This window comes from Ooceraea biroi, chromosome 4 (genome assembly GCF_003672135.1).
Source record: "Ooceraea biroi isolate clonal line C1 chromosome 4, Obir_v5.4, whole genome shotgun sequence".
NCBI lineage: Eukaryota > Metazoa > Arthropoda > Insecta > Hymenoptera > Formicidae > Ooceraea > Ooceraea biroi.
In genome coordinates, this window is record NC_039509.1 from 6,864,703 (window position 1) to 7,008,881 (window position 144,179).

Genomic DNA, 144,179 nt, shown 5'->3' on the forward strand with positions numbered 1-144,179 from the left:
CTTGGAGAACATTATAGCACTGTATAAACATTTTCAACGAATATGGTTGCCTGTTTTTCATAAACTTTGGTCCAGCAAGATAAATAATATATAGATAAACGAGCACTATACAAGTCACTGGCATTGGTGAAGATATCAATATCCATTTGATCGTTCGCGGATCCATGAACTCTACACAACACAGACAAATTTCATGTTAAAAGGAAATAAAGGATTCCCTTCAGTGCATCCTTCTTTAAAAATTTTTTAAGTTGAAAGATGTGTGATGCAAAAGTCTTCTGTATACAAACTTACCAGTTTCTTGCAAAATGTAATGACTCGAGTTCTGGAGTGATTCTCCTAACACTCCTGGTTCATTTTCGTAAACCATGGTTCTGCTCTAACAAGTGTGCTTCTCACGTTTGTACGAATATAACTACGAACTGACGGCGAGATCCAGCCTTTTTAAAACCATGATCATTATGTAATGATTACTGAATATGTATTCAGTAGGAAGGTTACGAGCCAATGAATATTAATGAAAAACAGATGAGAATTTCTTATTAAACATTGCTCTTTATTAATCGTATTAATATTAAAACTTCATAATTTGTAATTGAAATAAAATGCAAATGTTATTTTTAATCTTTCTCATGGAAAACAGATAATTATTAAGTTTTGTAGTGTTATATTTAATAATTTTATCAAAATATGAATGCGCTCCACTTAACGCTATAAATGCTTCAAAACATTTTCTATTCTTTTTCTTCTTTCAAATAAAAAGAAAATATTTTAAAATATTTATAACGCTGAATACATAGATCGCATTCTATATCGATAATGTTTATACAATATGTTTCTCATTTGAATATTTTTGTGCGTTTATCACTCGAATCATGATTTATTTTATAAAAATCTTTAAAACCAAGATATAAATTAAATTCTTTTGAAAACTTTTTTCAATATATATCCAATAAGTTAGAAATTATACTTTTAGATTCTACAAAACCAGTGTGCTGTTCCAAAAAGCTTAACATTTACGTTGAGAATAGAAATGCTATTCGGAGCCGTGACGGCGTCGTTCGCAAACGCGAACGGTTGATTCGTCGCGGATAATTGCATTTCGCAATGCACCAGCGAGGATGCAGCGCGAGTGTGTCTCGCTGGCCGTAGGCGCCACGAAGCATCCGGAACCTGTCCGGGACTTCCGCCTCGCCGGATGTACCCGTGGCTACCCTGCCACCCTGCCCTTTATCCACCCTCTCCCTGAGTCCCTTTAAACTCCCTTCGATAATGCCGCGTTCCTGTGCGGCCCCGGCCATTAACTGCGATATAGCGGACGATCACGTGACGTAACCGGGGGTAACATCAAAGCCAAAGGCATAGTTGCACCCCAGGGACGGCCTATGACGTTCGCCTATCTCGCTGCAGTTCGCCTGCAACTGCATCGCCTCGAGGCGTCGTCGACGTTACCGTATACCGTCGTCCCGATACAGTTAGCTAGGAATTTCGGCTTTAATGCTTAACCACTTTCCGGACTGTCGAGACTCTAATACACGTGTGCGTAACGGCATCTCAAATTATTCAGTCAACGTGTTCCCCCTGTACCCATCGCTTTTGTGCAAACGCGACACGATTGACAATACAATTATTACTCATTAGACAGCATCCAAAAACGATTTACATCTTTGCACGATCGATTGATTGATTTTCAGCTAATTGGACTAATTGCCATTTAATTTAACTAATATTTCAGTTAAATTAAAAACGCTATTACATTATTACTATGACACTATTTCTCCTGACAAGAAACAATATTGTACGTTACCTGCGAAAGAAACGGCCAAACGAAAATCGAGCAGTTTCTGACTAACTAAAAAAGGAAGTACAATCTACGTATTACGGAACCTGCAATCAGACATCCGCACGAAGAAAGCAGTGAAGGAATAGAAACGGTCGTACCTCTTCCTGCCTTCGTCGCGAACGATAAAAGAGTTTCACGGTATTTAAGCAAGTTGCACACAAAATAGCACGTTATCAACCATATGTTGCCTTCTACACAATGTAAAACCGTCGCAAAGGTCTTGATAATTGCTACCGATAATTTGTTCCGTCCCGATTACTAAACGACCACAAAACTGACCTGGGATAACTATCACTTGCACGGTTCACTCCCATCGCGTATTGCGCACCTGCGACACGTTACTTTCCAAGGGCACAAGTAAAGATTACTTTAAAATATTTCGCAAGACTTCATATATTTCTAATAATAAATTGCATTGAATGAACTTTTGAATTAAATGTTTACATATGCAGCGTTTTATCATTGTGCAAAATGATTTGTATTAGAAGGAAGGAAATACTCATTGGATCGAGAAGACAGATAAAGAATTTCAGAACAAGTGCGAAGGAACGAGGAAAATAGAGAACACACAGGAAAGAAAGAAACGGTATAGGAGCGCGAGCGAGCGTTTTCGCGACAATAGACAGGATGTGCGAAGGGTTACCATTGCAAATCACAATAGCGACCGCAAAACGCGAATGACAGGTTGAATAGACGTGGCTAGAGAAGCGAGTCCTGACGGTAACCTATTATTACCGGGATGTCTTTTATACGGGCTATTTTCTGTGGGAAAACTACAGCCCATAAGGACGGTTTTTAATTCATCGATGCAAGAGAAATATATTGCATCCTCGTCTCGCGTAGATTTTTTCGTTTTCGGTTTCAAAATGTTCCATAAATAGCACAATAATAGCTGCAAATCATGCGATGTAACGCAGCCTCAAACGCTAAAGATATAAAACAGATGGAATATACCGAAGAAAATAAAATATCCTGTTGTGAATTTCCTTAATGAAAGTATCGCGCTATCACGTCTTCGAAATATGCCAAACATGTAACTCCCGATTTAAAAAAGACTCATATTTTTAATAAAATACATTTTATCCTTTTTTATGACATATCTTTTTCGGAATACGATAACGTTTAATTTGTCACAATAAGATAACCGATTTGACTTGTGCCACTACATTGAAATACATATGTATGTACATATAAATAAAATATTTACATATATATTTCATTAAGAAATTCGTTAGTCCGACCAAGCTGGCAACTTTATTCACAAAAAATTTTTACAACGTTTCAACCATGATTATGGTCTTTTTCAAGTGAAAACAAACGTCACATTCTAAAAAACATCATACATAAATCAATCGGTTTATAATCAAACAATACTAAAAATATAGTGTGGTCACTAAAAACTTACTGTCTGAACATGACAGAAGGTAACCATTCTGTGATTAGCAAACATAGAACATCTAATAACCATAATTTTAATTGGGCAAATGTTAACATTCTGCATCACAAATATCACAATACAAAAAGAGAGATTACAGAGATAATTTTCATCAAAAGAGATTCTAAATCTATAAACCTACAGAGAGATATTGAGAACTTGCCTGTTATTTATGACACAATTCTGACAAACACCTAATTCAAATGTTTGCTGGTTTCGGTGGAATGCTGACGTGTTTCCTACAGCTCCAGTGAAATCTCGATATTGTTCAAATGTGTGAAAATTTTTGTGAATAAAGTTGCCAGCTTGATCGGATTAACGAGTTTCTTAATGTTAAATTACTCTGGCGATTTAAATTACTTTTGGAATATATATTTCACTTTATATCGTGTTTTAATTATTCGAATACGATACCGCATGAAAGCAACAATAAAATGCCTCGTTGTGTCTCTTCTCTTATGGGTTGCAAAAGTTTCGACGTCACAGGTTCCAAAGCTCAGCTGCGTCGGTGTTTAATTTGAAATGCTCTCACGCGGAATAACACTAATCATCATTTAAAAGTCGAAGCACTTCGTTTCACAGATGGTAGAAGGCAAGTCTGATAATGAAAGCATTGTCTGTGAAACTGACGAAGAGAAGGGAACGCGTGATAAATACTACATGGCACGGCACGCACGAACGGACGTCGCGCACAAAATAGTGACCGAACGTGAAACCTTGAAATATTTGCTGTGGAAGGTACTCCACTTGATTACCAGGATAACATTTGTCGCGCAAGATATTATGCTATCTCCATTTGCCAAATTATAGCCACGATACAATGTTGTGAAATCGTTCAACCATTAATTGACTGTACGCTGTATCGTAAATGAGTTGTGCATTATGGAGATATCATCAAAGTTTTCCGATATGAAATATATTATAATATTATATAAGCACAAGGGGAAAACTATTAAGTTATTTTTTCCGTTTGTCAAATTCTAGTCACGATATTGCGAAATCGCTCAATCATTAACTGACTTTTATGCATGAATTGTAAATGAGTTGTGACATTACGGCGATCGTCAAATGTTTTTGATATACAGTATATTAATATAATATTAGATAAACAGAAGCAATATGACGAGAACTGTCGAGCTGCTTCTTCCAGCAATATCATAAATTTCCTTTATAATTCTTCCTTTATAGAAGCTTTATAGTTTTCGCGTTCAATTATGGATACAAAACGCACAAATGTCGGAAAATCTAACATAATATGCAATGATATTAATACGTATAGAACGCTTAATATTTAGTTATTTATTTATCCATGAAATTCTGCGAGACGCAATTTATCAGCGACTAAATAGCTGAAGGGCTGGATAATACAAACGTCTCTGGTGTCTCATAAATTGCATCGTCTGAATCAAGTATTAATTAAACTGTTCTCACATAGACGAGCAAACGGAAAGTACAGGTTTGAGCTGTTCATGTGGTAACATTCATGATATTTACATAAAAATATATATTATTCTCGCAAGAATAGAATTCTATCGCTGCATATCTTCCCTGAATAAAAATTTTTTCACTAACAGTAATTTGTTTATAGAGTTATAAAACGATAAAAAAAAGTTAATTAATTCATCTGGCAAGATTAAAACAATATTTCTTGCAAGGTTTATTCATATTCAATAAATCTTGATGACATTTATCCTTATATAACATAAAAATTATTGTTTATGTATTACAAATAATTAAAAAATATTGAGTAAGTTTTTAACTTAAAATATATTGTTAAAAAATACAATATATTAATTGAATATTCCATTATATTATTACTAAATATAATAACTTACTAAAGAGACACACAAATATAGTTTCTCTTCTTTCTCTTTCTCTCTTCGTCTCTCTTATCGACTTATGAGTCTTTGAAACACTTGGACAACAGTTATTACGGTTTATAATACAGTTCTGCGCAAAATAGCAGTTGGGGCAATACGAGCCACGGGAAGAGATAACACTGATTTCATTAGCACAAATGAACTCGCATCACGGCACCCGACCCGACCGTTCGTTTGATTAAAAGTCATAAAAGTTTTCAGTCCGTGTCCCGTTTTCCTTCATACGTGTCTGCACGCGAGTGTAAAAATCGCTGACAAATAATCGTGAGAGATCAACCGATATTTTATAGAGATTCTACATATATCTTCTACACAGCAAAAAAATTTGTATTCAACACATTTCACATGTCCCAAACGATTTATTCAAATTTTTGCGTTAATTTAACATAATGCGAATATGAAACAACGATATCAATATTATATAGATAATTTAACATAAAATTAATAAGAAAATTACAATGTTTGAAAGCAAATTTTATATAAAATGAACATATTTATAATGTTAAATTTTACTTAAGAAAAATGTTATTTGCATGATTCGCACAATGTCGTACTGCGCATCGCTAATCATCGCTAATGTTTGAAAAGAGTTGATATAATCGTTAATAAACACATGAATCTGCAGTGAACATAGAATATCTTGAATACTTTGCTCCAATTCAAGATCCATGGAAAAACGAATTTCTCGCAGTTCCGTGTGCCGAAATTGCATTAACAATGCCAACAAGGTCCGTTTAGTTTTCCTCACTCGTACTTAGACAAGTATGACGAACGAGTTATATTATTCCGTCAGACGTAATTAATGATGCCACGAGAAGAGAAAGGATTAATAACTCTCACCTTAAAGTTTTGACGTTTTATGAGATTGAGTATATAATTCCAAGAGTTTAATTATAATAAAACATATAATCCTTCGTGCAATAGCACTAGCCGTCACGACCGAATCGATGGCAATGTTGGTGTCTACGATGAACGCGCCTAGTTCCTAGCGATACAAGATAATTACGCCGAGCTACTAAACATAATCGTCCCAGCGGGTTTTATATATGTGGAACTGCCGATTATATGGTCTACGATAAGTGTGCAAACGCGCGCTCCTGGCTCGGGCGTCTTCGTTCCGTGAAATCATATTCCACGGTAATTAACTGTGCCAACGATGACGCGAGGAAGGGCCAGCGCCTCCACCCATTACCTTTTCCCCTTTCGTTCGAACGTACAACCTCCGTCAGTGGGATAGGTCAGCACGCCCTTTCGCGCGTGCTAATGCCATATTACCTTCTCCTACGGCTAATGGATCACGGCTGTTAGCCATGTGCTCTACACCTATACCACACGAGCAACTTTATGTCGGTGCATCATAGTGAGTGTCATCGTAGCATGCATCTTGTTTGAAATATCGAGTGCAATTAATCGAGAATAAGTATTAGCAACTTTGCCTGACGATATAAGATTCATAGACATTAAGAATATTCTACGAATATTCTAGAATATCTTATAATATTTTATAATATTTTAAAATAATTAATACTTTTTACATCAATAAATTTTTCAGAAATGTGTAAATGTTTCTTTAAAGAAATAAGTACCAATTAAACAAAATGTGTATCACTATCAAATACCAGCAAAACGTGAATCGTTCCGATAGATGAAAAGGGTACGGAACTTTTTGCGATTTTGTAAAACATCGAGCGAAATTACGAATAGTCATAGAATTAACAGTGGCTTCGAAGTAAACCAGCACGAATGACAGTCGTTATCTCGATGATTCGCCCTCGAACCTAATTGAAAGTGGCGCAATTTGAACGAGTAGCCTCGGGGCTCTTCGACGCCCTTATGCAGCGTTTCTCAAATATAAATTTATGGGTTTAGAAATAGCTTCAGACTAGTTCTTGCTTGCACAACGTTACTTACGCGAAAAGTAAATTTGATTTGCAAATACTCTTTTGGAACACTTAATGCGTTCTCGAATTCCAAACGACTTAATGTCTACTTATTTTTAACGCAACAATCAGAGCTCTTGAGAAACACTGTCGTTCGCGCTGTTGCGAAGGTCAGTCTGCGTGCACGCAACCGTTCTCATATATCCGAAGCAAAGAGGATCGGCACCGCTCGAACGGACACGCAGCACGCACCGTAAGGCATGCGTGTCTCACGCGTGGACAGGAGGGTGCCCATAGGGACACGCATTCGATCTTATCGCATTCCCGCCTTTACGCGCAAACTTCGCTATACGATGTTCAGCGTTCTCTTCCTTCCATAGCCTCTCGATCGTAATAATTACTATACATCATTGCTGCCGTTGCCTCATGACGCCACGAAGACGCTCATAAAAAGAAACGCCTATGCTAGGAGAAAGGACCGTGAAAATACACAGTACGCGAGTTAAGGGATGCTTATGTTGCAACATCGAATTGATTGTGTTGAATTGTGCTGCAACCACGTCTCAAACAGATAAGGACCGTGATTATGCGCGATATTTTATAACTAAGCAAATAAAGTCGTTAGTAAAATTTATTCGTGTAAATTGACAAAAAAATGCTTTCTATGAAAAGTCTACTAAAATCCATCAAACTTTTAATCAATCTTTCGAAAACTATTTGTGGAAATTTGAAAACAGAAAACCATAACGTTAATGTATTTATAAATATAGTTGAACGTTTCCTACCGTATCAGAAATGCCCTCGATATTAACGATTCATTTCGTATCAGCGATGAATCGATACATCGAACGGAAACGCGAAACGGCACATAATTTGCATAGAGAAGAACATTAGTTAATTACCAGAGACATAAACAATGATTGGTGATCGAGCGAAAGCCACAACTCACGCCATGGTTAAGCCCGAAGTTATTGCCCGGATCATCGTTAAAACTCGAAATGTATCAGTCAGCCACACGCATGCACGCAAACGACGACACGCCTGAGCTTTAATCCCGTAAAATGTGTGGGAGCGATCGCGATATCGTAGTCGGTTATCATACGCTGCTATTTGAAGAGTTTGACTTTTTTCCATATACTCGGTCGTTACGCACCGCAATATCAAATAATTCGCAATAAAATAGCCCAGAAAAAAAAACGAAAATATAATTGAAATACGAGCGCATAACAATATACAACGGAAATCAAACGTAAACTACGCATAAAAGTAAAATCGCATCCAAGTTAGAACCGCAAATATTTTAATCTAATATTGTCATTGTACCATCTCTCACGTAAATCTATACTATATTTTTGTTTTAATCATCTTGTATATATAATAAAATGGAAACGCGCAGATAAGTTTGGATTTATCTCTCTTTTTATACGCAGTGGTCCCTTCTCGTCGAGTTAAATTTGCATTAAGATCGCAAGATTTGGACGGCAGTGCGAAAAACTCGCGTGGCTGTCAATGTGCCCGGTGATTATCCAGAATGCTGGATTAAGAGCGTCGGCATCGGAATGAAAAAGCTGTTATACCCCGAGAGGAGAGCGATACGGATCGCGACAGTAAATCTTCTCCCGTCGGCGCATAACGAGTTCCACGTGCACAGAGGTCTGTGTCGTGCGCAGATCACGACCACGGGGACGATCGCGACTACGACGTCGTCCTCGACGGCGGTGTTACCAGCCCGGTGTATCTCGCGACTTTTCGAGTTATCAACGGGGGTTTTATTAATGATAGCTAGACGGGGGCCGCCCGGGTTTATGGAGGGACATAAACTCTAAACTGATTAACAGTAGCCAGTAGTCTCGATCTTCTCTTTCTCTCTTTCTCTCTTCGTCTCGCAGCTCGCTCGGGATATGCAATATATATGCGATCGCGGCTGGACCCAGGGAAACCGAACTACCCCGTGCTGCGTCTCGTTAGCAATACACCCACGGTTTATAGGCCATCGTCGGCGGAATTAACATTGCCCAATTAAATTGATAGATGTCTCCGACGGCATTAAATAGCCGTACCTGAATGGAAACGGGCATAAATCGCGAATCGAATGCGAAGTTTAATTCGATACGCAAGTGGTTCGCTAGACTTCATTCCAAAGATCGAAATTTCAGATATAAATTAGATAAGTATCAAGAAATAAGTTGCAAAAAAATAAATGTACCGTTCGTTTTGAAAAAATATTTATGACGGAGATATACCTTTTCGCGAGCGTATCAAATAACCTGAAAATGCGGCATGGGGCAAACGCTGAAAAAGGGCAATTAAATACACTCCGTTCCAGCGAGCGTTGACCGATCTTCGTTCTTTGATCCTCCCTCACGTTGTAGTTAAAAACGGCAAAGCTCTTTTGGTCACCGCGAAACGCAAAGAGGATTAAAAGGCGGTATGAAAATTTCCCCTCTGAAACTCCATTCACCGCGGCCTCTTTCTTCTCCACCTTCGTCGCGTGAAAGGATCAAACGTGAGATCTGACTCGCGCGTATCCGATAAAGACTGCAGAAAATCATTACATGTCCGTCGAAAATTTACCTTCCAAAAATCAAAGCCGTTTATTATCTTCGGTCGTCTGATTTTGATCTATCGATTCGCTATCCGACCGCTGTCCGCAATGATGACCATAAACGCCAATAAATAATATCTATTAATTACGCTCGCCCGGATGAACTCGTCGTACATGAACGTAGAGACTCGCTACGATCCTCTTCGGTGGTAGAGGGTGGGTTTTTCGAGGGGGTCAACGGCGGCAGCGGCGGGGTGGCACAGGCAATAAACGGCGGGCGCGGTTTATCACGGTGCGGAATTAAACGGTTTACGACTGGACCACAGATTAGTACGGACGCGATGGACGAATGCGAGGGTGGTTCGCGCCGTGCCACCCTCCCCATTCCACCCCTCGATATGGGTTAGGTTACCGAACTGTGCACTCCCCCTCGCAACCCGACCACACCCGAGCAGTAGCCACGATCCTGTCGCGTATTCGCGCAACTTTGTGGTGGAACGCTTCCGATTCGAATCGCCCGATCCGCTCGCACCGCGTGGGCGCTTGAAATCCTCGAAAATTTGAGGCTCGATGATTTCGCTGGGATCGACGCGAGATAAAACGTTACTGCGCAGCAGGGCCGATATTTCCGTGCCCAATGGTAGTTGTTTAACGCACACGTCCTCTATTACACGCGTAAAGTGAAATACGTTTTAATTTAGGCCGCGCGTAAAACTGAGATCTTCGCTTGTATTATACGAACTCGCTGTGCCATTGTCATTTTCGTGCAATTACTTTAATCGATCGTTCAAACTCTCAATATTTACTCAACAATCAATTTTTGCACAGTTTCAAGCTTGAATTAGACACGAAACCGGCTCGTGTCTCATTTACGACATGAATCGCTATTTTCGTCATAAGTGGCAAACAAATCAGAAACGAACGAGTTCGACGAAAGCGCGTGATATCGTGACCCTCCGATAACGATCGGTTGATAGTCAACCGCGGCCCGCACCGCAGAACGATGAGATCGTTAATTTAAGAAAATTCTACGGAAGAGCATACCGCCGAGGAACATTCATGGCCCAATGGCCACGTCTCATCGTAATAACGTATTCCCGGAACATATCGTAACGAGTTCTGCGACGTGCAAGTGAAATTCACGATAAACACCGGTAACATCGCGGCAGTAAAGCGAGATATACGTTACATGGCCGTAAAATCGGCCGGATGAGTCCGTCACGGACAATCAGCTCCAAAGTTTATGCCAATCCACCCCCGGTCCCACCCCCGCTCCAGCGTCAACTCTACACGCGATCACGAAGTCGGAATCGGGAAGTTCGGCGCAGCTAGGGGCTGATTTATTCAGAGGCCATTTTCCGAGTTCCTCCACTTCGCGGTGAGCCGCCGAGGAAGGTACTCGATAAGAGAATTACGGTAATTGGACGTCGCGCTACTCCGCCGATCGATCTAACGAGGTTCTCAACGCCCCCGCACCCACACAGCCGCGCCGATGTGAAGGACGACAGTCTGCCCGACGATCGTATAAACTCGAACTCGATAGCGGGAGAACATCTTAGACGCTCTTAAAGCCTCGGGAGAGACAACCGTTATCAGATTTCGCCCCACGCTTCGGAATTTTCTGCGGTGGATGGAAATCCGGAAGGATAATACGTTTGCCACGGAACGGCGACTTGGAACTCTGCGCCTGCACACTTAATGAATTTTACAAAAATCTAATGCAATTTGTTAAAGAAAAAAAGTCTTTATTAATTTCCGATATCAGATAATTCTAGTTCCTTGATGCTGCTTGAGTCTCTTCAAGAAAGAGCCGCTCTAATTTTAATCAAGAGTCTTTGATTGCGATTAATTAAATTTATCACGATCGATAATACTACGCTCATCCACCCAAACGCATTTCAACTTAATGTCAACGTCATTGAACAGTGTACGTGTACCTGTGTATCGCGAATATTAGAATTACGCTTTTCCGGCGACGCCACCCCCATTCAGCCACGTTTATATCACCTCCGTATTACCGCAGAAGGAAATGTCGACGTTTCGCTCGGTGCACAATAGGGCACGTTCGCGAGTAAGGTGGCATATCTCGTTTCGCCACGGTGTATTATTTCAATGATCGTCGTGTTCTCATTACCGTGGTGCGCTGATGGAAGATCGTGGATATAACTCTTTCCACCCCCTCCGTGCGACCTGTGCGCGATCGCAAGGGTGAGCGGACGAGCGAAGGGCTGGGAGGGTATAACGGAGCATTATGCACAGTGTGGCGTCGGTCTCGCGGTCTGACCGAGGGTGGAGACGAAGGAGGCCAGGGCGGATACCTGCAGGCGATCTACGCGTATTAAATTAACCCCCACGAAGAGCTCGCGTGTCCGGGAATGCTTGAAAGCCGTGCGCGTAGACGCTAAGAATTCATTAGCCGGTTGCCAACTTACTCAACGCTACGCGTCCGTTATGTGCAACGACATTATTTGCATTAACCAAGGGAATCGATAAAAAAGTTTCAAGCCTGATGCAAAGATCAATTTGATGGTAATAACATTCGGTATAAATATAATTTCAAAGATCAGTGTGATGTAATGATATTTGTATAAAAGAAAAAGAAGAAAAATAATTGCGTCAATTTCAGTGAGCAAGTATAAATTTATTTTTACACAGTTATTTTTATTATCTAGTTTACTAATAAATTATTTATTATAATTTATTTATTATTATTTAATATTTAATATTATTTGTTATTATTTTATTATTATTTAATAAAATTTTCAGTAAATAAGTTAGTAATTTTACAAAAAAAAATCGGATCGTCTACTTTATAAGCGCAAGTCGTTCGGCCAATGATAAATGCATGGATTAATGATACGCAAGCGCACGTGAAATGCAGCAATAATAGCCTTAAGTGCGTGCATAGCTTGAAGGTACGGCCAGCGCCGAAATTAAGCGAATTTGACGGAGTCCATTTCCTCTTCATTTGCTAAAACAAATCGTACGCCGGTTCACAGCACCGGGAGCACTTAGCTGATGAACACGCGTACGTATTGCATCACGTGCACGCAAGTCTCGCGTGTCTCTCATGCACAATGTGCATGCCTGTTTTCCGCGTGTCGAACCGAATTTGAATAAACACACCGAAACCCTGCCTATTTATCGTCTTTTCGGCGTCTTTTGTCTTGGTGCGTGTTGGAGGATCGTTCTTTTAAAACACGTGTAATCCCACACCTGGTATTCCTATGCGGAAAGTAAATCGCGCGCGAATGCACGCCCAGAGCATCTGAATTATTACTGACGAACGATAATCACGTTCTTTATTTTATTAGCCATCACTGATCACCTACGTACGAAAATCCACTTGGCTATAAAATAAATATTATAAATTTCGAAAACTAATATATTTGCATACTATTTTTCGTGAATACAAAAACTGTTCTATTCACTAACGCATCAATAAAACGTTAATGCATGCATGTATTTTATTTCAATTGTTTAATCCGTCTAGATTAAGTCTGAATCTGGAGTCCATAAATATAGCAAGCAGTAAATTTTATTCATGTATTTGTAGTTGTGAATTGGACGCCGGGTATGATCAACGATTTCATTGGCGGGAAAAATCGATAAAATATAAAAGGGAGTAATATGAAGCATAAACGTAAAGGCATATAAAACAGTGCACACGCATATCCGGGATACACATAATGTGGTTAAACAAGGAAGGGTTAAATGCGCCGGTACCCAAACCTATCGTTAACTTTTCACAGATCACGTGCGCAACGCAAAATAACCGAATATTAGGGGCGCACACGCGTCAAGAGAGAAACACTCGATACGTGGTCGTGGTACGCTTTTTCTCGCAGATAATAACTCGTGACTGCAGCTACCCTATCTGTGACACACCGCATTGTAATTATATCACAATTTCATATGACAGGCAACTCCAATCGTGGGATTCGAATTTAACATACAAAAGAGATCTGTACAGAATGATTATACGTGCTAAACGAATTTCCGGTATCGAAACCTGCAATAAAGTTGTTGGTGCGATACACATGAGATTTGTGAGAACTTTTTTTTTAGAAAAAGTGAACACACGTAAACACGAAAAATATGATCTAATATCTTACATCTACATTATAAAATATATGAATTTTAGAGCAATATAATATTATTTATTAACTAATATAAATAATTGAAATACATATACATTATATATATATACAGGGTGTCCCGGGTTTTAACCGACAAACTGCGGGAGCATATTCTACTAGTGGAAATAAGAAAAAATTCTTATATCGAGTTCGCTTAGAAATGCTTTATTACAAAGTTATAAACCAATATTGAAAAGAAATATGAGATAAGTAACAACGGAACATAGTGTAGAATTTGGAAGGTCGAAGATGTTTATGTTACGTGTATTCACATGTATTCATGTTCACTATGTTGAAACGATTCAGTATGATTGTTACTTTCACAACAGTAGCTGTTAGATTTCAATCGTCGTGTCAACTAGCAATTACTATCAGAATGCCAAAAGTGTTTTCAAATGAGGAATATACCGATATTCATTTCGTGTACGGATTCTGTGACGGAAATGCACGAGCTGCCGTACGAGAGTATCAACGTAGATTTCCTAACAGGAGAGTACCAGATAGATTTAAAGCAACGAATTACTAATTCAGTTCCTGAGATGCAACAAAATTTTCAGGAATGTCGTACTGTAACAAATTCTGTACTACGTCGATGTCTAGCTTGTATCGATGTGCAAGGACAACATTTTGAAATGCGTCACTAAATCATTGCGTAGATAATTTTTATTTTTGTGAAAAAATCCGTTGTTACTTATCTCATATTTCTTTTCAATATTGGTTCATAACTTTGTAATAAAGCATTTCTAAGCAAACTCGATATAAGAATATTTTCTTATTTCCACTAGTAGAATATGCTCCCGCAGTTTGTCGGTTAAAACCCGGGACACCCTGTATATATGAAAAGAAAGATTAGAATTAGAATAATACATATGTTCGTATATATTTCTTCTTTTTCGATAGATTCCAGAAGAAGACTGCATGAAATAAAAAAGAAATATACCAACATATCACCCCATGAAAAGTTTATCCACTCCAAGTTCTTATAGATAGACCGATACGTAGACCGGAAATGCGAAGCGATATAACAATAGTAATAAAAGTACATTCAGATGCATAGACATAGCTACGCCTATCATTGAATGATAATAATGTATCATTATCATAATCGCTTTATCAAAAAGTGAACATCACGCACAGTTATTATGCCGTATAGTCCAGCTGTATTATCTTGCAAGTTACCACCTATCAGTATCATTCTTATTCCACACAATTATACTTGCTTCCATTTATATATCATGCATTTTAACTCCATACAAATGATCTCAGAAATAAATTAACATCAGAATTGCACAAACATAACTAGTCTACTAAATAATGGATAAGCAAAATACATCTTTAGTCAAATACTGTAACAAACTTTCGACTGACTTAACTAATGTCAAATTATTCGTAAATATTTCTCTCTCTCATAATGATCCCTTGATCCTTCGATTTTTGTTAAAAATTGTTAAAAATCGAGATCTAATTATGCACATGCGATTACTTGAAATTTCGCATCCAAGAAATCGATTATTTCCATGTATCGAAGTGTCGCGTAAACTATTAATGATCCATGATTTTTAATAAACCAACGTGAGGTTTCGTGTCTTACTAATTCCATCGACAAAAGGAATCAATGGACGAGCCGGAAGTGCGCTAACTATCGTATCAAATAAACGCACGTCATTAGGCACGAGTCGTTATGCGTCTACCCCGCGAACGTCTGCGACAGGGGAACGGGGTTAGAAAAATCGCTGCTGCGCCGCACAATGGCGCACTTTATCCGCGTAATTGACTCAATGACCATTTACCAACGTGGAAGCCCATCGCGCGGCCATCGTCGTCTTCGTCGACATCGTCGTTGCCCGAGTGCGCGCCAACGACGCGAACGATCCCCGGGTGAGGAGCTTTCTTTATCCAGCTGACCCACTCAGATTGCTGCAACGCAAAAGGCCTGCCACGCGTCGTCAACGAGAAAGGCGCGCAACGAGAAAAGAACGAGGCCAAACGAGGGAGAGAACTAGATGAAAAATCGGTGATATAGATGATTAAATATATGACGTCGTAAAGTCTCTCGAGGAGGATGCTCAATTTGAAGTGGACATTTAATGTTCATCGATTGAACGTGAAATGATCACGATGCGTACGAGGGTCTACGATTATGTAATAACTGCTACACGAGATTAATTAGACGCGATGTGGAAATTAGCTGGAGAAAGAAGGCTTCTTGATTAAAACTCCACGTTAAGCTGCAACATGTGACTACTTTTTTCGGCGGTAGGGAAAGAAGGAACGAGTTGCGAGAAAAAACTAGCGTTGAAGGAGAACGAAAGCGAATGGAAGATACGGCTGACGGAGAGGAGAGAGACCACAGAAGCGCCGTGGAGATACTCGAGCCATGCATGCAAGAGAAAAAAGAGAAAAGGGAGAGATGCGGTATTATTTTCAACTAAATGAGTCACGGTTTCGTCCAGTGAGAGCTCCAGCGAGGGAGGAACGCTTGGATTCGCTCAGCAAGAACGACCGATAACGCACGTTATCTCGCAGTGCATACGCGCCGAAGCCGAGATTTCCATGCCGCGCGTTCACCAACGGCCGATTAATGAAATCCGATGCCGATGGATCAATTAGTGTACACTGTCGCGCATCCGGGATAGCACATTCGCGAGGTTCACGTCCGGAAGTGCGAGGAACGTGATCGCGTCGATTCTACGAACGTCGTTTACCGAGGAATCGACTCGAGGAAATAAACGTGTTAGCACGCCACGGGGACGATGCACCATCCACTGGGTTACTCATTAATGCGTTTTCTGTGGCGCCTCGCTGATTAGTACAGTCCGAGACAAAAACCCATCGACGTGGTCCCATGTGAGGTATAACTGAATGTCACTCCTTATTCGATTGACCAATAGAAAATGGATCGATGAAAAATAATTTCACTTAATCATGAAGAAAGTTTCATACGATAGATTTTTTCCTTACTTACTTTATATTTACTTTATATTTGGTGTGAATAAAAGTTAAAAGTTGCGATTAAGTCAAATTAATACAAAGTCGTAACAATATACAAGAGATCCTACATAACATTACCGTTTTGAAATTTCCGGATATCACGATACTCATTTATTTGACAAAGACATTTATATTATAACGATCCCTAACATGTTACAGAGGAATATTGTCTATCTATCGTTTCTCTGAGACCCTTCGTTCGGTTTATCCCTTCCTTTATTTTCCCTGATCCGCGGCGAGGAAGTAAATTCCTATTGCCTCGCGGGGGCAAACTCCTCCTGTATAGAAGTTCGGGAACTTTAAACCGGAGTTTATCGACTAATTTCGCTCAACCCAAGGACTGGCCTGGTCTCGGGAGACAGACTTTGCGCGATGCTCCGTCCGATTGGACAGTCGACTAGTTTCGAACTCGATAAACCCGAGGCGAGAGAATCGCGGCAAAGTTTCGATTCCGAGCGTGGCCGCGATGCACTGCCAATCGGGCGGGAGATGACGAAGATTTCTCCCTCTCTCTCTTTCTCTCTCGCTTCCTCTCGTTAAAATCAACACGAAACCCCACTCAACTTTAATCCGATTAAAGTAGTCCACGTTCACTTCCGGCATTATGAAGCGTCGCACGTACGCGGTTATTGTCGATGCCGATACGGTATTCTATCGTTTAAACGCGAAAGTAACTCGCAGCGCGCTCGTTTGGATATTAACGAGCTACGCGAGAACCGAATCTCGCGTACACGAATTTATCGAAAACTGATAATGGTCCGTCAGCGCAGAATTAAATAGTCGATACGTGAATTATCCCGCGTCAGCGTAATTGCTGTGCGCGATTGAAAACGCGCTTGAAATATTGATATGTAAATACGGAACTGAATACTGTGACGCAAGTATCATACATTACGCTTCAAGTGATTGCGAAACACGTGTAATGATTTTTCACGATCACCGTAATTTGCTTTTTGAATCAAGGACAGCATAACATCTTGACGCAACATATATGTGTCATATGTATGTCCATCTTTTTCTTGTCGTGATAATAAAACAGAAACATGACGCCAGTCAGGTTTCTTGCTATTTCTTGTTCGCGCTCCTGCTTGCTACTTGCATAGACTCATGGCTACGTTCAGGTTTTAACCGAGTTTGCTGCAATATTATTACTGTATTCTTGATGTATTACACTCGTTCGCACACAAATATCCAGCACTTCGCAAACTTGAGTTCTCGCGGCTTAAGTACAGCTTCTTTGTGCTTTCGTGTGCTTAAAAGTTGTGACGAATACCGTTGTATATCGCGTGCAATCCAAAGATCGACCGATTTAAATTCATCGTAATCGCGAATGTAGTACCGAGAGATTTTAATGGTTGCTCGTTATTGTGATAAATAATTCAATAATTTCTTCATTGCAACGCGTAAAACTAGTAAATCGTAGACACATCAGGTACACAAATCACTACGAGAGGATTACAACAGTTGCAGAGATTGTGGAATGGTGTGGCTGTGTAAATTTTCCTATTAAAAACATCGGCTTCGCGCCATTTCACTGGTCGATGCACTTCCGTATTTGCGTGCAATCTCGCTGAAAGGACGCTGAAAGGGGGAACCAACGCATTCGACATCGACGATGCGGCGCACCGGTCTCTCACCGTTAGCAGCAAACAGTGCCCTTCCGTTTTCCCCATCGATTTGTTTTGACACTCGGTGACAATTTCAGACAAATCCATTAATCTATTGCGGTCTTTTGTGTTCCAGATAGGTCCCATTACATTATCAGTGTAAAGTAGAGGCGGCGCGCTGGCTGCAGCCCGACTACAGCGATGCCTCCGTCCAGCTGTTGGCGTCCAATTAGCCTCGCTTGATAAGCTCAACAATACTGGCATTATTGCAGAACAACCGGCCGTTTGTGCATGCGTCGTAGCGCCGCTACATTTTGACGTTTCCATCGTTCGCTCCCCTTTCTCCTATGCACCGCTTATTGTTGGCCCATTTCGTTACTTCCCTACGTGGCTTTTTGTTGGATTATACCGTTAAACTCGCGAACCATTATGCAACCACGTATTGCTCCGCCAAGTTCGAAGAACCTTTATATAAGCTGAAATTGCTGTTACTCGACTGGGAATGGCAAATCTACGATATAAACAACGAATTTTGAGTTTATGGGATGGAACGGAGGGTGAATTATTTGGTTGAGATTAAAATACGGTGGAGAGATATGGTAGGTAGATTCTAGCTTAATGTGTGTGATAAAGGAAACGTGTCCATGGCCTCATCCTCGCGTCCACCCACGCATCTGCAACATCCTCTCGTGATATGAAAGCTATCAGTCATCCTGCAGAATGTGTTATCGTTGCACCGCGTACCGCGTAGCTCGCGCTCTTCCTCTTTCCCTTTTTTTTTCACGTTCGCCTTCCGGCGTCCTCGCCCTGTCCCTTCTCTACCTCCATCTCCCCTCCTCCTCCTCCTTCTCTTCGTCCTCTTGGTGTCTCTCTTTCTCCTGTATTCGCCGTCGTATTACGTGTTAGGCAGATACGAGCCATTATTACTCTCAGGATCGGATAGGTCGTCGAGCTGCATATGTAAATGCGCGCACAACGCAATAGGCATCCGTGCGTGAATCTGAAATACTCCCGCATAATCAACTGGCCATCGATCGACTGGCATTACGACGAAAAACGATAATCCTCTTTTGCGACTTGATTACTTGACAATTCTAGATTTTTAGTTTACGCTGTCTCCAGAAAACGTGATGATGCAGTTGCATGCTGATCGAGATTGGAGATAACTTAAGAAATTAGAGATACTTCAGAAACGTGTATTATTTCAAGATTGACAAAAAAAGACGCTCTCGATGAATTGCATTCATTGTGATCGAAAAAAACTCGTGTCTATTCCTTCAAATTCTGAATGCACCTGCTTAGATCTATAGATCCTGAACATCCGACCCTGGATCGTGCGCTCTTGTTGCGCTCTACGTGCATCAAGTGAACCGGTGCGCACGCGTGTGCGTGAGCGCGCGTCCGCGAGGCCAGTGCGTGCACTCTCGTTATCGTCTTACACACGCACGTGCGTGTAGTACGAGGCGTAGTACTACGCCACCGCCCTTTCCCCTCGCACCGTCCGACAGACCTCTCCTTCTCCCCTGAAACCAGCGGATCAGCCAGTTTCCCGCTCTTGCCGTCTCCTATCCCATTCGCCCACCGTGCTACACGTGGTCCCCACCCGTGCGGCCTGTTTTATCGCCGTCACGTGGTGCAAGCCTCCCCTCTGTGCCCCCTCTGCCAACCTGACGTCACGCGGTCACTAACCATATTATGTTCGCGGCACTGACCTTAGCCCGCCGCAGACCACTTTTAAAACCTTCACAACCTTCGGTACGAAAGCTCGGTTTTGACGTTATGAATAGTATGATGATAATAATACTGCTGAATTGTTAAGTAAATGTTGATAGTAATATGTACTGGCATTGATAATAAAAATTGATAGTGAGAACATCGTTTCTACAACATCTCGACAACTTGAGATCAATTCTAACGTGACAGTCTTCTTCCTCGGTGAGTTTCCCAATTTGAAATTATGTTTGAAGGGACGATGGTTGAACTAATGAGATAATTAATTGATTAAGCGAGGTTCAGAGGTCCGTGACATCAGCCTGGCAGGTTGACGATCAAACATGTTGAGGATCAAACATGTGAACAATTAACTAGCTACATCAACGTGTCCTATACACCGCAGCCTGCTCAAGTTAACCAATCTGAGGCGTATCGATTGGACAAATTAATTAATTATTCCGGAAACTTTCCTTACCCCGTAGCAAGAACCGGCTTGTCCTCGAGTATCCCACCGATGTTTCAAAGGCATCGTTACACGAATGGATTAAAGTGTCATTAGGCTCATTAAATTGTATTCAATGTTGGATTCTCAGAGGACGATGTAATCCTACTTCTAACGATCACGAAATGACACTCGCCCAGGCGCCAGGCAATATTAAATATTTATATCTTTAACATAATACTTTTTTTTATTTCACAAACTCGGATAGATGTAAAAATGTCATGATTGCATATGCCAATGTTTCGTAGTGTTTATTTACTGAGATTACCGTGTGTGAATAAAACATCCGTGTAATATTCGATTGTGTTATATGTAATATCGAATATAATTCGCGCATCAAAAATACAGTTGCAGCATCAAAGAATATGCTAACGTCTTACGATGGCGAAAGGAAGTAGCAATCGTAGAAGGAAGATGGGAGAGACGAGAAAAATTAGAGGGTAGCCAAGAAGAACATAAAACGGAGGGTTTTGCCACCATAAATCTTTCGATGAGTATCAACGGCTATCGATAACCACGCGTTAAATGAATTTATGCGGTCAGCATATACGCGAGTGGTAGCGTTATCATCGCCTATATTGCATCGCCTCGCCACGTTTATCATCGTAATCCAACAAATACGGGAAAGAAATATAATGAATAATGTATTTCACGAGTTATAAATTTATCGACGACTACAGGTAATTTTATAAAAATCTATTAAGCTCCTTATAACACGTTCTTCTATCAATTTCATCCGCAATAAATAATATCAATTGGAAAGCATTGAATCTCGAAATAACGCAGTTTCAGAATATCAGAATGGAAAAAAAGATATTTACCGTTTCGTACGTTGCAAAATTTATACGCACAGTCAATTACGCAGCTCGACTGTGCGTATAATAAACCTCGCTGCATCGTGTATCAATTTCATGCAATATTTTGCCACAGGACGATCCGAGGTCCGTGGCACCGTTGACGGCAGCTATATACTCCACTTCTCCCTCATCTTATTCGCGATCGCAATATACTGACAAACCCGTTCCGTAATAAAATAATAAAAGACCTTCCTCGCGCAGGAAGCAAAAGGACGATGAGCATGCGGTACGTGTGCCCGCACGCAGGCATGTATCGTGCACGAGCGTATATACAGGGTGTGTCTCGGAGAATTATCATCTTTAAAGTGACATGTGCTTTTTTTTAAATTTTCCTCTCTCGTACCGTATCTGTTGAAGTAGTGAAAATAAATCGTCTGTTGGTATTTTAGCAAGCTTGAATCCTCTTCTGCTTCTCTGCAAGGAGAGATATTTTTTAAATAAACTCTCTATTAAAATAAACGTAACGTTGGCGTTATAATGCCGCAACTGTTGTTATTTCAATAAGAAGTATCACAAAATTAAACGATGCAAGAGTTGTAGAATATCCAGAATACGTCTAAAAAAACATTCTGGCGGTCAATTTTGTAATTTTTAACGTTGACATTATGTATCATAGTGCAGCTATTATATGACATACAAAATCTGCGCAGCAGTACATAACGACAGCATTAAAAATTACAGAATAGAGCTTCTGACGTGCCTTCAAGCGACGACCAGATTTTTCGGTCCATCATGCTGCGTCAGAGAATGCTTTCTGTAATCCACCGTGTATACAAGATGCGCTGCGTACATCAGTGGAAAAAGAAGGAGCATAACTGGACGTGAGGGGCAGAAGAAGAAAAAAAAGAGCAACTCTACGGTGAGTCAGGAGCAGTGAGCAAAAAAAAGTAAGAAGGCAGAAGTAACGGCCGAGGGGTCGGAGCACACGTGGTTGAACACGTGTCCACGTGGAAAGAGCACGGCGGCGCACGGTAGGTTCGTTCCTACCTTCTCCGTGGACTCTCGTGTTCGATTAGTCCCAGTGCATCTTCGTCACCGTGACTCTGAGCGCATGATTGCACGATGAGAGATACTTCGCAGATCTCGAAGAATCTTTTTGCGCGCTTGAATGACTAATTGAATATGTTGACATCATGGATATCGAACGTAAATCTGTAGACAACTACAGATAATATAATTATAATGTTTAATTCATAGAATATATGGAATATGTATGAAAATTTATTTCGAATTATATCGAAAAGAAAAATTCTATTAGCGTAACTTCGAGATAACAATAAGTGAATTAAATTATATTACAGATGTGGCAAGATTATTATTTTTGTTATCCTTATCGATACTAATTGACTGTTAAATTAAATGTAGGAATGCTAGAAATAAAAATCTCACGTAGAACTGATCGGCTTTTAAACTCTGCGTTCATTATAAAAGATGGATGCTGCAATGCCTCGGGATAAAATCATACACTCGTAAGACGGCTGACAATTCTCGAAATTAATTTCGTAAATAAAGTTTAAGGGCCTACCGTAATTCCGTTTAGCTAACGACCGCACATCCCGGAACCAATAACTATATCTCAGATTGACGATGCGCATAATTATTACCGCAATTTTGCTTAATACGATTCATTAAGCAGGTAAATCCATTAAAACTCGCGGCATATTAGTCAGGAAATACGAAGACCATCAATAATAAAAACGATAGAGGAATTCGAGGGGTGAGTGGTAAATGCGCGTGCAACAGAAGGCGCATCCGACACGCGAGTATGCCCGCTCGCATTATAAATACCGGTAGCGCGACGGATTTACATTAGCAAACACAGATATCACGATTACATCTCCATCATGCGACCCGCTGCGAGATGCGCGGCTCACCATAATATGTCTGCCGTAATGAACGAAGTAATCTTGCAAGCGAAGAAACGAGACTTCAAGAATAGCAACCTCGTTTGTATTCGTAATCAGATATCAGACTATCAGATGTCCCGCGGAAAAATTTTAATTTTAAATCGTTCAATCACACTTTACGTCATTGGTAATACAATGGTGAAATCGTATCACAAACGATTGCATCAAAAGTGACGTCAATCATTTTTGTACAATAAATTTCAACCATCTTGCGTGCGAAAATACAATCGCCATACAAGGACTAATGAACGGAATGAAACTCTACGGAATTGCAGCGCTTCGTTAAGCTTCGTTATCGCTGCCAAACGTTCCCGTAAAACGTCCGCGCCGTCTGGCCTGTCATTAAGAGATTCTCGCTGTGCGACCCTTTCGTCGGCGGCCATATCCGATCCAATCAGACATCGGCCGACCGCACTTACACCTGGACAAGCGAGTCAGAAACAATCACCTGTTCTCTCCGTAACCGGAACGTCTCGAATTTCCGATTGCGAAACCGACACGTTCAAACGCTCATCCCCTCGGGACGCAAGACCGCAGTAGTCAAGGAGACACACGTAAGCGGGGTGAACCGCGCGGTGACCCAGCAGCCGCGGCGCCAGAGCTCGTACCAGATCGGGCCTCATCCTCGACTGATCCGTAGGTAGCCCAGAGATCTATCTCCTGGATCAAGTAGCAGAGACCAATCAACGGATTTCTACCGATCTGTCGTGCACGGCCGACGATCCACCACGATTATAACGCACGCTGCAAGGATCCTCGCGCATTTGCACGATCATACCTCACCTCATCTTCTCTCTCTCTCTCTCTCTCGCTCTCTCTTTCTCTCCCTTTCCCCTCTCTCTGTCTCTCTCTCTCTCTCTCTCTCCCTCTCTTTGTCTGTCTCCACCCTCCGGAATACGCTCACGTTCCACGTATTCACGCGTACGTGAGCGTGCGGTGTACGGTTATAGATAACCCGGTCCGATAATTGCCGGTACATCCAGAGGTCCAGATGCTCCCCAATCGAACCGTGGTCCTCCTCGCCCTCTTCCGCGTCCTCCTGCACCACAAGCGCGGTAGCTTCTCTTACGGCGAGAGAAACCCCGCGCGTTCGAGGTAGACGTGCAAGCACGCGCGCGCGCGCGTATGCGTGCGGATCCGTGACCGTGTTGAGAACGGCCGGTTAGTTCCTGACCATACGCATGGCAGCACCGTTTAATTGGCACTGGACACAATGGATTATGGAACGCCATGCCGTCCCGGTCCGTACCCTCGTCCTCCGCCGCCGCTGCCGCACTCCATGTCAAAACCATTTCGCTCGTTTTATGTCGGAAAGCGGCCGGTCGGAGGCGAGTGAGAGACGAGCCGCGCTGGAGCCGATCGTGCTCTCGGGATTTTACGCGCCGACGTTCCATGCACCCCGGTCCTTGAGATGAAAGTGACAGTGACGAAAAATGCGAAAACGATCTCGTTCTCTCGTTCCAGCGGAAGACTTTGGATTACGCCGAAATTCGGTTTGACGCGCAACCGATTGGCGCCAATGAAAATGGTATCGCCCGATCTGCGCTTCTTACCTTTACGTTGTATTGAAATCATCAATATGTGTTATCAAGTTGTAGATTGTTAAAATGTATATAGTATATATATTGGGTTGGCCAAAAAGTAATTGCGTTTTTTTTTTATATAAATAAAAGGCGAATTTTTCATGGGAAACAAAAACTTTATTAAACAATATATTGTCCATTTTGTTTGATTATCTTTTGCCATTTTTCAGGCAACTTCATGATTCCGCGCTCAAAACAGTTCTTATCTTTTTCAGCAAAAAACAATTCCAAGAACGATTTGATATCCTCATCAGCAGTAAAGGTTTTACCATTCAAGGCGTTTTGCAACGAACGAAACAAATGGTAATCTGATGGTGCCAGGTCTGGCGAATATGGTGGATGTGGTAACACATCCCATCCAAGCTGCAACAATTTTTGACGAGTGACCAAACTTGTACGTGGTCTAGCGTTATCATGGTGAAACACAACACCTTTGCGATTCACCAATTCTCGACGTTTCTGTTTGATGGCATCATTTAATTTATCCAGTTGACGACAGTATACGTCTGAATTAATGGTTTGATTCCTTGCAAGCAGCTCAAAATACACAATACCTTTAAAGTCCCACCAGACTGACAGCATAATCTCTCTTTGGTGAATATCTACTTTTGAAATGCTTTGAGCAGGTTCATCACGCTTGCTCCACGATCTTTTTCGTTTGACGTTGTTGTAGACGATCCATTTTTCGTCGCCTGTTATCATACGTTTCAAAAATGGATCATTTTCCTCACGTTTCAAAAGAGAATCGCAGATGTCAATACGCTTAGTGAGATGAATTTCTTTGAGCTCATGTGGTACCCAAATATCGAGCTTACTAATGTATCCAAGTCGTTTTGAATGGTTTTCAACACTCGATTTCGATATGTTAAGATTCTCAGCAATCTCTCGTGTCGTTAAACGCCGATTGGAATCGATCAGTGCCTTTATTTTGTCATCATCAATTTCGATTGGCCTTCCTGAGCGTGGTGCATCTTTCACATTAAAATCTCCAGATCGAAATTTAGTAAACCAATTTTGACACTGCCGCAGTTTTAAAGCATCTTCGCCATATACATGACATAACTTTTTATGAGCTTGCACAGCGTTTTTCCCTTTTCGGAAGTAATAAAACAAAATATGAGGAAAATGTTCTTTTTGATTTTCCATTTTGAAATCGACGGCAAACAAACAATTGTTAACGAAATCGTGTACTTTCTTTTTCTAAAACAAGCTTGAACTGTGAGTTGTTAACCTACATAATGAATTTGCGGTTTAGAATGAAGTTAGTTACATTTCAAGATATGTATGTCCATCTGTTAGAAAAAAACGCAATTACTTTTTGGCCAACCCAATAGTATAGCCATTTCAATGTCTCTCGAAAAGATATCGTTCAATAAATTACATGGAAGGCTAAGCAAAGTATTATTATTCTTTGCTGCATAATTCCACTTCTTGATTAATGTTTACTGTTATTAAAGCAATTAAAAATTTCATCAAAGGAAACGTGTAATTTTTCTCTACTTGGCTTTAGTCGGATAATACCTACATTTAGCTTCCTACTCCTACTTCCTACATGCTTCGTACACTCGCTTTTAACGATAAAAACGTGACGATTTGACATCGAGACGGTCTTAGCGCGTTCTTCGTGAAAGGGTCAAAACGGCGAAAGAAACGGTCCGTCCGTGACGATTCGCAATTACGAGAAATACTCCGAATTTTACGACGGTGCCTCTCTCCTTCGCGCCACAGCCGTGCATTATGATAACGATAATAATGACGGTAATAAAAGCGCGACCTCACCTTTTTGCCGGCCACGCCGCGGCCGCTCTCAGTATCCGCGGACCCGGGCAGCTATTGCCGCGAGGCGAGCGAAAAAGATAGGGAGATAATAAGAGGTGACGGTGCAACCGGGCAATATCTGCGGCGCGGCGCAGATAAATCGTTACAGTTAGGAATTCCGTCTAATAAAACGCGTCCCGGTACCGATATTCTCCCCGGTGACGTGGCAATAACAGACAAGCGAGAGTAGAAAAAAAAGAGAGGTTCTCGCTGAACGCTGAGGCCGGCCAATCTAGATGCGCGAGCTACATTTCCAATTTCAGCGACGGCCGAGTACACACGGGTGGAATATTGCCAATTTGGCGTGCAACTGTTTTGTCTGGGTCCGCGGAATAGTGCCTACGGTGCGGACCGTATTTTTGCGTCCCGTTTACCGCAACCGACTATTACGATAAGCTATGCCGCTCGAATCGGACGTCTGAATTACCCTTGTACATGTGAGCTTCGTGACAAAAATCAGATGCGTCACGTACCTATTCCACCTGCGTAACTTACTTTATCGCGAACGCGATCTTGATTAATGCTATGGTTTAATCTACAATTCATGTAGATCTTACACGCAATTTCTTGCATCGCTTCCAATATGCATGATTGAAGGCGTTTGCCTTAAAAAACGCGACATTATAAAGAAATGCGAATAAAAGTAAATAAATATATGTAGGTAAATGTATCATTCATGTATGCAAATTACGAGAATCAGAATGATATAAATTAATTAGATCTCAAGGTTGGCAAAGATAAAATTCAGTACACCTTGCTTGTGATATAAACCGGAGACAACTACCGAGAGATAAATTTCTGAATTACAACCTTTGCTCTCGCAGATAACACTATGTCATAATTCTCTACAAGCTGTCGAAGTTATCGTCCCGTCTTATTTCCTCTTGATATTTCGGTGGCCCATCGTCGCAGTCACTCAATTCCATTCCTCACGTTGCGCCATTGGGCAGGCAGTGAGCGTCTTAAATTTATCGTTCGACCGTACCGCCGCCGCGACGCGTCGAGGGCGGGCAGGGAGTGAGAGTGCCCTTCTATAAGGGAAAGGAACGGGAGAACCGCAGAGGGAATGCGAGGAGGATGGCGAAGCGGAAGGAAAATAATAAAAATGGACAGTTGCAGTTAAGGCACGCTAGACTGACCCTCCACAATCGTCCTTAGCTATATTTTGAGAGTCTCATTACGCGATTCCCAGATCGCGCTTTTCCCTTATTTCCCGCTTTCCCCCCTTTCGCTCTCTCTCGCTTCCATTCGTTCATTTCACCTCCATTCTATTCCCCACCTCCGAAGCGGTTCGCCCATAAACTTGGTCTTTTCCTGTCTCCACGCTGGTCCCTCGTTACCAGACGTGAAACACGAATCCTGGAGAAGAAAGGGATAAGACGAATCAGATTCCAGAAGGGGGTGAGGAAAGTAGAGCGCTCTCGAATGGTCTCGGACTCTCGTTTGAGATTTCTTATCGTGGTGGATCGTCTCTGGCTGTCGTTTACACTTTTCGGGCAGGGAAAAGGAAAAGTTTCTATAGCAAACAGCGAGAGTTAATGCATTCCAATAAACGCGATAATAAAAATGTATAACAAAAAGATCACACAACCACATGCAAAACTTTTTTAAGCAAAATTATATTAAAAGTAAATACATTTGTATCTCTTTATAAAACGAAAAAATTAAAGATAAAAAGAAATCATTATTTCGTAATTATAATTGCAATGTTAATTCGTACGATTAAGTACATTAATTGTACGTAACTATTTATGCGTAAGGGGAACACAAATTTCCGCGAAAGCCTCGCGCATTCGAGGATGTTTTAATAGATGCACCGTCCCGAGCGCGACAAGACATAATTTAACGCGCCCATTGGTCAGGGGTGGACGGAACATGACTCCGTTCCACGACTCTCGTTCCATTCGAAAGACTTGGCGCCCTTCTCTCTCACTTATTCCTCTTCATCCTATTCGACCCTCGCGCCCATCTTTCTCCCTTTCCTCTCTCTACTTCCTCCTCGCTTCTTCGCTCGCCTCTCTCGTTCCGCTCTCTCCTCTTGCTCACGCAATATCGTACGGTCAGACTGCGTCGTACAATGCGTCGCATTCAATTCTACACTCGAGTCCCGATACGCGATCCTACCGGGGTTGTACGGTTGAAAAGAGAACAAGAAAGAGAGTGCGGACGAGAGGCGGACCTTAGCGCGGAAGCGAAAGGGAGAAAGAGAGCGTAACTATAGGACACTCGTGTGTCATTTAACTGAAATACCTCCGATGCGCCGAATTGATTTACAGCCGGACATAGCTGGGTAAAATGCGCGGTGGTGTACGCGCGTTTGTGTGCTCCTGAATGTATGTGTGCGGGTGGCTGGGTCAGTTGGTGCCGATCCTCCAAATAGGTGGTGCGAGTTCTGCAGCCCGGCGAAGAATTGCGAGCATCGCGTGGCGAAATTTATTTATTGCTGAAACCGTCGGAGCAGGTCGCGAGACCCAGAAGGGGTCGCGATAAATACGGCGAAGTATCGCTGATCGATACGCCCGTCGCCGAGGCATTTACCCCACGCGAAAAACAGACTACGAGATCGCGCGACTTATTCGACGATCGCTTATAAATCGGCGATCGGTCATGTTTGCTCGGTTCATCAATCAGTTGCAGTCCAAATCAGCAACAATTAGTCATGCACTCGCTACAGAATAAAGCGATAAAAGATATCGCCGGCGTAGATATCGCCGAAGCGATTGCCTTACCGCGACCTAAAGATATCGTATTTCATTCCTGATAAGGCGGGTAATCAAATACTTAAAGTACGTGCCCGGGGTTACACTTAGCCCGTACGTCTACGACCGAGTTCGACGACGTAATCAATTATTAACGCTTCGCGCCAAAGGCTATTTGCTCTTAACCCGAACTTGGACGACGTGCATGCTGCAAGTTCACGCGTGCACGTGTACGGGCCTCGTGTTTGCTTAAGCAGCAAAACGTAAAGACGAGCAGGTACATAACGCGAGCGCGATTAATGTAACGCGATATCGTTACGCATGTAATCACGGCAACCAGTTACATTCATTATACAGCTCGTAGCTTCGCATTAAAAAGGGAGGGAATAGAAGAGAGAAAGGGAGAAAGAAAGAGAGATAGAGCGTCTAACAGTAATCGCCGTGCTTCTCTAGCACGATCATCTCGAGGATCCAGTCGATCGATCATACATAACCGTTTGGTTTGAAAATTGCAAGTAAAGCGTTCTTACCGATAAGCTTCAGAAATGATACGTCTGCTTTTCCGAGAGTGTCTCTAATCAGTGTACGTTGCAATTAAAACTGTGAACTAAAATACAGCCTTGAAATTTCGAGATTTCTTTGCGAGATTTCTTTAAAGATAGTACACGCGAATCCATCAGTTACGTGAACGTATAACCCTACACACAAACTGCTTTTCATATATAATCTTGAATAATTATAATTAGTGGACGCGCTTCAACGAACTTCAAAAGCGGCAATCACGCGAAACGGTGTCGATTAATCACCAAATTGAAATTACTCGCTAAGTTAACTGAGTCAAACGTTCAAATGTGCTGCAATTAGTAGTTAGTAGTTAGTAGCTAGTAACTAGGGATGGTGATGATGGAGTAGAAATAGGAACAAGAGGATTCAAATTGTTAATTAATGATTGTCGTTCGATTAATCGAACGCACTGAAAAACTAATTGGAACATTTTTCTGTGATGACCATGTACAATGTACATATGTATATATCTCAGAGGGTGAAATTATAAGTAGTATAGCAAATTAGTCCGAAAATCTTTATAATAGACGCTCTTCCAGGCCGCTGGTGCACAACCCCTTCGCTTCTACCCTTTGAACGCGCCGTGAACGTCATTCGTTATCACAGGTTGCATCCCTAATACTGCAACCGTGCAACACGTTGCTTTTCGCTGAACCGTAGACTCGACATCAGAGAACGGCAGAGCGCAGATGACAGCAATCGCGGTAGCAACGATAATCATCTCGAGTGGATACGCGATCGATCAAGTCCTTGCGATTGCATACGAGATTCTGCCCCTGACTCTCTCCAATTCCCTGTCTCTCTCTCTCACTCATTTACGCTCGCCTGTCATTGTGGATCGATCCAGCATTCGAATCACGTAACATTTTCATCTTTTCATGTCGAAGACGCAATTCGTCGCAAATAGCAGAGCACCAGAGTTGTGCTGTTCAAAAGAGATTAAAGTTTAATGATCGTGCGAGTGCTCTCATTCATCATGGGGAACGTAGTACGACGTATCGATATGTGATTATATCGCGAAGAAGCAGAGGTCTTCCAACGACAACACTAATCATAGTAGCCTGCGTCGTAATAGCCTGGACAGCGGTATGTATCATAACCGGAGTTACGACGAGTTATGTAAGATCATTAACAGTATATGTATTTCGAACATGCTACTTCCGCATCCCTCTTCAGCTTCTAATCTCGCGCGACTTACGCGTTTCAGTCCTCTGACAGGTAGATATCGCACGTGTTGCAGCTATGTCATGCTACACGTCGCACGGCGCATTGATTTGTGGAGGCGCATTAGAGGGACGGCAAGAGAGGACGCACACAAGCACCTGTAGCAGCTTCCGAGGCTATAATTATCTTGAGTAGCCGGGATCGATCAGGCGTATTTGGAAATTGCATGGAATTGATTAATACTGATGTCGCACGCGCTACTGTATTTCGGGTGTAATCGTGTGTACAAGCTGTGCACTTAAATCAAATCTGAGCTTGGCAACCCATTACCGGCTCGCGCCCGTTTTGCTCGATGAATATTAACGTTACGACAAAAAAAAAGTAGAAGAAGAATTCGCGCCAATTTAAACTTATCTTCATCCCCACAGTTCTAGCATGGCATAGGGTGCACATTTCGTACGCTTTGCGCAAAGGCATGCCTATAAATAGCGTAACAGAAGCAAGAAGCACGAGTTTGCATGACTCAGGGTTTATCGTAAGCAGTGTTGTTATCACAGCAGACCGTAGCATTTGCGCTGTAATATACAGCCTGCTGTGTATTCAGGTTTAGGCGGATCGAGGCACACATAACACTATGTTGCATTAACTGCAAGTGCGATTATCATCTACGTAGACTACAATGCTACTACATGGACGCGATAAATTGATCTTGATACCCGTGCGACGTATTAGCCAGGCTATCGGTTTATTCAGAGCTAACCGCGTACAAGAAGCACGCGCTTGTGGCACTTTCGCATCCCGGAAGATCATTACAACGATAATATGGAAAGCATCTTCGTTATACGTAATTTAAAACTGTGTTTTTTAAAATTTGATTTAATCCTGGTTAATATAACGAGATGACAAAAATCTTCGAGGCAATTTTGAAACCAGTTTTCCACAAATCCATCTAGATACATGTTAGTTGTCCAACGTGTATTGATAAAGGATATATTTTGAATAAATTGAACGATTTTTACGCATACTATGAATATTTGAATTAATATGCGTCAATTTCATCAATTATTTTACTGCATATATAGTGTTTAAATAATAAAATCTCTCTCCTTCCAGAGAATTTTACTCTCCGTTTCAACGTCAGTTATCATTACCGCTTTATTGATAAAGATGATATTTTCGAGGATAGAATATTCAGATAGAGAATACTATTGTTCTGCTATATTAACAACTCCCGTTCGGGCACCCCGCGCAAACACCGCGCGAACGCTCTCTCACTCAATTTCTTCCCACTATCACCGATCGTTTAGGCGCATGACGTGTTTCCAGCTCCCGCTGCCGGAAGCACCATCCATTAAGAGCACCGTGTTTAATCAGAACTCTAAAGTTCCTCGCCGGCTCTCCGGCACGGCATAATTGGTCGCTCGCCAAACGAGTATTTGCGTGGCGCTTTTGACTAAACCCGCGGAAATAAAAAAAGAGAAAGAGAGAGAGAGAGAGAAAGAAGGAAAGAAGAAGAAAGCTTGGAGAAAGAGTGGGCGAAGAACGCAGTACATGAAGGAAGAAAGTAACGGGAAGCAAGAGGGAGAGGCCGCGAACGACTGTATCGCCCTCACTGAAAAAGAATAAAGAGGTAGAAGGCGGGAGCGCGAGGCTCAAGGGGTTGCGTCCAGAGTAAACATGTCAAGCACAGTGCCACCCATTAATTAGAACCCTCCCCCGCCGCGTCTCCCTTCCGGCCCTTCGCGAAAGAAAGAACGTGAGAGGAGAAACAAGAGGAGAGAAGGGAGTACGTGTATGCCTCCCCCTCGTACCCAACCTCTCGCGGGTGTATCGTGCCAAAATCTATCGAGCTGAGCACCGACCCCGCGACGAATCGGGGTGGATGACGCGATGCTGCTACTCTTCTCGCTCGCTGATCACGCGACAAAGAGTTTAATTAATGGCGGCGCTCACGGCCCCAGTCTAAAGTAGACAGTGCCGAGTAGGACTTGCGCCGAGACGTTCCTATTTATCCTCGAACGTTCGTTTGATTTATGGCGTGCGCATGTCGTTCACGAAGGGTGTATAAATTTTCGAACTCGGCCTGTTGCGAACATACCGCGCCTCCGGAACAAGACCGACGTGACTCAAAACGCTTATAGCTATATCGCTGTATCAAGAACTTAATTATACATACGAGGTTTATACAGAAATACCCTTGCAACGTTAACAATGTTGACGAACTATTATTAGGGGTGTGATTTAGTTTTGAGGGTTTTTTTGCTCAAAAACGCATGTATTTAAATATGATAATGAATGAATACCTTAATCAAAATATTTTCCTTCGTTTTCTATAACTTTTTCCCATCTTTCTGGCAAGAGATGGATTCCACCACGATAAAATCACTCTTCTTTTCAGTTGATCCATTCGTCGACGAATTTTCGCACTTCTTCGAAATTATGAAAGTGTGTATCCTCTAAAGCGTGTTGCATCGACCGGAACAAATAATAATCGCATGGAGCCATGTCCGGAGAATACGCGAGGTGCGGTAAGACTTCCCATTCAAGCTCTAATAGTGTTTGTTTCACTGATAACGCAACGTGAGGTCGAGCGTTGTCACGAAGAAGAATCACTTTCCGTCGTTTACTCGCAATTGGTGGTCGTTTTTGGTCCAATGCTTGCTTCAACTTGTACAATTGGTGTCGATAACGATCAGCCGTGACAGTCTCATGCGGATTTAACAGCTCATAGTACACTATCCCACCAAATACAGAGCATTACTTTTGAACCGTGAATATTGCGTCTCGGAGTGGATGTTGATGGTTCGCCTGGATCCACCCATGATTTTCTGCGTTTCGGATTATCAAAATAGATCCACTTTTCATCCCCAGTAACAATCCGAGACAAAAGACTCTTCTTTTTTTGCCTGGCGATCAACGAAATGCAAATGTTCAACCGGTTCGCAATGGCACTTTCCGATAATTCATGTCGAACCCATTTCCCTTCTTTCTGAATTTTTCCCATTTCATGTAAATGTTTGGTAACTGTTGTACGATCAACATTTAATGCTCTGGCAAGTTCTGAAGTGGATTATGTTGGATTTTCGTCCAATAATGCTTGCAAATCTGCATTTTCAAGCTTTCTTGGTTGTCCCGAGCGTTCTTTGTCCTTCACATCAGTATCACCACTTTTAAAGCGTCTAAACCAGTATTCACACGTCTTAATTGATGGGGCAGAATCACCATAAGTTTCCACAAGAATTCTATAACCCTCAGCCGCAGTTTTCTTTTGATTAAAAAACAAAAGCAACGCATGTCGAAAATGCTCTTTCGGAAGTTGCATTTTTACGATGATATCAACACGACTGTTATTGCATCTATTGCTATAATGCTACTAAATGTCACGGATAATGTCAACACTGTAAGAAACAACAGTTATCGGAAACAGCTATTGAAACAAACTGACACTACAGCCATCTGTTGCAAAACCCTCAAAACTAAATCACACTCCTAATATATACCTTCTCTCGCCGATGCAAGCAGTCAAGAGTAACATTTGTTAAATGCAAACTTCCGTTAGATCACGCACGTGGCGCGCGCGCACGCGACATGGTACATTTCACATGGCTTTACGTCGAGATGACTAACTTACGAGTCGTGATATCAAAACCACAAAGACCTCATTTATCAATAAGGATTTGTCGTTCGAGAGACCACCTTGATCCCTAACTACACTTAGCATTCTCGGACTGAATACTTTGGTAAAGCAGCTTCCCACGCTTCACCTGTCCGACAGATCCATATCTCCCAACGTTGCTACTAAAGTGCACTTGAGGCCATACACGCAACAGATCGATATCGTCGCGCTCGATCCTACAGACGAATGTTCGCCGAGACAACGGGCGGAAAATATAAAGGAGTAAGCACATGAATACGCCGATACAAAAGGTCGGGCAATCAAAGAACTCGTGGTCGCAGGACGACTGAAAAAGCAACAGAACGAAAGGTCGATAAGTCGCGACGAACCGAGCGCTTTCGGAGAAGGAGTGGAAGAGGGTGGCAGTCAGGACGACAATATTAGTCGTTCATTATTTCTTGAGCACGTAATTACGCTGCTACGAAAGGCCTCTCGTGAAGGCACGCGACCAACGCGACATATGGCAGACGATGCGTGCACGAGCCACGCGAGGATCTCTCGTTTCGGTTGTCTCGATCCTAACTCGTGTGACAAGCCGAAAATTGACACGCAATTAAAACTCGACAGCATTTCTCTGTTTGATTGGTCACACGCTGACATCGAGAGAAAGAATCATCGCAAGTCGCATGATATTGCAATCGCCATTCATGTATCACACACTATTACTTTATTTATTATATCTTTGTTTAAAAATTATTTTTCCACCTCAGTTTTTTGATTTGGACAAGTGTAAAATAACTTTATTAATCAAGTATAATAAGCACTTATCTAAATATATCATAAAGAGACGTAATAATATCATAATTGCAAAATTTGGCAAGCCTTAGCGTTGCACCTAAATTTCATCCGGTGATAATCAAATATGAGTACTCCCCCGTTGGACGTGTTTCCATTTGTAACGCAATTAGCGGTGCCAGTAGAATTTGCTTAAGTTTCCAGCGTGATCATCGCGCGAGCAAAGTGAATTAAGACGGACGGGACCAAGGCGGTCGCGTTATGCTCCCGTACAGCGCAAAACTCGAGCGTTGGCGGACGTGTCAAATTAGGTGGCAATAAAGAGGCCGTAGAAACGGCGCGAGGCGTCGCAGTTTAAGAATAATACGCCTCTCTCCTTGCCACGGGTTAATGTCCGGGATGCAGAACAGGCGGTACGATAAAATTCTTCGCGTCGTGACGAGAAGAACGCTAGTGCTGGCCGTCGAGGGATCGCGGATAAGGTTAAAACGCGAAGCACGGAGAATAAGAGACGAGGGGAGCTGGAGAAGTCTCTTCGGGTTTTGTTTTGAGTTTAACGGCCCCCGACGCGGAATAAATTCCTTGGAAGGAAACCCTTTGGACCCTGAAGCGTCACGGCGCAGAAAGCGAGCCGTCGTCGGTGTCTTCATTACTTTAATGGAGTGCGAGCGATATACGCCGGAAGCGCGGGAGGACTAAGGGGAAGGATGCAGAAGGAGAAGCAGCATCGCCTCCGAGGATGTTATGAAATCGGCAGGATAATAATCTCGAGGATGGAACCGAGGGATGAAGACGCTAATAATGGAAGAGCGGCATTCAGCAGTGTGCGTCTTGTTCCGTCTTTTCTTCGTGGAAAATTCTTACGAATTAAGTCGTGTCTTTTGCCGGGAACTTAATAACGGCGCGAAGTGATAGTATTTTGATGGAAACGAAGAGGAAGGTGTAAAAACGGATTATGGCGAAACGTCAAAGTGAAAGTTAAACATCAAAGTGAAGTACTAGCACAAAGCCGTGAATATTAACACATTTTCATGTGACAACTCAATATCAATAAAATTATTTGTGTATATAATAATATGGTATTTGGCTTATATATATATATAGATTATATGATATAACAATAAATTTTGTGTACTATTATATGTATCTTGTCTACTAAAAAGACCCCATAATACATGAGAACGTACTCGACATCTTTCCGCGAACTTGCAACTTTATTGCGATCGATATGAGTCTTTCACGGAAAATATCTCCCTTTATAGTTATTAAATCACTCAAACCCTTTGACACGCGCGTACATGTACTACACGTACGTCTAGAGGATTCGGTAAAGAAATCCAATTCCGAACGAGGAAGAAAAGAAACCCCGACCCGACGCGGCATGGAAACGGAAATACATGAGCTTCCGGTCGATGGCTCGCGCTCTCCGGAATACCAATACGAATATCTGTCCGTGACATATTGCTAGCATCGCCGTTACGCCGAAAAGCGAAGCGAAGCGCGCTCTTCCCTCTTTGGAAAACGCGACTCATCCTCCTCCGTTCCTCTACCCACCCCCGGGGGCCCGCTCTCATTCTGTCTCTCTATCTGCTGCCACCCCCTCGCGGACTGCCATTTCACTGACAGCCTCTTCTGCGAAAATCGTCTCCATTCGGATTCAAATGAGGCCTCGTTCACACCATGCCACGCGTCATATACCCCTTAGGCACTCGCGGCAGTTCGACGCGTCAGACGAGTCGGCGGAAAGGGGACGACGTAGTGATTCGTCCATTGACACTCAGCACTTTATCGTTATCGGTGCTCCTCTCCTGCGCCGAATCCTATTCTAATTTTGCATTTTCGTCTCGCGAAATGATCAAGCAACAAGGTGTTATCTCTTAGTTAAGCGTAGAAAGCCGATTGGCGTAGCTCTACTCTACTATATATTTGTACATCTACAACCCTTACGCAATAATAGCATATATGTACAAATTTTTTCGTTTAACTTTAGCACACGACTAGCAGAGTATTAACAAAGGAAGAACTCATATGATACCTAAATTCATTAAAAGCATCGTAAAAATGTTTTTAATGCCCGGCGCGCGTTACGCGAAAGCAATTATTAACCCTTTTATTTTACCACCACCTTGCCGGACGGTCGCGCGCTTGTCCATCGTCTCTAATGAATACCTAACGCGCCCGAAACTCCTCTCGCGAGTCCATAAACCCAGCAGCCCGGACAGGAGGACAGACCGGATGATAAAAGGCTGGACAACAGCCTCTTTTAATTTACATTGGCGCGAGTCTCTCTGCACACATAGGTATTTCTCGTCGCCGAGGTGTAGCTTTCTAGAGGAGACAGACGAAGACGGGCTCTATTCGGGTTGCGCCTCTTGAATTATTTAGTTAATTTCCGGTAAACTGAAACTCACGTTGTCGGCAAAACCCAGTCCCTGGAACGTCGCGGCTCTCCACCGTGCTTTCCAACGTTTCATAAGGGGGAAGTTGTGGAGTGTATAGACGACTATAGGCATAACTATGAAGGTAAGAGAAGACGAGAAAGACCGAGACAGAATGAAGTTGAGCGGAGAATAAAGTAGAATAGAATTTATCAAGTGTTCTCTCTAGAGAACTCGTGTCTTCTCAAAAGACTTAAATATCGTAGCTTGGATGCATCAAGCAGTTGTAGTTATTAAATAGAATACAAGCGCGAGATGAATTTGAAATGTAAGGACAAGCCTACTTACAATCCAAACTTTAATAAAAAAAAGATAAAAAATAAATTCATCGGAAATAAGAAAAAGAATTGTAAGAATATCGAAATTAACCGAAAAGTCGTTCATTGCAACAAACAAATTATGTGTAGTTGGAAAAATAAAATAAATGCATATATAATAATAATATTAAAATTGATGAAAGAGAAAACACGGAAGAAATAGGATCAGTGAAACGGAGGAGGAGGATCACAAGGCTCTAAATTCGTATCATAGAAATAGAGAAATGGTAGATAGGAGAGAAAGGGATAGGGCAGAGAAGCTCGCAAAGAGGAATCGCGGGAGACGAAGTAGAGCAGAGGAGAAGGAACGAGACAGCCGCAGCCAGTTAGTACGGTAACGGATCAGACCTAAGTACGTACTTAGTAGACCCCAAGCGCAGCCGGAGGCGTCTTAATCACGTAATTGCTCGCGAAATCCCGTGGCAGTGTAAGCGGGTCTTCCACCCTGTCTTGTGCCTAGCAAAACCCCCGCTCTCTTCGCCTGGTTCACCCCCGATCCCGCATCGACGGCGGTCGAACTACAAAGTGGGCGCAAACGGCTCGAGGCTCGATATCTTCTTACTTATTCATCCGTCGTTTCGCCTTGGCAATCGAAAATTACTCGAGCGCCGGATTTCGGCGCGAGGGATGGGCGCTGCCGGCAGCCAAGGGGTTGGCTTTCGCGGTGTTCTCTTTGGAGAAACGCGAATCTAATTAAAATTAGAGCGCGTGGTACTTTTAATGGAAATGCTTAATGGCTATTATATCAGGCAACAGAAAAGTGCCGCGTGACTTATGCATAATTGATATTTCGCAGATATAACTTACATATCTCAAAATCAAAGAAACCCCAACGGCAAAGAGCTAATAGCAGCATATCAAATATAATTTAATCGAAATGTCAAATGGCTACTAAAGAATTATTGAACGACAAATTTTTCATCACATTATGAGAAATCATAGAATATAGCTGCAATAAAGAGATTGCACCGCGCGCGACAGAGATGTCTCGGATAATCGCGTCAGAGATCATTTCCTCATCGAGCTATGTTTCATAGCGATATTTGCGCGTAAATCACAGCGCAGCATTGTTTCCCGTTTCCCTTCCGATGGCGATCACGAAGAAGTGGCGTTCTCCCCTGTTCAATATTCAATAATTCGCCCGGTCATCGCGCACGATCTCGGCGACCCCGACGCCGTTTGCTGACCTCCCCACGGTGGACTCGCATAAAATATAACCGAATCAAATCGGAAGCCACGAGGCATTACGTCCCAGCGGGCAACACGAAATCGAGGTTAAGCTCTTCCGGTTTTCGAAGACGCTCGCCGATATCTCACATTAATGACGCCATAAACGTTAATGTCTGTCAACGGTGGCCGATTATTCCTAAGCGCGCTCAACAAAAGAACGGTAATTGTTACGGTAGTGTTACGACCAGCGCGAGGTGAATAACATTTAATAGTCATCGAATAAATGCGAATCGAAGAAATCATTCATCTGTGATCGACAACGAATATATTCTGATTGATCTTGCTGATTAATTTAATATTAAACTTGACATTTATTAAAATATTTATTTGTACTTGAAAAAATCTAAATCCAGCTCGCAATACTTGTTATTTGTATCCAAATGTACAGTTATACACTAATGCATTAATTGCGTATAACAAGATTGACTAAATTAGCAATAATTAACTTTTTTAATTTAGCAACATAATTATCTTGTTGTAAAATGCAACAGGAAATTCAAGTACGTATTCAAGTAGCGTAGTACAAGCGTGCGCTACGAGCTGGCGGCACTGCACAGTCATGTATCGTCCGTTACTACTTGCTTTGTTAGATCGTCATTCCAAATACTTGCAATATTTAAAAAACATAATGAAACATAACGTGTTATTTAGATACTTCCTAGATAAAATGAGAGAGCGAAAGAGAACAGAAAGAATATTAAAGATAAGTTAATTGATCGTCTTTTCGATATTTGACGAGAAAATCTTTACGTGATTTCATCTTTGCGCCGTTCCCTCGGTAATCTCAGATACACCGTGCAACCGGTTCAATTGCGCGACTGCCGAGAAAGATATTTCACGTTAAACTCGCAATAAGCTCGACGCGAAATCCACCGGAACATAGTAAGAGAATGCTGTGCGCGATTCGCGCAGCTCGTACCGTTTCCCCGAGAAATAATATTCCGACGCAAGCACACGGGGAGGGTATCCGCCCGCTCGAAAACGGCGCGGCCTTACGTCCCAATGGCTCTAACGTTATTTCCGACCGAGATTTGCCTGAAATTTGCTTCCGTGCCGGGACCAGAAGCCCATAAATATGTAATACCTCCCATATCGTGCGGCTCGGTCACCCCTCTCCCCATTTTCTCTGCGTTTTGGCCCCCGCAACCCCGTTGAATCTCCCATCGTCGTCGTCGTCGTCGCCGCTTTTGGTGACTCTTGCAACCCCTTACGTGTTTTTGCGGGGCTGTACGCTCGCGGCGATATACAAGGGGAAACGCGGTAAATCATTTGTCCCGAAAGAAAACACAATGCAATATCCCGGTCGTCCTGCTCGAGACGCCACCACCCGTGTCTCTCTTTCTCTCTCTTCCTTTTTGCTCTCTTTCCTACTGATATCTGTTCTTCTCTCTGTCTCTCTCTTTCTTGTACTCTCCATCTCTCATTCTATTTTTCGAGGGAATCACGAAAGCCATAAGTCAGCCCTCATATTGCCGAAAATACTTTAAAGTGCCACTCGCTTCGCAGACTCGTATAGGCACACCTCGCGAACGAGCGCTTTGCCTCTTACGAAAGCCTAGACATGTTTTATTGCCGCTGTTAAACGGACAACAGAAGAATGACGCAGGCCGAACGGAGGTGGATGCGCTTTCGGGTGACGATTTTCGAGGAGCGCGGCGCGCCTGGGGTCGTTAAAATTGCACGGGAACCGAAAAGGATTACGTTCCCTTCGGTTATTTATAATGGACATCTTACAAGCACTTTACGAGCGCACGAATATCGCAGTTGTGAGGATAATTGTCGAATATCGCTACGTTGATACCGATTCTGAACTGAAGAAACTCCAAATGGATAATTTGAGAAAATTTGACGGAAGAAAGAGAAAATTACATAGTGACATTTGCATAGTGTCAGCAAATAACAAATTTTATATACCAGCAAGTTTTTATATAAAACTTGTAGATCTCAACGCTACTTCTCTGCGACTTGAGTGCCGAACGATAATATAGACGCCGCACCATCGAGTCGAACAAGGGTGGCGCACATTAGACCCCCGGTAAGCTTGGCGAGGCGGCAGGAAACCCGGCATATTTTTCTCCCAGTTATCGAGAAAAAAAAGGAAGGAGGACGGTAAACCGCGATCCCGAAAGCATTTCTCGACGTAACCTAAAATAATGCCCGACAGAATCGAACAAAAGCATGAATTATGGGCTGAACCGTCGTCGTAGATCTCAACCACCCGGTAACTTATGATACACTTCCTCTCGGCATATGTGAAGGAAAACATTGTAACGCACGTACGACTACGATCCTTTTGTAATTTAACGGACGCGTTCTCCTCCTCCAGAGCGCGACCTCTTAAGCTTTTTGCCAGGAAGAAATCGTTGAGAGAAAACGGAAAAGAAAGAGAAATCCTCTTCGCAATGTTAAGAAGTAACGAAACTGTAGGGGAAAGAAGCGAAAAGCCGATGATAAAGTGCTGCAAAACGCTTGCCAGTTTATTCGCTATTATCGCAATCGCATAAAATCAGCAAAACGTCTCGCTGAATCTGACTAAAACGCGCGTGACACAGCAATCATATTGTCATGGAATGACGAACTTTCTTCCACGGTCGCACCAAGAAAAATCTTATATTAAATATATCACACACACTTCATCATATCAGCAGCGAATTAAATGTCTATGAAACTCTCGTGTGATAATGTACCTCAGAAAAATGCTACCATGGCGATGAAGTTTTCGCGAAGAAGTCACGATTCGGCAGACGTCGCGTCGTTTCGCTGCCGGGGGTAATTTCGCGATTGATTCGCCATTAGATTCATGGCCCTCATGAGGAATTCATCAGCTGGGCCGAAACTCCTTGCCGGCCATGAATACTTAGCCGCTCTCTGATGTTCCAGTCCCGATCGATTCCCGTACAAGCCAAGAGTGTCCGAGGCTGTTGACCCCCCTTCAATCCCTTCCTCCTCATCCTCCTCTTCCTCCTCCTCCTTCTCGTTTCTCAAACCCCTCGCGATTTCGGCCGGTTCCAGTTTCCTCTCCGCATAGGCGCAAATTATAATGCCGGGGCTTAGAGACCTCCGCTCTGACAAATTACAGGTTTGTTCTCCGGGCAACGGGAGATAGATTTCGTCGTTCCATCACCGTCGCCGCCAAGCGGACTCGCGCGCGGGCATGCATATTAATTCGATTTTAATCTGAATCTGCCGGGCGTTGCGCGTCCAATATTTTTCTACGTCGCTCGACAGCGACGTCTCGAGTTTATTCAATTTACTGAATCAAATAACGAACAAAGAGGAGACGGAGATTATCGCGTGTTAATTAGCCCGGTATTAATCCCAAGGCTGCCGAGGCTTGGGATAATCGCGCGATCGATATTAACGAGTGTCAGACTACAGGTCCGCGAAATTGAGCGCACTTGATTTATCGCACGCTTAATTGCAACTGCTGTGTACCGATGCTTCCGATCTTCACAAATCAACGTGCATTCAGAGTCACTTTGAGACGGCCGGGATCGTTACAACCTCTTGCCGCCACACGCGCAATCTCATTCACGTACACGTCGCGCCGTACCAAAGTTCCTCCGCGAAGGAAGGCTCCTCTCGCGTAAGACGACGCCGTTTCCGCCTGCCATTTCCAGCGAGACGGGGGCGACCGGCCACGGAATTAATTGCAACGACTGTGTCTTAATTGATAACGAAGGGCATTAAGATTTCGCGTAATGCCTGCAGCGGGGGCGAAGGGAGGATAGACGAACGAGCGGATGGACGGACGAGCGAAGAAGCAAGGAGGAATAGAAGGAAGAGGAGGAGGATCCTCGACGCCGAGGAGCCCAGACTAACGGCCGACTGCAGGAGGGTGAGGGGCCGGTGAAATAATGCCGGGCGCGAGAAGCCGTATTTGCATTAGCTATTCGTTTGACCCTAAAAACTGTCTGAATTGCACCGATGGCTGCTCGTAAAGCCCCGGCAATATCGCGGCGAATCGCGCTTTCGGGCGTGCTCGAAATCCGAAACTCGGAAGCCGCCGCAACGGCTTTCGCAACGCGCGAAATTAATGTCGCGACCTAAAGGCGTTGCTCCTCGCCTTCTTCTCGAGAATGGCTTGGAACTCGAAGGAGAAACATCGGTTATAGTACGGGAGAGTTTTACAGCTATAGCGCGACGTTGAAAAATGCTTCTGCAGCTTCGAGAGATGCAACGATTGAACACTTACTTTCCACTAGCGTCGACATCGTGAAGAAATGTATGTATTTATAAAAAATATTAGTGAGAGAGAAAAACCCTCAACGGATATATTTGGTACGATTGATTGACGAAATGCATTGAAAGAGTAAAAGCAGTTTCATATAATCGTAAAGACGCTCGTGACAGAATGATGAAAATGGACGCAGAATGAAGTCCATAAGTCATAAAGCAATGTGGGCGGTAAACGCATTCGTACAATCAGTCGTGAATTAATCAGGAAAAAGGCGACTCACCATCACGTGCCGGCTTGATCGCAAATGTCGCAGGACGTCGATCCTTCCGTCGATCGCGTGTCCACCGTCGCCGATTACAGCCATGACGAATATAACTCTCGGCGCACAATGTATCGGATTTTACGAGTGTCCACCTAGAAAAAGAAGAAATACGAGGTGATGGGATATCTATGGCGAGACGAGGCTGGAGGGGTAGTACGAGGGAAGAGGAAAAGACTCGGCAATGGAGAGCACTCAGATTTTATTACGTTATTTTGTTAATGCAGTGAGTGAAAAGAAAGGGAGGACAGCGAGGTGGTCCACACGAATGTCCGGCGACGAAAAATATTATGTCCCTCGGTCAGAAAACGGGCCATGAAATCTTTTTATGCCCTCCGCCCTGCGATGCCACCCCCAGCCTGCCAGAATTTCACCTATGCGCCTTCTTCGTTCGAGTGTCGTCGCCATCGAATCACTTTAAACGACACGAGGCGATGCGACACGTAATGTAACATACCATGTGACGCATACGGAATGTCCGGTAATCATTGGTAATAGGAAATATAAAGGAAAAAAATGTATTTCTCTTTTATAACATAGCGTGTGGAAGAAACAGAGAAGTTTAAAACAGATTCATTGAAAGAATCGTGAATCGTATACCCGGTAATTGCCTTCTCAATTGAATTTAATTAAATGTAATTAATAAAGAGCGATCAATTATGGAAATTATGAAATATTTCATTAGTAGTTTCTTTATCCAACATTTAGTAACGTGATTTCTCATTGTTATTCTCTACATGATGCAATTTGCGAGCGCTTTTCTCAACGCTTTTCAACGATTGCGCTACCAGAATGCAAGGTCTCCTTCTTTTGAAAGCGACGACAGCCACATACAGAAAGGGTTAATAAAGAAGCCACAGCACAGTTGCCGACAATAAGATACTGATAAGCGGAAAGCATGTTACAGCACGGTATAAATAGGAAACGCTACTGGCAAAAGAAGTCGTAAGCAGTTACTGCACGTACGCAATTTTTGCCGTGACGACGCTTTTTCGCGACTCCATGGCTCTTTACTCGAATATTGCGTCCACACACGATTTGAAACTTTCTAGTCGACGATAACACCGGGATTAACTGTCAGGTTTTCGCCATAGCATAAGAGGGGAATGGTATCGCGTATAAAAGTTTCCGATAATAACGCTAAACGTTGCGCTCACATTAGCATCCGCAACGCTTTACGTTCGTCGTTTAAGGTCGGTTTAAGTACAGGCTTATCGTCTTAAGGGCTGTCATGCCTCTCGACAAGGGCGCGGAGAGCAACGTATGTCTGTCAATAAATGCGCCCGGTGGTATTTTAACAGCGGTAATAATTTTCGTCGCGCTATAAATCAACGCGCGGGTACGATGTGCGAAGGGTGCACCCTTCGGTAACCTTTTCGCGCGGAGGATTTGACAGTACAAAGGACGAGCTGCGAGGTACGACGTCTACCTCCCCCGCACACGCGTTCCTAATAAAACTACTGATTAAATCATTCCCAGCAATTTCAAGCTCGCGAAACGTGAGAGATGTCAGAAGAATATACATTTTTCAAATACTCTCCGATTTATAATATTACGCAATTTATCACGTTATACACGTGTAAATTTCAATCGCGAAACAGGGATGTGCTAAGAACGATGTGACACGTGAAAGGTAACTTGAGAGCGTAATATAAATCGTACGGGCTTTACGTGCTATGGGGAACTTTAGCAGTTCGTCTAGCATTCCTGAAGGTGTACGTGTCATATCGATTCTCAGCGAATATGTATAACGACGTCGGTGTAGCCTCGGTGGATTCCTTGCATGAGTCACGGGAAGTGCCGGTACGTCTCCTACTTTACTTAGGCCCAGATAATAATCACGCGACCGCATAAACTGCGAAGGTGCTCGATCGCATGTATTTTTCAGCTTTGTGTGTCGTTCTGTGCGGAACTGGTGATACATGCTGAATGAATGCTTTCAGCCGGGGGAGCATACATCATTGTTAAAGTCACGAAGAGATTCGTACGAAGAATAAAACTGATAAAATAAATCATTCTTTCTTGACCGCTCATTTTATCACATTAGATATCTCTTGGACAATTAGATATCTCTTAAACAATCGGACATATAATCAATCATTTTTTAAGTAATCTGCATGACGCTGCGCAAATTGAGGATCCACCTAATCCTTGGAATGAAATAAATTCGTCGCGGTGATCGCGAGATTCAACCGACATTCGTGCTATTAAATTTACATGAATCGTCGTCAGTCGATGCGATTTGCTGCGCTCGTCGGAACGTGACGGCGAATCCGTCACGAACTACCCTCCGTACGGGGTAGTCCGCGCGTTGAGGTATATACTAACAAAACGTCAAATTAGAGAAGCGCTTTATGTCGTGTCGGCTAATGGTTTTCCGACGAGCACGAAATAAAACGTCGCACGAGATAATTCGACAGCCGTGAAAGCACGTGGCCGCATCGTTAAGGAACACGTCATATGTATACCTGCGACGAGACGGAGAGAGAGAGCCGGGAGAAACGGTTTACAAGCTTATCCGTGCATTTACATACCGCTGTAATAGGCCCGACGTGCAACGACATCGTATGCACGGGAAAAGACGATACATCATAATTCCGAGTCGAGGATCGAATCAATCACTCGGCCGTGTGTACATACGTGCGTGAAGTGGCACATACCACCGACGTGCACATTCATTGTATGCACACGTCAGATAAATAAAAGTAATAAATAGTAAAGCGCTTTATCAGCAATTTTCTATATTGAGTATACTTGCGCTATCACGTATCATTACTGTCATTATGTAACAATATCTGTCAGTATCTGCGAAGTTAGTGCAGAATACGGTTAATCGCGAAATTGCATTTCACGTTACTGCAATAAATTTCCGGTGAAATAGGATGTAAACGCGCGAAATGCGCTCCTTTGAAAATAATGTCGACGAGTCGATAAAACATAACGAGCCGTACACTAATCGGCTCTCCCTCGATTTTTCAATCCCCGCTGTACATATCTCGCGACGTATCTTCCACTTGAAAGAGCACCAAAAAACCCACAAAGCGAATTCGGAATTGCTTTGTTGAAGATTATGATAATGAATCACGTACACGCGAAAAAGTATATTTTTTAATATAAAACATAAATGCAATGGATAATAAATAACAATGGATACAAATATATAACAAATTATTACAAGTAAAAAAGAAAGCTTTATTTTCAAATATCACTGTGTATTTCTTGACAATAAAGTTAAATACTTGTTTCTTTTTGCGTATAAAAAGGATGAAAAAGATGAATATAACATACTATTCACAGTATGTCAATGACAATAGGAATTAGAAAATAGCCAGATAATTTGATGAACGTTATTGGCCCAATTTCAAAATTTTTCCGCCCAGCGTATCTGGATTAAATACAAATAAGTTATTATGCGGTGTTCCCTTTTGCGACACTGCTTTGATTATTTCCTGTGTCATGACGCCACCAATGATAGCGCAAACTGGACTGATTTGCGCATACAAATCGCTTCTATGTTAAAAAATAACACGTTAGAATCTTGAAAAATAATATATAAATTAGTTACGTGATATTATATACATACTCTACTAAGTGATCTATCTTATCTTCGAGTTCGTATTTCTTAATAATCGCGGAAGCTTCGTTCTTCAAATTTTCACAACCCCTTTCATCAGGCAGTGGATCGTCGCCGTTCTTTTCGCGATAATTTAACATTACTGATAGAAAAGAAAAAGATAATTATTTATTTGGTACATTTATTAAGTTCACTCTCTCACTTTAAAACATACTTAGCATCATATAGTAGATCTCCGATTCCTTAGGCAATGATACTTTAGGAACATTCAAAATAAATTCGAAAGGTACAAACGTATCGGTGTGCTTTTCAGTAACGGTTATGCTCTCAAACTTTTCTTTTCCCATAGGCTCGCCACCCTCCAGTATCTTTACTTTCTTCGTTTGTACAACATCCCTAAAACAATATGCCCGGTTTACAAGAGATCGAGTCTCAATATATGTTTGTCAAATTTATAAGTGTACGTACTCTGCATATTCGTGTTCCAATAGATCCGCGAACGAATAACCAAGTGCTCCCCATACATCACCAGCGAAGAACTTGACTTTATGGTTTCTGCACACTCGATTGATTCTTTTCAATTGCGTGATAGTACAGTGAGTAGCACATACCACATCAAACTGTGTGAAATATTCATCCGGCTTGGCATCAACCTTGTCCACATCTGCGGTGACGTTAACCATGGGGTTCAGATTTTGTGCCCTTGCTAACGAAGCTTCGGCTCTCTGCAAGATCATCATGATTTTAATATACATGATTCATGCAACGCGTTAATAAAGTCCATCGTCCGATTCTTACATTCTTTCCAACATCGTCTTTTGGCGCAAAGAATTGCGAGCATCTGTCTAATTTTGTTACATCTCTATGATCCAGAAACGTTATACTGTTGACTCCAGCCAGAATAATATTTTTGGCAATCTCTGCTCCAAAGCCATCCAGTCCTATTAAGAGGATCTTTGCGGCCCGCAAACTGTGAAAAGATGGTTAGGAAATATTTAATGTAATATTTTAATGAAAATTCTAAGACATCGAGTCTTTAATACATATAATTTAATAATTCTTTAGACATCTTCGCGATGTCTTTCGTCTGGGTATTTCTTTTAAATATACTTTATAGCTAGTCCTGTGCACATTTCATTCATGTTTAACTTACAATTCGCAAATGCCGGTGAACTTTGTATAGGTTAGGATATGTGACATTAACTTACCGCTTCTGTGATTCCAAGCCCCAGAGGCGAATTTGTCTGTCGTATAATTCAGCCTCAGCATCTGTCAATTCCTCGTGGTTTTCTTTATGATCTACCATTATCGAAATTTATTTATCGTCAGGATTTAATACCGCCGAAAGCGTCTATTGCAAAATCTTTACTCGGAATCTTTATAGTTTGAGTGTGGCTCCTACCAACTTAACATACTTGCGTTTTTGAAACATTTGGAGCATCAATTGGACCGCAATATAAGAAATCTGTTATACCGACCTAACATAACTGTTCAAACTTTATTCTATGCAAAAATAAAGAGAACTGCATTGAGTGAGTGTATTTATATTAAAAATTAAGAACATATTTAGAACACTCAATCTGCACTTACACATAAATATGCATAAATATGTTTAGTAAAACTTAATTTGGTAATTTGGTAAATTGAAAAACTGTGTCAAAGTTATCTATAGTTACCTTCAGTGCAAGCAGAACTAGTCGATAATGTCAGATCTCTTGAATTATTCCTTCAAGACTCCAAAAGTAATCACGCCCACACAGTAGCATTATTTAAGGATGAATTGCACGAGGTTTATTTTTCCAAATATTACACTTATAGCAAGTTTTAGATGAATTTTTGTTTATAATTTATATTACTCAAACAGCAAATTAAGCAAATTTTTATTTTCAAGTGATACAACTCAAGAATGAATTAACAGATACTTTTAATCAGTACGTTTCAATGATTTTAAATTATGTTAAAAAGAAACATAAGAATTATATACATGACAAATGAACGTTAAGTTGGAAACACTGTGCGTTAAATGACAGTTGTGATTGTCGTGGGGGCGTTGAAGGGTTGTCGACTGTCACGCAGATAGTGTATTTTCAAATGAATAGATAGGAAATGTGCAAAAGTGATCACGATTGTTAATTGTTTAAAGTTTATGTAAATCTTATCCAGCATACTAGTCGCATAGAGAAGTAGTGAAGAATTTTTGTGCGTGGAAGGTAGAGGTTATGTTTCGTAAACAGATTTACAGCTCGATTAATCGAAGCATATGATCCTCGGATGACACATGTATCAATAGAACATATGCGAATGTGAGTACTACATTAATTTGCAAACTCTTAGCATGTATTTATGATACATCCAATATTTTGACAATCGCTACTTGTCGCAGTACATAGCGTCCTCGTGAGTCGATAAAGTAGAAACGACCGGATATCCTAAAATATAATTCTCAGAAATTTTGCGCGCTCACTTTTTTATTGTCCGAGTTACCCGAAGAGATGCAATCGATAATATCGAAAATGTTATATCGAGATTGAGTCGCAGTTATTATATTTTCGTCCCAAAAAGATTTAATGTTCATTCGTGCCTTATATTTTGCAAGTTTTTTCACACAGTTACATAAATACACAAATGAAGATGTTATATTTTAGATTTGCGTTTATTCCGTTCAAGTAGAATTTTTAGATTTATGTAACAAGCGCATTCAAATTTGTAAGCAATTAAAATTTACAATTAACAGCTGTTTTATCATTGAAATAAATATAGACAATAAATATAATCGTTCTATATATAAGGATTATCTTTGCCCTCTTAACCCGAAAGTTGTGAAAGCTGACCTTGGCGGGATAAGTGTATCCCATCTTTTTAAGCCTCATAACGTCTGCATACATGCTGATAAGCATGTTCATTACGTTGAATTTATTACTCTAATCAGTTGTTAATTGTTCCATATAATTATTTTATTGTGCTATTTCGGGCGTACCATTTTTTATTCACATTTCCACTTTGCACCAATATATCGTTGTAAAATTCACATTAAAAGCATATAAATGTCGTTAAAGAACATGAATAAAGCAGAGGAGGAATGCGTTGAGAAGACATTCGTCTACAAGTTTCCAACATGCACTACGAACCAAGAATACACGTTGGAAATTCCGATAAAAATACCGTACCATGGTTCCATAAAAGAGTTGATGCATCGTATCATGTCATCGTTCAAGCTACCGTGTTATGTGGAATCAGACTTATTAGAAGCCTTGCAACGCGATATCAAAGAGCTGACACTGCAGTTTCACGATGAAAAAACAGAGAAACTTATCGATTCTGCTAAAGACGGCACGCTAGATTTAGAAGACATAATTAAAAACTGGGAGAAAATATACAAACAGAAAACCGTAGAATATTCTGATCCCATCGGAACCACCGACGAGGAACTTTTCGCCGCAGCATATCACAGATTGGTGCACTCCCCGTCTTTAGAACCAATTTTGCAGGCGGAACACAAATTTGGAAGGGACGTCACTGAAGTAATCCAGATGAGGGATACCGATTATGAGCAACTTACGCAAAAGTTAGTAATATCACGGTTTTTTCGCGTTTTTCATGACAACATTCTTTGAAACATAGCTTTTGTACAGTCTTAAAAAATTTGAAGCATGAAAGATAAAAAGAAATATTTATGGATACAAATTTGGCATTTTAATTAAAAATAATTGAAGAAAAGAAAAGTAAAATTCGAGAAAGACGAATCATGCATAAATTCCAGACAAACCGACGAAATGCGCGTCGCTGTCGAGGCCCTGGAAGCAGGATCTACGGAAAAATCGATAAACGATATGGCAGGTCGTCATTTCGAGGAACAGAGTTTATTGCAGGGTTACTGGGGATCGAGAATCGATGCTTTGAGATTAGATCAACGGCGGCAGTATCGAAACTGGATCATGAGATTACTGGAAGAACAACAGACCAGCATGATAGGCACGCCAGTGTAGGTTTTGTTTTTCTCACGTGACTTGAGTCTAATTCTCACATATTACAATAACGAAACCTTCAGAGTTTTCTGTAAAGAATAAAATATATCTCATGTAACGTTTTCGCGTGATAGAGGTTCGCCTATGGTACCGCTGCCGCCGATACGTCCCGCTTTAGACAAATTCGTTCATAGCGAAGAGAAACATACGACAGATTACCCTCAATTAGAAGAAAGCTTCACTATACATTTGGGATCTCAGATGAAACAAATGCACAACATACGTATATTAACCGGAGACGTGCTCGACTTTTGTCGTACGAAAAATAGCGAATCCGGGTACGTCGTGGCAATCTTAATTAAATCTTATGCAAATATATTTTCTCTTGAAAATTTCAGGAGAGAATTTCAATTTAAATTTCAGTAACTACAATTTCTCTTTTCGATTGTTGATTTTTTAATCGATTATGATAGATACATCAGGTATAATAAATGTAATAAATATTGAATCTAGGATGGATCCAACGCCGCAAAGATTGCAAACAGCTTTGGGATTATATTCGAACGATCTATGTGGATTAGTTCTTCTAAGCGATAATCACTTGGGCAGTTATTCCGGAATAACGAAAGGTGCTTTTCAGAATGTAGTAAAATGTATATTCGTTTCTGACATTTTTTAGCACAACTAATACAATACTTTCGTAAATTAAAAAAAATACATCATTGTAGAATTGTGTTCGATATGTCAATTAACAACGGAATTCCATTTTCCACCGATCGATGAACAGTTAGAAAAAATACGGGATGATGTGAAGGATGCCGTTGCCTGGAGACAGGTGCATCATAGAGAAGGAAGTGATCCGCATGTAGGAAATATTTTGAAAAACTTAATTTTAAGGATATTGCGTGTAAGCCATATTACATGTACACGTCATTTGTAGGCGAAAAAATCCACGACAAGCAAGAGCTTGCAAACGGGCGATGTTTTTATCACGAGACATTCAAATCTGGCGCAGGTCCACGTGGTGTTTCACATGGTGGTGAATGATTCTCTGAGATCTGGTAGGTATCACTGACCGTTGACAAAATTTTCCGTATCGCACGCGATTTAAACTTGACGCGCGACATTAATTTCAGGTGACATCAATTCGCGCCATCCCGCTATTCTGGGACTGAGGAACATTTTGAAGACGGCGTGTTGCAACGACGTGACGACGCTGACAATACCCGTGCTACTCGTCCACGAAATGTCAGAGGTATCTATCTATCACTTAGATAATTCGGACAAATAATTCCCGGATAATTAGGCAAAAATATAATTTAATCTACATCGATATAGGACATGACGGTCGCCTGGTGCACGAAACGGGCCGAGCTAGTCTTCAAGTGCGTGAAAGGCTTCATGATCGAAATGGCGTCTTGGGGTGGAGCCGAACTAAAGAATCTGCAGTTTCTCGTACCGAAAGTAAGTCCGGCGATAAGTGCGACGCACAAATATTGAAAATAAAAAAAAAAGAGGTGAACGATATCGTTGTTATCGCTTTCAGGGAATGTCGGAGGAGGTGTTTGGCACGTTGGCCACAATGCTGCCCAGCATATTTCGAGTATCGAATCCGCTGGTTTTCAAGGCTACTAGCACCCCGCAAACTCCAAAAAAGTGAACGACCCTCTTGCCCCGTATTATCATTTAGTGCGTATTCGGAACACTGCAATATTTATTACTATCGCATATTTATTACTACATATGCAGTTGTTATTATCCATCGCGGGCGCGAAGACAGATACGACTCCGTGCATAAATGTCTTTTAACGAGCTTTTTGTTTATATTACTTTCACGCGACTGCGATTTCCCACGGGGGCGGTTCGATATTTGCGATAATCCGTACAAATATAATTTTTCCGTCAAGTTATTTTTCTGTTCTATTTCAATAATAAAATACTCGGCATCTGATTTATTTATCATGTTTTATTTTATTTTTCTTCATCTAAATCAATTTCCTAGATATATGTCGAATCATCATATATAAAATTACTTATCTCTCTTCTTGCAAACCAACCTAGAAGTACGATATAAAAATGCATTTATAAAATAGTGTCACCCAGTAAAACAATTTCAATAGTAGGAAATTTGTTGTACGCTACACTAAACCAACAATGCGCATTTTTACATACATCGCCGCATTATGACGGTGATTTCGATTTACTTGACATCCCTCTATAAAATCTTGGAAACAACTAAATTAGAATGAAAATTAAACTGATAAAATACAATATAATCATAAAAATTATAATCTCCAAAATTTTATATTCTCAATAACAAAACGTAATTTGAAAACGATGCATAAAATAAAGCACGCACTTTATCGGTTACACATTAATCTCGACGAGATATGCACGAATGGTATTATCGTCATTAGACGCGCGGCATGAAGAGCGAGGTTTATCACTGTTAGCCGTATTTTTACTTTCTAGACATGACAGATACGCTAACATTTCGGATGCGAGTCTCGCTGCGAAATGCAGCGTTAAAACGTCATGGTTCTAATGATCCATAAATTTCGCAAACTCAACGATACCGCTCGGATGCCGTGTTTAATTGAAGAGAAATGTGCGATTAATTGTGGCGGGAGAGACAATCGCTGACCAGCCGGGGCAAATCGTGTTGGATTTACGCGCACGGCAGCGGCTCGTATCGGCATCGGTTTATCGGAAAGCGGTACGTTAGCCTCGGCGATTCTGAACTTCTGACCGGGGACGGATTAAATTAACGCACGATTCGCGCAGCGGAGTCATTTTGTAAAAAAATATTTGGCTGTGGCTAATACACGTTCAGTGTCGATAATGAACGAGGTTTATCGCCGCAATAAAATAAAATAAAAGATAGAACGCGTTACGTTATAGAATTAACTAAATTACTCAAATTATTGCTGCTCGAACATGTTTGATTATTACGAAAATTAGTACGAAACGAGAGCGGTGACGAAATAATTTTGCTTATCAATCAAAAGTTTGCAAGGAATCAGGTAAGGTGGAAAAAAACATTTTCTTGCAACGAGAGCAGTCTGGATAAGGAAGGAGCGCTCATATCGCCGATCGAAGTGCGGACTGCATTATTATAATGCAGCTGATTTCTCTGCCCCCCTCTTAATTCGGCACTGCAATCTTCGGCAGAGAGTCGCGGATGAATTCGTTGCCATTCCATCGGATCGCGGTGTGGGAAGCATAGTTCACGCTAGGTGGTCCCGGTGGTGCGGTCGGCCGATCGGGTGCGTGGAAATCGGATCGCTCTAAACGTCAACTAATCAGAAAATTACCACCTGGCACGATGTGGCTCGGATCGCTCACGTTTTTGGCCGTCGTCGTTTCGCTCGTCTCGGCGAAAACTGTGACGGTGGGTCCTTTTTTCTGGCGGTGGTTCCTGTCTCCCCTAATCGGACCGTCGTCGACAATCGCTCAGGATTTTCCGGCACGTCCGGATGACACTCGCGAACATATCGCGAATATCAACTTCCGGTTCCGCTTATCGCTTTTTTTTTTTAATGTTATCCTTTTCTCGCGGGAGCAATCGCCGCACGCGATTTAAATATGTTGGAGTGCGTTTCGAAACTTGCACGATAAAATGATATTCACGACGGATTTTCAGTTTATTTTCAACGTACGCACGCGTATCTTGATTTTATACGTACATCTGTTATGTTTCATACTAATGTTCAGTATACTTGTGAAAAATGCATGAAGTGTAGTTAAATAAATGAAATGTTGGTTTCAATATTGTTAAATTCTTGCTTGTGTTCGGATCATGTGTTCAGATAACTGAGTCCGGAATTGCTCTGTCAACGAGTGAAGATATGTTAAAAGCGGTTTGCGTTGCAGGTTGATCTGTCATTCCGAGGATTAAAGAAAGAAGATTTCTTCGTAAAAATGCAATCCCAGTTTAATCTGCAGGAAGTAACAGACCTGATTTTGACGGGAAACGAGTTTGACAGTTTTCTAGATTGTTCCACTAATTTGGAAATGCTGAGAACGCTAGACTTGTCTCAAAATCATCTCCAGCGATTTTTCTTCCTCTGCAAAGAGGAATATAATTTGCAAATATTGAATGTGAGTCACAATAAACTCGAATACATCGACGACAATGCTTTCAACGATCGAATACCGAAACTGAAAATATTGGATCTTTCTTTCAACAAACTCACCGTCGTCAATGAAACCATGTTGCAACATTTTACGGTAATGATCATTTTAATTAAGGAAATGTTCATTTTATAATTTTTAATCTTCACGAAAACGTTCTAATTCATTTTGTGAGTCGTGTAAATGATTTACGAAATCTTTTTCCATGTTTGCCATTATAAAATAATTATAAAATAACATCGCAACTCTAAATAAATTTTTCCTTTCAGATTTTAGAGTACCTATCTTTGTCTCACAACCCCATAGCAGATGGGATACATGAGAGTGCGTTTTGGAATCTGAAAGCGCTAAAACATCTCGATCTGAAGGACATATCCGCGCCGTATTTCTTGCCCACTTTCTTCAAGACATTAACCAACTTATCAACTCTGGATATATCCTGGAACCCAATCAGCGCGATACCTCTGTTACCGATAAGCTTGCAAGAGTTGGACTTATCTGGTACGCAAGTGACAAACTTCGGAAATTTGTATCTACCGCAGTTACGAGAACTGAGGTTGAACTACATGCCGAATTTGACATCGGTGGCCCTGAACGATCTCGAGAACCTGACCAGTCTGGAGACATTATCGATGATCGGTTGCAAACGATTGACCCAGCTCAGTCTCTGGCCGCAGATTGGCGTCGTGCTACCACGATTACAGCGCTTCTCGATAAAAGGTTGCGGCCTTGAGACTCTGGGTGTCGATCTGCGTGCATTGATGCAACAAACGGCCGTCGTCGAATTGGAGAACAATCCCTGGAAATGCGACTGCAAGTTGGAATGGGTCAGTTTGTTAAATTCGACTAAGAATCTCGGCCAAGATATCAGGTGAGAAGTAAATGAGAGTCTCGGTTACTCTCAGTTGGTAAACGAATATCGATTCAAGATAGAATTGATTAAAAATTGTATTATTATTTATTTATTTTTACGTCTCTTTAGTATATTTATAATATTTCTTAATAATTACTGTGGACCTACTTGTCTCGAAAGGTTTTGTTATAAAATAATGTCATAACAATTCTGACACGTTCATCAAGTTTCAGCGTTGTGCCTTTAGATGTCTCGAGAATTTCTAAAGTAAAATTCTTTTTACACTACACTGGAATTATTTTGTTAATAATAAATTGAACGAGCAAAGCTTATTATTTAATAAAATGCAAACTTTTAAATTATAACTATCGCGATTAAATTCTATTTTATAAACGTTTTTCTCAATCGTAAATAATACGATATACATATTTCGTAATGTTTCTGTGCTAATAGATGCCGCACACCGGATCAACATCACGGCAAATTTCTCGCTGAAATACCGAGTTACGAATTGCAATGCGATTACGACTCGTCGGTGCTTTATCCGATCCTGTGGACCTGCTTCTCGATATTGTTTATCGCTCTGATCATCAGCACGATTTTATTGTTCCTGAAACGACCGATAGGCCAATGGAACTTTAAGGGTAGAAACAGGGACACTGTCACGTACAAGAACGTCGTGGAATCGAACAACGATCTGGTCCGGATACTGGCGGTATCCGAGACGCAGGATCGCAACGAAGAATAAAGCCAAATTGAGATAGGAAAAAGAAAGAGCACGCGACAAGCGCAGAAAATCGTCAGGCCAACAATAGACATCTCATCAAGCCTTTTTAAGGAGTTTTCGTAATAACAGTTATCTTGTAATGGTATAATACAGGATAGTTGACAATTGCACGCGGAATATGTCACACACACGCACATACATATCACCATGAAAGATTTTATTATTTCATAATTCATATAGCGGAATACATTAATTCGCAGGATGTAAATAAGAACGTATTATATATCGCTATATGAAGCGCTCTAGATATGCCATAGTTTCTTTGTAATGTTAAAACCTTTTCAATAATAAAATGATATTACATAACAATTTTTGTGAGGTAAATCATTTCTATTCGTGAGCGAATTATGAACACTGAGGAGAGTCACTCGAGCCATGAATTCGAATGACGGGGTACCGCGAATTCGAGCGCTCAAATGATGAGTACCCCAACGTCCGAGAATAATGTAAAATCCCTGCGGTCTTGTGTTTTTTTCCGGTCAGTAAAACTATCGGCCTGTCTAAAAACCCCTTTACCTTTGTTCCTCGCGATACGTCCGTTACCGTGGCACAAAAGAAACACGGATACAAAGAACACATTGGCTCATTTGCCCTGAATGGCGGCGAGATCCTCTTCCGCGTAACGACGCGGCAACGCTTAGCTGAACGCATGAATTATCATGCGTGGCATCTTGAGAACGCACGCAACTAATTGAAATTCTACGAGATTCCGCCACAACGGGTTCATTTTCCGGTAAGCCTCCCAATCGACGGGCAAAAAGCGTTCTCTGCAGTCTTTAGAATCGAAGTCAACCCTGAACGCAAGTTTCATTTCGATTACTCTTTACTCTTCCTTTATAAAAGAATAAAAGATACCTCTCTCAAATATTGCGGGTGCCCTTCACTCGAAACACAAATTACTAATTGTGTCTGATGCACTTCAACGGCCTACTCAACGGCTGAAGAGCGTTGCGAAACGTAAAAAGGAAAAATGTTCTTCAGGCTCGTAGACCTAGCTATTTCGATGAATATAATAGAGAGAGATTGTTTAAAATACGAGATTTCGTTTATTTATCATTTCGATCTTGCGCTTACGTTTACCCGATCACGGCAATCTACTTGAAAATGTCAATGAACACGATCGCACGAGCTTACCCTTCCAATCAGATCCCGGTATGCACTCGGTCGTTAATGAAACGTTAAGGTACAGGGCGTTACGCGCTCCGTTCCAAGAAGGGGCGCAATATTGGCGTGTTATACGATGAGCCAGCAAATGGTGCTATGAAGATCGTCAGTTTACGTGACGTGCACCGTGATCGCGTGCGATGTAGCGATCAACCTTTGTATCGAAGTATGATCTTCCTATGGAAGGCCTATTGGGTTACGCCCAAACGAAGAGAGAGAGGGGGGGGGGTGAAAGAGAGAACAAGGATGTCATATTATTGGGGGGTCACAATATGCAAAGAGAAGAGCGCAAAAAATCACTGAGAAAGATTTGCTGCACCGTGTCGAGCGGAAGTCCGTGATTATACAATAACTCTTTGCTTTTCCTCCGAACCCTGTACTGACACGCCTTTTTTCCGTATACGGGAATGACATGTCAGGGTGTGGCAAACCCCGCTCATCCCGAGCGCCATTTTGTCTCTATTAATCTACCCATAATTAGTTATTTTCTTTTGCGTTTTTTTATTGCGCGGAATGATTTACGAAAGTGCTTAATAGGACATTCAATTACCTCACCTTAATACGTTTTTCATTATTTCCCGGGAAAAGTGAAGCGCAGTATTCTACGCTTCCGTGGAAAAATATGCGCGCGTAAAAACTTTCGGTCTTACTTGTACTTTCCGTTCATGCACTTGTGAGTACCACTATTTCGCGTCGAAATATCGGTTTACTCGAAAAATCGCACTTGCCTCCAATTTTGTTCAGCCTCCATTAACAAGAAAAGCATCGTTGCTCTGTGTATCGTATATCTCTTTGTGCACCGAAATATCAATTCGAACCAGCGAGAACTCCGCGGCATTTTTTCAGCCGGGGTGCCGATAAAGCGATTGAACATTGCGGAATATTTTTTCGCCACGCCGGAAAGCGAGCACGGAGCGCGAGGGATGAGGGGATGGTTTCGGCGGACGGAGAGGAGGCGGAGGACGAGGAAGAGGTGAGCGATAGAAGTTTTACCCTCCTCGCGCGCGGTGGTGTCGAGTGTCGGTAATTCGAGATTCCGTGCGAGCCAATTTGGCGAGAGCCGCCGGAAAAATAATACACCGCCTACCAGCACGAGATATCACGAGAGCGTGCGGAGGCGAATTTTAACGGTCAACGCGAAACACGTGGGCAGACCATGCCGGGGAGAATATCGTGTTTCGAGCAGAATGAAGAGCATCCTATCCCCGGGCTTAAGACGCCCGGATAACGGCGCGCTGGCGTTTTGTTGGAAAAACAGGGTGGGCGATATCGCTCGTACCCGATGACGATCGAGATACTTGTTCCCAAGTATTTAGCCGAAGACGATACGTATCGACATCTTGGAACAACCTCCCGCGCTTTCTTAGTTATAATAGAAGAACAAGCGGTGCATCAAGTATTAATAACACGAAAAATTTATACTGCGAGATTATGTAAGAAACGTAAGTTGCTCCCTCTCGCTCTCTCTTTCTCTGTCTCTCAAGCAGAAACATTTTCGCGCGTTAATCGAGCGCGACTCACTTGGACCTCGCGCGAAACACATTTTTCTAACAGCCCTCTACATTACGATTCGTTAAGCCAGCGTCTACATTAACTAAGCTAATCCCTTAATTACGTCCCTTTTACTTCTCTCCCCGCCTCTTCTTCCTCACCCATCCGGCGGCGACTCTCACGCTTCCTGCATCCATCCTTCACTTGGTAATTAAAGAATCTGATGAAGCTTCGCGGTGTATACGCACGGAAAAACAAGCGACGAGCATGCACCTATAGATGCAACTTTCACACGCGTGTTATGCAGCATGATATACATCATTCCTTTCGGCTTTTATGTTGCCGCATAATTCACCGTGCTTAAACATCACACCGATTCAATTAACGTAATCAACAAAAAACTATCAGGCACGAAGGAGCTCTATTTCGCACATTTAATAATAACAAGCGTTCTGATGTAGCAAATACACGCGAGATAACATTTGATAGCATGCAATTTTTATGAAGACATTATTTGATCCATGATGTATCTCATGAAACAACATTATCGCCAATTAATTAAACTTCTTTAGTATCTTATCGACAACGCCGGAGTGTTATCATAATATTATATATATATATAAAAAATAGACATCTGTCTTCGTTACACGTTAAACCATATTGCGCTTACAGGCGTGCATCCAAACGCGCGTTTTGCGCGGTCGCATCACCCGAAAACAGCCGCATGCCGCGGAGTGCCCGTCGATTTTCGCCGGGCAGGGTTTTATCTGATTAAACCGACGTAGAAACATGGGGTTATACGTGTAAGCTTTCCGGGCCCGTCTATGGGGAGAGGCCGAACAAATGAATAATGAAAATAAAACCCCGGTGATGCTATCGGTAAGCACCACGGGATTACGTACGCATCAGCGCGCCCGCGATGAACTTATATTATGGAACCCTCGTATACACGAGCTGCACGTACACGCGTTAACATGCGTATGTACGTGCGTGCATGCGTACCATACGTGGACGCGAGATGCAAAAGAAAAGCAAACGGCTTTTCCGCGCGCAAAAGTTTAACAAGTTCTTCACGAGTCAGCCAGAATACAGATTTAATTGACAATGTAGTTTGCCTTGCACGCTTAAACACAAACTATGATAATAATTATCATTGCAACAAAAAAATATGTTGCATATTTATCAAATATGAAATTTTTGTAAATTGAGACTTTCGTACGCAAAGTTATTTCTGATTGTAAGGGTAACTTTGAATTTTGATGAAACGTTGGGACGTTCGTGATAATACATGACTGATGTATAATCTCGTCGCTGTTCTGCCTCTTGCAGTTACATTTTCAGATTAGCGAAGCAAAGTGGGATGTGGCAAACAGCGAGAAATGAAGCGAAACGCGACAATGATCCAGGAGTCTCGCCGCTCGTAGAGCGTTCATTCACGTGTCTCACGATTGTTGTGTATAGGTACCTATGAATGGCCGCCTTTCGGATAAAAGAGTGGCTGTGCCGTGGGGTGTAAGTGTCACGGCCGGTAATAGTTGCCAAATGTGTCCCGCTCGTCGGAGCACGCCGATTATGTCAAGGTGTGAACTTACGGACGTGGCCAATAGCAGATCGTGGACACAAAGGAGACAATCCCCACGGGTCCAAGCCGCTTACGATCAATACCTGGATCCTTCGATCTTGTCGCGATCTTGCTGCGGCCAAGAGGGTGTTCATTCGCCGGGATCACTCACAATGCGGAATGGACGAAATATGCTTTTTAAATACTCACCTCGGCTATTCCTGCAGGAGTCTTCGACAAGTCTCTCTAAATTCGGAAAAGGCACGTTTCAGACACGCAGAAACAACGTCGCGTTATCTGTGGCGCCGGTTAAGCGGATACCTATTTTGCCGTTTGTAAACTCTTCTGATCCCGTTCTGATCTCGAAAAGATCAGTAATTTCAGCCAAACGTGAAATATTTCTCAAGTTTCGAGGAGGAAGAATGTTTCTGTGAAAATTCTTTCTTCTGAATGGTACGTGGTATGTGGATAGGAAATCAAAATCGATAATGTCCTATGTTCGAGATGCAATTCTGATAATGTATCATCTCAATCAATCTTATTCTTTGTGTATAAGTGCTAATATATGTTTTCTTTCGACCGACTATAGCAACAGTGACAAGATATTGAATAAAATAAATCTATGGCATACGTGTCACATTCATGATACCTTATAAAGAATCATATATAAAAAGATAAAGACTCTTTCTGCGCACACAAGAAACAATGATTTCTACATCTTCAAGCAAAGAAAGAAACTCAGAACTCAGGACAGCTTTACTAATCCAAGAATGTTAACGTTTGTCACGTTCGTCGCAAGTCATTTTTCTCAGTTTCATTTTCCACTTCTTTACCAAGACCACAATTTCAATGGACAAACAACTTCCGTTATTATTTCTAGTCATTGAAACGTTAATCACCAATGGAAAGAGATTATGAAAAGTGTCTTTGTATATTATTGATTCTTTGTCAAAACAAAGTCATGTCCAAAAGCCTATCTTTTGCCCGCAGTGATGCAAATAAAAATCTGCCAGTATATGGAAACTGAGAAATTGCTTTGAGTCTAGATCACAAACTATAACATTCAAATTTTGGAGAAGAGCATGGTGTAAATGCACTTGCAAATTTCCGTAAGAACGAGCTTTCCCATCTTCAAAAGGACAAAAAGACATGGTGCGATGCTCGAAGTGACAACGAGGCGTTTTAAAAGGCCACCCATTCGTCGGGTTAAGATGTAACATAACAAACAGCCCGAGGAAACGTATTTGCCCAGGGCGATATCGAGTTCCCGGGCACTTCCTGCGCTTCTTCATCGTTTTCTTCTTCGTGGCGCCGATGCAGTCGGCGACTTGACGTCCCACAGATTGACGAGCGCCACCCCCGAAGACAGCAGGAATAGAACGGTCACGAATGCATTTAGTCACGACCATGACTTTTTTGCGCCACCCTGCAGATAGGATATAAAAATACACGCGCGACAATAGACTTATCCACGGGAAACGCACAGGAATATTCGTGTAACATCGCACATGTACGTAAATTATGTGTACAGATGATTGCGCTTGTGATCCCGACGCATTTTCAAAAATTACATAAATATGTAATTCCAATTTATTTGTGTCACGAACAGAAGTAAAATCTGCCGAAATACCGCGATACTTTCAATTGTAAATCCGAAAGAATTCACCGCGATAAATTCATTACAGCAAAATTGTCGATACCCACGCGGCCATTTGCTCCGTGATTACGTATCTTATGCACGAGCGAGTCGTCAACTGTACATTTCCCGCGGGCTTCACAGAATCGCCAACGGTATGTGGAATTATCGTTGCATCACGGTGCATTCTTCCCGCGTATTTTGAGCGAAATTCAACATTACAAATGTCGCGGCCGACGCGCCGGCAAAAGCGGCTCGTTGCCGCCGCGTTTTGAACGAGTGGCTTTGCGCGCGAGCACGAAATTACGGCGGAGGCGTCGGCTGTGTTAAAAGCGCGGTATAAATTCGGAATAGCACGTATATGTGTGTACGTATGGTGTATGTATGTGTGTGTACAACGCCCGGCGGAAACGCAGGGTACGAGCGGGCGGTGCTCGCGCTCGTTCATGATTGCGATAATGCCAAACACAATATCGCGGGAAATTTTATCGGCTGGTCGAGCGACGGCACGCGTGGGAAATCGTGCGAAAAATAATAATGAGATGTCGACGGAGAACAAGGGAGGACTGGAGGGCGAACGGCGAAATGGGAGGAAAGTGACGGGCGCTTGAAAGAGGGAGCGCAACGCGACAAGCAACGGAGATCGAGAGTGTCACGGAGCGAGAGTAGACAAAGGCGATAAAGAAAACGGATAGGAAATGAGAGAAAAATGTCGGTATACCTCAAAATGAGGTACGAGCGAAGTGCGGATTAACGCAAGAGGGTGGCAAAATGAAGGTAGAAAGGACAAGGAGCGCAAGGAGAGAGCAAGGAGTAGAGGAAAGAGAGAAGAGCGGAAAATGTGCGAAACGTTTAATCGACGTGCAGCGGGCCCCCCCCGAGAAATACCTAAAAGAGAGGCATTGAAAAAGCCTGTCGGCGCGAATCTCTTCTATTTTGAATATAAAGTGGACGATGAGATTTTTTCCCCGCCGCGGGGAAAAAGTGCGTGGTAGATAAACGTACGGACAGGTCTTCACGTGCGCGCGCGCGTGCAGAGAAATTTTTTAATAAATTCGCTTTGCGCGAACTATATTTTCTCTGTCAGCTCGTTTAACGTTCTGACGAGCACGCACGATGAAAGATTTTTCCCATAGCGGATCGACGCGCAATCGAATTTTTCGAGGGCGCAACGAAAGTTGACGGTGTAATCTCTCGATGGTGCTCTCTCTCTCTCTGATCTCGGTGAATCGAAAGAAATTAATCTCGTTAGGAAGCTCGGCGCGCAAAGACCGTTTCAGCATCAACCACGAAATTAGTCGCTTAACATCTCACGTACGTAACGTACGAACTATTCACTCTGCTAACGTAAATTATACGACAATGACAGCACGCGTATTACCATGATTGTAAGGCAAACATCGGTAGAACGGGCTCCAACATACGCACGTAAAATAATCACACAGTCGGCAACATTTTAGCTACTCCTGCCGATACTCACGTGGTACCTATAAAGTGCTCCGAAATCACTGACGCCAGTGCGATATTATCTCTGAGGAGGGAAGGAAGCGCGCGACCGCAGCCTCCGACTAAGATAGCGAAATTAGTGGAACCCTTGTTAACGACCTCATTAACCCACAGTTACGCCGGAGGAGGGTCGGTCGAATTAGAGGAGCCCAAGTCTGGCCCAGAAAAGTAAAATAAACAAATGGCCATGGCGCCATCGCGCAGATGAGTCCCGTCATCCAGTGGGTCCCCGCCTCCCCGTTCTCTCCGGCCAGATTTTTTCACCCCTCTCGTCGCTCGGGACCCCAACGATCTTCCATCCTCCTCCCGCGCTCGAACCTTAAATTTCATCCTCGGACTATCGAGTGGATCCTCTGTAAACAGGAGGGACTTTCCCGCCGGCGCCGCGGCGTGCCAAGAGATCGTGCGGCTTTCCGAAAATTGACTCCTCGACTGGCGAACTTTGCTGCCGGATCTACGGCGACTTCCCGTACCGTCGATCCAGCCGAGCGAACGTCGAAGTTCTGTTGGCAGATCGCTGCCGATAAAGAACAGCTTGCGCGAAGAACCGTCGAGAGAATAATAGAACTGTTCCGCAGTGTGGATGTCTTTACCAAGGGGTAACTAGTCGTAAATGCATCAAAATTTTCTAATCTCTAATTGGACAGGTGAGAGACTCGTGGCGTTTTGTAACGTATATTCATGACAACAGCTTATAAAGATAAAATACACCAAGAGAGTAGCTCACTCGAGTGCCACATTCAGCGCAGATCTGTTAAATTAACTAAGAAGCTTATGAGATTATGAGCTCCTTTAATTCAATCGTAATCTCACGGTTTAGTATTCGCGAGAAGACAACGTGCGACGTTACTAAATTAAACATGCAGCGCTACAATCAGCATCATCATGCTGGCGTGCCACGAAGAATCATACGAAAATGTATCATAAAGTGCACGAAATGTGCACTGCGTGGCGCAAAAAAGGACCTGTCGACTCGAATAAAGCGAAAAGAACACGACGGAACATGAAGAGCCTGTCTCTTGTCCGACTGCGAACCCAACTGCGGTTACACGAGCCCGTACAATGCGCGATAGGTCGCAACGAGGCTGCCGGACAAGGAACTCCCCATTAGACGCACGTTAAATAATAAAGCCGCCATATTAGGCGCGGACACCCCATAGTCCGCACCAGCAGAGGAGGATTATCCCACAACGATACGTCTCGTTCTTCCCCTTCCCGCCGACAACTCCCGCCGCAACGGGCGAACAACTCGGTGGCACGGGAATGAAAGGTTGCATGCACAGCGCGTACAATGGAGAGCTTACGTTCGATAAAATCAGTACGAATTACGCCCGTGGCCCAAGCCCGGCGATTTTTAATGCTGTAAGCCGTTTACCCGATCGGAGATCGATAAATAATTCCGCCACGCGCGACCCGCGCGTGTACCCCGCGCGATCGCAATGTCGACGGTATCAATTGGAAATCGACGACGTACATGGCGTTCGATGAAATCGGGGGACAAAGGAGTCGAGATACGTGGACGATTGCACGTCAAGTACCGGGAAGGATGTCTTGCGATAAAACTGGGTTAATATGACGAATCTACGAATCGACGGGACAAGAAAGCAGTGTTTATGTATGATTGTTCAACGTGTGACAAGCTGACGATGCGCAAATTATTGGGTTGGCCAAAAAGTAATTGCGTTTTTTTCCAATAGATGGACATACATGTCTTGAAATGTAACTAACTTCATTCTAAACCGCAAATTCATTATGTAGGTTAACAACTCACAGTTCAAGCTTGTTTTAGAAAAAGAAAGTACACGATTTCGTTAACGATTGTTTGTTTGCCGTCGATTTCAAAATGGAAAATCAAAAAGAACATTTTCCTCATATTTTGTTTTATTACTTCCGAAAAGGGAAAAACGCTGTGCAAGCTCATAAAAAGTTATGTCATGTATATGGCGAAGATGCTTTAAAACTGCGGCAGTGTCAAAATTGGTTTACTAAATTTCGATCTCGAGATTTTAATGTGAAAGATGCACCACGCTCAGGAAGGCCAATCGAAATTGATGATGACAAAATAAAGGCACTGATCGATTCCAATCGGCGTTTAACGACACGAGAGATTGCTGAGAATCTTAACATATCGAAATCGAGTGTTGAAAACCATTCAAAACGACTTGGATACATTAGTAAGCTCGATATTTGGGTATCACATGAGCTCAAAGAAATTCATCTCACTAAGCGTATTGACATCTGCGATTCTCTTTTGAAACGTGAGGAAAATGATCCATTTTTGAAACGTATGATAACAGGTGACGAAAAATGGATCGTCTACAACGTCAAACGAAAAAGATCGTGGAGCAAGCGTGATGAACCTGCTCAAAGCACTTGAAAAGCAGATATTCACCAAAGAAAGATTATGCTGTCAGTCTGGTGGGACTTTAAAGGTATTGTGTATTTTGAGCTGCTTGCAAGGAATCAAACCATTAATTCAGACGTATACTGTCGTCAACTGGATAAATTAAATGATGCCATCAAACAGAAACGTCGAGAATTGGTGAATCGCAAAGGTGTTGTGTTTCACCATGATAACGCTAGACCACGTACAAGTTTGGTAACTCGTCAAAAATTGTTGCAGCTTGGATGGGATGTGTTACCACATCCACCATATTCGCCAGACCTGGCACCATCAGATTACCATTTGTTTCGTTCGTTGCAAAACGCCTTGAATGGTAAAACCTTTACTGCTGATGAGGATATCAAATCGTTCTTGGAATTGTTTTTCGCTGAAAAAGATAAGAACTTTTTTGAGCGCGGAATCATGAAGTTGCCTGAAAAATGGCAAAAGATAATCAAACAAAATGGACAATATATTGTTTAATAAAGTTTTTGTTTCCCATGAAAAATTCGCCTTTTATTTATATAAAAAAAAACGCAATTACTTTTTGGCCAACCCAATAGTTTGCCTTGCCGATAAACTTACACGAGTATTGATAATATCATATTTGACGTACTTTGTGATGAAGAGATTCGACAAATCGTGTACTTTTGCGTCGAGCTTAATAAAATTCGCAAAGTTCCCGTTTGATTTATTTTCTGCTGATTTCTATGCATAAAGCACATAATATGCACCGCAATAAATAATCACGCTTTTTTCTGACGACGACATTGACGATTCGTAATTATCGCACGAGGCATTATGTAAAATCGCAATCTCAGTCGGCACGTGTGCAGATTGGTTGCATATTTAGAAACACTTAATTGCTTCCTCGTGGTGAACCGCAGCGTGCCTCGAATCCGCCACGAGAACACGTCAAGAACATGCGGGCATCGGAGCGAGTTGCGCGCATTCCATCATGCAGTCGATGCGACGTAATCGGCTGGGTGCGTGGTGCGGCGACGATGAGCGAAGCCACGTAGAACGCATACACACACGCGCGCACATGCACGTACACATTCACGCACACCGCAGCGAACACGGTTTGCACCTCTCGTCGGTTTCCTGACGACGATTAATCTACCCCGTGTAACGATTCCCTCTTGACAGTTCTCATCGCGGAAAGAAATAGCCGCCGCCAGATGAGGAATTCAATGGAGGCAACCTCGCCCGGTCTCGCCACAATACCCACCCACGATACACTCGCTCTCGCATCGCAGGACCGACAAATTGTTTCCGCTTAGAGCGGCGAACCAACTCGCGCCGCCGTGAAAATCGGTGACGGGCTAAGGAGAAACGGCCAGCAGATCGTGATGGAGAAGGAAGCGGAAAGAGAGCAGCGAGAAAGTAAAATGGCAGCCATGCGACGAGATCATTTGTCCTGGGAAGCGTCCGGGTCGGCAAACAAACGACGCCGCACGCGATAGATCGATCCGCGTAATCGAGGGTGGGATGATGGAGCGGTGTAATACCCGCGGCCTACCTGTCGTTATCGCGGCATTTATCTGTGAGCTATTCCGCGCCCGATATTCTATTATATCCCGCGCGACCGTAATCCATTACCGGCGCGTTCGTATCCCGTATAAGCGTATACGCGACCTTTGGTATCCGTTGTTCGCACGTTTATCGCTCGCACCAGAACCGAGCGCCGAGAGATCGTTAAAGACTCGACGATATGACATCATTAAAGCGCCGATGCGTCGCCCTCGTCGCCGCTGCGTCGTGCAGCTCGATCGCTAACGCGCGTTATGCACCGATTTCTGGTTCTCGAAATCCGACAGTTTCTATAAGATTTTCTGTTACTGCAGATTTCTGACATTTTTTCCGCATTTATCATCAATATACTTGTTATATTCTATATTGTATATTGATAATATTGTATAAAGATATTGCAAAACTCGATAATATATTATGTATGTATTAAAATAGAAATGTAAGAGAAGAAATATGTAGAAAAAGGTTCAAGTATCGATATCTTCGTGATAGTCTGCAGGTAGGATGAAATCATCAGTAAGCTGATAATTGCATCCCGTAATCGTCTGTCATTTCAAGCGAGACGATCGCTCATCATCGTAAATAGTACGTTCTTTGATATTTTTATATTTGTTGTACTTTTATATTAATGATACTTTTAAACTATATGTGAAGGAAACTCAATGTTGCGTTCATTTTTCAGGAAAACCTCGCGGATATTCTAACCGAACTGAAACGGCTATTTTAATTTAGGCTTGCACGTCATACATGATTTTCCATAGCGTTCCAATTTTCAACACCTCGAATATTGTCGATAAATCTGTACTAAAACGTGACACCATACTCGCGATATAGATCCATCAATATGCAGTTATATAACAGTGCAAATAAACTACACTCTCTAAATATACTCTAAATATAAGAGCGACACATGCAGCTTTCCCTCCAAAAAACATTCACACAACTGACAGATAAAATATGACTGATGCGTAACAGTTTCAATCGCATTTGTTCGCAAGAGATACTTGCTGAAATACAAAAAAATAGCGCATAACGGACGAATGGTAGCGGTACGATCATAAGTCACTGCAATCCTTTCCACATGTAACTATCAGGTATAGACAGGATATACCGGACGTGACGTAGACGGATGGATGGCGGATTGTGTCGCGGAAAAAAACACGAAACCCTGAGCTACGGGACCATACCGCAGGGATGATGGTGTCTTTCGAAAAACTCGAGGTAATCCCGTCCGCACTGTAATCCGATTTAACCCTGGCCAATCGCGGCTGCTGCCGTTACCGGTCGTGAAACGGAACGACCGCCGAGCAAACGTAAACGAGAGCAATCGGAAGGAATCATCCGCCACAGTGAAACCACGTTTACTTTTTCATTACTCGGATCGATCGAGAGATTTAACGGTCGCGCACCCATTACTGACAGCTATGTTAAACTTTGAACGATTATTACACGTCGACACATAAGTCCCACGTCAATGGCTACGTATATATTATACGTTGCTCGACGCTTAACTGATAATCCGTATAATAGTTAGGAGCATTGAATATGCCAATGTTATAAACTGAGAAGCGAGTTTAAATACAGAATTTTTAATGTATATGCAGTTTGCAAATACTATGTTATTTTCATATCAAGCGCACATAGATTATAGCTGGCAACTTTGTAACGTAAGTGAAATAATTATATATTTATAGTCTAAGATTTCAAGACTTTACAAATACATATCAGGCAGACTTTTTAACTACTTTTACATCATGGCAACTTCCTTATATTTGACGTTTCAATTCTTTTATGTACGCAAATTCGTACATATAACACATTTTCTTGAATTCGCATATGAATTCCAGGATTTAAATAAGATTTGCTACTACAGTGAGAGTACTAAAGTAGAATAAAATCAGAATATCCATTGCGCGAGACTAAAGCTTCTGCGGTGGCTGTGCGTTCGATAAAACGGAGACGCCTTCGGCGCCGTCGCGTGTCCTCAGTTCCTCAATACTTCACTTCTGTCGTCGCTCTGTCTAAGGTACAAGAGATATACTCGATTATAAATCTAAGGCTTCTCTATACACGGAAGCTGAATATTATACTTTGGCAACAATCGCGCGCGTCGTGCGTGCCTTGATCAGGTCACATTTCAATGGACTCGAACATTTTCTTTGATCAATATTGCAGAAATATCTAAAACTCTTTTCAGAATAATAGAGAGAAAGATAGAAAAATACTTAAGTGTCACACAAGTACATCATTTTTCGAAATTTTCTTACTTTAATAATTTCCTACAAGAAATAAATCATCGTCATCATCATCATCACTTAAAGTAACAAACCTAAAGAGAATAATCGCCAAAAGATCCTGTCTAAAATTGAACGATGAGCTAAAGGTACGGAGATACGTAAACGTCCTAGTCTGAGAACGGTGGCTGGCAACCTATCAATCTTATCCAGCTATCACCGAGTACCGAGTTCAACGTCGAAAACAGTTCGCCGCGAGATCACAGCAACAGAAGCAACAGCAGCAGTGGCGTCACGGCAGCAGGAACAGCAGCAGCTCGCGGGATCATGCTCGTTCACCCCTCCATGACAGGGCGGAAGGGGAGAATGGCTATATCAACGTCTCCGTCCCACATCTTGTCGGGTGCATCGATCGCTCTCTCTCTCCTCGTCTCGCACCCTTCTGACCGTCAGAGAGCGGGGCGTGAGAGAGGTGGCATCGACGGTGGTGGAGGAGCATTCATGGTGGGGTTCGCATGCCGGCCCGGATACGCATGTGGAAGGGATAATTAAACTGACACAAGCATAGCTCCCTACACTGCCTAACGGAAGGATGAAGAAAGGTTACCATGGCTACGTGGATGGGATCCGGCCAATCCCGGGGTACCTTGTAGGCGTGGCCTGCGCGTTGAGGGGACCCCTCTGATGTCTCCTATCTCCCGTCTCGTTTTCTCGCCCATACCTCTTCGTGAGACCTGGAGGTGATGGAGGTAGCGAGAGAGAGGTAGAGGCAGGTCTAGAGCAGCCGGCGGGACAACCCGGTCGCAACGGGCGCGTACAAACGTATCATGCTGGGTAGGGCCGGTGCCGAGATGCCGGCTTGTAAACGAAACCAGTTTGCTATCCGATACGATCCAGGCAACAGCGGCCTCGCGTGATATCCCCACGACGTGGAAGAGCGTCAGCGTGCCTGGCCTAGGGTGGGTGTTACCTGAAGTGACCTGGAGGACAATCGCGCGGACTCAACCGAGATAGCTGTTCTCGATCAACATTGGAGAACCTGCGACATGATCCTATGCCGATCCACAACGTTGCCACGAATCGTTCGGAAGTTATCATCGAGTTGATCAATGACGTATCGAGGAACGAGCATCCGCGGAAGCAGTCAGTTGTCTCGCGAGCGACTCTGTTTTACGAAAGACGAAAACTTCTCCTGTATTGTCTCTCTAGACGTCTCGGGATCCGCATCAATTTTTACTTGCGGATTGTAGGATTCTACAGTGCCAATAGTGACATAAATAATCTGTCAGTGATCGTTGCATTTGTTTGTGATGAGCAAACGTGTCGCGCGTGACCTCGACGAATCATGAAAAGGTCCAGGAGCAAGTATAAATCGAAGCCCCGTGCTTCCTGAGTCGCGACAAGTCCAGGTGACGGTGCCGAGACACCGAGACCCCAGACCACACCGCATCATCAGACTTGGTGAATCGCGAAGAGACCGCCGCTCCTCAGGGAAGATGTCCGCCGCTGGCACAACGCCGCCGAACGCGAACGGTCCGCTCGTACCTGCTCCGATATTTGCCCTGCCGACGTTGTCTTTTTCTGTCAACCAGGTGGCCGCGGTCTGCGAGACGCTGGAAGAGAGCGGTGACATTGAGAGATTGGCCAGGTTCTTATGGAGTCTCCCAGTTGCTCATCCCAACGTCCAAGAGCTAAACCAGAGCGAGGCCGTTCTGAGGGCGCGTGCCATCGTGGCGTTTCACTCGGGTCACTACCGGGAGCTCTACGCTATCTTGGAAAGACATAAATTCACCAAGGATTCCCACGGTAAGCTGCAAGCCATGTGGCTGGAGGCGCACTACCAGGAGGCTGAGAAACTTCGCGGTCGGCCACTAGGTCCCGTGGACAAGTATCGTGTCCGGAAGAAATTTCCATTACCGAGGACAATTTGGGACGGCGAGCAGAAAACGCATTGCTTCAAGGAAAGGACCAGATCGCTTCTGAGGGAATGGTATCTTCAGGATCCTTATCCGAATCCGGGCAAAAAGAGAGAGCTGGCCGCCGCGACGGGACTCACGCCGACGCAGGTCGGGAATTGGTTCAAGAACAGGAGGCAGAGGGATCGTGCTGCTGCAGCGAAAAACAGGTGTGTCGTTATTCTATTTTTTCTCATCCTGCTAATTCATCCTAGAAGTTGATTGAGGAGGCTGATGATCGCATCAATGAATCTTTCCCTCACGATCTAGTCAAACGCTCTTTTTACTGTCGAGTAGAAATGAGCAAAAATATAAATGTTATATATTCGATATGTGAATATCAAATGCTATATCTTATTTTTATTATTTTTTAATGTACTTTATATATTTTGCGTAACACAAAATATACGTGAAACTTATGTTCATTGTATTATATATTATGTTAATCATGAAAAACTGGAACACAAGGAAATTTCTGTCCCTCGGAAGGGAAGATATATTCTTCCGCGATTTACGGAACACGTGCCTAAACAATGAACCCATATGGAAGACATGTTTCGAGAGATGGTCCAGTGAAGGTTTACTAGATTATCTTTCCTATCCCACACCCTATTCAGAGCACATTATTTATTTTACAATGGCAATTATTGTACTGAAATTATGTTAAAGTTTAAACTATGAGAACAATTCATTCATTACGCGCGCAATGATTCTACTGATCAAAACAACATTCAGCACTTCTCATCTTGTGGAAACTCACGCGAGGAATCTGTCATGATAAATCGAAGAATTCAACAGACACGCGAGAATATCTTAAATATCATCCATGATTGTGGCCACGACATAGAAGGAAAGTTTTGTTCATTAAGTAGCGTTTAATGGAAGTTAATCGCGAAACGATTAGTGGTTTAGGTCCCTTTAGACAGATTGTTGTACTGTGTCCTCGGCAAACGAGCCTTTGTGCCTGCCCCAAGGTCCCCGTGTGGAGGGTCGCGTAATTTCATTTTGACGTCCGACGGAGGGTCGCTGCCGTCGGGCGAACGACGATTTTCGAATTACGTCTTTCAAATTGTGTTTTGACGTCGCGCTCTCCCTCTCTCTCCCTCTTTCTCTCTCCTTTCTCTCTCTACCCTTCCATCTGGCGATATATTCAAACGTCAAAGTTCCAGGATAGCTTTAAAATAGCATTTGAATCAGTCTCAGATCTTTGCTTCCTTCGTGCTTGTGCAGAAAATGAAAGGAATACACAGACAGTGCACAGAAATATTTGTTCCTTTTGAAAAATAGTGACGTATTTTAATTAACGATAAATAAATTCTCTTAAAACAAATTCCGTTGGGAGAAAGGAACTTTTTTATATGCTATTAATTAATTAATTAGTTAATGATCTAATAGCAAATCTGAGTCTAGATGGCGATGAATCAGATTAAATACGTATTTATCAATTATTAAAACATCGCTACAATATTTGTATTACCATCCGGATGTGACCCGGATTAGTTAATAACCTAATACTTTTACAATACTCCTATTTTTCACGAAATATCGTAGAATCAATTTTATAAAAAAGAAAAAAACAGTTTATCTACTGACTTAGTCATTGAGAGACAAAGAGAAAGAAAGAGAGTCACTAGTTAATATGTAGTAGTAATCGAAATGATGCGGTTCATTGATAAATTGGCAAATTCCTAACATCCCATGAAGGATGTGGCTGCAGATGCTTAAAGGTTCGAAGGATCGTGTAACAGAATGTCGTCGACACCATAAAAAAAGAAAAACGATACTTCTGAGTAACCACCGAATGCAAGGGCTGTGAAAGAGATAAATCCCTACCACCCTTGACTAGTCACGGCTGGTCGTTATTAGGGGATCTTCGGTGACGCACAGATCGCAGAAAAGCGGAAGTATCTCCGTCGGAGGTTAACACTTGTCGTCTCAATATTATCCGTCTAACAGCTCCGTCAAACGCAGGTAACGGTCCGGTAGACGCATTGTTCGCCTATCTATCGTCAGGTAAACAGTTACCGCGCTATTATTTGCCTGTAAGAGAAACCCGAGGCGGATTTTTCAGACGGACTATGCTTCCTTCCTCTCTCGTTAAGAAAACTCAAGTAGCCAACGTGCAAACCGGATGTTCCTCCCGCTGTGATTTATGGGTTCGAGGAAGAGCTTCAGTATTGGGCAGATTTTCAGTATTGAGAATGTTCGCAGCATTCCACATCTTAAATAAACAACCACTTGATTGTGTGTGTGTTGGAGAAATAGATATTAAAATACTTAAATCCATCTAGAAAGTTTGTGTGTGTCTGGAATATTTTAATACAATCAAAAGATTAAAATATATCTGAAAATATTAATGCTTAATGCCTTAATAATCCTGTGCGAATAGAATAAATTTGGAGACGGTACCACCTACAAATATGTAATCGATCAAAATATTTAAAAAATACTTAGAAGACATCTGTTAAATGTCCAGTGATTTATATAGTTCGAGTAAACCTTTAAAAATGAATCAAACACTTACAGCTCTCCTTAAATAATATATGCGTTAAAGATTAATCTACATGAATCTCGATCGCTAGGAAGGTGTTAAGGAACATGTTTCATGCGTCAAGTTGTGCATCGGGCCTTACATATCGATAACGGAACACAGTCCGGTAAGCGACACGCACATTCTAGCAGATCAAAATGCTAATTCATTCCGCATTGGAACGTTATTTCGGTCGTAAATCAGGATGAATGTCTCGATATAACCCGCGCACGATAAACTGACATTCTCTCGTGGAAAGTCTCGCCGACCTAGATCTGTCCTCGTGTGTGCGCGGACGTGTCGTATAATTATTGCGCTCTGAATGAAGTCATTAATAGTCATTACCTACATCTAACGCTGTAATTGATATATTGTTAACGATCAGCGATGACTCGATCATACTGCTCTAATTGATCTTGATGAGCTCGCGCAGTGGTTGAAAATTATGTATCTAGAAATAGCACCGTCCCGAAATCACATTTCGTATCAGGTTTTCATTGAAAAGGCAAGAAAATATTTATATAACTTTGTCGCATAATCATCAATATAGAATTTGTTGCGTCATTGACAGATCTCGTATCTCGTTATTGCTCTTTCAGCATCAGAAAATGTGCGTAACACAAGATTTATTAGAAACAGAACGTAAAAATGCATAATTCTTTCGAATTATACAATGTGATAAGATCAAATCAAAACTCTGTTAGAATTTTTTGTACCTAATGATAAATTGCTCTAAAAACTAGCTACCATATGCGCATGTGTTTCACGCACACACATAATCGAAAAGCAATATTGTTACGTAAATTTATGAACGTAATCAACAGAACATTTAAATATGCATCAAACAATTACGAGATGTAAAATTTTTTCGAAAGTTGTTTGTTATTGTAATTGAATTATCTGAGAAGAAAAAAAATTATTCGACAAGATCGAATAATTAGAAAATTGTTATTATCGGGACATGTTGAAGATTCTTTTTTCAAGGTAGCCAATTCTCTTGTGACACAAGTGTATTATCTGCTGTCGTTTATTTAAAAATCTGAAATGCGGTTTAGAAAATCGTTTATGTGTTGGCCACAATTCCACAGCTGTACCTCAACTGATGGTATCCAACAATGGCTGCGATGTACCTATCGTTACCCGACATAATGACATTCCGTGTCTGGCCCCAAGCCACATTTTCCTGCACGTAATCCTTCGAATCCCAGGACGAAGTCCTCGCTTGTGTATGTCCTATACGTCTGGATATACGTAGGAAGGTAGAAATTCTCCCGAGAACCCTGAGAGGTCCTTTCGGAAATATCGACTTTGGCGTATGAAATTTGACATTGCAATCCGTGTGTAATAAGCCATTGTCTTGCAATAGGGAATGGAGATTATCATTATTATAACAATTTTGTTCCAAATTTTGTATCATTTTTTATCCGTAGAAATCGGTACTAGCTATTGATCATAGATCGTTAACTATAAGTAATCCAGGTCGCGTTTATATTTATATAATATTTCTAAGCCAATTTCTAATGTTATTTTATTAATAATTATATACATTACATAATTGGGTTTTTCATACACATATGTGTGTATATGTGCAAAAAACAACTAGTTATGTGTAATATTTTTATGTTTATATTATGCAGAATTAATAACATGTTATTAACTATGACAATTTTTATTTCATATATAATTTTTAGGCAAATTTATATATATTATTAAATTATATATGCGGTATTATGTGTAAAGGACTTTTCTCTGTAATTTTTCTGCACATCCAATTTCTATTTATATTGAAATGGCTTTTTGTGCTTTTTGTTACGTGCTTCCAATATTTAATAACTCGGTCACCGAGTACAGGTAGCGTTTATTAGCCGCGACGTGGAAAAAAGCATACCATTAAAAAATTCATAAGAGATATTTTGCATCGTTGGTTTAACGCAGTTTGTAACAATCGTTGTTAGTTCCGAAACACTGAATAATGTAATCCACAAAAAAATAGCCGCTTTTTTTAGCATTTTTCCATCTATCAGCCGTACTTTCCACTCTTTTAGGCAATTCTCTTTTTATTCGCGAATTATGAATTCTGAACAACATCGACGAGAAAGGCACCCGCCGCGCATTGTAAAGAGCTTAATTCCCGATTGATCAAATCCGCCAACGATCAGACTGTAAAATCCCGGTAAATAAGTACATTCCATACTAAAAATTTCACGCCGATTTTCGCATACACTGTTACCATGTTCCAATTGAAAAAAAAGAGAGAGAAAATATCTCTGATCGGCGTTCTCTCTGCAACGATTTACGTCGGTATAATCGACAATTTGGGCACGCATCCGGGATTATTACCGTCCCAGGTTGTCGTTTGTGCCGCGTCTCAAGGAGCACGGAATGGAGATGCAAGGGTGTCCTCGACGCGCGTCCCAAATGTTTCATTTTCGTCACGTGTCGGCACCCACGAAGAATGTCGCAGCTTCCGTCAACGAAATTCCCTTCGTGGCGCATTTTCAGTTCTGACACACAAGGGTAATGCCGAGGCGAATATGCTACAACGTCTAGTTGTCGTCGTTGGCGACATCATCGTCGTCGTCGTCGTCGTCGTCGTCGCCGTCGCTCTAACTGGGGGTGGGTTAGATAGACACGTAGACAGGATACGGTGCCCGCCCCGAGGATCCTGGAAGGTCCTTTCAGAAACGTCGATCCGCATACTGCCAGCCTCGCGGTATATTTTCGCGGTCCAGCGAGCGAGTTATTCAATATGCTCAACCCCGAAAGCCCCGGAGCAATCTCCGTGCTCGCACGTATCTACTCGCGTGCCTGTGTGGATGCGAGGCCGCCGCCGTTATGTGCATGAAAGTATCCGTGTGTGCATGCGTGTGGGTGTACGTAAGAGCTATATATTATGGGGACGGGAATGGAACGGGTAGGTTGCCGCTGGTACTCCACCCGGTGCTGGTGGTAGCGTGGTGGTGGGTGCGTTCTCTTGCGTTTTGCGGTAGAATACGGATAGTGGAATTCTGCCGCAAGGTTAAAAACAATGCAAACGATGCATAATCAATTAATAAATCAACGTACATGTGAGAAATATCTACAGCTATCTAGGATGCATTTTAATCACAAATATTATTTCCACTTTTGTTTCAAATCTTTCTAGTAATGAGAGATTAATTTTATTTTAACATCTGTTCACTATTGTCGCGTTGCAAATCTCGTTATTTATCTCAGACATGATCATAGAACCATAGCTATTAATTATTCTAATACGCGAGAATCTATGCGAGAACTCCTAAACACGCTCAAATCGAGTGCACGCGAAAATCCACCCTCGAATACAGACGTTCGCACGTCCAAGGGAACTCGAAGCACGGCTCGTGCGAGAATCAAGCTTTCTCAGGGGCGTCTACGGTCAGGCGGGGGTTGCAGGGATATAACCACCTCAACAACCCTCCGCCATGCCGGCTTTTCGGGGGTGGCTTAGCTCGAGCGTGTTCCTCTTTCGGCGTTGCCTTCGCCTCTAAAGTTATCAGATTTTGATAAAGTCCCCGGTGTATTAGAGACCCGTGCTGTTTGCGTTTCCACGCAGATCCCGTCTGCATTGCCACCTCCGTTGCTACGCCTCCTGCTTCCTTCCATCAGGATTCGTGTGATGCCGGTTACTTCCTTCCTTTGTGCGAACGGCGAGACTCCGACTGTGCTCTTTTTCTTTTTCTTTACCCGAATGACTATGGGTAGTGAAAGGGATGCATCGCTCACGTTCTTTTGTTTAACGAGACCTATAGTTTGGTCGCGTCATTTGCTTCTATTTGTTATTTCGCAATGTGCTCTTTTTCAAGCACTATTTGCTTGTACGCGTACTTTTCTTGTAGACAGCAAAAGAAAAATAAGATATGCGGTTTTTTTGAGGGGGGAAGAAAATATCGTCGTATGCATTTACTTGTTTATTATTGCATGACCGCAAGCATTCATGTTTGGTTAAGCAACATCGCCTCAGGAAATTATTTCTCGTAGGCACCTGGAGGAAGTGCGAAGATCTTTGCATAAAACTTAAATCAAACGGTCAGAAAGGACAGTGGCAGGATTTATGGTCGCGTGAAGTCTCCGTGTGCGAGATGCACGTCCTTTCGAATCATTACTACATGCCTTCCGGTACCTTCTTCTTCGAGTCACGGTCAAGTGTCACTCAGTGTGGTACCGCCGTTATCTTGATGACCCTAAATGAGAAAGGAATATAGAGGAAGACGCGGATGTCATCGCGTTGCGCAATCTTCCACCGCGAAAAATGTCCCGCGGCCGTGGAACGTCTTCGGGAACGTCCGCCCGCAGATGGACGACAGATGTCCGGCGAATCACACGGAATTCCCGTTTCGGAAAGCGCCAGCCAGCGTGAGAAAATTGCAGCGCGGGATACTTTCGCGGGAGAGAAAAATTACGATACTCGCATGGGGGCGAGAGGCAGCAATACCGAGTACACAGTCACCGCGCGATTATTCGAGCTGTCAACGACAAAAGCCACGAACTTACACACAAACCTGCAAATAACACTGACTCTGCACTTGAAACTTTTACGAATCAATTGAAGAATTCAGACGAGAAAACGTTAAGACCACCTAGACTGTCTGTTACGTTGTCATTTAGTAGTCGCTTCGACAACTTACGCTAGACGTGTAAAATTGCTGTGTGAGAATCCAGGAATTAATACGTGACAAATCGCGCGTTGCAGACAAAACGCGTCGGCATCAGGAAAAAGATTTCATACAGAATATGCAATAATTGTTATAGCATCGCGCTTCTACCGTTGACGTTCGAATCGACGATCCTTCCGAGAGCGTCTGTCGAGATCGGGGCGAGAGCATTGGTCGGCGAGTTAACGACGATAATGACGAAAAGAGTGGCGAGCACGCGATTCGCCGGGAGAGAGAACCGCCAAAAAGCCGCGGCGAGCAAGCGCGTAGCGGGCAAAAAGCAGTAGAGACAAAGGCAATGATTAATTCCACGTTGGATGTCCAGGATCATTAGCGCCAGACTGCCATGACACCTGCTCGCACGAGCCCTTCGTGATAGATTGCCGAGGCCCGGCGGTTCGTGGCGAGGTGCGAGACGGCGCGGCGCGGCGAGGTCGGGATCGTGAGCGCGCGCGGCGGTTACTAATGATTCCGTATTTCGACATTCTGGGCGATATTCAGGAAGCAATGAAAAAGAACTCGGGTATTACTGCCACTCGTCCGGGGTGGCCGCGCAATTCGCGTGGCAGCTTTTTGTCAAGGGTTGTCACGATGTAACGTGATTGATGGCGGCTGGCAGCGCGTGTGCGGCGACGGTCGAGCGCATTCGCGTTCACGCTCGCGATGCAGAGAGAACGGGAGCGCGCGAAAAACGGGATTTAATAAGAACGCGAGGTGTCTCGCCGTGCAATTAAGTACTCGGGGAATAATCCGCGGCACGTACTTTGGTTCTCGCGCACGAAGCGGAGCGGGCCTGAAACTCGACGATGATTAACTCGGAGGACAAAATATGCGCGGCGGTTGTACTTATTTCCAACGTATTTATTTATAATGTGACAAGTTTAGCCGGTTTAAAATAGAAGCTCTGTGTAACGTCGCTAATAGTGCGCTTCAATGTGCGACACGATTAACTCGCGTTTCGCTAACGAAATCCGCCTGCGAGAGTCTGCAACGAACGTTTCCGTCCAGCGTCCGGCTCTCAAAGGAGCCAAAAGGCGAGCTTGTCCATCGACAAATAATTAGACGCGTTGGCAAGGCGCCTCCTGGGAGGAGGACGAAATGGCGAGGGACGAAAGGTACAAATAGGTAATTGACGTGCACGGGCCAGCTGTCACTTGTTTCCGCCGGGATCGCTTTTTGTTTCACGAGTGGCGCGGACCGGGAACGCGCGGGTGCCTGTTTTCACGCCGTCGCCGTGGGGGTTCCCCCAAAACGGTACGGAGGGGCACTTACGTGCCACGGAAACGTGTGCGCGACCCCGGCGGGGTGTTAGGGAACGCAATATTAGGGCGAGATATTGGACCGCAAGCTACTAATTCGTACGATGATATCGATTCGTACACGGAATTGTCCGGTGACGTGCATCCGGCAACCCCTCTCTCTGTTTCCCCGCCGATTCTGCACAGGCTGTATCCACGTGTACGTTCTCGTGTGGCCGATCGGATCCCGTGCTCTCCGCTATTCGACAGTCAAGACTCCCGTTTGCCTTGCCGTTCCTTTGTCCCTTTCTCGGAGCAAGGACCGGGACGAGCGACACGCGGCGTTTACGGCCAAGATCTCATCACGCCCACTCACGTGACGCGGATCCATATTCGAGGGATACGATCATTCGACGGAAACACGAAAATAACATTTGCGCGAATAGAATCGTCGATGTGCGGTTCGACGGGCCGATAGTCGCCAGCGAAATTCTGCGCGGAGTTGACCGGCGATCAGGATCTGTGTTGTTTCATTCCGGATGCTAATCCGAAGCCGGGGTGATCTGTCGAAACCGTGAGCGTTGTGACTCTTGGCGACTGATTGAAATTTACACGGTCGCACGGCTCAGATCGCCGTGTCCGATACTACGGACGAAAGCGAATTTCGGAATTCGAACGAAACATTGTTATTTGCGTTCGGGTGAATCAAAACCAGCTATTATTTCGTTAATAGAATTCGATCAGCCTTGAACGTGTGAGTGCGAGATCATTCATCGAGAGCGCTCATTCACGCTTTGCCCGCTGAAATGAGTTTGCCATAATACGAACCGTCGAGGGAGAAAACGTGCTGCACCTATACGTGTTCCCGCCGCCACTATTTCTCAGCTTAATCATCCTGAATCATAACGCGAGGTAGCCCGCGACGTTACCTTTCAACAGAAAGATTAAAGGGACAACACAGAAATACCTTACACCGGAGAAATACCTTACAGCGGAGATAGGGATATAATGAGCCGTTTCATGGACATTACCATATACTTATAAAACTCGATAGTACGCTCTCATTGTGCGTACATGCAATGTTTGATCAGAGCGAGCCGCATTGTCCGTACACCACGAGTACTAATGAGAACGAGCGTCAAGCGTTGGACGTAGAGCTCGCCTACTAATAATTATCTTCCTATTTAGCGAGTAATTGCGGACACGCGAAGGTTAGCTAGCATCAATCGTCATTTCATTAATATTCCAGCGTGTTGGAGCGTCTCTTCAACGTCGCTCGCTTCTTCGAAGCGCGGTGGAACGGGTTTTCCACGCACGGTACGCGCGCGGGAGATGCTGCGCTGCCGACTTCATCGATCCCCGACCGACCAGGCGTTATCGCGCGCAACGCTCAAGCCGACCGGTCCAGCTTTGTTTCATTCCCGAACAAATGGTCGCCGGTTCACGGAGGGCGTGCACGCGGAGGCCCTCCGCGCGAGAGAGGGATCATCGATCGTCACTGATCGTTAGCCGTAGAGACACAGTAATTGCCGCTCATTAGGGGGCTAAAGGAGCGTATTATGCGCGCTGAAAAGAAGGATCGCGCCGAGGCGGATTGCCGCGGCGAGAAACTCGGGAGGAAAGAGGAAGCGAGGAGGAGGTGGCACGGTCGAAGAAGCGAGAAGAAAAGAGAGAGAGACAGAGGAAAAAAAGGGGGTTTCCGTCAGCAGGGAGGGACCGTTGAAGGCGTTGAAAAGAGTACTCGACGTACGTGAAGGGGCTCATGAGGTAACCGATACCCCTCTCGCGACGCTTTGTTCTCGGGACCGGCAATGAAATATAGCGATGAGGTGCCGTCGTGAGCGCCTTTCTCTCTCGTGCCGCGTTAATGCACGGTTGCCTGTCTTCTCGATTCCCCGTACATACAATTTTACGCGTGAGGGTGCCACGTTATGGCATGCTCTTGCTGCTGCCAATAATCGTGGCGACATTGAGAAAACATCAAAGTTTATCGAAGCCGATCGTTCGCATTAAACATTTCAATAATTGCGCTCTGGATTAAGGTTCCGAAGCTGCACGCTCATTAAAGTGTCAGGATAAAAGTTCAGCATCATCGCGTGATCGGTCACTCGTGCAATGAAATTGACTGCGTCGTGAAAACTTCACCTCTGCACCATCGTATATTTCATCGTCGATCTCGAGCCACTCGCAGCGCGGGATCGAGGGGAAAAACCTCGATCCCATCGATCGACGTCTAATGCAGCATGATACATCACGCGCGGTGATTACAATGCTCGCGATGCGCGTTCTCAGGAAGGTGTCGACGCACGAGGATGGCTCTCGTGCCGGCGTGACCTCGGCGCCAACCGATACGCTCAAACGAACCCCGATCACCTGACACCGCTCATTACACGCGTCCCGTAACAACGTGGTCCTGACGGATAATTAACGATATCGAGATGCGCCCGCGCGCGTATCGACCTCCGCGAGATTTATCACCCGGGACCGGCGCAGACTTCAACATCCGAGATTGATCTTTGAACGAGCTCGATTCGCGCGGTCGCGTCTCCTTTTCCTCCTCACCTTGTATGGTCCTTAATCTAATAAATGCACGCGCGACTGCGATCGCACGTTACGACGAGTAAAAACGCGCAAACCGGGTACGCCGCGAATCAACGATATGCATCAGATGGAATTACGAATCAATTAACGTCGTTCAAGTAATCATTAGTCTCGCGTAGTATGAGCATTCGATGCGTATGAATGTCCGCGATCGTCTAATTTTCAGAGATATCTCGCGAGATCAAAGACAATAATTGGCCAGAGTAATCGTGACCGATAATAACACTGATTGATTATTTCGTTCGCTTGTGCGTCGAATGTAATGATATTTTAACTCAATAAAATACTGATATTTTAATACTTAGCGGGAGAGAGAAAGAGAAAGAAAGAAGGAGCGACAGTTGTTTAATTACAGACATAAATCGACTATTTCCCTCGCCGGAAGGGAGGTTGAATCCGATTCCACGAGTGATTAATCGACGTCTTGGCATGCACGCAGAAGTATGCCAGTCCCGTGCGTGATTCGTTCCAGCAACAAGATAGGAGAACACTCGTTCTGTCACTGAAGGCACTCTAATGCGTAAGCCACTACCACCTGTGCGCGATATAGAATTCCACCGGTCCGTGATCGGGGTGTCCGGTTGCCTAGTTAGAACCAGGTACGTATCTATCTACGATGTTTTCCAAGGACTACCTCGTACGTGGAGAAGCAACGACCCTATCGCTCGCGCGCGCGCCCTTTTTCTCTCTTTCCCTTTCTTTTTCTCTCCTTTTCTCCTTCGGGCCCGTCGTTCTTCCAGCGTGGTTGCGCGAGAGTTCGGAGGGTGTATCGAATGTCCTACCGTCCTGCGGTCCCGTCTATGGTGTCCGACTACCCCACGCTCGTTTCACGGTTAATTAAGCGACTGACAATCTGACCACGAGACGGTTAGCGGTCCGGGAGGCCCGCGATCTTCAGGAACTCGTAAACAGAAGGAATTCCTCGAGCATGAATGAAGCCACAACGAACGGGCAGGCGAGACGAAGAAAGGGAGGGGGAAGAGGGGAGATTTTCGGGTAAAAGAAACGAAAGGAGGAGATTGACAGGAGATATCGATCGTCCTGATGATCGGGCCACCTTTGGAAAGAACGCACCACCGGATCGACGGCCGATATTTTTCGATGTTCTCCGACAAACCGCGTCCCACCTTCGTATAGGATCGCCACTTTTTCAGCCGATTCAAAGAGTCATTGTACGAGGACGCAGAAACCGAATCGCTTTCAGAGAGACGCGCTTTCAGAGATGGACAAGGACGTGGGATAATATCGCGTCTATCAACGACGCATATTCTAATCTCGTTCCAGATGATTGACCTTTCAGTACTCGAGTACTGTGGCAAACATAAAATGTCATATCGGCAATTCGCTATCACAAGGTTCCTTTGCAACATCCGATATACCTCGGAGTAGAAAGGCCCCTGATTACTTACCGTTTGATGAACACCTCGAATGAGACGCCGGATGAATTGCGATGTATATTCACTTAGAAGACACGCCCGATGACTTTATAAGCTCATCGAAGTGGATCAAAGAAGAAACGAGGGCGGGTTACCTTGGCGGTGTATCGAAGGTATCGTCTCTCGTTTCGTGCGCTCACGCGCGGCGGGTAGTTATACCAGGAAAAAGGCCCCGATACCTGCTAACAAACGACCAGCAGATGATTTAGCACATATTCCACGGAGGGCGCTTGATCGGGTTTTACGTGTACCGGTGCCCCGACCAAGAGTATGATTGTTTTATAATTAAGCCGTTACCGGATAAGGCACGGACGCGCGGGAGGTGGTGGTGATTAATCGTTTTCGAATTGAAAACTTATAAGACGCGGTGGTGTCTTAATTTCATCGTGCTCGTGCAAAGTGGTGTCCGCGATTGCGAGCGGAGGAACAAAGAGAAAGATAACGAGAGAAAAAGAGAGGAAGAGAGCGAGCCTGACTACTACACACAACGGCGTAAAAATAAATTAAAACTCGCCGGTACGAGCCGGCCGTAATCGAATTCCGCGCGACAACCTAATCGTCGTCAGGACGGCAATCGAAGCTGATGAAACGGGCGCAACTTCTTACTGGGCCGACGAAATCATTTTGAGATCATTGCGCGGTAATTACGCCACGTGATATACCCCAATCGACCATACGCAAAACGCAAATAATTTACACAAAAGAAACATGAAAAATGTTGAAAAAATCCCTACGATTACAAGTAAATTTACAAACGAATATCACCAGAAATTATCGATAATCGCGAATTATCGTGCCGTTACACCGCGCATCAATCGAATCGGGGAAGGGATCTCTTTGCGACCCTGTTCCCCTCGTGTGCCTCCGTGTCTTCACCGCCGACGTCTCAACGTTGCGTCGAAAATTCGGTGCGTCTCGAAAGCGCGCGGCATTTAACGGGGCAAATAGACGGCGCTGCGCGGCAAAAGGGTGCCGACTGAAAGGCAAACAGTTTAGCTGGAAACAATTGACTGCAGATTGAAGAGAGAGCGTACGCAGGGGTGGAGGGCGCGAGACATCTGACGATCGATGCACGCGTCGCTGCCACGAGAGAGCGAAGTTACATCTGTCCGCCGATGAAAATAGATTTTGAGAGCCGTGCCCGGGCTCCGGGGGCGGGTAGGGAACGGGGACATGGCTGGTTGGAAAGAGAGAGAGAGAGTAAGAGAGACGGGAGAGACGGGGGAGGGTTGGCGTTGTTAAAACACTCGTTTCCAGACCAGGAATTCGTGTTTCTCGTCACAATGCCGGTGCTTTGATCGACCGCGCGCTCGCGCGCGCGCGACCAACCGGCACCGAAGGCAACGCGTTTGTTTTTTAACGTTCGCGAATTGAAAAAACTTATCAACGATGTAATGCGTCCGCTCGGCTGCCCGGGGAGGAAACGCGTCGCGTCGCAGCGTGCCGGTCTCCGGCGAGCGCTTCGCAAAACCGCGCATATTTATTAACAGAGAGACCGCTGTTGGTACTTTGTGTTTTCCAAATGACGGCCGTTCGTTTGGAAAATATTGTACGACGCGGAACACGATGAAGCGTGGTTGCCACTCTTTTTTTCCTTCCGTGGAAATTGCGGCCGTTACGTAAATGCCGTTGATTTTAATTGGTCCTTATATATCGCCTGTTACGATTGCATTTGCTTTCGTGCGTTCGTAAAATCGCATGCAAAATTCATTGGTTCGACATGAATTTCTTTTTTAGAATAAACACGCAGTCGCGCGAGCTTTTTCGTTGACGTTTGAAAACGTGCACTTGCAGCTACGAGTGTGTTGCCGCAAGAAACGAGAGTTCGACGCTATTTGTCTAAGCGTAAACAGCTCGTAGAGATGGCGAGCGAGCGACAAGATGGCATGTTCCGAAAATTTCACTAGCAACGCAACGAGGGTGCGCCCGATGTTTTGTCTCGTCAGACCCTTTTAGCGTCACTTAAAACAAAACGCTGTATCGATTTGACCGTTTTCGCCCCCTTGGTCGGCGCGCTCGCAAGTGCGCCCGCGGGGACGTTCGATGCGGCGGTGAAGACAAGTAACACTCGATTCCACGGTGGTCCCTCTCGAAGAGAGAGCGCGTGCTTTGTTTTTTCCCGCCTACTACATATCTCATTCGACCCGCCTTGGGTGCCCTTCTGTCAGAATCCGCCAAAAGCGACGTATCAACTTGGTACTCCACGCCGCCCACGCGATGTAACTCGTGGCACTTGTTTCTCGAACTTGGAACGCGATTTAAGAATTTTGCGCGAGAAATTGCATCGCCGCGAACGTGACGAGTAACGCTCCGGAGAAATTTCCAATATAAATTCAGACACGGCCTTCCCGCGCGCTTCGTGGCTGAGAAAAAAATTATTCCGACGATTCCGGTAATTCGACGAGTGTTGCGACTTTGCGCAATACACGGTAATTCTTTCCTCTTGGCAAGATATAATGCTACGCGTTATTGTCACTTGTCAGTTCGACAATTGATGATATCAACGTTGACATTACCGTGATCACTTGTGCAAATAGGAAATCAATTTACGCGATCGCGCGTAAATTATCCCAAAGTGAGAATCTCCTCGAGGGCTTATGGCATAGTTACGGTGAGACCAGCGGGTTACGAAATAGCAGCGAATTAACAGCTCGTGCATTAAATGATACGTCCTCGACAACAACATAATACGTCTTCATTAAGTGCCGATCGTTCAGCTCGCGTGGCATAAAAGAGTCCCGGGGAGGTGGTTACAACCCACCGGGACGACTTTTTCCGCCGTCTCTCCCTCCCCTTCTTCCGCGGTAACCTACCCCATTCCCCCATCGTCGGCCGCGCCATCAATCCAGCAAGAAAATTGAATGTCGGCGTCGATTCCTCATTCGAGCTTTTTTTTCCTTGCCCGACCACCGGCACCATTATAAAGTATAATGCGGGGACTGTGAGTGTTTCCCAGATTATCGTCGCCTGTACGACGCGATACCCTACGCCTCGCGTGTCAATTAGCCACGGTATATGAGGTTACAAAGTATGCCGGGTCTTTGCACCGTGCACACCAGCCAGTCTCGACTGGGCCCATAAGAGCCGCGGGATCGTTTCCGATCGTTAGGTAAAACCGCCATCAGCTGATCTCTGTTCAGGGACGGATATACGTGCAAACACCTTCGATTCGTCAGGTCCCTCCGTTACTTTCAACAACTGGGAACACGTAATCGACGTTCGCGTGTGCTATTATGCGAGAAGGAATGAATTATAATGATAATAATTTTAACTTGAAATTAAAGTTAGAGGATTTTTCAACCTTTTGCTTTATCTGAAATTTGACGTGGCCTAAACGTGACACGCTACGTATCTGTGTCCGCTAACATAACGAGAAAACAATTTCTGATGAGAGCAAGCGACTCGTTTGCGTGAGAGAGCGTTAGAGATGGAGAGCTTTCATCTCTTCAGCCAGGAGCCCGCGCGCAGGAGGCAGTAAATCTTGTAGATCAAGCTTGTCTTTTTTCACTCGGCCGCCTCAATTCGTAGCAGTGATTGCATGACGCATAAATTACTTAACTACGTGCGCACACCCGATTACCGGTTACATGCTCGCGAGGCAACGCTTACGGTTTTAGAGCTGCGGCATTCTGCCGGTGCCTCCCGTCCCGCCGCGGCCGAGGCGATTAATCCTCTCGTCGTTCATCTTGCTTGCCTCGACAAAAACAAAGCATCCGACACCGCGGCACGGTGATGTACATCGTGCTGCAGTAATGGGTCTTAGAAAATCCCGCATCGATCTCACGGTGAAGCAATCAGCGCTCTTTAAGGCACCTAATTCGCTCATCGCGGCGGACGCTTGTGCGCCGCGTTGCGCTCGCTCTTCGCCGCGGGCAGTCGAGAGTACGTGTGAAAGTTAGGTAGCTATAATCGTCCCGGGACGATCAATGTCTTAATAACACCCGTCGAGTTTTCATTTGCTCCAAAGTACACATCGCGCGCGGACAACAACGGTTAATCATTCTGGCGCGCACGCACAATATCCGCCGCTTGTAACTTTATCTCAATCTTGCAACTAAACCGATAATTATCGTTTCGCGGTCATCCGCAAAATCGAGAGGCACGTTTCGCATTTTCTCTCAGAATGATTGTAGAATTTAATTTAATCCGGATGTACGTACAGCACGACGCAGCCGAGCGCACCTGCAGCATCCGCGTATCTACGACAGTCCATCTATATCTACTGTAAATTACAGATTAATACGATCCATCAAAAACGCATCGTTGGACTAAGTACGAAACCGGTTTCGTAAGCCGCTCCGTCGCTCTGAATGATGTCTGTTTTAAGAATGCATCCCGAGGTATCGCTTTCAATGCGTTGCGTCGGAAATGCGTAACCATCGCTGTGGTCCCGCGGCACATCGCCTCTATGGTAGCGTTCTTAAAGGCCGTTAAATCATGCGCATCGCCTTTCTTTTTATCCGCCACCGAGCCGCACTGATTGTGCCATACATAAAATTACGATAAATTCAACGGGTTTCTTGCACTGTCGTGACCCGCGGCGGTCAATTGTCTCGGGATGCTAATGGTACCCGCGGCATCTCTGTGGGTGGTGCCAACTGATTGTCAACCAAAATCATCGGACGGATATCCTGAAGTCATAATCAATGCACAATTTTCAGTTCAGCCAGAGTGAACGAGTGAAGAATTGTACGATAATGTTTCTTAATCATTCATTCATCAATTTACAATTTAGCTCTCTCTCTCTCTCTTTCTCCAGGTGTTGCTCATTGATGCCGAGGACATTAAAGTGTCTTTGAACGTACAACGTTCTTCTATTAAATTGAATTATCATTCAGCGAAATAAAATGTTCAGTATGCGATCGTTAGTGTTTGGTTGAGTACTTTGTAATTCATCGTTGCTTCAGCGCTTTATATATACTCAGAAATGTGTATTTTCAAGGCTGCCGCGACGGATGATCGTCGCTAATGGCGAACTGGTTTAAAATCTAGTTACGCAGATAGTAATCAGTAAACCATAACCACGTTTAAAAGCTCGGGAAGTATAACAGCGAGCGCTGAGCACCGGTATATCGTGCTGTTTTTATTGGAAAAATAGTTTGATTAATATCCAGTCTGTCATGGATACCTTTGAACGCAGATCAGAAATTGCGATACCTAATCTGAATTCTTAACGACTCTCATAGACTATAAACTGTATGAGCACGCATGCATTTTTATTGCGCAAGGAGCTACGATCGATAATTATCGTGCATTAGATACTTTACAAATCACTCCGTGAGTAGAGTGAATTATGATAACCGACATAATTTTGCATAATACTAAATTTCGTTAAGTAACTACACAATTAATACATTTCTATTTGCACAAACTATTAATTTCAAGGCACTCTTAGACACGCGTAACACGTCGATTTGCAAATTTCTAATCATAGCATCATTATCGCAGTAAAATGTTTCGCTAATGTGCAATCAATATACGTACCAGATGCTTAATAGATAACATAAAGTCACATATTATTGCAACTTCTTGCCTGCTATTATCTCAAGAATCCATTCGAATCAACGCACACACGATCATGCTCGATCTACATACCAGAATGTGAGTCGGCCGTGATGCGATCACGGTTGATTACGTATTAGTACATTTTCGTAACGTTTCTACCGTCCACAAGTCCAATAAATAATCGCTCAGACAGACGATGAAATCAGATGCTCTCGTTGCGATAGTCGTCCGGCGATATTTCACGCGTCGTGCGCGAAACAACTTCAATAAGCGAACGATCAGCCGGTGAGAATCACGCAACGCTTCTGTCGATCACCTCCAAATTTGTCAAGGAATACACACCACCACAAAGGTGGTGCCGAACCGCCCTATAGAGGGTGGCGCGCGGTCGAGCGTCGTTAACGCTACGCGATGCTGTTTCGACGGTGTGCAACAAAAGATGTGCTCAGGACCCCGCGTTCAGATAAATGACCATGGATCCAAGAACAAATGACAGTGGCCGTCTGACGAGAACGCGGGGCCCTTTTGTGAACGCGCCTCATTACCGACCGTCTGAAATTTTTCACATCCGCGCGTCCTGACGGCGACGAGTTACGAAAGAATTAATCGTCACTCGGGCACACGGACGCGCGCACACAGAAATACACACACGTACATGCACATCTTGCGATCACGGTAGCGTCGGTTACCTTCAGCACCAGGTGTCTCGCCAAAAATTGGATGGCATACTCTGAACATTACGTGACGCGAGACCGGAAACACGGTAATCTCCCGATAGTTAGATCGATAGTGGTGCATGTTGAACATCTTAGCACCTCATCAAATTAAAGAGAGCTTATTCAACGAGACCATATGGCCGGGCGTGAGGTCTGGATGCATGAAATGTCGCAACTGCATTAGCAGTGCACGGTCCTTACAGGTCGCGATTCATTGTACGCACTTTTCCAAATTCTTCACACTTCCATTTAATATTAATTTTAATTACATTTCAGGATTAAGTCACATCGTGCTGTAATGCATTTATCCAGTAAACGTAAGAAACAGCTTGCATAATAATTGGAATCAGTTCCTCCAACTTTGTCTCTCTCGCGAGACGCATTCCCTCTCTTTCGCAAACGAAATGAACTGAGAAATCTCAAGCCAGCATTGCGACTCTTGGACGTAGACATGCGAGATGGGGCACACGCGCCGTGTTCGCAAGGCAAATAAGCGTCAAATGAAGCGCGCTTAAAGATCAAACGAGCGAGCAAACACGAAACAAGTGACGCGGGGCGTTAACGTGTCCCCGTTGTAAAAACACCGTCGCTACCGCGTGTAATGCTGCGCTTTGCCTACAGGATTACCATTTGCGCTAATCCAGCCCTCCGCCGCGGCTGAAGCATCAAGAAATACAAATATAACTTGAAATCTGGGGGGGAACGTGTGGGTGGGGTGCGATCGGGTAAGAGGATAGTTTTAAGCTTTAAGCATCAAGGGGAATTCGTCACATGTGCATCCGAAGCGACTCGGACTTGTAAAAAATGGCTTGGGGGTAATTGCTAAACACACGTAGGTAAGTATGATAGCATTACGAAATAATCATCTAACCCAAACATTTATTTTACAGGAATATATATGTTCAATTATGTCAATTTTCATTATATGAAATGTCCAGTCTATAAGAAACTTCTCAATTGTGACATCTTTCGAAACTTGTACCGAATATATCCTCGCTCGTGCATTTTTATAAAACTTTTACATGTCTTTGGACATTCTCTTTTTTGGTGAGATGCAAATTACTTACGCGAGTGTTAATTGCCAGAGACGTTGTAATCTAGTGCACGTTATTAAATATATTAACGGTAACACACTACGGCTGAAAGTTATTCCGTGTCGAATCGGGGCTCGGCCCACATAATTAATGTTAATCGTATGCCAATCAGGGGCTGATGATCGACGCGGTTGCCGGCGCAGTTAGTCGCGTGCATTAGTGCCGAGTCATCAAATAAATATGGCTGCTACGTGGACGACGGCGTCGAGTGCCATATTTGTAAAACAAAGCGCTTTAGGACGCAGCTTCACAGACGCATGGCTCGCACGCATTTACATAAATATGTGCGTTTTCTGTAGATTCATCCATCGCGCGCGCCCCCGCAGTCTCTCTCGGGAATTAGTCCTTCTCCACGTGATTAACTTGTCACGAAACATTGTAGTCACGTCCCGGGCTATTTATTAGCCGGATAAGAATCGACGCGCGCGGCGCGAATCGTACTCTTCGGTTTCGATTCGATAGTGACGACGTGGTTCTTCCGCCGTCAAGGTGAGACGACCGGGAGATTGCCGCCACGATTTCGAGTAATATATCCCAACATCCTCAACGATATTAACGCCGGGATATGAATTAGCGTGTGATGAGCGCGATTAATTCATGCTCGTTCTGTCGCGATCGCAATCACTTTATCACCGATTTAAAACTGAGTAATCGGCAAGTGTACCGTTCATCTAACAAGAGGGAGTCAAGTTACATAAACCCTGATATTGTATATTTTCATCGCTTTCTACAATTTCTACGCGAGTTACGACAATGCGCGCTAATGCGACGTCGACGGAACTGCAATTCCGTCGTGCCGCTTAATCAGAATTTCCGCTCTGGAATATCGCAGAATGTCCAGTCTTCCGCAAAACATCGACCCTCGCGAAGGAAAAAAACAATTGGAACGTATCGCGGCGGACAGTTGACAAACGAGACAGAAAGAAACAGTCAGGAGGGACAAGAATGATCTCTCGACCCTCTCCTTTCCTCATTCCTATATACCGGTGATGGCGATAAACAATAAGCCCGCCGGTGGCTCGCCAGGAATGATAATTTAAACGATGACTCTTGGCTTCTTCGCATTCAATTACTAAATAATTGACGAAGGGGGTAGCGAACACCGAAAGAAGGGGGATGGCCAAAGGGGGAGACTTGCTGCGATTCTCGAGAAGATCGACGGTTTCTTTCTGCGGAAGACTCCCCCGCTCCCCCGCATCCTCGGCCATTTCGCAGCCGAGGTGACGAGCGTGACTTATCTCTCGCAAATTATAATCCAATTTGCGATTATCGTCGTGCCATCGTGCCCGTGGTTGCCTTTGGGGCAACTCTGCCGTAGGACCCAGATGGGGGCCTCACCTCTGGCTGGTTAGTAAGGCATAATTAACCGCGCGGCACGGCAAGAGTCGACCCACGTTGCCGTCCTTCCATCGTCATGAGCAAGGAAACGCGTAAGAGAACGGCCAATTGCCCTCGTCCCCGCGAATCCTAATTATTATATACGTCGCACACACCGGACGTATATAAATCTTCGCGCTACCCGAGCGGTATATTAGGTGACATGCCTCGACCGCTAATGGCCCGACTATAAGATGGCGATGATGACTGTAATCAAATTTAATAAAGCACTGTATCGAATATCGAGGAAGCGGCTCGGATGTTAGCGTGAGATCGCGATTGGCCGTAACGGTAGATACGAGAACAACGCGTTCTGCATCGGAAGGCGTTTTTAAGGGAAGAACGAATCAAGAACCGATTGTGAGAGCGTAATACTGCACAACTAGATGGTCTCCGGTAACGGATACCAAGTAAAATCATAACGGGAACTGCAAAACAGTGATGTAACACTAATCCTTAACACTGCATTGTATATTATTACGTGCGTTTACGACCGTATCTCAATTTATTCTAAATGTAAACGCTACGTAAGCTCTAGAATGGAGTTGTCACAATCGACAACCGGGCAGCGCGATGAGTTGCAGGACTGCATACGTTTCCTCGTCGCGTCGCATATTACGCGTCTTGATACTTCTGTCGGATTACGCGAGTCCAGGGATATGCGGAATTCCGCGCGGAATCGCGAATGATACGCGACATCAAAGCGAAAAGCTATGCGACGTAACCACCGGCAAACGACAGTTGGCCTCGGTTGGCTTTCCTGCTTCTCATCGCGAGGAACGAGTCGGACGTTTTCTTCGCGGTGAAATCTCTTGCTAGTGCGATGAAAGCTCTTGAGGAATCGAACTGAAATCAGTCTCAAGAAAATACATCAAATTTTTGTTTCAATTGCTTAATCTTCGATTTCTTTCAATGTTTCGTTACGCTTGCAACTTCACGTGAAAAAACTTAAGTTACTTAATGTTGCACTTGTTTGTTATTTATATTTAACGCGAGAATCCAGCGACACCAGTTAACGTCGCCACCGTTTTCGCGAACGGGGCTGCACGCCTGTTAAAACTCGAAACCACCGAAAAAACTGCCGTCTCATTCGTTCTCTTTCAAGGTGCATACGGACGGACGGAAAAGAGAGAACGAGCGAAACACGCTTCTCGAGCCCCACGTTTCGTTGCACGATCATTATAACCTTTCCAACGGGGCGCTTCTTCTTGCATGTGCCCCGAATTATCAGGGATCATTATCGCGCAAAGAGAAGGTCATTATTCGGATGGTTTTTTACGACACCGATTTTCTTCCAGTGGACGTAACGCAATTGTACTAAGTCACGTGCAAATGCGACAGTTTTCAGTCAGAGAACGGCTTTAATCGCTCGCTGTGATAAGGCTCTGATAAATACTTCTAAATAATATGGAAAAAATTCGTATAAATTTCCATATGGAAAATAATATTTTATAAATAATACTTTATATGATAACACGTGGTGAAACAATCATTGTGATGTTTTGACTGTAATATATTATAATAATAGTAAACTGCTCGTAATAAATAACGTCGCGTGTCTTGAGAGATACATTTCACACATTCTTGAATCGCGTCATCTCACCCCTAAGCTCATGGACGAGGGGCCAACATACTGGCCATTAAGTAGCCGACTGCGGGGCCGGACTGTGGCTTCGACAAAAAGGCCACTTCCGAAGGCTGCAACGTCACATCCGCCACCGAAAATAGCCGCGGGCCTTTAATTTACGGAGAAAAGCGGGCTTTTTACCGGCAAAGATCCGAGGCTGCGATATAAGCCCTCTCGTATCTCTCTCGCGCTTGGTCGCAGCACAAAAATACAATAGCTCGTGCTACACTACCGCACCGAAAAATGCACCGCGCTCGTTTGTACTTTGTCCTTGTCCACTCACGGGTTGTCATACGATATAATTAAATGAAACGTCTGGGACAATAAAGTGCTAAAGAGACGCGATTGTGCGCGTTTTATGAACAGGTGGAAAAAAAACTTCCATTTTCTCGATATCTCACAACTCACTTCGAAGTTACGGTGAATATTTTTAGTAAAGAGCAGTACAGTAATTATAAATTAGGTATTGCGTTTCATTAAAATTTAGGTGCATCGTAGTTCAATTTTCGAGATCTCCGTATCGAGATCTGCAGTAAATGAAAGGATTACATGAGTGCACGTACTACCGTTGGTCACCTCGTTATGCGCGGTATACTTTTCACGGTTTTACCTCACTGTATCATGATAAATCTCGCTAACACGATCCGCGTTCACCATGCAAGTTTCCGTCTTTCCGCATCGTTGCGTTAACGCGTTTGCATTTCGCGACATAACGTCAATAGCGGCTTTTTTGCGATGTAATATATATGCGAGACATGATAGAATTATGTATACGTATGTGCATTCGAAGTATGCCATTATAAAAACTCTTCGTTATCGAATTTCGCGCTGCGCGTGGCGCAACCCCTGCACGTTGCACGATATAATTCGCCGCGTTCAATGCAGAAGTATATCCGCGCTTTAGCGAAGGTGTCCGATAACGCGACGACTTTAAGACTACTAGCGACATGGTGAAATCGTTCGGTGCCGGCAGTCCGGCGGTAAGAAAAATTTCCATTAATCGATCCCAACAGGATCGTTCGAAACCGGTTCCCGTAGTTTTGTCGAATCGTCGTTTTCCTATCGCCGAACGCTTAAATAGAAATGCTCGCCACCTGACCGTCGCCGTCGCCTGTCTTCATAGATCGACAGATTCGGCACGACGAAATACATTCGAACTGAAGTTACGGGATTTAAATGACAGTGAATGGAACGAGATGATGAATCTTCACTCTCTTTTTTCTGTTCTGATCTTAGTTTTGAGATGAAGAAAGTTTTATTTACTTTTCGAAGTAAAGATTAATATGCAAGTCCAATTATGAATTACAAAACTCAATATAATTAATATCATTAATTGACCCGTGTAAAATCGCAAGTCAAAAGTTTAACGCACGAATCAATCGATTCGGTTAATGTCGACTTAAATATCGCATTATTGCGCTCTTCTGCGAGAGTCGCCCAGTTTCCACGCTCGCATTCCACTGAAAGAAATTTATCTCGTCGTCGGGGGAAGCGTGAAGACTGAAAAGATAGCGCACAGCACCGTATCTCGTAATTTTGTTCTCGCGTTATGCGAAAATCCGCGCGTCCACGGTAAAGCGTCCACGGAGAACGTGCACACGTACATACATACACGCTCTCGCGTTTACGAGTGAATGTGCGCTCGGCTCGGCGTGTCCACGTACGCGTGTGATCATCGTTCTAATTACAACGGAAATGGAAAAGTAACAAATGCCCGGGCGATATCGAAACGCTCTCGCCGTGCGAAGAACGGCGCGTACCATCGAACGAACGATTGTGCAACGATCGACGCAAATGGCCGTAAGTGAGCAATTCGTTGGGAATAAATTGCACGGATATTTTGATGTCATCATTCCGCGATTACCCACGGTTACCCTTGAAATTAATCATCGTGGCCGCGTACGAATGCTCTCATGTTATTGCACAAAAAATCGAACAAACGTTTAGCATCTTGCTGTCGCAACCGTCAAGCTAATTGTCGTTCCACGTTCATTATTGCGCTCGGTGCATTGAGACGTTATGCGAGTATAATGACGAGGATGCAATGTGCGTTGCTATACTATATATTGCAAGTCATTAGGACCGTACAGTGAGCAAACAACGTTCCCCAACAGCCACTTTCAAAATTTCTGCAAATGTTTCTTCTTATTGCTCGATTACTTCGCGATAATAGCATTACAGAAATAGTCGTGAAATCAAGAACACATTGCCTTGAAACAATATTTTATTTTCGAATCGCACATTCGGAGCATCGATCCTGCGTGCACTTGCACGGTTTCTACGGTCAAGATGTCATCGATTCGTGAAAGTTGATGCTCCCGATAACGTCTTCTTTTTTTCCAGCGAGGCAAGCATTAAACGCATTAGTGGTCGACCATTATTTGTCGACAATTATTTTGCCGTTTACAATCTCGCCGGCATTTATCGTCTAGTAAATCGATATGCGATAGTACACGGTAACATCGAAAAAAAGAGATCGCTTTCTATGCAAGAAAACCGGTTGCACGCGCTACCGGGTACATTATGAAGCTATAATACGCTAACCGGTCGCGTTACGAGTTGGGATAATTTGCGCTCAGAGAAAACGTTGGATCGATTCCTCGGAGTAATAATAATAATCCAACCTATCGGTCGAGCATAACCGAAGTCGAATTCTGAAACGATAAGAAAATTCGAGATCTCATTAAACTCCCGATCCACTTCCGTTATTTCAGTGATATTGCGTCGGAGATATGAAAAGCTGACGTCGAGCGCACTAATTTGCACGACTGAAAAGCCGCCGGTCGATTAATGTCGCTCGATGTCGCTTCGAAGGCGTGACACGCGTGAAGAATATCGCGCCGCACAGTGAGACGTGAAATTAATCGCGACCGGATGCCGGAGATAACGGGTTAATTACCTACCGACGTACATACAACGTATCCCGGGTTGGTTCTCTTTCTTGTAAGAGCGTGTCTTTCTTACGGTTTTCACGTCTCCGCCTTTCACGTACACAGCCGCGAGATATCATCTACGTATCCGTTCTCCACACAATGTCCGCGCTCTCGTGCACGCGCGTGTGTTCGCGCGTCCACCTACCGAAAACGCGAGCAAAAACTGCAACGACCGGTCGCGTCGCCGCACGATACATGAAATCTGCATGTAATCCCGCTATAGCGTTTCGCTGGTACCCGGAGAATCGATGGGATGCGAAGATTAATTTCGAAACTTCTACCCATTCATCCGTTCGTGGTATCACTTCATCCTCTTGGACACGAATTTTTTATTTACAGTCATTAAAGCGGCTTCCGGGCGGCAAGTTTCGATTTTACGTTTTTCGAAGAATTCGAGAACGAAAAAAAACCTGCGATACCTTCACCTGCTCGCGGAACGGCAGATGCATATGCAAATACACATAGACCTATGAATGCGTTGATAATTACAGAGTAATAGGTAATTCATTCGTGATAGCATTTAGGTTGCATCGTAAACGTAACATTTCGATCAGCCTGAATGGTATTAGGTATCTTTAATTATAGACTGTCAAAGTTACTGCTTTATAATAAGCATTTTGCATGCTTCGTTCTGCAGCACGGTATGAAACTTTACGACAGTGCTAACACTGTTGCTACTCTGAGTGGATCTCGTTCGAGCTAACGATATCGCGAGCGAACGAGCGAGCGCGCGCGCGTAACAGTGCGGCTCGTTGCCTTAACAAGGGCTTGGTCATTATCAAAGCTGTAATTAGTTGCCCGTCGTTTGCGCCGTGTTCGCCTTAAACGTAATATCGCAGCTTCTTGCCGCCTCCTTTCACCCTGCTCTTTCCTAGACACCTAAGCTGCATGCCAAGAATCGATAGACGAGCTGCGCGCTGTTTCCTACGCAGCCCTAGACGATCCGTTGTGACAGGAACTTACTGTTGCATCGTTGCAACGGAATGCGAAAAGATTGTAGGCACTATAAACTTAACATTGCGAAAAACAGAAGAGGATTGCCCAAATGAATCCAACGCAAGACCGACATCTTTATGGGGTGCGTTAATGAGTTTCCAGACGATGCCTAAGCGAATTTTATGCTGTGCGTTGATCGGATTAGCGCGTGGAATTGATTCGAAAAACTCGACGAGAGAAATAATTGTCTTTACATTAATTCATTTATATAAAATGGTCTCATATCACACACGCATTTCTCGATGCATTCGTATTCGTTTCTCACAAATTTGGAATTTCTTTCTCAATATTCTCACTTTTACATTGCGACTGTAAACTGTTGAAAGAGAACGGCAAGTTTCGTTCACCTGGATTTAAGCGTTATGGTGAGGAAAGCTCGGGTCCCCTTCTCGAAACGCATCTTTGTTGGAAGGGAGCAGTGCAGCTTATTAAATTTGACACTTCAAGAACTCGGAACATTGAAAAGGGACTGGCAATATACCAGGCGGAATATATATCCGGCATTACGCCGTCGAAGCAACTCCCGCGGATGCAGGATATTCCTACTGCCTCCGGGGAGCGAGGATTCGTTAATTTCGCTCCGGACACACGCATACGGGTGACGGCGCAAATGTTCGCACCGCGACAGAATTGCCGAAGCGCCCTTAATTCCCGAGAGATGCAATCGACAAATCTCTCCTGATTTTCTCTTGCTATTGCTGACATTACGTGTCATGTAGTATCAGCAATAGCAAGTGATTACATGTAACATAACAACTGAAAATTACATATTGGGTTGTAACAAAAGTCCGTAGCATTGTTTAATTTTTTTATGAAAAATATAATAAGTTCTGGAAAACTGAAATCATGAAGCCACCAGAAAGATGGCAAATGTTAATAGAACAAGACGGCACATATGTAGTTGAATAAATATTTATGCATATGTATATAATTAATGTTGCATGTGCAATTGATGCATTTTACTTAAAAATATTTACATATTTTGCATTCTACATTTTCTAGTCTACTTAACGAAAAATTTCACGGCTTAGAAAGTAGCATTATGATATGAAAGCTGCAAAATGCGTTGCGAAACCTAAAGTCAGATTCACGGAGAAATAGTCGAGGCGAGGTCTCTCTCTTTGCTCGGTCAGGGAAATTCAAGCGAATCTAATTCGACGTGGTTCCATGATCGTTTAACGGAGGGATATAAGAGGAGTTTCCGGACCGAAGGCGGCAGCCTGGGCACTCTCGAAGAAGCATTCTCGAGATCGGTTAAAATTGGAAAGGTCCTCGCGCGGGTCAATTCATTGTTGAAGAGGCTATTCTTGACGCGAAATTGCCTGAAATTGGTTTACACTCGCACGGGCGGCACGTCAGAAATTGATTCGCCTCCTCCCCGCGCCCTACGGGACGCCGAATGCGTTTAATTTTTCTTCCCGGCTACGAATTTATTCCCAACGGGCTGGTCAACAACTCGTCCACTGTCACGAGAAACATCCACCGACGCACTCTTTTTATTTCTTAACACTTCTAATGGCTCGATACCAATCTCGTATGCGGTGTGTTCATGCATCATCGGTTTTCACGTAAATACAGAATATCTGTCACTCTTTTTATCCGTAGGAATAAAAACTGTAATAAACTTGAAATTATTTTTAATTTAACAGAGATATATATTTTTATATCTTTTTATTATTTAAGTATAAATTGTCTCCTCCCTAAAGCTGTTTTACATGCACATTTAAAGTATTAAAATAAAAGAAAAGAAATATAGACAGACTTGTTTGCTTTTGTAAAGAAAGTGAAACAATTGTCTGCTACCGTTCTCGTGAAGTGGAAGAATACGAAGGCGTTAGTTGGAACGGTAAAATTTTTGGAGTGGCTGCTGATAATGCCTTTAGCTCGTCGAAAACTTGCGTCTTCCTGCTTGCTCCGATCGAGTTAGCGCGAAGAATGAGAAAAATTAATAAAATGAATCAACAACCGGCGCCGTGGGGCGCGCGTCGCGTCGTCGGGTAAAAATTAGTTAAACGGATTCTTGCCCGACGAAGCCGCTCGATTTCCACGACTCGATTCTGCGCCTCTCGTCCTGATGAATCTAATTTCGCGTTGAGACAGCGCTTAAGCCTTCATAATTCAAGATTTCCACGCGCAAAAAGCACTGATGTAGGTTTATTGAATCTTTTTGCGCTTATACACGGCTGCGCGCGTGCAGAAATAATACCTATCCTCGTCAAATATTTCTCCTATATATATAACGGATAACGGATAACGGATATCATCCTCGTTTTTAGAAAGCGTACGTGATAATGGTATCGAATAGTATTTAAAAAAACATTTGATTGAGTTTAAATAAAAGTTTAAACACAACTTATCGAGAATTGCAAATTCTTTTTTTTTAATTGAGAAGTCCCTTTTCTGCTTTTACTCTTTTATTTTGATCTTTTACTCTCACTGTCTTCAAAATTACAAATCTCTCAGATTGATGACTGGGATATTATTTCTGTGCAAGTTGTCGCCGTATATTTCAAAGGCAGACATCGCAATTGCGGAACGAACGATCGAAGCGAGCGAGACGATAAGTCGGGAAGTCGGGATCGACTCGCAGCGCGTAGTCGCGTTATTAGCCGCGATAATTAACGTCCCACCTCTCTGGCGTTCTCCTCGTTGCCTTTCCCTCCTCTCGTCGGCGACGCAATCGTTAGTCTCTAACAACCTGGAATTTCGGTCTCGCCACGTAGATTATAGCGACAATTAGCACGGGGTACACCGTGACGAGATTTCTGACATATTCTTTCTCCACCATCGTACCCCTCTTGCGTCCAATCGCGGGATGCGGGGCGAGGAGGAGGCAACGGAAGAACCGGATGGACGCAGGGGAACCTGACAGGCCTTCGTATCGAAAAGTGGTAGAGTGTATAACGAGGAAGCGAACCGCTCCTGCCGCGCGGCAAAAACACCGCGAAGTACTACGGCGCAGCTTAATTGCTTAATCAGACGTAGTAAATCTTGCGACACAGGCATTTACGCGCGATACGATACAATATAGAGGCTCCTCTTCATCTTGGTGTCTTTCTTATTCCGCATCCACCTATCTTGCTCGTTCGATCGACCGCGTTATTAAGCAGCATCAAATTATTGTTTCAGTCGTAGCATGCTAAAATGCAACGGACGCCTCTTCGCGTATCCTCGATCGCGTGAAGAATGATAGACTACCGGCTATTATCGCGTCCGTATCCCGCCGATTTACCGCGCGATATAATATATACGTACCTGCTTGTCTCGTTGCGGACATTTGCGTAATTAATGCGCCGAGTAATTACGCGGCATTGATATTTTAATGACATGATTTATGTTCCGCTCGCTCGTTTTACACACTCCGGTGCTTATGCAAATTTTCCGATCGTTGCGACTATCGAAAAGCGAGTCGAGACTGAACGCGAATCGAACAACCGTCGCAATTGCGCTTGGAAACGCGCGATAGACTCGCCACTCGCCGAAACGAATAACTCTGGATTTCTTTTGTTCGCCGAGCGTTAAAGACCGATCCTCTGACCTCGGTAACACGACGCTCGTTTGTGGTCTCGTTAAGAGAACACCCGGTATATTAAGGGATAACCGTAACCGGCGATGTAATGCAACACCGCAGTCCTCCTGATCCTGATCCTTGAATGAGATGGTATCTCCGTGGTCCTGCGCACGATGCATACGTTCGATGCGCATATACCTGCCCGCAGTGTATTGCAAGCATGTACGATACGTGTATTATAGCCAGGCCAAGAGTATCGGGTGATCTCGGCATGCTTACTTCTGCAATAATGCGCGGAGAGTAACGTATTCTAATCCGTCCAATCCCTTTTTCTGCCAGACGATCGAATACGTGATCCACAAATCTGCAGGTAACTTGGAAATGGTTTACCTCCGGGAAACTTCAAGCACCAGGTAGAAATGCAAAATTTTAACTGGATTTTTCTTGAATGAAGGAGATTTCCATGTCGAGAAGCGCATTTCGCATACATCTCCAACGCGCGAAAAGCTATTTCAGATATTTATTCTTCCTCCAGTATTCGATGTTTAAAAGTACACGCGTTGTCAAGCTCTCATTTCGGGGTGAGTTGCGCGAATAATATCGTCACAAAACCTGCACGCTATAATAAATTTTTAAATTAAACGCGCTTCAAACTTTTTGCTAAACCAACCGTCCGGCGGGAATGTTTGTCCGCGGACAGATAAAATCTGAAAAACGATTTCATTCGGAACTCGTCCACGAAATACGCGACGGCGTGTCGCGTTATCGACATTCGCGTTACGATTTTTACATTTGAATTTTGACAATGACAATATACCCGCCTCAGGCCATGAAAGCGTTACCCCTATCGCGCGCAATGATATCCCCCTAGTCGGTCACTGGTGCATGAAACAGTTAAGCATCGACAATGTAAGCCAATCAAGGGGTGGGTACATAAGGGATGTATCAGAGAACGAGCCACGGTAATCACCCGGAATTGCGTTAAATTTAAATTTTTACTCCTGCGCCCTCAGGGTCTCGAATCTTGTTCTTTTGAGTCTTAGCGGCTCGCTAAAGAAGATGTATCCAAGAGATTGCACTACCGAACATTTTTTAAATCTTCCATAAATATGAGTCACGTTATTTTATCCAATCGAGCAGACACATTTGTGGTAATTAAGTGTACTTTACAATGAAATACTAACAATAATTTATCAAATCTTTGTATATAAGATATTGTTGTTAAGATATTGTTTCTTTGCCATAAATATCTCGCGTATGTTCGTGTGTCGTAGTTTTCAATGCGCAAAGGATATGCTAGACGATCCTCGTATCTTCAAAATCTGCGAGAACCCGGCTTCAACCACGACAATTCCCCGTTTAGAATCATTTCTGCAACTTACCCCAAAGCACACGGGCTCCAGTTAGATTCCCTTTAGAGTGGCTTGGCAAGCCCCACGGGGGTCTCGAGAATATTACGGAGCAACAAAATAATAACGCACGGAGGCGGATGGGAGAGGGCTGGAGGGGGAGGGGAAGAGACCGACAACAGAAGGGACGGATGCAGGGCCGAGGGCGGAGGCAGGAGGCGGCAGAGTCTAGGGCGCAGCCAGCCAAACACACACGACGACTAAAAGGCTTACGGGGTAATTTGCGACGGCTTAAGGCCAGGCCAATCTGATCCATCCTGCGTATATACGTGAAATCTTATACCCTGACCGCGCGGTGTATACGATGTTCTTCGTGCTGAAGGAGACAAAAAGACAACGGAAGAGATAGACAACGAAGAGAGGAAGAAATCGCGAAGCGACGGAAGAAATAAGAAAGAAGTGTAGAAGAGAGCAGGAAAGAGACTCTGAAAAACGATACAACGATAGAGCCCTCTCAATAGGGCCTCCCGCACTTTTCGTCTCCCTTTCTTCCGTCTCGACCGCCCATACGTTCGTCCGCAGCGATCACGGCGATCCCTTCCAACTGCCGATCGAGAGCTCGCGATGAACACGAGCTACAGGCTTCACGGGCTGTCGCGTAGAATTTGGACGGCGAATTTTTTTCCCTGAATACGGTTAATTGAGCGTGCGCCGCGCTGCAAACGAGAAGTTATCGGAGGCTGCCTCCTCTTTTTGCACCCGCGGGTCTCCTTCGTGGCTCCTCCATCCAACGACGTATACTAGCCGAAGGGTTGCGAAATGCACTTTGCTAATCGATGTTTTGCAGTGGCTCATATGGGAGAAACGTTGCGCTCGAATAACTTATCTCTTTTATTCATGTTATAGTCAAGATGTATCTAGTAATTGCGCTAATTCTGTACCTCTTTTTGAAGGCTAATCGATCCAAGAACAGAAACTAGTTGATTTTACTTTCTAAATAAACCGTCGCATATATCAATGCTGATCAGGGTATTTGAATGGACAAAAGCGTTAATATAAATATATAAATATCTTTTCTTCAAACAGCTGTCTTTAAGTCGGAGAAGAAACTTTCTTCCCCCAGAAAGAAACCACTCTTTGGTGGTTCACAAACTGTTTTATCCGCCATGGTTTTCTGTCTGCTTTTTATCGCGCGGGGAAACGGGCTATTCATCCGGGCTGCAGACTTTTCGTTCGCCGCGTCTCCATCCTGCCGGACGAAATGAACGTCTCGCGGTAATTCGTAACGCCGTCGCCGAACGAGATCCGCCAACGAAGAAGAAGTGCACGACGAGCGCGTAGCGAGCCGCAGAAAGAAAGAGACGGAAGGAGAGAGGGCATATTTCAGAAGCGAAACTTAATTTGCCCCGAAGTGTGCCACGGGACTCGAATCGATTCGAGGGCCCTCGAACCTCGAAGAGCCTCTAAGCGACGGCGCGTGCCTCAATCGGATGCCATTGAGGTTCCTCTCCTCTCCTCGTCATGCGATAATTGAGAGGCATCGATTGTGTAGCGGCTCTTTCGATCTCGTCCTGTTTCCATGAGTCTCGCGAACAGTTGAAATTCGTTCCACCGGCTCCGACCACCTACAAAGTAGCTTCTTCGAGACACTGTCGGAGTATGTACTAACTGGTTCCGCTTGGAAACCGTATAAATGAATGCGTACATTCCGCAGAGAGTGATTATATACACACAAGTCCGAACGTTCGGAAGTTCTTTCCAAATTAAGACGGAAAGCTCTAGGGATAAACGCGCCATGAGGTTAAAGAGAAAGACGTCTACACGACGAAGGAAATATTTTAACCGGAGGACGCATTCGTGTTCATTGTTTCTCCCGGCACATCTTCGAGAACCTACCATTTCCGCGTCAATCCGCCGTGAAAAGCAAGTAGATGAACATCGTAAGTTCCTCTTACTCTCTCCCTCCTTCTGATTCCATTTACCGCGTCACCTCGCCTGACAAAAAGAACCCTACGCACCTACGTTTAGGATACGTTAAGAGGCCCTTCACGATGTTTGCCGGCAAACACCCTTCGTTCTGGCGTTGCTTCGATGGCGCCCCTGCTACCTCATAAGACGAGGCATTCGTGTCCCTACCGCTCTCTCCGCACACAAACGGAGTCTGATTACATATTAATTATTTACCGAGCGATTTCTGATGTACGTACCGACCGTCTCCTCCGGAACGGGTCATTAAATTAAATGAAACGCCGAATTCTCACATAGCGTGCTCCCGTGAATATTCACGCGCGCGGCGCGCTTTAATTCCAACGGCAAACCGAAACGAAATTTCACATGTACGAAACATACCGTGTATCAATGACAATGAGAAAGTAACGTGACATTCTCAAACTATACTCGTATATTATACGTTGTACATATGCATTGTGATATCGAGAAGGTTGTACATTTCTTAAAATATGAGATAATTTTTCCGGAAACATATAGCTAAATATAGTACAATCATCAATCTTGATTATTAATTTTCAATAATAATTTTCAAATAAAGATGGTAATAAAGTTCATTCTTTCTCGAAAGAAGAACAGTTTTCAGAGACTTGTGATACATTCGTTAATATTTTTTTGTTTGTTTTATACTCGTTCTGTATCTTTAATCAACTGTGAAATATTTAAGGGAATGTTTGTCCGCTGCACCGTTGCATCATGTAAGATTCACGGAAGCGGACAAAAACAAGATCCGCAATCAGTGTGTAAAGCCTGAGAAACATGACCATGGCAGTTTTAAAAGCACTGGGTAGTATCATTAGAGAGTCTCGAATCATTAACCTGTCTATTTGTGATCGCTCAAACAAAAGACTCTCACAGTGAAACGTGATTCTTGATTCTTCCTCTCATTTAGCTCGCTTCACTGCAGACAACATTATTTTCGTTGTACGGATAATTTTCCCAAAAACAGACCGAAGGTAATTTCTCTTTCTGTCGGTGAGATTAAAGATGGTCATATGCGCACGGACCGGGACAACTGAGAGATTAGTGGCTGACCGGTTAGTGGAATATCGGAACAAGGATTTAATTTTCGGGGATTTTTCCCACGAAGAATACTCAGGGAACCGGGTACCGCGTACCCGAACGCCTGGGCAAACACTCGAGATGTCTACGCTCCTGTAGGAAAATGTTTGTCGTCGTCTCTAGTCAACGAGTGCATCCTACTAGAGGGAAAGAGACGCGATGCCTATTTCATTAATACGATATATGACCGTCATCGTGAGACCATAATAGCAAATTTAAAAATCGATACACGGCATCGGAATTCACTTATTAAAATTCATAATACCTTATCAGTAAAATTGCGTTGCTTTTCAAGCGATCAATTTAATTATGAACTTTTGTGTGTGTGTGTGTGTGTGTGTGTGTGTGTGTGTGTGTGTGTGTGTGTGTGTGTGTGTGTAATGAACGAAATAAATTATATAATGCTTCTGCAGAGGCCAAGGTCGATTAGTACTACTGCAATGTACCAATAAATTGTAAAATTAATTTGATCGCTATCATACCGTCGTTAAATTATAATTCAATAATGCTAAATTTCATGCACATACATGTCAATTACATTACACAAGTAGTTACGCGATTATTAATTATGTATCAAACGATAAGATATCGTAAATCATATCTGTCCGACTTACTTATTAAATTCAATCTAAGTAAGTCAAGGTAATGTCAACCAGTACATATATATATATATATATATGTACATATAAAGTCGTTTGTATAATTCGAATGTAAATATGTCATGCGACACACAAATATGAGTGTTTCGATAATACGTTGTAGTTACACAGCATAATCACTAAGAAACTAGCAGAATCACAAAAAAAAGGAGACAGGAGTTCTCATTTTCTAGAATTAGAAAAATCCGCGACCGTTTCGAGGCGTCGTGTCTGCAGACGAGATAAACGTGGAATTCGCTTAAACAGAACAACGCCCTGTGATTCGTACGATCGAGATGAGATGAGAAACGCGTGGGTATCGGTTTTCAGTCGGTGCATCGCGCACTTAAAAATCTTCACAAACACATCTCGAGCCTGCGGGGACTGCGGAACAAGTGAGGTCGCCACGTCAGTGGATACTCTTTGTTCGCGGGCAAACATTTGCCCGGTTTCTCAGGACTCCCGAGACGGGCGACAGAAAGGCGGAAAGGATCGGCCTGTCAACCCAGGACTCTTCGCGACCGAGCCGGAAAGCGCAAACCGCTGCTCTCCTCTCCATCGGTGCAACGCGCCCATCGCCATGGTGGAGGGACGCCTCCCGATGTTGGCCCGGATAAAAATATTGCAAATCATGGGCTACCTGTCCGTGATGCCGTCTCTCGCTCGTCGCACTGCCACTCGGACGTCTCCGGCATGATGCGCGAGCAGGCACCTTCTTTGTTTCGAGCATGTTATCCGCCTAATGCAACCTCGACCTGAGAAAGGGTAACGCAATGAAACTGTGCACGGATATGCTTTGTGCCTTTGCGCGGTTTGTTTCGCGCGATGACGATAAAGGATCCAGTTTAATCTACAGAATAGAGCGCGATGCGGTAATTGGTTTTCGAAAAGTGTAAAGATTTGTTTCATCTCAAATTCATTTAATTTTAATAAATAGTATTTAATAAATATAAATAGGACAAAGCTCAAAAATTTATATAATTTTTTAATTTGTATCTTCGGATACGGAATTGATCAATTAATCAAATTTTCTTGTGTACCGTTGCTTATTCACTGCATGATCACAAATGGATTGCGCGAGAACGCATCGAGAACTTTTCTCTAGAGACATAAGCGAGGGGGAAACAGGAGCGAGAGAGCAAAGAGCGAGGGCTGCGACAGCGACTGCGAAAAGAATTGAGCATCGGGTTCCGAGTCGAGCAAGAGGGCCCGTATCGTTTTAACGTCTCTATTAGCGGCTATTAAAAATGAGCTAGCGTCGAAAAAAAGAAGTTGAGAAACGGGGGCGCAACGGTGACGCGCGGGGAGGCCGAATAGGAGCAGAGAAGGAGAGAGAAGGAGAGAGAAAGGAAGAGAGATACGAGGGGGTCCGTAGTAACCTCCCTTGAAATCGCGGAGCCTCTGTTCACATGCCGTCTCTTCCTCGTACCGGTATCCAGTTACCTTTTGTGGAGGACTTCGCATGGCTCAGATTCTCGAACGATATGTACTCCATTGTGTGTGCCGGGTATTTAGCATTGGGGGTTGGTCCGAACGAGGGGTCAAAGAGGGGAAAAACGGGTGGAGGAAGAGGGGGCAGCGGTGGTCTCGTACCGCGCACGAGATCCACGGTGTCCCCTGACACGGGGTAGATTCTGTTAAAATGATATCCCTCGTCAGTCTCTTGCAGCTCTGAAGATCGATCCGCTCGCGATATCGGACTGAAATCGATCGCTTCTTTTTTTACGTTGGATCGTATTAAAAAAAAAGAAGAGGAATCGTAGAAACTTGTCAGCGAAGCGAGCGATTGAGTTGACATTTAGTTTGAGTTAAAGATACCGGCAATTTTGCCTCGAGAGATCGAATCGAGTGCATAACGCATGGACATTTTGCAACTGATTACCACCATGCTGGATTTTCCACTTTTTAAATGGAAATCAAAGATCAATAATTAATATAACACACTGTAACTGATAATTAATATCATGTATGTACCAAGAAACGTATATTTGAATAAATAACTGAAATCACATGCATTTTATGCATATTACATATGCTACTTTACATATATCTCATTAATTCACGATGTCAATCTTCTAAGAACGATCGTAAATACCGTATGCAGACGCCAGGGTTAAACTCGCCGCGTTACGTGTACGCGTCGGTTAAAACTCACGAGAACGCGAGGGCGACGCTTTTTTCCCCCCGACGTAATTCCGAGTAATTCCGAATAAAACCGCTTGTCTGCCCGGAGGTACCGGGACAAAAGCCGTGCACCTTTCACCGCGTGCCTCTCGATCGAGGATCAATGGAGGCTACCACGCCGGGCACGACCATCTTGCGCGTAATTACAGTAGCTTCCGTCACGGTTTGAGCCCTGGTCATCGTCCCCGTGCATAATACTTTATAATATACGACGGGATTTCAAAAGTGACTCGTCATGCGGCATAAATACTTTAACGGCAGCGCCGGCGGCGGCGGTGCTGCACCGTCCTCTTCGTCGCCGCGGCTCCACCACCGCTGCACCTGATACTTTCCCCCGGTGCGCTGATGAATTTCTTTTTTAATCACCGCCGCGTCTTGCGCCGAAAGTACAACGTCACCTGTTGGCCTTTGCCATCGCGCGGCTCTTTTCGGCGCTGCGATTCGCCACGCGAATTCGTGCGCGCACGAGCAACAACGAGTAAATGCATAACGAACTGCGTACGAAATCGTTTTTAGCGCACGCGGAACAACCATCGGCAGTAAGATGGATCGAGTTTCCTCCGCGCGTCTTGATCAACATTTTGAAGAAATTGTCGTTCTGGTCTATTAGAATTACGTTGGCTCCAATATTGTTTTGTAAACGAGGTTACCAGAGATGACGCACAAAAAATCTGTTTTCTGATCAGGAGAGTAATTATAACGGCATACGCTTTATTAATCTTTTTTCGAACATCGATGAACGGAAAATTTAATGCTGGTCGCCGACGAGAGGAGACCAGAGCATAATTTGATCGTAAATTATTCTACAACCAGCCCGCTACTGCATCCGCGCTTAATCTCTTATTAGCGTTCATGGAAATATTTAAAAGACATTACAAAGATGTGTGTGAGAGTTTACATGTAAATTCACGTGAAAATCTGAAGCTTTATGGGACAACAATTATGGATATGTTGATTTAATAGACCGAAGATACAAGTGATCAGATTAAGCGATAACTAAATGCATTTAATCGCAACTGCAACTATTATAATTAAAAAGCGGAAATCAAGCACCAATTAAATGACAAAATTGGTAGCAGCAGGAAAAATATTTCAAACTTTATGTTCGCAAAAATATCGTTTTTCAATTAAGTGTTTAATTTCCTGCCTTTTTTAACTGAGTACTTTGTATTGCAACTTGCAGTATTTTAAATATTTATCTTGAAAAGAGTTACGTTAACGCAACTTGTATTTCAACTCAGTATGGGAGGTTATTGAGATAAGAAAATAGTCGTATCAATGCGGACAATATCTGCAGGTTGCTGAAACTTTTCAATTTGTCGCCTATCAGAATGCAATTAACAGAGCCGAGATGCTACACGATACAACGAAATTTGAACCGCAGAGCTTTAATGCCCCTTTTGTGCATGCCGAAAAATTGACACCCGAATCTCCGTGCTTTAATGCCACGGCATTAAGACGATCTCAATGGGGACGATCACCATGGAATATCGTGCGGAACGGCACGGAAGGCCCCCGCATACAACACACGCGCGCGCATAATAAGTCGTGCCGCCTCGTGCGGGCATCTCGTGAAAGGAAGATAAAGGCCAGTGCGATCCAGAAGCATAATTAAAACGCGTCGGATGTCTTGCGCTTCGAGGCGAAAATGTGAGTGAGGGACGAGAGTGTGGGTGAAAGAATGACAAAACAAGTAAAGCAAGCGAGCGTTTGAAAGCGCAAAAATCGTATTCCCATTATCGTCAGTAAAGTAATAACGAAGAAATATGATGTTTGAAGACTGCAACGTGTATCGTGTGTATTTAAACTGTCGATTGACACGAGTGTGAAGAGGAAGTAAAGTGCATAAAAATACACGTCAGATAACAAACGAGAGATAACAGAAGAGAGAATTAAAAGTATAAGTAATAAAACGGAACTCCACTTCCACATGATAGGGGATCTTGAATTACGTGTTAATAGCCGCTCTTGTATTTTGCGCCATGACCGTGTGCCCGGACAAAATCAAAACCGAACGGTGCGTATTCACGGTTATTTCATTATTCACGAGTATAATTCAGCCACGATCGAGTTCCGATTGCGTTGGCAAGAACATGACGCTATTTCATCTGATTAATACACATCGCGTACTTTTTAGCTCTTCAGTCGCAGCGCAGTACGATCGGAGATTATTTCAACGACTCGGTCGAAAGGATTCGTCACCGCGTCAACGTGTCGTATTAATCTAAGTATTTTAGTACGCCATTAGTACACCGATGAAAAAAGGAAACTTATATGAATATTTATATGGACTCTCGTAAAATGCAAGAAATGCCATTTTCATAGCGTCAATTAAATAATCTCAAGCGTGTTTCGAGTGCGTTAAAGCTCGTGGAAAACGTCATTAACGCTCTTTCGCTCTTATTGTAAAATTTTTCATGTACTTTTATAGAATGACAGTAATTGTAAAATCCTATTTAAGCATATTTAAGTGGGATATATGTACGTATATATTGGGTCATTAAGTATGAAACTTTACAAATGTAAAAGCGCCATCTTTAACATTTGTTATCTCAAATTTGGCGCCAGACGTCAGTATCAGGTTAGGTTAGTGTGATAGATGTATGTTCGCTCTTCAAATGTCATATTTGTTTGTTCAAATATCTTCATTAGTTTTATTGGTGGATTCTTTTTTATAGAACTATGGAAAAGTTCAAAATTCGTGTGATTTATGAATATGAGTTCCGCCGTGGAACCACAGTGTCGGAGACAGCTCGTAATATCAACGCTGTATTTGGTGAAGGTTCAACTACTAAAGCAACGGTGGGCAATTGGTTCAAAAACTTCAGAGATGGAGATTTCAGCCTCGCTAATGAGCCACGTGGAAGACCAAAGACGAAGGTGGATAATGATCACTTGAGAGCCGTAGTAGAGTCCGATCCATCTCAAAGTACACGTGAATTGGCATCGATATTCAATGTTTTCATACCCACCATATTGGTTCATTTAGCTGCAATTGGTAAGATAAAGAAGTTGGACAAATGGGTCCCGCACGAATTGACCGATGCGCAGCAGGCGCAACGTCTAGAGGCTTCCCCTTCTTTGCTTTCCCGTCACAAAAATGAATCTTTTTTGAATCGAATTGTGACCTGCGATGAAAAGTGGATACTCTACGACAATCGTAAACGCTCACATCAGTGGTTGAACGCTGATGAACCACCGAGACATCACGCGAAACCCAACGTTACACAGAAGAAGCTTATGGTGACTGTTTGGTGGTCCAGGTCAGGTGTTATCTACTACAACTTTATGAAACCTGGTACATCGATAACGGCTGAAGTATATTGCAAGCAACTGGACGAAATGATGCAACAACTTGCTATTAAACAACCGAAATTGGTCAATCGGTCAATGCCAATCCTGTTGCATGATAATGCTCGACCGCACACTGCACGACTGACCATGGCAAAGCTACAGGAGTTGGAATTGGAAACTCTCCGTCATCCACCATATTCACCAGATCTATCACCTACCGACTATCACTTCTTCCGGAATTTGGACAACTTCTTGGTGGGAAAATTCTTCAATTCTCAACAGGCAGTCGAATCAGCCTTCCGCGACTTCATCGATTCCCGTACTCCTGGCTTCTATAGTAGAGGCATAGACCAACTACCACTAAAATGGCAGAAGTGTGTAGATAACATGGGCGCATACTTCGATTGAAAATAAATCATGTCCATGTGCCAAAAATGCAAAAGTTTATGTTCTATTTGTAAAGTTTCATACTTAATGACCCAATATATAAGCACACAAACAAATGTTTTAATCAAACATTATACGAAAGAACTTAAGACGATAACAGAAAAAACTGCGATAACTTTATTCCTTTTCGGCAGAATTGAGAGGCTGAAGAATTGTACATATCACGAATGAGATCGATCTGCATCTCGAACGCGTTCTCGAGACCGAGTGGTTCCCCTCGAAGTTACCATTCGTCGCAATCGGGTTTTTTCCCCGATCGCGAGAGAGGACGAACAATTCGACGTTTCCGCCTCTCGAGGAGGCGTTACCGTGGTAACAGTACGGGCCCGACTCGAGACTCGATTAGCAAAGAAAATACGAGAGGATCTCGGGAGCCCCGCTACAGGATCGATCTGCGGCCGAGAGGCTTTTAAGACGACCGCGACGCCTCATTGTCTTTAACAGAATGGCGAACGATTCTCGCGCGCGTTCCTTCATCCTTGTTTTCATTTCCAAGCGAGAGTGATTCCCGGAGTCTGCCGGAGGGAGACCCCTCCGATCTCTCGCAATCGTCACTCGTCAGGCGATAAACATGATCATTCGCAGGTGGAGTAACGGGCTGCCCCGACGCCGTTTAACGAATCGACCTCCACTTTTTCGCCACTTCCGCCCGTCACGTGCAACCGTGCTCAACATCCGCCTTCCCATCGCGAAATGCCGCGATCGATCGGCCGCGGGCTCGGTGAGGTCGATTCCCAAGATCGTAATCGTGACTTGGCGAGCTCCTAACGAGTTAATTCTAATCCGATCGGGATATCGCGACCATCTGAATCCTTTAATTGCCGCTTAGAAAATGCCCGCGCTTCTCGGATGGCGGATCGGAATAATATAATACGTTCCCGTCGACGACGACGAGCCGAATACACGGTTACGTTACGCACTGTCATCCGTCATTTCGCGCGCGCGTGTGAAGTTTAGCCGCGTGTTTTTCCGTATCTACCCGTGATCTGCCGAGTAATGAGGTGAATCCCTCCTTTATGCGAAAGCCGTCGTCGGGAATCGTCGTTACTCTTCCGTGAATCCTCACCTCCTCACCTGGGAAGGATGCGTGCTCATTAATTACGACCGCGCTCTTTGCAGTGATGACTGGAAACAAAGTGTTTTCAGCCCGCGTACAACCACACACGCGAGTGCACGCCGAGAGCCTGTGTGCCACCTAAGCGAGAACGAATTAAAATTCCCACCGCGACCACACGCGTACACCTACGCGCACTCTCGTCGGAAAGAACTGACCAGTAGGGATCAGAGGGATCTAGATAGCCAGCGATTTCTTTTTTTATTCAAGCACTTGCTCCGACCGAATTACATTTTTTCCTTGCAACGTTCATTATCACTTTTTATATCATGTCTGCTTTTTTAAGATATCTGGTGCCATTCTCCACGGCAATTGCAGTAATTCCCGAATCATCTTTACTCGCCTTACTTTCCTATTCGATAAAGGCCAATAAGTTCGCGTGCAGCGAATTCATATTCGATACAACGATAATTTCAATTGGTAATCGCAAATTACGCGTTATTTGCAGCAGAATGCAGCAACAATCAGGTCAAGGAAATGGAAACGCTCGGCGCACTCTGAGCCCCGGGCCCGGGGGTAGCAGTACCGAGGACTCGGATATTTCTCTCGGAGGAACATCGCCGCCATCGCCAAGTTCCTCGCCACCGCCGAACCACCAGCCGTCCCCGGTACCCCTTGGGTCTCTCGGACCTTTGCCACCTCCTTCCTTAAATTTCCGTTTCGATCCTACGCAGCCGCACTTTCGATTCGGCCATACGACGGCTTTCAAGTTCCCGCCGACGAGCTTCCGATTCGGACCGCACAGTCCGCAGCCCAATCATCCGAATATGCCGGGTGGGGGAATTTTCAGGTTCGCGGAGTCCAGTCCTTTCCAAGCCGTAGGGCCCAGAGGTGATTCAACGACGAGGTAAGCTGTTAACTTTTTCAAAGCAACGAGAATTTCCCAAAATATTTCGTCATTCATTGCTCATAATCCATGTAGTAACGAAATTATATCTCAGCGTTATACGCGTTATACATGAGTATTAATCAAAGCGTAATGGTATTTGCAACTCTGCAAAGGATTATGTGTAGTTATTTATCAATAATCAATCAAGACAATAAATTAACGATAATAAGATAATAAAACTCTCTAGTAAAACATCACGTATAATATTCTGTATTTTCTTCAGTGAAAATACAGTATTCTCGTGAATTACAGATTGCCAGATCCACTAGGACTACCACCGCCGAGACTCCATCCACACGAAGGCCTGCTACACCACCCGCACTCGCAGCACCAGTTGTCCGAAGGAATATCGAGGATATCCGAAACGTCGCGGCTGTCCGACGGCGGGCTATCCCGGCTGTCAGACAGCTTATCGGAAGCCCACAGCCCGCCACTGATACCAGCGAACCTATCGGTCACAGGTCCGCTGAGGGTGGCTGTACCTAGTCCGCACACACCCTCGTCCCGAGGCAGCCCGCCCCCTCGGCAGCCAACACCTCAAAGTCAGTCCCAAGATCAGGGACTGATAAGGGTCGCAACCCCGCCGCCGCCACCGCCGCCGAATCCGAGACCGCAAATCCACAGACCTTTCTCGCCCGCGTGATACGACAAGGACGATGACGAATCGGAGGACGGCACGGACAATCGTCCGACGTTGAGAAAAAGCTATCGGTACGACGGCGACGTCGCGAGCGAGCGTTTCGAGGTGTTGTGAAGGCGACTAGTTGAAGAAGCTAGTTGACAAACTGACTTTGAAAATGATCCACACGGATCGACAAATGTCGCGAAATGTGATTGTGTTTAGAAAATTGTAAGTGAACAACGTGATTTCGTAACTGCGTTACGATACGCCGAGCAAGTACGTTTCGTACTTTTGTGAAGACTGACTGAACGAATGAAGCAGAGGTTCGAGTACACTGGAGTTATCACACGAAGATTGGTCAAAGATCAATGTAAAATGAACCGGTATCCAATGAGACGACCTCCCTTCGCAGCAACGCCGATCAGCATCGCTGAAACCCAGATCTGAGGGTTTGTAAAAACGATTGACGCATACGTGAGACTAAATCAACGATACTAATACGTAGAAATATTGCTGAAAATAGTACGGAAATACGGAAAGTTACTATGCCGTAGATCTTAGAGAGAATCCATTTGGTGACGTGTGACACTCGAAGAAACAGTTTCCGATGCACTCTCGTGAAACGCGAGACTAATAGAAAGGACTTTTCAGAAGAAGCGAGTGGGAGCTCATTAAATAAGTGCAATCTGTCGGATTCGAAAACAAATTGGATGGTCAGAGTGTGTACATAACTTTAGACGTTTTCGACTTGTCCGTTCGTCGAAGCCCAAGAACCAGATGCAGTGAGTCTCATTAGTCTGTAAATAGCGTCGCCTTTCAGCTGATGATTTTATCGCGAAAGATCCTCGAAATTAATTAATAGATTGTTAAATCCAATTTAATGATTTTCACGAAAAAAGTAAATATATTTTCAGAAATGTATCTCCAAATAGTCCCTTTAAAGCCTTATCAAAATTTTCAAAATTGATGGAATTTTTTGAATACATTTTTTAATAAATTTTTTCTATGATGAAAGTATTTACTTATTTTGTGAAAATCCTCTATTACGCCAGCGTTCAAGATGTTCAAGTGGCAATACAGTTTACAAGATAATGATGTTAAACTCGGTACAGCAGTGATCTCAGATTCAGATTGATGCAGGCCACACGAATCCCCAACATTTAGCCACCGGAGATCACTGCACTGCGATAACGATACCGAAAATATAATATTCGCTATCGCAATCCGATGCGCGCAATTCTTTTTTCTTCCTCAAACTGAACGAAACCGCACAATAATTGCACGTCACTCTCTGATCTATTAATTACATTACTGACATTACACCAACAAAGCTCATTTTCCGTCTGACTTAATTATATCCTCTTCTTTTATCTTAATAGATATTTTCATCTTCGGTGTTAATGGATCTATGCTACCAGATATCTTAGTATAAATTTCAGATTTTCCGAAATTTTATATAAAGCATTAAAATTCTTGTGATTCTATCTTTATCCATATTCTTCACTCTGATTTATAAATTTAGCTTATAAAAAAAGCAATACATTTCTTCAGAATTTCTTATTATGCTGTTTTAATACATTTACTTGTCACACACACACACACACACACACACACACACACACACACACGTGCGCGCGCGCGCGGAAAAAGCCAAAAATATATTCTCGCAATTTCTCCGTAATCTTTGGTTCCTTCTTTTATAAATTCACGATACTTCAAGATTTTGGGACCTCAATTACGTTTGTAGCGTGATCATTCATATGCCAGTTACTCACGTTATTAATATATTTATGTACATATGTACTATTGTATTATATTATTGTAATATCTCTCGTGTGGAGATTAAAAGAAACTGACACTCTGAATAAAACAGCAAGTCTAATCCAAACGCAATACGCGATTTATTCTGTAAACGAGTGCTAAATGCTAAGAAATCCACAAGAAACGAGTCAATTCGGTTCCTCCCGCCAATTCCCTCCTTGTTAGGCTAAGTAGAATCTAGCGACTTTGTATATTTCACTAATAGACTGGCTCTTTGGGAAAGACTTGTGTTACTCCGGGGAAGAAGAGTAATAAAAGAGAGTTTCGAGGCCGGGTATGGCCAAATCGATCCTATCAAGCATCGAGACGATAGAAGCTCACGCTTTCGCCCTTCTCTTTGTAGATAGACTCGTTTAGCGAAATTCTTGCGTAATCTATCCTATAAATATGAACATATTACACAGTACGTATATATTATACGTATTAATATAAATATATATAGTATATATATACAGATATATATACATATATATATATATACGCATATTATAGACTTACGCGTAGAGGCTTATATAATTTAAAGATTACCGAATTATACATATATAAATATATGAAGAAGAAATGAAGCGCATTATTATTATTATTGATATTATTAATATTAATAATATTATTATTATTTGCGCCTGTACATACATTCGCGCGAAAATATATTAACAGATTATTATGACATTACAACAGACCATCATGAGTATTTTGTCCGCATCCTCGCATCCATTATACGTCCTGTCCCGTCCTGACTGTTAAACGGAGTGGGAAATTTCGCGCGTAATCCACGGAACGCGTGTTAAATGCATCGACGCATTAAAATGGCTTAACATTTACGCCGTGCAATTCTACAACGCTGGACATGCGATCCCGTGATAACAAAACTGTTGTCGCAGATTCAACGTGTACGCATGAATCTCCGTACCGCCGTATAATGCACTGTATCGTCATAATGTGCGATATATCCCTGGCGGTGAAAAATACGCATCAGAATGATAATTATTTTATTTATAAAACCTCTCCTTCTCTTGCTTCCCCCCCCCCCTCTCTCTCTCTCTCATTAGCAATTTCTCATTATGTTCGCGTGTCGCTCCATGATTAAAACGATACGAGAAAGAGTACATCGTTGCTGAAATCGCCCGTCCTTCCCACAGGTTCGCACGTCACGCGCTTCCACGTCAGGCCGTCGAAAAATTGCGGAGTCACCAGCCGTTAACGATCTTAAAGTCGTGTCCAGACGATCTTTTTTTCGTCGAAGGTCAAAAGCGAGTCGGTAGGATCGAGTCGGGCTCACGAAACGTGAATTAGAACCTGGTGAAAGAGGGACGGATCATCGACAGCGTGAGGGCGAGAGAAAGAGATGAGTGAGCGGATAGAGACAACAACCAGCAGGAGAGAGATGGAAAGAACGAGCGGAGGCGGACAGAGCGAGATGAGCAGGATGGGAGAGAGGCAGACGGATAGAGTAGTTGCGCGATAACGCAGCGTGGGCGGGTGTCGCTGACAAAATGAACCAATCGGGTGGCCGGGTCGCCTTGTAACCGATCCCGCGGGTTAACCAGGAACCGGGGAACATCGACCAAGACTCTCCCGAAAAGCCGATATGCCCAGGGCGCACGCCTAAGCTATTTCTCTCTTTCTCCATCTCTCTTCCTCTCTCTTCCTCTCGACTGCCGACTCCACCCTGCCTGATACCTCCACATGCGACCACTTCCTCTCTTTCTCCCTCTTGCCCCCTCTACCTCTCTTATTTTCCTATCCTCCTCTTCTGTCACACGTCGGCGCCCGTCTTTCCCCTTCGCCGAAGGTGCTCGGCAGCTGGGTAGATTTCCAGACACGAAGATGGAGTCGTTGGGATGCGGGGAATGGAGCAATACGCTTTTATGTTGCGCTCTCGACTCACTACGGCGGCTTTCAACCAGTGACTTTTAGGAGAAATCATGAACTCGCGACGATGTACATATTATTCTTACAGTATGCTAAATTCGCTTTTCCAAACATTGCACGAAAACATCTTCAGATAATGTCATTAAGATATAGTGATGCAACTATTGGGACTCTAAATTTTAAGAAAATTTTTTAACTGCAGATTTATGCGAGCAAGAGTGCTGTGTATGCAAAAAGGTACTAATAAATTAATAAGACTTGAGACAAATGCACAAATCGAATAAGATGTTGACTGCGGGAAGACCGGTCTCCATGTGAACAAAAAGGCTGTACAACATAACGTTGATCGATGATCGAATTTAAATGTAATCTGTTTTGCATTAAAATAAAGACTTAGATCTACAGTAGACGAGATCCATTAGAAGAAAAAGGCAGCAAAAAGGCGGATAAGATAGCGGACTTCTGATCTGCTCGTGGAAAAACCCAGGTTTACTCGACCAGTCGATCGTATCGAAAACAACTGGACAAAAGGGCGACAAAAGGGGGACAGAGTTTGAAAAACGTTATGTAAGGATCCTGGAACAACTGCCCGCTGTGTGCGTGTGCGATGAATGTGCACGCGCCCACAGGAATTTCATACGGCGAAATAAAGGGATGGGTGTCGCGATTATCGATAGAGTTTGGCGTGCACCGTTTTCAAGGTACATCCAATGTGACGTGAAAAGGTCCGCCCTATCTTCGTCTACCCTCGCACTATTATCGTTCATCTCTGTCGTGCACTCATCGTGGCACAGTCGCCGTCTTGCCGGTCGTGTTTTGACAGTTGCTGCTCTGACACCTCTAGCGCATTCATTAAGAAGTGGTGCTCATACTCAACGTTAAGATAGCAATATGGAACTCTTGAGATGAATTTCGTTCTAATGAAATATCGCATAGCAATATCGATTGCTCTCTAATTACTAATAATTAATTAAAAGCTTGAAATAAATTGTATAAATTATCCTATATTTGCAGAATAGCCTTACAAAGAACACTGAAATAAGTGTTTAAATTAATTATACAGAATGCTAGCATGTAAAATACTATTATCGCATTAGTGTATTTATTATATTTGCGATATAAAAAAAATGGAAGTTTAATAAATATCGATAAACGGAGCACGCGCGGATCTCCGGGACTAAGTTGAGAATCGCTGACTGGGTTCCAGCTGTCCGGATTTAGATGTTTAGGATAATGCGGTGTGGTCGGAACCTTACAGCGAAATAATGTAGTCCACTCTGAATGGTAGAGACACCGAATGAAAATGGTGACGAGGGGTAAAGGGCGATGAACGGCAAACGAGCGAGTGAGCAACATGCAAGAAGGTTCGACGAAGGGAGAGAAACGGAGAGAAGGGCCAGGAGCGAAAGAGAGTAGCGACTGAGTAACCATTTCTCTAGTGGTTATTTGTAGACAGATTCGACACCCCGACAATGCCGCGAATATCATAATGGGCCCGGCGCGGAGGGGCCCTCCCGCTACGGTAGGGCCCCGACGGGAGATTACGCCTATAAGGTATTTGTTGTAGGTCTTAGGTCGACTCGACGGCCCGCTGTCGCGGGGAGGTGTGAAAGTGACGGTAAATCTTTCGCTGAATCTTTTTAAAATCGGCGTACGCCATTGTTGCGGTAAAGAAGTTCTCTCGAGGCTCTCGCCGCGCCCTTGCGCCCGATCTCCTCTTCCGGCAATGGCGATCGCGGATCATGGGCCCTTAGCTGCTTAAGGACCCGTGGTATACCCGATGTGAAAAGCGTGAAACGGACTCAAAAAAGTGGGCATTGTGGGAATTATCGCACCGCGGAATAATGGCGCAACGATGACGCGGAATGGCGCGCCGATAAATCGCGCTCAGATTTGTTTGTTCACGTCTCGACTAGTGCCGAAATATCAACAAATATTTGTTACATCGATCGTCACCCGGTAAGGGCTTTATTTGGTTAAGCGGATCTGTTTTCAACATTTTTACGAGCGATTTGGCTCGATAGTAGTTAGCAACCAGCTAGTATTTTCATCTATGATACCATGTGATTTTGCAACAAACTGATCTCTGGTCGGAAATGTTCTGCAATAATCATTTTTATGATTTTATTAATTGTTACTGTTGTTTATAATAAATAATTTCATCAATAATTTTAACTTTTTTAACGGAATTGATGGGAAAAGTTTCCAACTCATGCACACGAGTTTATTTAAAATGTCCTTTGCGTTTCGCCGTAAGTCATAAAGCACCCTTCTGCAGATTTTCAGTTTGAAAATCGGCGTCTCGGTTTTCACGTGGGGTCCCGATCAGGGTTCACACGAGGTTAATGAGAGGTTAGATATAACTTGCTATTCTGTGCCATAATGTGACACCGGCGTCCGTTTAATTTAAGTATATCCCTTGCATGTGTGAGATTTCAATGGGGGGGGGGGGGTGTGTCACGCGTTACCCTTACGACTCCCATAACTGAACGGTAACTTCATGGGAAAAACAAAATATTATAGTAATCAAGAATCACACGGTATTTTTATTTGTAAAACAGTATTGTAATTGAATTAATTATGTAAAAAATTAAACTATTATTTTTACATATACATAGGTATGTATTGGAAATTATGATAGATATACACCTGCATGTTGAACCTGCATTAATTTTTGTTTATACATATATTATAAATGCAACCTAACTACAACTATATCTTTTGTTAGAACTGTGGTGCTAGTGAAACATAGTTAGAAATACATATGACAACCGTTTCCGAGAATTTGACGTCGCAAAACACTCCGAGCGGAATTTGCAAAGATTCTCAAGGACTCAGGAAAGCGTCTCCACGAAGGGAGCCTGCGCCTGAATCGCAAAGCATTCGGAGCCTGGTATACATGGATATGTCAGGCGTCAGTGCCCTTACGAGGTACTAAGCCGCTTAGCACTATGGGGTTTATGTTGTGCCCGACGGGGTATCTACTAACTCCATAGAACTTATATAGGGGACTGCACCCCGCCTACCGCGCATTATCTTATCCCCCATCCATACCCATGCTTCCATCGCAACGTTCGACAGAATCCGGCGAAATGTCAGAATCTGCGATGGTCTTGACATCCACGGCTGCGACTAAATTGCATCTCGCGTCACACTCGCGTATTAATTGTTCCGCGACTCGGCCAACGTCTAAAATAAGGAACGACGGCGATTATCGCGAAATGAATTAGATAATATACTGTACGACGTGAAGAGATGAATGTGTGTAAACACAACAATTTGCTTAAAATTATATTCTGACAAGTTTTAGCACAGAGCAACAAGGGTGTCATCAAATTAAATCACATCAAATCGAAGCTTTTAATGTTTAAACGCTCGTCACGTTATTATAATTCTAGCAAGCCTTTCATTTGTATCACCCTTATCATTCTTACTCATCCGTATTGTGTCGCTTTCCACAATTTATCGAGATGTGATCGAGATGTTGTATTTCTTGAATAGATTTCAATCAACTCGAACGCTGGGACAAACATAAGTAAGAATCTTAATCTTACTGCTTTACTTAATCTTATTGCCATTGTTAGTGCAATTTGTACACAAAACAGGTCCAGTCAATCCTCTCTCATCTAGGAGGCCGCTTTTAACGACGCGGCTAAAAAACACCACGAGGAACTCTCTGACGAGGGTATTACGCAAAACTGTATCGGCTTTTCCGTGTTTTGATTTCGCCCGGAGGCTGTGGAGGGAAAGGGGAGGTGCCTGATGGAGCGGGAACGCCTGGAACGAGGAGGACAGATACTTAGCCGAGGACTAACAGCAGGCCGCGGATTAAAGGGAGCGAAATGTTATTATTGCAAGGGGTACGTCTGCGCCCCCGTGAGTACTAAGTAGCCCGGTTAAGTATGTTGTTTAAGCCAACATTGTAAGTAACCATCCCCGGAGAAATTGCCGTGACGGCATTGCGACAAAGTCCAAACTCCGCCACGCCGATGGAAAATACTTTGCGCGGAGTACCGCTTCGGCCAGATGGCTCTTGTAATGCCTGCGTTTTCATCGAGGCCGCCGATGGAAAATCGAAGCCGCGAGCGTCATGATACGAGCGACGGTAACAAGACGTCAAAGTGTCGTAGAACTTTGAACTTTGAGACTCGTCGCGCGAAAGCCGGTTATGATAAGCATATACACACACTCCACTTATTTCATATATTAATAATGACAAATCAAAAAATTAGAAACGAGTAGAAACGAATCAGAAAGATTAAATCTCTCGTTGCGTTTTGTGAGACAATAAAATAAAATTTATAAAACTTATCTATAATCTCTCTCTCTAATAAAAATGGTTCACGCCATTGCTATACTTAAACAAGTGGTTGGTTACATTTAAGAACAGATAGAAAATATCTTATGACAAATTTAAAAACCTAATTTTGCGTTTTAAAAGTTGCACTGCAAGGAAAATACTTTGTCACTTTAAAATAAAATTTAAATTAAAATAAAAAACTGTTTATTATTACAACACTCTGCTGTATGTTGTGAAATACGTTAAACATGCAAGTGTATCACGAAAGAATTGCATAGCTCTAACTGATGAGTCAGAATAATCTTGACGAAATTAAAGACGGTTTTTAGAGATATTCCTGTAGCAGAGGAATTAAACCTACTTTTGATTCAGCAAATTTCAATCTACGCGAGAGGTAACCGCGGCGCGTGACTAAATTCAGCGAATAATTTCGTCGAGCGATTGCAGTTTCTAAAACGAGGAGCCTTTGTGAAACGGGGGAATGACAAATGCACTTCCTTGAGCCGAGATTAAAACACGATATTGCCGCTATTAGGCCCCGGGTCTGAGCCTTTGCTCGCGATAGAGAACGGTAACAGACGTATAATTTCCTGGAAGCTTTGAATTGAACGGCTCTCTCGCTCCGCCGGGGCGAGTGAGACGAGTGTAACCGGCTTTCAAAGCTTTGAGGGTGAGGAAGCTCATTAACGAGAGCTTTCTGTTCCTTCGTTTCGACCCGTTACTTCGACGTACACCTTCCATCCACTACCCGATATCCTTTACGGAGTCCTGAAATTCCAAGCTACCCTCCCCGTCTTGCTTTTACCAACGGCAAATTCCTTATTTGTGTAAATGCAGATCCACTAATGGCTGCAAATTCATGACGCGATATCACAATACATTAATGTATAAAGAACCATTGTAATACATTATCGTTATGTTACAATATCAAAAGTTGTACAAAAGTAAATGGATAATTTTTTTATTATCCATCTTATCATTTTACATCACATAATTAAAAAGATTTGTTCATTCTGCATTTTATTACATAATTGAATAATATGAGCATAACAGAGGAGCATACTATTTAAGATAAAAATGCGTTCTATTCTTTCCGTGATTAATCGACGATAACTTTTGTATGAATTTTAATAAAAGCGATTTGCTAAGCCGCTAACATCAGAGAGCAGCTGTTACGATCACGCACGGATGCTCTTTTAATGATACTTTCTCAAATGATTTGTAATACTAGTATACGGGCGCGTCAGGGGTAATTATTCCTCCTCGTTACGATCAGATGAATTCAATTAATCGTCAGCGAACCGCTCTGATGTTTGTATATTATTGCTGCGGGGCTCGTTCTCATCAAATTCCCATGAATAACCAGCTCGCAATCTATACAATAATCAACACCGCTAATTTCTCGTCGCGGTGACCCAAGTTTCCCGTAATAGTGGCACTTTGAATCGATTACGCGATAAACGACGAGAGATTAGAAATGCAAAACCGTTAATAAGAAAAACTATCTTACACGTACATTACATATACATACAACGATAGTAGTAATTCACGCTCTTTGCATTAGCGAATGCTAATACACTAATCACTTTTAGCGCGCTATGGAAATAGTTTAAGAAGCGCGTTAATTTAATGATGCAGCGGCAAATGGTATAAAAGCTATACACTTCGCTTACAACTCGCAAGAACCGAAGAACGACAGCATCGTTCCATGACTTTCTCTCTTCCTCCTCCCTCTTCGTCCCTCGCGAATAAAGGTGGAAGAAAACTAAGTATTCCATCTTGACTTAAATACAGACCGCGAGATGTGGCTAATGCAACCGCGAAATAAAGGGCGTGGTTTTAATGCGCAGCCGGGGATTGGCTGTTGAACTTGGCTACCCGGTCGATACTGGCCGACTATATCTGCTCGACCTGTATACTTGATACTTATCCGGCAGCAGTATATACCTCAATTCTATCTCTCTCTTTCTCACACACCGCCACCGGAAAAGGATATTTGCACGCTCGCAGGATCAAATGCACCAAGAAGAATCTTGAGGAATCAAGTTGAATCACCAGTACGAGATTTGGAGAAACAAATAAACACTCGCCTTATAATGTCAAAATATTTTTTTACCCTAAATGTATCTTAGAAGTAAAAAGTAATTTTGAATTATTTAAATCTTTTTCAGTCGCCTGCTGTATTTGCTAAAAATATTGCTACACTTAAACAAGTGTTTGGTTACGTTTAAGAACAGATAGAAAATATCTTATGACGAATTTAAAAAACTAATTTTGCGTTTTACAAGTTGCACTGCAGTTGTGGATTTCTGGATATTTATACACAAATCCACAACAATGCCGATATGCATTGTTAATTGAGCTCAAGCGCTGCTTGTTACTCTTACTGAGATCTTTTGTCAAAGTGTGTTAAGTTCCTGCCGTCAGTATAGTAATCGCGTCGCGTGCCATCGGTATATTAATTACGAACGCGTTATGCCAAGCGAATGAAGTCATTTCGGTAAAATACTTACCGACGAACAAACCGTCCATGTTTCTTAGCAGGCTGAATGAGTTTCACGATGATCCATCTTGGCTTTCTTAGTTCTTGTCCTTAACGCGACATTAATAGCGCAGATTAAAATCTTTCTAATGACATCTCGACTTCAGCGATATCCATCGTAGATTAGTCGCGCTGATTATCTGCAATTTGCACCAGAAAGCACAGATTACTTTCCAATTTACATATGTCCGAACTCATTCAATATAATGTAACATTTGCATCATCATGCATGCATCATCATACTTGTTATCAACTGTTATCACATAAGTGTTAAACAACTGCAACAGTAACAGCAATGTAATCACGAAATAATTTCAGGCGAACCTAATGCGGTGTACCAAGAAGCCTAGCGCTTCATGTTATTAATCTAAACTCATATGCCATAAATCATGAGCTAGCCATGCATCATTCAACAGGTATTTTACAGCAAACGTACGAATTATTAATGCAATCAACTCCAGTAATTCAAATGATTCTGCTAGTAAATTGATACAACTTGCAACAGAGGCCGTAATTCGCAAATCAACTGCGCCGACATCGGCACATCGGAGAATCCCTTCTCGAATGTCTCTCGGCAGCAGTTCGCCCAATCGCGGGTTAGCTACCGGAAAACTTATATCACCGCACAAAGCCGAGTGGGTTAGTATAATAACGCGATACCCATAATAAACGCGACCGGTGTCCTCTCATTGAGGGCAACAATGCCCACGTTAGATGAGTTAATCGGTAAGTTCCTCCCCGATGCGCGCACTACCCGAGTCAGCGCTGCGCAACCTATTATACGCCATCATTCGTCGACGATGATGACGACGACGAGCCGGAGAGTTTACACGACGGACCCTGAAACAGGATATAGGAAAGGCGCGGTATCGGGGAACAAAAGGATGACTGACATCCCCGGTGATCCCGATCGGGAGCTCGCAGTGGCTCTCTCAACGAGCTGCCATATATTCCGTTTCGATCTCTATTGAGACTTCCATGACGGGTAGACTGACGATGATGCAACTTGCGAAAGCACAAAGTCGCAATTATTATGTCGCTCTATCTCTGCCAAATCGCGTTAGATAACGTTAATAGAAGAAACATTAAGATTCTTAGAGGTGCGATTGAGATGAAAGAGTAGTCATAAATCAAGAGATACATAAGTATCTTACATAAGTATCGCAATAAAAAATAATTACTGATTAAATATAGCTCAATTTTACGGTAAATATTATATAAATTTAATAAAATTTAATATGTACATATTTTATATATAAAAGAAAGAAATTTATATTTTTTTTCATAATTGGATCTTACTTGTATAAATTTTTTTATCACATATGGTATTAAAATTATCGATAGTAAACGATTTTTATATCGCAAAGAGACAGCGCGCGCAACGTGTACGAGGTGTTGTAACTACAATCCGAGGGAGAAATCGCTACGAGGAGTACAATATCAGAGAGCTCCGGTAATCCTCATCAACGGTCGACAGAGATTCTCAACGGGGATAAAGAGTCACTCGTTCGTACAGAAAGAGCTGCATCGTCGAAGAAACGAGGGGATGAGAACTACTGATCGGCAAAGAGTAATTCATCAGAGAGGATGCTGAGGCTGACGGCTGGCTACGTCCGCCTCTTCTCTTCTTCCAGACTCTCTATCCGACTCTCTCGTTCCGTCTCTGTCTGGCTCGCTGCGTTCTTCTTGAATTCCGATTCTCTATGATGGGCAACGGGGTCAAACCGCAGCCTCTGCTTGTTAATTCGTCGCGTCTTCGGCTTTTGTCCTGGCGCACTAAAAGCCGTCAGTGCCGCCGTTAAATGCGCAACGCGGCATGAAAGGAGCTTACGTCATGGATTACTACCGATAACAAATGCCGGTATCAATTACCGCGCAATGAAAATTGATCAGCGTCAATCGTCACTGTACCACAAAGTGCGCCAATTGGTTAAATATATTCCGAGGATATTGTTAGATCGATTCTCAATCGGCCTTGCGTGGCATTGCTATTTATACTCGTTCGTTGAATCCGATGAGAGATCGTATACATTTACATTACTTGGATCAGAAGTGTTAGATACAGCATATGTAATTAACGTTTACAAAAATATGCATGTCAAGAACATTGTAGATATACATGAAATTAGTGGACTAAGAGAAACCATGATGAAACATCATTTTCTACTTGTTATTAAATTGAACTGGTCCGATGAACAAGATCTTCACGTTCCGAGTACGCTCAGTAACCGTATACTCTTTGCAAGCATGAATCTTTTACTTTTGCGATCATATGCGAGACAGGCAGGCGCAGCGTACAAGTATTATTAGCGTGGCCGAGAGATGCCCATATATAAATTTAATAATACCGACAATAAGCGCTCGTACACTCATCAATGCATCTTCGCTTATACAGCTTCGATGTACTGAGTAACGAAGGGGGCGAAGGGGACAGGGAAAAGAAGTGAAGCTATATTAAGGAATGATTGATAAACAGGCTGACCCACATTCGCGTATGAACGTGAAGAGCGTTATAGACGAGTCCTTGACGCATGCACTTCGTGCGGATAATTACGCGCACAGAAGGCACGTGCCTTCTGATCCGTGGATTTGAGGCTACGCGAGAAAGGGGGGACTCTCTCACAGAAGCCGCTCGTGTTTTTTCGGGGTGTTAAATTGCTCGATCGCGTGAACGGGAGCACGCATATACATGCATGATAAGATTAAACCAGCCTCTTTATGCGGTCATTTCCTTGGACACGTACGTCTCATGTCCATCAACAATCAAGAAGTGCATTCTTCACGTGCTCGCTCTCATTTACGTTTCCTGTGACAGGTCTCTGTTCTCAAGTTGTAACGTCTAGCGCTAATTAACAAGATGTTATATTATTAAAGGAAACACATAACTATATTGTAATTCTTGTTTTTCTTAAAATCGCAAATTACCTGCAGATACGCGCATCTCTGGAAATCTAATCTTCTTCGTGTCTATTCGCGCAGATCGTTAAAAGCACGTTATTTTTGGGTCTTCCGAATAATCATCAGGCGCTTGATGGTGCGTAAATTCATCTCCGAATTAAACAGCTAATCAATTACGCTCGTCCCGAACGATCGGACACGGTTGGCGGTGCCGCGCGTTGACGGCGAGACGAAGGCCGTTGCAGGAGTCACGCCGCAAATTGCTTCATCTCGTAGGAAGAAGTCGAGCATTTGGTTCGTGGCACCGGGCCGCTCGTCGATATTAAGTCGGACCGCGGCCGCGATCAGGTGCGGCGTCCTGACGATTTCATCAACAGGCACGTCCACGCCGGGATCATCATACTTTGTAACCGCGCGGCAAAAAGCAACTGCCCGCGCCGGGACACACCAGGAAATATATGCCCGTAATACGGCGTGGATTCAGCGCGACCGCGCGCGCAACGGGTGACGTATGATGATAGTGTGGCCCAGGAGAATCAAGATGGCCGTAATAATATCATTATCCCAGTGGTCTCCATCGGCCGTTCGGGGCCCCGAGTGAGACATTTAACGTAACGACCGGCCATCCGTTATCGAGCCCCGGCATGCCTAAGCTTACGCGGGTCGGGGCCCGGCGATACCGACAGACAGACAGACAGACAGACAAATAGGCAGAAGGCGGCAGATACCCCTGATGGTCAGTTCGGTCAGTTTCCGGATGTATGAAAGTACAGTTTGCACTGTTGTCGCCGTATTCTGTGGTCTCGATTACCATATCACAGACCAATGTTCCTGCAAACGCGCAAACGGATTTTACAGTGCCGGGCGAGATACGACTATCTCTCCCAATTGCGTTAATGAGATACTTAGCAATGTGGCAATTTACGAGCGCGCTCAATGCAATTTGGATGCCGGGCAATCGTTTGAACCTAGCAACAAGCCGAGCGTCCAACATCAGTTCGCTTAACCACGCTTCATACGTTTCCACGCGCACTCCGCCGTCAGTTTTTCTGAAGACTCCATAAAGCCTCTATCACCATCATCATTATCGCCATTACTGTGCATCCACTGCGTAGCTCGCGCATTCGAGAGCCACGCGTTGGCAAGTGGATGCTCTGGCGAGTTCCTTTACCCTGAAGAGAAACGTGGTTACCGCAGCCGATAGCGGCCCGGCAGAAGCATCAAACGAGCGGCATTTGTTTTGCGAATTTCACGGTGCGAGCTGCATTCGTCTCGACGACAACGATCATCCCGTCTCCGCGTCACGGACTTCGAAGGTGGACCTAACATGGCGACGACCGGTGCACAGCTTCATTAGAGTCTCCGAGTTGGTGGTGCTGATGATGAATATCGGCGATATCTCAGGAAGGACGGAGGGAGGCAGGGGTGGTGGGCGGAAAAAGAAAGACGCGTGGTGAAGGGAGAAGGCAAAAAGGTCGGTAATGACGTCAGCGTCAGAGCAGCTGCCTCGGTTATTAATTAAGAGTGCGGACGGACGAGGCGGCGAGGCGATCGTCAAGCCTGAAATTCGCCCAGGGGACCGCGGGAAATTAATCGCGCGCGATGGATTCCGGGGTTAGGAGACCGGACTGCGTCGGGACATGGATACCTTTAGGCTAGCGAGCGAGCGCGTGCTAAGAGGACCGAACTTAATTATCGCGCCCGGGCCGCGCAAGGTGCGCGGAACGCGAGTCGAGCGGACGGGGTGCGAGGTGAATAGCGCTGCCCGGCTGCTAATTACTACGAAAGCATCTAACGATGAGATTCATCAAAAAATCATCACCGCCCCGGTGTCGATTCCAACGGCTGAATATCGCTATTAGATCGCTCATTAAAAATACTGTAGCATTTTCATAGTGAATATATTTCCTATAATTATTTTCTGCACGAATAATGAACCGTCATGGAGTTGTGCAACGAGAGCATTCGCAGTTCATAGCTGATCTTAAATTTAATTAAATTGCCTTGAGCGTAGAGAGATAGCGTGCATAATGCGCGCGACCACAATGGAAACAAACCGTGGTATGAATAAAGAGTCACGAAGTAGAAGTCCAGGCTAATTCGCATGGCAAATTAACGGAGCCGAAGGACACCGCGGGCCGTCCGCGGGACGACCTTTCGCAAATCGAGATCCTCTCGGAGTTGCACATCGTCGCGGCGGGAAAGTTGAGAGTGCGGCTCTCTCTTGGCAGCGTTAGCTCTCCGCGGCGCTTCCCCAAGAATTATAATAACGAATGCTTAAATCAGCTTAGCCGCGCTAACTTCGCTTTTGCGACTACCTCCCATGTAAATATGGAAGTAGCTCTCTACAAAGTGGAAGAGTGGGAGCCGCCGGCCGATTGGGTAGACCGGGATAGGCGGGTAGGGAGTTCTCGCCGTCGCTCTCGCGGACAAGGAAGGAGGAGGAGGAGGAGGAGGAAGAGCAAGAGGAAGAGGAGAAGAGGTGATGGAGGGAGGAGAAGGAGGAGGACGACGACGAGGTGGCGGTGGCGAGGAGGAACCAGAGGGATTCATGAATCCCAGATGCGGTGGATTAGACCGTCTTTGCCGTATTTCTGTTTTCGAGGAAGATGGCAACGGGCTACAGATTACCGCGAAAGTAGCGCCGGCGGCAGCGCCGCTGGATTAGGAATTAAATAGCCATTAAGTACCCTCCGCAACACCAGACCTAGCCTGGCCGAACCCTGGCTGTTTGCGAGTGTGCGTGCCCGCGACTTTTCCGGAAGGCGAATCGCGCCGCGGAGGACGCAGAGGACACGAGCGTAACGAACCGCGGAGGAGCGCCCGTTCGCTGCCATGTGCCTGAAGGACGTTCGGATTATAGCATTTAGATTGTTCACCACTTAATCTTACAAATGCGTGCTGCAAGATGCGATTAAATCTGAATTTACGAGCATCTGGTAGAAGTATATTACGCGGAATTTACAAACCAGGAGAAATAATTAACATTGTCGGTTTTTTATAGATGATACAGTCATCAACGGCTTTGTGTCTGTCTTGTTGTATAAATGAAAGGTGCTGAATCATACCAATTTCGGATCACGGTAAATTACAGGACAATAAAAGAAAGATAAACTTGAAATTACGTTTGAGTGACGGAACATTCATCGCAAGGTATGAAACATAATGGCGGGACATTTGCGTAACGTCACGTATTCTGATAACGGCAGTCACATCCCGCTGATGGCGACTGGGACGCAAGCGAGAGAGCTCTGGAAACGCTTACCTCGATATATGTCGCGATGAATTTTTGAAACAATGGAAGTGGCATCCCAAGCTATCTCCGTGTCACGGTTATTCGATTCCGTTTGAGCACCTCTGATCTGACTGGTTTAGCTATAGAGAGCTCTAAACCGAATCCAATCCTGATTGACGTGAGAGAAGAAAGAGGGGAAACTATCGCGAGGATTATCTCTGGCGCCACTAACACCAGCTATGGAAGATGTACGCTAGATCGCCTCATATTGTATGCCAACGAGGGACCCCGCGCTATGGATGGCAAGATGAGGCTGCGTGCCTCGAAAAAACTTCCTCGGTCATCGTTATCATCATCCTGCCGAGTAAAACAAAAGGTCGGCCTGTCAAAATGGATCCTAGATATCGACTGCATCTCCATCGACACACGTATCCAACGCTGATCCGCATTAAAACAGCTGGGTCAGGCCGCTGTTACGCCTACACTTACCAGAACGAAACGTGCATAATCCAAGAGGATAGCTTATAGATACGAGTCTTTCTCGTACGACCGTGTCAGTTGAAGAAAGCTTGCCTGCATCGTTATCTCGTGAGAATACGAAGAACATACGTCCAATCGCGTCGAAGGTAATCTGGTCGCTCGACGATCGCGGGAAAACGCGAAGATGAGAGGATGGAGAGAAGATAGAGGTGAGAGGACACGGTTACGTGAGAAAGCGCGTTCCTAGACATCTACTACTGCGCCGGGTTAACACCGGCTCCGTCTCGAGACCCCTTGCTCTCTCTTGCTACGGAAGAGCAAGGAAAGATCGCGTCACGAGAAACGCAGATGGCAGGAGGAAATGCACACGAGAGACTGAGGTTACGTTGAAGAGAATTGTTTGTAGACAAACACCACGGTTCTCCCGGCTAGGTGCCGATGATCTCCGGGAAGTGTGTTGGTGAAGACGTTCCGTTTTGTCTGCTGGAGAAACGACGACGGCGACGACGACGATGATAATGATGATGATGATGATGATGGTGATGATAATGATGATGATGATGATGATGGTGGTGATGATGATGATGATGGCGACGGAGGTAGTGGGCCGTGAAATAAAAAAAGAAACGGATAGAAAGAGAGAGAGGCACCACGCCGGGGATGAAATTACCAAGTCGCAAGTCACTCCAGTAACACGTTAACCCATGGCTCGACCGGACCCACGGTATTATAAGTAAGACGTCTCGGGAGAAGGTGGGCACCAGATATCCGATCGCTGGAATGTAACGCGGGGTGGCGCCCTTTCTGCCCGCTCTCTGCCAGTCCGGCGTGTTACCGTTGGGTCATCTTCGACGTTGTGTTAGTGTCCCGCAGTATCGAGTGCAGGACGTGGCAGGATCGATGCAAAACGTATTAACTCCCTCGACTCTTTCGCCCACTCGCTCGCTCCGCAGTCAGGTTTATCAGACCGGATTATGATTCGAGCTAAATGTACACGGATCGCCGTACCTGATTCTAGCCATGCTCGGCGCCTGCATAGATATATGCAGACTGATTGATACGTAACGATCTGTGAAGATATACCACGCCCATTTGCAATTGCACACGGATTAAAAAAAGGTTGCCGTAACTCAAACCTTGTAATACGCACTCTGAACATATCATAAATCTGACGGAACAGTTATAACAAAATCGCAACTAATGATAATGTGATTGCTTGCATTATCTGAGTCACCTTCATTTCCACAGAAAGGTCAGTTTGCAGTGCAGTGTATCTGAATAACTTGGAACATTCGTAGAACTTGCGAGACACTTAATTATCCGAATATGCTGATTAGAGACGATGACTAGCGATGTTGTTCGCACAAGCTTCCGGAAATGCCTCGGCATCCATCAGCGTGACATGCAAACGCGCGCGATCGTCGCGCGAGTCGTTCTTTCGTGGTGTGGTAAGACAAACAGAGGACAGAGACGAGAAGCGAAGAAATGCACCCACGGACACAGAGAAAGAGAGAGAGAGAGAGAGGCGGGGGTGGAGAGAGAGAAAGCAAGAGCATAGGACCGAGAGATGCACGGTTAGTTAGGGCCCGTGTTTGCCGAGCGAGTTACCCTAACCCAACTCAGGCGGTTGGCGGAATTAAACGTTCGACGGAGGCTCGTTAACGTCATGAATATGTACCCTCCTACTCCGGTACTCGCGCTACTCTAGCGTGGTCCACTCTCGCCCCCTCGGTTCCACAACCCCGCTTGGCCTCCCCGGCCGACCGCGCGTCGTTCGAGCCGCAGTCGGCGCATCGCTGTTTGCTGGTTAATATTCATCGGTTACCGCCATACACCCAGCCAGATCCTGGATGATTTTCGATGGGCTCTGATTACAATCGACTCGATCATGAGTCGTTCGTGGTCCAGATATAAAGCAGAAAAAAGGACGAGTTTCACGGACAGTTACCGATTTTCTTGAGAATAAGCTATTGTGTTGAGAACACTTGTGTAGAGATTACCCTCCAATCGATGGCGAAACTTGAAGAAGACAAAGATTTTATACTTGGGTTATACTGATTCTCTCTCACAGTTGATTTTTTCGATGACGATTTTTATATTCTGGAGATACCGTTTCTTCTTTGATTTTAATGAAATGTTGCACTCTTTCCATGTCAATTTCCTAATGTCTTCATCATTAATCAATAAATATGAGATTTATACCAGTATATTATTTAGCATGTTGTAACTATATCTAATACGAAGATAAAGACAATAAAATATTTTCGTGTTTTTTTCACAAACGAATGAGAAACACTGAGTCGTCCCGATGCCATCCCCGTCAAGCCACGATATACATTTATGCGCGAGAACGGCACGATTGTTTTCGACAAAAGAAACATGGGGTTTCCTTCGTGAATGAAAAGTAAATGGGGTTAACCAAGCTGATGCCGTTCAGCGGCCTATTATTTCAAGGGTGGATACATACGATAGAGAAACGAATCTTTCGAACGTCTCCCCGAGAAGGGAATTCCTTGGAATAAAGATGTCAGGCTCTGTGTTCCTTTATCTCGTAACGTAATATAACGTTATAACAGAGGGATATCAGAATATAAGAATATCGAAGATGTATTTTTGAAACCAGACTATACGTACATTTTAGTATTTTATTTTTCACGAGATTATTACTGTTTGCCTATTCTTCCACAATGCATTATGAAGTGTATTTATTATAATTATATATGATATTTTTCCCGTTTCAATTAAAGTTTCCTCTTTTTTTTAATTTGGCACGTAATAATAACTTGCTGTCTTCAATTAGCCGAGCAGAAGAGACGAGCACAGTTCTTGAGACACGGTAGTCCAAAGGCTCAACGTGACAAGTTATGGTCCTTTCAAGCAGGAAGGCACCCCTTGAAAGCCGTGACGAGTCAACAATGAACACCATAACCGATCCATCCGCCACGTCGTTTAAACTTACGAGCGACTAGCTGGTGCCCGTGCACGAGCATTCCAACCAAATGACAGATTTAAAATCATCGTCCAAAATCACAACAATGTACCGTATATACTATTAATTATAAGATATCTCTCCTATCGAAATAGAACGCGACACATCCATAGACTTTCCTCGCCCGCGTCCACGTTTCTATTGACAGAGAACAAAGAAGCGCGGAGACAGGTTTATCTCGCGATTGGAAATCGATTGCGAGAGGCGGTGAAGTGAAATCTCGCCGTTAACCGTGACATTAGTTCTGCGTCGCAATTAATTTATCATCGAGTCGACACGCGGAGCCGGAGCGTGTGTGTACCCGTCGTGGAACAGGCGCGCGCGCGTTAGTCCTCCGCCGGGTGCTCCGAGTTATGCGCTGGTCATTTATATAAATAAGAAGCAGAAGCGATACTACCTGCGTGTGACTACCATCCGCAGGGTGACTCCACACTTTGCATTATTCCCTGGGACGGCCGCGTTCGTACCCGGGAATCAGACGCGGTCGGAGGGGATTACGAATACACAAGGTGAAGCGCGCGGAGGACGCGAGCGGCATTCAGAACACGTTTCACGAGCGGTATCGTTAGCGTATTTTTCTTCGTGCAACGAGCAGCCTCGTATATACGCATTTAATGAACGGCTACTGTCCCGCACGTCGACGATATAATTGATGAAAGGAGTTTCCACCACCCGAAACGTCTTCATCTCGGCCTCTAATGCGAGCGCGCTCTCCGATACGCCCGCGAACTGACTAATGATTCGGGCAGTCAGATAGCGCGTGACGCGCGCGATACTTTTTCAAAGTTTCTATTAGGATACAAACGGGAGATCGAAAAGAAGGCGAGATGGGAAAAGAGACATTGAAGAAAGGAAGATATTGTGTTTTGAAAGTGACAGATATTTTGGACATCACGTTGGCCGTGAACTTTTTTGCCGTCTTTTAGGAAATAAGTGGAACTTTCGAGGACAGAATGCGAAAGTTGTTGAAAGGCGTCCCCCCGTGCATACAGGACATATGCATGGAGAAACCGGGGACGGTAACAGGTCGTCATAACACTAGTCGCAGGCTCGACAAAAGAGCCGTAAGCAAATAAACATTCTAACGAACCAGTTACTTAACCGCCACGTCCACTGACCATCGTTCACTGAAGTGGTGCCATGGAAAAAAGAAAGGAAAACATCGCGCCGAATCCAAAACTGGTTCACGAACTTGATTCGAAGCCGTCTCATTACCGGATGCTGCGGCAAGCTGCGGAAATAGCGAAGATTCAAGTGGCACGGGCCAACCTCAAGGATGTGGCGATTCCAGACGATTCTGAAGACAATTAACGGGCGGTGATGACCCAACAAGGTCGAATCGGGGGCCGGCTGAAAAGGGGTCCATCGAGTGCTCCGAGTGACGAGATGAAATATTCATGCTGTTATTGCAGCTTTCAGCAACCCGTTGCGAATGTTACTAAGTGCTTAGCGATCATACAATGATGCCAGTTCTACCAGCTGGTTGAAACAGTTTAGCGGTTAATAAATGATACGGTAAAAAGAAGTTGTGGCAAAATCTAAAAAATCCCTTTTTCTCGCAGAATATTTGGTGTATCAATGATTGAACGCAACGGATATTGTGTATCAATTTCCCGTTGATTCTTTCAAAATGATGAAAAAAGTGATATGTGATAATAGAAATTGAATGTGTAATAATTTATAACGTATATGTTCACGAGCAATATTTAAATATGTCAATATAGGCAGATACATAGATAATACGTGAAGCAAATCCCGATCAAAAATTGAACCGATATTAAACGGCGAACGGCAACAAGGGGTATCGCGAAGTATTATCCGGCATCGCAGGCTCGTTGGTCCATGAAAGCCCTTTTGTGTCTGAGGGCTAGTTCGGCTCTCAATTAACCCATCAGCTACCGGAATGGCTCCCGCGCTTAAGTTGCCACGGAGCCTCGAAGTGAAAAATAAAAAATCAAAAAGGAAAAGAAAGACAGATCGGGTTGTAAAGGGGAGGAAAGTACGGGCGGGAGAGACACAAGGTCGATGGTGAAGCGAAGCTGCGAGCAGGCGAGAATGGAGAAGCGAAAAAAACGAATGACACAAAAGTCTAGGCCGAAACTGCTTAATTAATTCGAATTTATCCGAGGCATGACGAGCCAAATTTTAATTCAATTCCCTCTTTTGTGCCACGTCCTCCATCTCTCGCACTCGAGAATCTCCATTCGTGCCGCGATGCATGCAGAGAAAGAGAAAGAGAGAGAGAGGAGAAGAGAAAGAGAGCTTTCGTCGACGTGACACCTCCGCGATTATAATTCCTCGGCAGATTATTATTCCCGCAATTAAGCGGCATCTTGGAAGAGGAGGAGAAGGAGGAGAAGAAGCAGAAGGTAAAGCCTCGTCGACTGCAGCAACTGCAAAATGCCCGGCATAGCAGATCGCGCCTTTTTTTCAATAGACCGAGGGCCTGTTTGTTTTATTATCCACCGTGACGATCGCGCCGCGAGAAATTCACCACCGCGAGACGCGCGCGTTCGTGTGCACGTTGAATCTCTCACGATTACTGAATATTCCGCTGGAAAAAAGGGGACACAATGGAAGGTTCTACCGTGCGGTATTAAAACATGTACGAAGTGGCGAACGCAGAATATGCATCGTTTCGAGTGCGCGATGAAAGGCGATGCTTTTTTCGTTCTTGCGAGAAAAACTAGAACCTATACGTGCATAGTGTGGTGTAAACACAGGCATACTGTATGTAGGCCAGTAGACTCAAAGTCTCTACATTTTTCTGAAATCACGCTTTAGTGTTTCAAGTTTCCAGCACATTTCATCTCTAAGCTAGGCACCTTCGTTCGTGTTTGTCTATATGCCTGTGTACAATCGGCAATTTACAGTTAGCTCCGCGCTACGTCGATGATCGATAACTTGCTCGAGTGCGCGAATCATCGGCTACAGCAGCGGGGCCGAAAATCGCACGTCGATCCGAGAGAGAGACTGACTGGCAGCCGCGCGAACAAAAAACAAGTTGAGGAGTTTGAAGGCGCGAGAACACGACCGAGCGGATCGCGCAGCCCGAAAAGTATCGTATAAGATTACAGTTATAACCAGACTGCCATAACCAGTCGAGCGTCGACCCGACGTAAGTAGACAGTCCGATGAATATATTGCATCCTCCTCGAATAAAATGTTGAATTACTACCGTTTGACGTGCAAGAAGTCGCCTCTCTCTCCTGGTCTCTCGTGTCAGGTGGCCGGCGTTCCCGTTCCCGTCCGCGCGTTTCTACGAGTCACACCTTGCAGGAAACACTTCAGGCTTAATTGCTTCTTCAGGATCCTCCCCCGGGGCCCCATGAAGCGCAGAATCAGCACGGAGGTTAAGGATATATCCAAACGAGTTCTTAACATTCCACCTGCATGAAACCGCGGCTGCCAGCGCGACTGAGACAGATCCTTCCTCGGTGTGCGCGTTATTCGGTTGGGACAAAAATGTCGATGCGCCGAAGGAAATTCGCGGACAGGAGCTTCGAGATGTTTCACGTCAAACTTGTATGCACATGATGTAAGATTTTTTAATCTCTTATTATCTTATTATCTTAAACAGACACTTTTGTTCACATTTGATGCGTCTGTGAATATATTGGGTCGTCCGGAAAGTTCGTGCCGATTTTGAAGGAAAATTCAAAGGCAACATTTTTTTATGTCAATAAATATTTATTGACTTATGTATGCACCGTTTTGTTTCACAACCTTTGTCCATCTTTCACGCAACTGGAAGTTTCTCGGCGAAAAACTCCTCAAGGTGGTTTTTTAGGTCGATCAAAGAGTTGAAGTTCTTGCCGCTAAGAGAATTTTGCAAAGACCTAAATAAGTGAAAGTCTGAAGGTGCAATGTCTGGTGAATACGGTGGGTGAGGTAGCACATCCCAGCCAAACTCCAACAATTTTTGTCGGATAGTCAAAGAAACATGAGGTCTGGCATTGTCCTGATGGAACACGACGTCCTTCCTATTAGCTAATTCTGGACGTTTTTCCTGAATCGCTGTCTTTAATTCATCCAGTTGCGAGCAGTACTTATCTGCATTTATCGTTTGGTTGTGTGGTAGGAGCTCATAATATAGGATTCCTTTCCAATCCCACCAGACACAGAGCATGACTTTTTTTGGATGAAGGCCGGCTTTCGGAGTGGTTAATGCTGGTTCATTTCGCTTACCCCAGGATCTTTTTCGTTCTACATTGTTGTAAATGATCCATTTTTCGTCACCCGTCACTAATTGCTTCAAAAATGGTACGTTTTCGTTGCGTTTGTACAGCGAGTCGCAGATGGAAATGCGATCCATTAAATTTTTTCGGCCAAATTATGCGGAACCCATACATCATAGCGACTTACGTAACCAAGCTTCACTACATGATCGTGGACAGTGGTTTTCGATATTTTCAGTATCTCTGCTAATTCACGTGTCGTGTAGCGCGGGTTATTCTCGATCAGTGTCTTGATTTGGTCATCATCAGTAGTAGAGGGTCTGCCCGAGCGTTCTTGGTCTTTAAGGTTAAAATCACCAGCTCTAAACTTAACGAACCACTTACGTACGGTTCTTTCAGCTAAAGCGCCTTCTCCGTAAACAGAACATATCGAATTTGTTGCTTGTGAGGCATTTTTGCCTTTCCGGTAATAGAAAAGCATCAAGTGTCTAAAATGTTCTTTGTTTTCTTCCATCTTCAAAAGAGTACAAAACTGACACGAATCAATTTATCTGAAACAACTTTTTTCCTAAAGATGCGTTGAAATGTCACCTTTAAGCATATGTATATAAATCGTATGTTTTTAATAACATTGATATATTCAGACATGTTCCAACGCCATCTATTAAAAATCGGCACGAACTTTCCGGACGACCCAATAGTAAAGCCTCACAATTTACAGAAAGAATTGATACTTATATCAAGCATGCTCTACTTATATCAGTATTAAATTTGATGTCACTCAATATGTATATGTGTGCATATGTGTGCGTGTGTGTAGCGATGAATGATCGTAAGAGAGCGCTCAGTAATCGCACCGATCAGCCGCTACGAAGGACAACACACGTGACAAGTCGAGGGAATTAATCCATGCCCTTCAGGAAGATTACGGATTTTGGGGAAAGTAAGGATTTCCGCAGGCGGGTGCGGCACGGGCGACGTTGCAACGCAGAAGCGGCAATCTCCTGAAGTGTTTGCCCTGTGTCCAACAACGCTTTCTTCTCTCTCTCTATTTCCTTTTCTCTCTTTTTCTCTCTCACCTCTGCTCCAAGTTTCCTCGATCACGTGTCCTAGCTTCTACCCCCGACACTTCTATCGTCGTTCTTCTTCGGCATCAAGCTCCTTCCACATCACCGAACATTTTAGATACACAAACGGGCGTTCAAAATTACAAGATCATTAATGGTTCAAAATGATGAGATTTGCAAACTTTGTTTTTGCGCAACTTCTTTAAATAGCAAGATTTACAGTTTAGCAGAAAATGGAATATTATTCTCTTCAATCTACCTTTGTAAATGTAGAGTTGATTCAATCTCTTTCATACGCTTAAAGTATTTAGGCATTTAAGGATTCATGGAATTGTGTGTATATGTAAATAGCTGCATTTGCTGCATCGAGGAAGGAGAAACGGCGTGGAAGAACCTTTATGCGCACAATTCGTGCTTCGGCCGACTCTTCATCCCCGGATCCTTCGTCGGACTCGTTGGTGAATTTCGCGAAAATCGCCGGGGGCGAGTGACCGGCGAAGCAGCGATGTTTGCCGCCTACACGTCGAGTATTGTTGAATCACGGCCAGCCCCGCGAGGAAAGGGGAACAAATAAAGGGTTATTGTATTTGCACCGAGGCTTCGAGCAACGGCCCCGACCTGTGTACGCGGTGGCAGTCTCTTCTTCTCGTCGAGAAACCTCCCGACGTTTCTAACACAGATATATATCTACTTACTAGCGAGAAAGAAAAAGAGAAGAGAAATCTCCCGAAATGAAGATACATCAAAGTTCGGAACTACTAGATGTATGTAGAACGATTTTTAATAGTTTTCCGTTAAAGATCAGAAAATTAAGTTACAAGTGCGGTAACGCGTTGCTCATCGAATGTATACAGGGTATCTGACACAAGGCGACAAACCTCTCGCCCACAGGTAGATCTCGCCAAACTGAATTAAAAAGTCCTGTATCATTTCGCAAACAACAACGTAAAATTTCGAGTAATTGAGTAAAGAAAGTTCGCTAATTCAGCGGACGCGATTGGCAGCGAGGGAAATAGGCACGAATGACGTAAAAAACGGCTATATAGCCGCGCGCGCGCGACGCGAGCGTGTTTCTTAGAAGAACGCGATAGCAACGAGTATCGGATTACAGCGGCAGGCGAGACGACGCGTGGACAACACTTTCTCAGTAACACGAGCACATGAGTGAGACGCTGAGAAAGTATTGTCCGCGCGTCGTCTCGCCTGCCGCTGTAATCCGATACTCGCTGTTATCGCGTCGCGCGCGCGCGGCTAGCCGTTTTTTATGTTATTCACGCCTACTTCCCTCGCTGCCAATCGTGTCCGCTGCATTAGCGAACTTCCTTTACTTAATTACTCGAAATTTTACGTGGTTGTTTGCAAAATGGTACAGGACTTTGTAATTCAGTTTGACGAGACCTACCTGTGGGCGAGAGATTTTTCGCCTTATGTCAGACACCCTGTATATTGCTAAATATTATCTTAAAATAATTATCCTGAAGATACAGAAAATCGATACTATTGTTGATTATGATATTATTCTTTAGTTCACTAGTTAAAACTTTTTGGTTTTATATATACTATCAAGTATTTTTCTACAGTTTAGAGTATATGCACAGTAAAAAATAAAATGTTAATTTTAACATTTTTTGCATGTCCCAGAAAGTCCACTCTAAATTTTAAGTTAAAGTAACTCATTCGTCATATGTTACTTCTTGACAAACTAGAAATGTTAAGTAATTAACACAATACTTTACATTTATTTTTGTTATTGTAACTTTAAGTGTGATGTAAAAATAATATACAAAGTAATTGAAAACTACATGGAAGAGAAGTTACAATAACTCATCAGAAAAGTTGATAGAACATTTTCGTTCATACAATATGAACATTTACTTTTTATGTTATATTAACACATGATAGTAATTATTTCAACTTAAATTATTTTTGATAGAAACATTTAATTTTAGTAAATTTGATTATTTTATATGTCAAAGTTCATGATTATTTGAAGATTTACTTTAACTTCTTTTAGAATGTTAAACTGACTTTGTGACATGTTGATTGTTTAAAATTATTGTGTTAAAAGCATTTCAAATAATATTCCATTTCTAAGAGACATACACAAAATGTTAAGTTATGAAGTTAACATTAATGTAACATATAAAATTGTTATA

At 43.6% G+C, this 144,179-nt stretch overlaps 5 protein-coding genes and 1 long non-coding RNA gene across 8 annotated transcripts in view; 4 read left to right on the forward strand and 2 right to left on the reverse strand.

The window, feature by feature from the left end:
* Window positions 1-435, reverse strand: part of LOC105282540 (elongation of very long chain fatty acids protein AAEL008004) — a 1,829-nt gene extending 1,394 nt beyond the window's left edge. Inside the window, exons 1-2 of the mRNA XM_011344568.3 lie at window positions 295-435; window positions 1-171 (exon numbers count right to left, since the gene is read on the reverse strand). The exon at window positions 1-171 is cut by the window's left edge and continues 113 nt beyond it. Coding sequence (XP_011342870.1) covers window positions 1-171; window positions 295-370 — 247 coding nt within the window. The 5' untranslated portion in view covers window positions 371-435. The remainder of the gene's footprint in view (window positions 172-294) is intronic.
* A 15,076-nt stretch (window positions 436-15,511) lies between these two features.
* LOC105282539 lies at window positions 15,512-20,831 on the forward strand. The gene is made up of 2 exons (XR_003406491.1): window positions 15,512-16,574; window positions 18,457-20,831. It is a non-coding gene; the product is annotated as an uncharacterized LOC105282539 (long non-coding RNA).
* Window positions 20,832-47,193: 26,362 nt separating this feature from the next.
* LOC105282543 (SUMO-activating enzyme subunit 1) lies at window positions 47,194-48,996 on the reverse strand. The gene is made up of 6 exons (XM_011344572.3): window positions 48,805-48,996; window positions 48,395-48,566; window positions 48,065-48,321; window positions 47,811-47,992; window positions 47,606-47,738; window positions 47,194-47,532 (listed from the first exon to the last, which is right to left on the reverse strand). The coding sequence occupies exons 1-6, from the start codon at window positions 48,900-48,902 to the stop codon at window positions 47,370-47,372; spliced, it is 1,005 nt and encodes a 334-aa protein (XP_011342874.1). The 5' UTR covers window positions 48,903-48,996; the 3' UTR covers window positions 47,194-47,369.
* Window positions 48,997-49,604: 608 nt separating this feature from the next.
* On the forward strand, window positions 49,605-53,730 carry LOC105282545 (protein C12orf4 homolog). The gene is made up of 10 exons (XM_011344576.3): window positions 49,605-49,899; window positions 50,653-51,161; window positions 51,357-51,578; window positions 51,696-51,899; window positions 52,075-52,190; window positions 52,290-52,426; window positions 52,502-52,622; window positions 52,698-52,816; window positions 52,900-53,025; window positions 53,108-53,730. Exons 2-10 carry the CDS (start codon window positions 50,656-50,658, stop codon window positions 53,219-53,221), a joined length of 1,665 nt encoding a protein of 554 aa, XP_011342878.1. The 5' UTR covers window positions 49,605-49,899; window positions 50,653-50,655; the 3' UTR covers window positions 53,222-53,730.
* LOC105282544 (toll-like receptor 7) lies at window positions 53,115-57,644 on the forward strand. 2 transcript variants are annotated; one of them, XM_011344575.2, is made up of 4 exons: window positions 53,115-53,250; window positions 55,435-55,791; window positions 55,965-56,566; window positions 57,002-57,644. In XM_011344575.2, exons 2-4 carry the CDS (start codon window positions 55,483-55,485, stop codon window positions 57,294-57,296), a joined length of 1,206 nt encoding a protein of 401 aa, XP_011342877.1. In that variant the 5' UTR covers window positions 53,115-53,250; window positions 55,435-55,482; the 3' UTR covers window positions 57,297-57,644. The 2 variants fall into 2 exon arrangements, with proteins under 2 accessions (XP_011342877.1, XP_011342875.1); XM_011344573.3 differs by lacking the exon at window positions 53,115-53,250 and adding an exon at window positions 54,734-54,952.
* Window positions 57,645-71,579: 13,935 nt separating this feature from the next.
* LOC105282546 (homeobox protein SIX3) lies at window positions 71,580-119,134 on the forward strand. 2 transcript variants are annotated; one of them, XM_011344577.3, is made up of 3 exons: window positions 71,580-72,968; window positions 115,579-115,977; window positions 116,272-119,134. In XM_011344577.3, the coding sequence occupies exons 1-3, from the start codon at window positions 72,340-72,342 to the stop codon at window positions 116,660-116,662; spliced, it is 1,419 nt and encodes a 472-aa protein (XP_011342879.1). In that variant the 5' UTR covers window positions 71,580-72,339; the 3' UTR covers window positions 116,663-119,134. The 2 variants fall into 2 exon arrangements, with proteins under 2 accessions (XP_011342879.1, XP_011342880.1); XM_011344578.3 differs by having other exon boundaries at window positions 115,582-115,977.
* Window positions 119,135-144,179: the final 25,045 nt, after the last annotated feature.

Coding starts and splice junctions, on each gene's coding strand:
- LOC105282544 (XM_011344573.3), top strand. CDS start 54,887: ATGTGGCTCGGATCGCTCACGTTTTTGGCCGTCGTCGTTTCGCTCGTC. Junction 54,953..55,434: donor TCTCGGCGAAAACTGTGACG/GTGGGTCCTTTT, acceptor TTTGCGTTGCAG/GTTGATCTGTCATTCCGAGG. Junction 56,567..57,001: donor AATCTCGGCCAAGATATCAG/GTGAGAAGTAAA, acceptor CTGTGCTAATAG/ATGCCGCACACCGGATCAAC.
- LOC105282543 (XM_011344572.3), bottom strand. CDS start 48,902: ATGGTAGATCATAAAGAAAACCACGAGGAATTGACAGATGCTGAGGCT. Junction 47,739..47,810: donor GATCTACTATATGATGCTAA/GTATGTTTTAAA, acceptor CTTTTCTATCAG/TAATGTTAAATTATCGCGAA. Junction 47,533..47,605: donor AAGATAGATCACTTAGTAGA/GTATGTATATAA, acceptor TTTTTAACATAG/AAGCGATTTGTATGCGCAAA.
- LOC105282545 (XM_011344576.3), top strand. CDS start 50,656: ATGAATAAAGCAGAGGAGGAATGCGTTGAGAAGACATTCGTCTACAAG. Junction 52,191..52,289: donor TTATTCCGGAATAACGAAAG/GTGCTTTTCAGA, acceptor ACATCATTGTAG/AATTGTGTTCGATATGTCAA. Junction 52,623..52,697: donor GAATGATTCTCTGAGATCTG/GTAGGTATCACT, acceptor CATTAATTTCAG/GTGACATCAATTCGCGCCAT.
- LOC105282546 (XM_011344577.3), top strand. CDS start 72,340: ATGTCCGCCGCTGGCACAACGCCGCCGAACGCGAACGGTCCGCTCGTA. Junction 72,969..115,578: donor GCTGCTGCAGCGAAAAACAG/GTGTGTCGTTAT, acceptor CGTTATTTGCAG/CAGAATGCAGCAACAATCAG. Junction 115,978..116,271: donor AGAGGTGATTCAACGACGAG/GTAAGCTGTTAA, acceptor CGTGAATTACAG/ATTGCCAGATCCACTAGGAC.